At 39.2% G+C, this 111,716-nt stretch overlaps 4 protein-coding genes across 5 annotated transcripts; 3 read left to right on the top strand and 1 right to left on the bottom strand.

The window, feature by feature from the left end:
* The first annotated feature begins 3,280 nt into the window (after positions 1-3,280).
* Positions 3,281-42,146, top strand: st18 (ST18 C2H2C-type zinc finger transcription factor). Its single transcript, XM_070845351.1, has 23 exons — positions 3,281-3,334; positions 4,338-4,512; positions 22,381-22,496; positions 25,190-25,241; positions 26,062-26,092; positions 26,284-26,471; positions 30,120-30,833; positions 31,555-31,689; positions 32,595-32,685; positions 32,780-32,872; positions 33,427-33,635; positions 33,943-34,142; positions 36,101-36,349; positions 37,588-37,697; positions 38,296-38,358; positions 38,671-38,739; positions 38,953-39,087; positions 39,525-39,605; positions 40,927-41,148; positions 41,316-41,401; positions 41,522-41,625; positions 41,725-41,871; positions 42,006-42,146. Exons 1-23 carry the CDS (start codon positions 3,281-3,283, stop codon positions 42,144-42,146), a joined length of 3,465 nt encoding a protein of 1,154 aa, XP_070701452.1.
* A 5,629-nt stretch (positions 42,147-47,775) lies between these two features.
* On the top strand, positions 47,776-62,364 carry pcmtd1 (protein-L-isoaspartate (D-aspartate) O-methyltransferase domain containing 1). Of its 2 annotated transcripts, XM_070844401.1 has the most exons (7): positions 47,776-47,989; positions 50,073-50,131; positions 54,962-55,424; positions 55,881-55,983; positions 56,247-56,418; positions 59,095-59,218; positions 59,568-62,364. In XM_070844401.1, exons 3-7 carry the CDS (start codon positions 55,118-55,120, stop codon positions 59,939-59,941), a joined length of 1,080 nt encoding a protein of 359 aa, XP_070700502.1. In that variant the 5' UTR covers positions 47,776-47,989; positions 50,073-50,131; positions 54,962-55,117; the 3' UTR covers positions 59,942-62,364. The 2 variants fall into 2 exon arrangements, with proteins under 2 accessions (XP_070700502.1, XP_070700503.1); XM_070844402.1 differs by lacking the exons at positions 47,776-47,989; positions 50,073-50,131 and having other exon boundaries at positions 54,473-55,424.
* A 3,191-nt stretch (positions 62,365-65,555) lies between these two features.
* On the bottom strand, positions 65,556-84,628 carry sntg1 (syntrophin, gamma 1). Its single transcript, XM_070845504.1, has 17 exons — positions 84,602-84,628; positions 82,567-82,701; positions 80,578-80,634; positions 80,312-80,369; positions 80,177-80,220; positions 79,715-79,756; positions 79,300-79,402; positions 78,591-78,673; positions 78,140-78,270; positions 77,036-77,165; positions 72,735-72,773; positions 70,986-71,102; positions 69,329-69,400; positions 68,630-68,782; positions 68,352-68,444; positions 65,864-65,974; positions 65,556-65,738 (listed from the first exon to the last, which is right to left on the bottom strand). The coding sequence occupies exons 1-17, from the start codon at positions 84,626-84,628 to the stop codon at positions 65,556-65,558; spliced, it is 1,578 nt and encodes a 525-aa protein (XP_070701605.1).
* Positions 84,629-98,950: 14,322 nt separating this feature from the next.
* On the top strand, positions 98,951-100,582 carry snai2 (snail family zinc finger 2). The gene is made up of 3 exons (XM_070845266.1): positions 98,951-99,178; positions 99,384-99,905; positions 100,358-100,582. The coding sequence occupies exons 1-3, from the start codon at positions 99,100-99,102 to the stop codon at positions 100,537-100,539; spliced, it is 783 nt and encodes a 260-aa protein (XP_070701367.1). The 5' UTR covers positions 98,951-99,099; the 3' UTR covers positions 100,540-100,582.
* The last annotated feature ends 11,134 nt before the right edge of the window (positions 100,583-111,716 follow it).

Genomic DNA, 111,716 nt, shown 5'->3' with positions numbered 1-111,716 from the left:
AGTTGCAATGCTAGCTTTGTGGAACACTCTTCAGTTTAGCCTCTGTGCATCTGTGTGCTTAGGTTTTACTCAGTGGAGAAATGGTGCTCCCATTTTCCAAAAATGTTAAAACTGTACATTATCAGTTTTCCAAATACATTGAGGAGAGCATAATCTGATTCAATCACGCTGCTCGTTTCTTTAATTACACTAAAATAACCTACCTTGTCGAAGAAAAACCTGAATATGGTGCTGTCTGTCTCTGATAATATTCAGTATCAAATAGCCAGCAGATCAAAAACTGCTCATCAAATCTCATCGTTGTACATCACTTGAATATTTTTGGATTTCACTGTTAGAAAAGCTATGGTCTCAGGTCAAAGGAATAGCCCCTTGGTTTGCATATTAAAGAGGATTTGCTAGACCTCTGTTAGCCATGCATCCCCATGCAGGCAGGTCTCCAGGGGGCCAGCAGGGCCCCACAGACGGGCAACTAGGGGGCCAGGTGACCCTGTCTCTGAGGTTAGCAGGAAACACTAAAGAGGGATGGGCAGGGAGCTGAGGAGCCACTGAGTGCGAGTGTGCAAGGCTGGTGATGGCAGCTGTCAATGGTTTGGAAGGAGAAGCAGACAGATTGTGCGTTCTGTTGGTGCAGCCAGTTCGCCACCTGGCAGGCTTTTCCTTGTTAGAACTTCTTGCTGTTTCTGTTCTCATCAGAGAAATGTTTTTCCTCTTATCCTCTGTGTTCAGGGGAAGTTAAATTTGTCAAAATGTTTAAAGATGTTTTGTGAAATGCAATTGTTTAAAGTGTGCTCTGTGCATTCTACAGAATTGCTGCTGCTCTTGTTTGTGATCACAGTAAGAAAAAAAAAAAAGAAGAAGCTATATTCATGAATCTGAACCTTGCTTTGTGTGATGAAATACGCTATTAAAATCAGAGAATGCCTTGTGAGTGTTGACCCTGTGCTACATTATTTAACTGTGTTTCTGAGGAGTATGTTTTAAGGGGTAGGATTTACTTATAAAAAATAATCTGTAACTTTAAAATCCCATCATAGCCGTAAAAACTGCTCCGTGTTGTTCAGTTGTTAAGAAAAAATGCAAACGTAAACCATGAACGGCTTAAAAGTACATTTAAAAATCAAATTTGGCAGTCAGTCCTTGTTCCAACAGGATTAAAAAAAAGTCTTTCATTTGATATAAATATATGCAAAGAGAGTGGTGTGGTGATCTGGGTGCCAGAGGTGGCGCTTTACTCTGGATATTCTGGCTTGGGCCTGTAAGGGACATAAATTAACATGAATTAACACATGCATGCAATAAGAAAATAATTAATTCAAGTTATCAGTCACCTCTTCCATTCCAGGAATCTGATTGACAAGATAAAGTAATGTGCAAACTGCTTTTCAAAGCTAACAGCCTGGAGCACCCCTCCTATTAGTTAGTCATTCCCTCAGTATCACACCCGGAATCTGTCATTTCACAATTTTCTCCTATAATGCATATGTGCCGCTCTCACCACTCCACTACAGCAACTGCCATCTAACAAGTTGACACAGAGAATGATACAATTCACGTCCAGTATTCAGTTCCATATACAGCAAGCATCTGAGGCAGACGGGTCAAGAATATGGTACATTCTGTTCTCTCTCAAAATTGCTTTTCCAGGACTCTAGAGAAGCTAGATAAAGCTCCCATGATATCCTTCAAACACCTAAGATGGTTTTTTAGGATTTAAAGCACTCAGCAGGTGTAAAAATAGTTTGGATTAATGAAATTATGCAATATCTCCTTTCTGAAGATTGACACCTGTCTGCTGTTCATAAATCTTACTGTGGTGTTTTCATTTCACCCTCATTAAAGCGGCAAGCCTCAAAAATGGTCACGAAACACACTCTCACAATAAATGTACATTCACCTAAAGCATATACGTAGCATTTTACAGTAAGACGGGACATCAGAGGCATGAACGAGAGAGCTTGACTGTTGAAATCGACAAAACATTCTTAATGAAGCATGTTTTGAATGTGGCGTTTATAGTGATTCCAAATAAAATTCATCTTGTACATTACTACAAAAGCAGGATGCATTGTATGACAGGATTTGCAGTGATTCATCAAATAGGTAGGCTTCATTGTGTTTTTTCAATAAACACAAATGCCATTTAAAAAGATTTTGTCATTGGAACAGCCGCTACGGACCACACTAAGTTCACTTTGTTCTTGATAAATAGGTCAATAAATCATTTTCTTCTCCTAGCATGACGTCTGTTATGTTAGCTGGAATGGCCTGTTCATATGGCATACAAAGCAAACAAAGGAGGACCCCCGGACATGTGTATTTTTTATGAACACAATATAATGTTCATGGAAAATATTTAAAGTGAAAAGCCATGCTGTACTTCAAAAAAACTTCAATGAAAATTTCAATATTTTGCTAACTAAGTTAGCTAGTTTAGCTTGGTGCCACAGCGAATCATATCTGGGTGTTTTATCCATGATACCTGCATTTTTATTTTTATTTTTTAAGTTGGTTCTTGTTCAAGTGGCCTTTTTCTGGTCTGTTATACTTTATTTAGCCACTTTGGTATAGAGGTTTAGTTACGGTAATTCAAGCAAGTTAAATTAAGCTAGTTAGCAATGTTAAGCTAGCTAGAAAATAAAGCTAGCTAGTTAGCATCCACATTTCTGTTAGTGAGTACAGTATGAAATTCAAATAAGCTAATCTGGCATGAGATTTTTGCCATTTGCCAAATGTGTGCTTAATTTGTAGTATCTGTTTGTTTTTTTCCCTGCAATAACAAGTTGAACGTGTCAATACGAGTGACTAATTTGAATTGCTTTGTTTGCTAATTGCTGTGTTTCACTATTATGATCACAATATACTACTGTTTAGGGTATTATTGTGTTGTAGTTTGCAGAAAGTATTAGTTTTGTTAAGTATGACCACAGGTGCTTGAGGAAAAGCAAGCTGCAAACCAAAAAGCACACTTGTCCAATTTGGGAGGAGAAAAAAAAAAAAAGAGGATGGTGTGCACAAAAGTTGTTCTGTTGCCCGTGAGTGTGGTGTCAGCCGGTCCCAGTCCCTGCGGCCCTCACCGTGCACTGTGCAGGCCTGACGGGAAACTGACTGCAGCTCAGGACATGGCCTCGTTTGTTCACGGTCCCCCCTCTCTGAAAAGAGTTATGCTGTCTGTTTTGAATGGACAGCGTTTTTCTTTGTGTGCTCGATCAAAACAGAGGGCAAAGTTAGTCAGCAAGTTGCATAGCTTCTGCATTCTGATTCTTCAAGCCTCTTTTGTATGAAGTTTAGCACAATGTTTTACACTGTGTTTGACCTGAATGGCATGCTGGAGGTAGGAACATTTTTCCCAACTACAAAATAGAAAGGGGTAGAATGTGATTTTGCTATCAAATATTACTCATTCATGTTTCTATTGTAGAACTAAACAAGTAAAATGATTATATGGGGTTAAAAACTCAGCTGTAATACAAATGACAGAGTGCAGTGTTGCTGAAATATTTATATGCTTTTATCTGATCTATTTCCTAACCACAAGGTATTTGCCTGCGAATCCCTGGCACTTTTGATATTACCTGAAGGCAAATGGTATATAGATTTATACAAGTTATTTACAACAACAGCCAAGCCATTCCTCTGGAAACTAGGCTGCAGATCAAAGGATTGTTTTGATCTCTACTTAGCATATTTGTTTAACCTAGCCAGTGATTCTGAAAAGTGCACAAGCTTTTCGGTGATATGCAGAGCACCCTTTATCCGTCTTTTTCTTCTGTTAGCTCTGGATTTAAGTACTTTCTGTATTTAGGAGACAACTGGATTTGCCAGCTTTTGAAATTTAGTTGCCCACTGCTAGCAGTCTTGGCACTCAGAAATAGATAACTAGGTATGTTCCACTGCTAATCCTGATCGGCCTTGTAATAGTATTTGCGGACTGTACAGCACTCAATTAGGGCATAATGTGCTATTTTTATTTCCTTTAAGTTGGATTAAATGTGAAAACATGTTTGTTTTTTTTTTCAGTTTCCATCTACTGTTTACTGTGTGGGTACTTTGCAAAGTATTGTTTTATACTGTTTCAATCAGTACCACTCTCTCCACACAGGATTGCAAAATGTCAGGAGAAAAACAATGTCCAAACGCTCTCTAAAAAAAGATGCCAGGGCAATCAGGAAATTTTCTGGAATGCTTAAGAGAATGCATATGCACACAATGCCCTAATTCTCCCTTACTTTGGGTCTGGGAAAGATGAGCCCAGGTTTATTGAGAGCCAAAAAAGGGGGCAGATGGCTCACAAGAGGGATAAACCTGGGAAGTCATGCTGTAAATGTGTTTTACAGAAAACAATGAAAGGAGCGGACAAAGCGATTGTGGCAAAGTCCTTTGGAAAATGGAAAAGCAGCTCTCTAAGGTCCAGGACCATGGAGAAGCCGGATGAGCCGTCCGAGGAGAGTAAGGAGGAGAACCTTTCCAACTGCACCTGTGAAGCCCCCCAACTCGGCAAGAAACCAGTTGGTAAAAGTACCTTATTTTCTTATTTCAAGTCCATTCATATACTGCTGTGTCTCTCAGCTTATTTTTCTTGTGGCAATGTTAATTATTACTGTGGTGACTTGTTTTTTTTTCCATTTGACTCTCTGGCCTGCCATATCCGGTGAACAAACAAACCACATTGTTGGGCAGGAGAATTCCTTTTGAGGGAAAGTGTGTCTCCGATGATACAGTGTTGCCAGAAAAAGACAAAGCAAAAAATAGCAAACACAAAAACAGTCACAGGTGCATGGGAAAAAGAGAGAACCGAGTGAATGGTCACTGCGGTCCCCAGGAGGTCTTTCAGTGTTAGCCAGTGCGGTGGGTGGACTTCTGACAAGGACGTTGGTTAGCAGCCAGGTGGAGTGTAACTGAGAATGCCTCTGTTTATTCTTTTCACATGCTAATGTGGCTCCTATGTGACTTTAATGCGGCAAAACTTTTTCTTGGAGTTAACATTTTTGTTGTTTCAATACCTGCTCTTGTATCACAGTAGTGGGCTGATTCAAATGCTCCACACTCTTTTAAATGGGGTTGGGACTGTGCCAAAAATAGAGATATAGTAACTATGCTGTATGCAAAGAAAGATTTTTTACACTGGTGGAATATTTTTAGTGCAAACAAGATTCAAATTTGCCTTTTAAAATTATAAATGAGACATTATCATTACCTATATGTGTTGAAATGATAATCATCAAGCATGATGTTTATATGTAAAGCGGATACATTGACCCCCTAGAGGAGGCAGTTCTGGTGGTTTAGTGTTTGTCTGGAGATGTAACAGAGCAAAAAGGGACGTATCGCTTTCAGTCTACTCTTTATCATGATTTGATTTAATGTAGAATTTGGCTCCTATTGTGTTCCATGTTGCGTAAAACATTGACTACAATAATCTTATAGGTTTTTATCCTTCTGAAAAACTGAAATTAGGCTTCTGACACTCTGTAATGAAACACTACACGAGGGCCCAAGTCCTGAGCAAATGCACCCCTTTGTGGACAAAGTAAGAACAGTGGGGCATTTAGATGAAACAAACATGCCATGCAGTCCTTGTCGGGCCCTCGTCTCTATCTCCTATTCTGTCTGACTTATCGGTACTGGGTTGTCAATATTGCAGTAAACATGATCAAAAATATATCCTAAGCTTTCATTAGCGGTTCATGAGCCAACTTAATGTGTAATCCAGAAGCACAGAGGAGCAATATGGCCTCACACTATGGGTCTTTCCATACCTTGTAGTGTACAGACATTAAATAGCTTAAAAGGCATTGCATCTGCCATCTGCACTTCTAGGAACTCTTCTGCATACCCATTAAAACAAGCTGTCTCAGAGGACATCATTCGTATTTCAGCCTCAACCCTGAATTACAGTGTGTTCATTATAATTATAAGGGAGGAGTGTTGCCAGGCTAGCCTGCAGAATGCCAGGTGCACACTTCCATAATCTACCATTTTAAACAACTCAGAGCATTAACAACAGTATCTACATGCTATTCAGCCATTAGTTCACTTTGGCTTTCATGCTAAAACTCCCATCAGTCATCCGAGCATTTTGTGTGCCGCAACAGACATACAGGAAGAAAGTGCAATACTTTGTAGTGTTCCATTTTCCTAAGCCTGCTTAGGTTATATGACTGAGCCATGCCGCTGTGTGAAATTTTATCCCGATACTGGCACTGTATCCTTGTGAGGGAGTCTTGTAAAATAGGTTTACTTAGCGCCTTTGCTGGCATTTTCCGAAGATAGCAAATGCACAAACACTGTCCATGATCGGATTAACTGTTCAACAAAATGATGTAACTCTTTGTCTTTCTTGTGTGGCATAGGTTCCTCTGCTTAAGTTTAGTGGTCACCCAGAGGAGAATAGAAGCATTTGAAATCCAGTCGCATCATTATAATCCATATATTATGAAGGTAATAGCTGACAGCCTTGGTTAGTTATCCTGTGTCACATAAATGTGACATGTGACTGCCCAGAGTGAATCACTCATCCAAAAAAAAACAAAAAAAAAAACCCACTAGATTTTCCTGATACTCTCTCAAACTGCACAACAAAAATCTTTAATTAACACAAGTCCTAATTTGTAAGGCATTTAATTTTGAACTTAGCCTGATGTTCCTCTCTAGTGTTGAGGCACAGGATTTAAATTGCATGTGATAACTGTGAAAGATTTTTTTAAGCATCCACATACAGTATAAAGTACGCTATGCCAAGTACACTGAGAACATGAATTTGTACCTGAGGACATATAGCTATACATCCAGAGTCACAAGGTGTGTCAAGACAAAATGTTAATTACACAATTTATGACAGAAATCAGTTGAAATATCTCCATGGATCTCGCTTATTTACATTTTAATTACTACTATTACTTATTCTTATTTTTTGGATGTGACCATAGCAAGCCCAATTCCTCCCCTACACTAGAAAGAAGCAAAATGACTGTTTTCCACTGGAGGTTTAGATGCTTGTTTATCACTTTTAAATACCATCATCTTTGCTGAAATCCCCTCTCAAAAGAACCTTTCACTTGCTGGAATAAATTCAAATTAAAATTTAAATCCCTCTTTGCATTTCTTCAGCCTTTTTTAAAATAGCTGCCTCCTTTTAGAAAGCTGTTTATGTAGTGATCTGTTCATAATCCAGTTTGTTTCTCAACAGCGAAAAACACAGAAATCGTATTATCACTATCTTGGAGAGATGATGCGAGAAATCAGGAAGTATAAATGTCTGGATCAGTGGAAGTTTTCAAAGTTGTAAAGCTGAAGAATGTGGCAAAAGCCTTTCAATAAAGTAGCCTGTAACACTGCAATTTGACTTGCAAATATACAGAAATATAAAGTACATTGTGCCATGATAACTCAAAAACATTTCAACAACCTTTAGCAAAGCTAATGTAAAGATAGACAATATGTGCTCATTCAACAAACACAATATTTTGGCGTGTTTCAGAAAATATGCATACAGTATTTTTGTATACTGTAGATAGATGGCTCATCAGAAATGACAGTGTGTGTGTGACATACAGCTATTGAAGTGAAAATTTTAAGATTAACCCTTGGCACCGTGGCTGACAAGTCAAGCAGATCTCTGTAAACAGCTCTGTCTAATGTTAGGAGGCGCTCACCTTCCTGTATACTAAGAAAAACAATATCTAATCAGAAATATAACAAATAAACAGAAAAAGCAGGCATTTACATGCAATGCCTTTTGATAACAATCCATTGCAGATGTAAAGTGACGCAGAAGAGACCATAGGGAAATTTAATTTGCTCAAGCTAGATTGGATTTATTGTTTGGAAACAAATTATAATTGTGTCTCCAGAAAGTTAACCAAGATCTAAACAAAAGGAAATCAATGACCCACCCCCATTAATCACTCAAAGCCAGCTACTTGTGCTGAAGAAACTTACTTCATAATCAATTTCTTTGTTTTGCTCAAAGGCCATTTGCATTTTAGTTCATGTCAGCAAGCTTCCTGTATCTGGTGCAATCAAAAATTGCAAGCCATCCACATTAATGGAGTTTTTTCTATTTATTCAAGTGCATATCTCTGAATACTCAAGATGATTTTAGCTTATTATGCAAACTACCCTGCAAATATTTTAAAGATAGGAAAAAAATCTTGTTGAGTGGCAGACTTTTCTTAAGCGTCTCATTCTTCCAGTGTCACAGTAAAACATTTTTCTTTCTGTATGCTCTCATCTAACACTTTTTTTTCTCTTTTGGTTTTAATGACTAATAACCAACCAATATGTGCTCTTTAGGATCTTGCAATTGAGCACCTCCAGGACTTCTGAGACCAGACAGAAATGCCTCCTGTCAGTTGTGTCTAGACATACTATTATGACCACCAAGGTCATTATCAAAGCACGCATTATACACACCTGTTACCATTGTTTAGATGCTCGTTTTTGGCTGAGCATCCAAGCTCCTATCTGGCCATTTATAGGCGTGTCTGCTTCATTGTCTTCCTGCCTGAGTAGAAAAGATGGGCAGGGACCCCCAGAGACATCCAGATCTGGACCTAACCTCTCAATGACACACCACAATGAGTCCACGGCCCACGAGCTACAAAAGCCAGACATCGACTGACCAGTCATGCATTGATTTCTTAGATGTAAGTAATCAGATGCTCTCATTTGAAGGCAGTAAATGTAAGGAACCAGTGGTGACCACTAGAGTCTGACGCTTTTAGCTGTTACAGATAAGGTGGATAATTTAAACATGCGGCTATACAGATAATTACAAAAGACAGCTATTCTAATCAACATTTTGTGTGGATTCAGGAATTGGAAGCAGACGTTCATGTCCCTGCACAAAACATGCAGCCTTAATTGTGATTTTTTTTGCACCACAAAAGTCCATGTTTGGCTGCCTGTCACATTTAATAAAGCTGTGTCTTTAGCCACTTAGTCATTTTTTTTGTTTTGGAGGACTACCACTAGTAGTACCTCTACTGGCCCATGAGAGAAAGATGTAATGAGTTTGGAGAACTCAAATATAACAGAGCCTTAGTTCCAAAGGCATCAGTTCAAGGCGGAAATCGAAAACATCCTATATTTGTCCATAAAACATTTGAAATGTTATTGAAGTGTCTTCAAAGGACACTGAATAAACATATTGTAAGGTTGCCCATGGTCACACGCAAATCACCCCAGAGGGGATTGCTGGGAAGTAATCTAATCATTTCTTTTAACTGAGACACAGTGACATGCAGTGTAGATAATGATCCCCATGAAAAATGTACTGTATTTTCAAAAGAATATTCCCTGTCTGCTGACATTAACATAAAGATAGTTCTACATCCTGGAGCCATATCAACAACATGTACTTATGTTTGGTTCCTTGTATTTGCATATGCAAATACATTTTTTAAAATTTAATTCATTCCTTTTATGTGACTTTCTGTGATGAACAAGCGGCATCAAGTGGTTGCACAATGAGGGTTCAGTACCACCAAGAAGAAGCATTTGTGTCATTTTAGACCAAGCTTAAAGCATTATAGCTGAAATTAACCACAGTTTAATATAGATTTTTACACGTCTATCATATTCAATGGCACAGTGTGAATATGCATTGTTGTTTGGGTGTACGGGCTGCCATGCGAAATTAGTCGCTTTGCTTTGTCGAAATTACGGGGTGGGGTGTCGAGTGAGGGGGTTTGTTGAAGTTATACTGCTGACATTTTGATCCTGCAGTGCATTAGAAGAATTCAGTTAAACATATTTGTGTAGGTTTCACAGGAGGAAGGTATAGTGCTCAAAACAACAGGGTGCTGTGACCCTTCACTTTGCTTACATAATTTGCAGCAGAATGCAAAAAGCTTTTAGACACAGATGTGACCCATTGTAATACCCTTCTAAATGCAATCAAACACTTTCTACAAATATGAGCAGGACTTTTTAAATGTGAACCCTTGTTTGACATGTAATTTTGTCCAACCCACTCCTCTTTCATTTCTCCATCAGCTCTCTCCAGTTATGCCCACATTTCCAGTTGATGAAATAGCTTGACAAAACACTAGTTTATGTTCCATGCCTGCTCTGAATGATGTCTCTGTGTTTTTTTTTTTTTCACAGATTTGAACAGATGTTAGGGCCAAAAGAAAATGTTACATTTTGTAATGGCGGTGGTGTCTAGTCCTCAATATTTTGCTCTTTCACAATTTGTCAAAATTGCTTTACATGAGTTGATTCTTTTTGTGTTTTCTTCGAGCAATACTGATGTCTAGCTCAGGACATGAAATAATCATCCCTGGAACAAGCTTGTTGTGTCCTCGCAGTGATGTTGTCTGCATCAGCAAACAAAGGACATGTTATTTGATAAGATGCTTAGATAGATGGTTCTTTACTTTCATATGTTTGTATGATTATCAGGCACAAATGGGGAAAAGAGGGACAAAACAGTGCAGGTCTACTCTCTTTGTATGTCTCTTTCACAGTGTACCATGAATTGGCTCTTGAAGTCAGTTAGAAATTAGACTTTCAAATGAGGCATTAAACAAGGTGATGATCAACTGCCAAACCTTAAGTAATGATATTCTCCATCCTCAAGTCCCCAGCCTTGCATAACCAAATGCACAAATCACAGAAAAAAGAACTGAAAATACATTATTATTACATATTGTGTTCACACGTCAGTCCCCGGGGACCGGGGGGGGGACATCACCAACAGATAAGCATGTTTGGGTGGCCCCTACCATCAGCTGGGGAAGGGCTACGCTTGGATCTTAAGGGGGGGCCCCCTCATGGGTATCACTTATTTTAAATCCTGAGCCACACCATCCCACCCCCCTCTTTTGCCCCCCTCGCCCCAGGCTCCACCCAGAAGTGTGGTTGCCTTTGTCATTGTAATCTGGCCCTGTTTGCTAAACGCTTCCACTGTTTACTCTCTGCAATGGGGGCTTGTATGAACAGGAGTCAGCAGGACGCAGGGTGACATCACTTTGGCTTGAGGGGGGGGGGGGTGTTTGAAAAGCTGCATTTGTGATTTCTTGGGGCCCCTTTCTTCTATTATTCTTCCCTGTCTCTATCCAGGCCTGTCGAACGCATGAGCTAACTCAGGAGGCTAACATGGCCTACAGGGAGGAATTACACCTAATTACTTGAATAACTGCTAGGCAGCAGCCTTCCGTCGTCACCAAAAATCATTTCCAGGTCTCTGCCTTTTACTGATAGCCAGACTTCTCGTGACAGAAAACCTTGGACAAAGCTTTTACATTCAAATGGTCCAGGAGAAATGAAACAGACTGACAGGTACAAACATTAAAAAGGGGGGAAATCAAATTAACAGACAAGGATTTCATATCATCTATTTTTGTTGTTGCCGTAGCGATAAAGTCGCAGACATTGAAACTGGTCTGTTGAGCCATTGTTATCATCCCTGGCCATCTGCTGCTGAGGAGTGACATTCCCTCTCATTTGCATGATGAGTGATGTATGAGGAGCTTGGGAGGGCATATGCCCCGGTCTTATGACAAAGCAAGTGAAAGTTTTTTTTTTTTGAAACACATAGAATAAGGATCGAATAAGGCTGGATGAAAGAGTAAAAAAAAAAAAAAAAAAAAGGAATAAATCACCTGTGAGTGTGTATTTAAGTACACGTGTGTGTTTGCCTGCATGTATGTTGCATCTTCACTAAAGCGCACACAAATCTGTGGCGCCCGTGCATGTGTCTGTGCGAGTGTACGCGCGCATGAGTAGAGGCTAGTGCGCGCATCTGCCTTCTTGTGTGCCTGTTTGTGTGTTTTGCGGATGTGGGAGTAGAGCGAGGAGGGGGGTTGGTGGCTGTTGATGTGCAAATGTGCATCATGTTGAAGGGCTGTGAATGGGGAGGTGTGACGTAAAAAGGGACCCGAACGCAGGTGCTTATCTCGAGGCTGTCAAAGGCACAGTATGTCATATTCCTGGGGACTACCTTTCAAAGCCACAGCACCAGCTCAGCTATCAAGAGACTGGGAGAAAATCAAACTTTTTGGATCACAGCACTAGGTTGGTGTCAAAGTTCTTTTTATTTAATATACTGTCAGTTTGGTCAGCATTTATCATCACTGATACTCTGTATCGCATTTGTGAACGACAAGCCGTTTAGCTCATGCTGTTAGATGCTGTCATATGAAATCTAAAACAGGAGCTGAAATGTACAAGTGTTAGAAACTTACTTAGATTTACACTGAGATTCACTCAGCAGCTAAACTTGGGTTCTGTGGATTTTGCGAGATTTTGTGAAGTAGAATAATGCTGGTAGTTGTTTTGAACTGTGCCAGGGAGTATTTAGAAAATATTGCGTTGGTGATGAACATTGTTTGCTTGATACAAATCAGTGTTAAAATCTTTGCTGGAAAGCGAGTGCAGGTTTCAGACAGTTTGAGAGGAGATTAAATGGCTCAAACTGTTTTTTGAGAGGCATGACCTATTTTTGATCATCCAGATAGCATGAGATACTGTCTATCTAGATTAAATTCACAGCATTTGTGTGGAGTATAAGCTTGTCTAAGAAGAGCACATGTTCGTATTGTGTGCAGAGACAAAGCATTGTCAGGTTGCCTGTGGCTTTGACAGTGACAGCTGTACATACAAGACCACTGAGCCTAATGCACTTAAACATTGACTCTGTGTTCCAATAACATATTTGAACAGTCGGTGAAGTATTTTATTGCATCCTGTTCTAGCTTTCTGTAATTTGCATTGTAAGTCTGGCAAAGTTTGAAAACTATATGCTAATGTTGAACGTAGTGTGGCAGTAAAATTATCTACAAATCAGCTTTTGTGTTATGTTTTGTGAGCAAGTTTTAGATTTGTACAAATTCAGCAGGGCCAAAGAATTACACACTGTTCTGAATTTTTGTAATTATTTGCATTGTAACCGTGGCAAAGTTTGACAACTATATGCTAATGCTGAATGTAGTGTGATAGTAACACAGTCTACAAGTGAACTTTTGTGTTATACGTGGGCAAGTCTTAGCTTTCAACAAATTCAGAGGGGCCAAAGCACTCAGCAGTCTCCAGAGCAACTATTGATTTAGGAAGACGGATGCTGGTTAGGAAAGTTCATCATTTACTAGTAACTTGCGGCACACCAATGGCTCAAAATCAGCTTGATGACCCAACTTAAGTTAATCACTGTTAAACAAAAGTGGTATTTTTTAAGCTTATGTTAGTGGATGAACTTACAGTCCTCCTGATATCGTCATAACTTCAATGTTTTCTTAGTTATTGTTCTTTATTCTTTTTAACAACAGTCAAAAATATTTACGTACACTTCTGCAAGTACTGCAATGTCTTTTAGATACATTATACTTGTCACTAATGCTTGTCTATACTTGTAGTGTTTAATCAATTTTAGGTTTGAGAAATTTCAGTGGAAAATTTCAGTAGTGAAATTAATTGAAATGCCGGTTGTCATTCTGCCTGTTAGCCTCCATTTAATCATAACTCCATCAGCTTATTTCAGTCAGCTCGCATCTCTCAACAGACAAGAAAAGAGCAACAAAAGACATTAGGTAACAGCATTGTGTAACAGTGTCACATCTTGATAATCCTTTGAAAAGTTTGGCAAGTTATTTAGAGGTGATAATGTATGAAGACAGGACCTGTGAGCGAGGTTATAAAGTTGCCCCTCTACTCTTTGTTTTAATTACAAAAGCAGCACAGGCTGTAGCAGGGACGTGTGGCAAAGCAGTGATAAGTAAGAGCCATTATTCCTCTCTGCTCCCCACCCTCTGCTTCAAAGCAGGATGTTAGTTGCTACACGACACATAAATGTAACCTCTGTTCGCCTCCTGGAACTGTCCATGGTACCTGCTGCCCAACAAAACTGGATTCACAAACTTATTCCCATAGTTGCAATCCACACCAAACTTCTGCGGTGAAAAAAAAATGTTTTCATCTATTTCCATCAGTCAGGTGAGGGAATAAAAATATAAAGTTCTTCAGGCTTTGGGATGTTTTAATTCTTGTTAGCTTGTTTTTATTATAAGTCACTGCCGTCGGGTGCACACAGTGTAAACGACAAAATCGCACGAAAAAGCTGAGCGTACACATCAATCTGATACATATTGCGTTACCTGTTTTTTACCCTACTCAAACTTCAGTTAGTTAATCCAGAAAATGAATTATGTGGATTTAATTCAACAAGGTCTCAGAAATGATCCATCTGCTGTTGAGCAGCTGGTGAAAGGATAAATGTAATTAATTACTTAACTTTTGAACAGTATTCCAGAAAGACTGTGCTGTTTGTGTGTCCAACTGGAAAAAAATGTACAGCAACAGTCTGACATATACCTTTGAAATATTTTTTTTTCTCTTTAGCTCTCAGTAACATGTTATATTTTAAATTGCCTTTGTATCTAGCCTCTAATAGTGTTTAAAATTCGCCTTTTCTAAATGTATAATCCATATGTTTTGAGAAATTTGACATAAAGGCAGTATATCACTTTAAAATATTATTAGTGATATTGCATAAATTAGAGTTCAGCCTATAGTAAATTAAATATTATAATATGTAATTAATTGTGTAGAATTCTAGCTAACAGTAATCCTCATTATATAATATTGATATAGGCCTACACTGTATTTTTAATTATATTCAGTTTCTTTTTTCAGAAATGGCCTGATCATAACCAGAGTCTAAAACGAGACATTTAATGTTCATTCTTACATTTTGGACGTCTTGATAAAATGTATATATGGATAGATGTGTATAATGGCAGTCATATTTTCTAGCTTGGCTCTACTTTACGCCAAAATGATCTAAAAATGTTAAGGTTGAATCAGGTGGGATTTTTTCTAAAAAGATCATAAAACACAACATAAAAACCCTTTTAGTGAATAGTTACATTTGCTTGACAGGGCAAGACTATGAAATGTTCCTAATTAATATTACATGGATTTTTTTTCCGCCTTTCTGTTTTTAAAAATATATTTCAGAATTTACCTTGATTGTAATGTACCTCATTGGCTGTGGTTTTGTTTGTTGGCCTAACTATAAAGGATCTGCTTATACCCTTGTGGGTTGGGAAGAATTAGGATTTATGAATTTATTTCCTCTGTTGTATTGTTTAAACAGCTTTGGTTTAGTTTTGATCCCTTCCTCTTGCCTTTGAGGCTGTTCCACGGTGTCAGCTGTTGACTGATAGTAAGAGAACTGCCTCACAGTGTGAATGAAAGAAAACTAGCGGTTGGTAAACACTGATAAGGGATAAATAGAAAGCGGTCAGGCAGAGATAGTTCTGTGGGAGCCCAGATTGTGTGCGGTCTGTTAAAATGAGATTCTGAGCCTGTCCTTTTTATTCTTCCTCCCCTCCCCTCCCCTGTGCGGCGTTTGTCTGGAAAATCTCCAGTGACCCGGCTCGGCAGTCCCAGGCTGCAGTATTCTCTTTTTGTATTTGTTTTGTTTTCTAACAAGGGTCAAGTTGGCCAATAGACATGTCCCTGATGCTTATAGACAGCTGTCATGACTTCAAGTACTTACAATAGTTACATTTTACATGGATTCATGGTTCTGCACCGACAAACACTGCAGCAAGAGATCTGCTAAAAAACTAAACATGTAGGCGATCCTCAAACAGCCAGTTTTTTATGCATGTTTATTACCTATCATCATGTCATTTACCAGATACAAGATTTTTTTTTAAGCTGAGTAGGAGCACTTCTGAACATCCATCCATCCTTTCCAATTGCATGTATGCTCAAGTCAAGGCTACGTGTATAAATCACCGTTATATTATTATTGCAGTCACATAATTATACATTTACACTCTATTCATTATAGACCCAGAGGAATATAAACTGAAATCACTCCAAATGACTGTCTTATTCAGTTTGTTTCAGTAGCAGCCTGTTCTGTCCAATAGTCATTGATTTTTTTCTGGGGTGAATCTATCTTTTATGTGATTAAAAAGACCTTCAGAGGTCTTACCTTGAGGATCACCATGTGGTGTATTTACACAGAAAATAATTCAGCCCATTGTACCCCAGCAGCTAATGAGATTGGTTGTTAAGTGAATGACACAAAGGCTAAAAAAAAAAAAAAAGCTTAGCGTTTCGGGTGAATATCACAGTGTCCCTGCACACACACACACACACACACACACACACACACACACACACACACATCAACCAAACACACTCTCTCAGCAGCGAGACTCTGGACTACCCTGTACCCCACCTCGATATCCTTCTGCTCCGTCTCCTCCCCGACGTCACTATGAGATGCAAAACAAAGGCTAAAAGGGGCATGGTAAGTCGAGCTGGCGATTCTGCCCTGTCGGACATGTTAACATGAGTGCATTTAGATGTGGGAGACAAGTGATTCTGTTCGTCTGTGTGAGGATGTGCTGTGCTGTGTAAGACTCAGGCTCAGATAAGTAGCTTCATGGAGGGTCAATAACAGTGTTGCTGTTTCATGTGTCTCAGAATAAGATCATCACATTTTACTTGACTATTCTTGAGTTCTGAATTGCTGCTAAAACTTTTCTCTCCATTTTTTTTTTTCTGTAAGCCACTCTCTTGCCTTGCACTTTGCATTAGTTTGTATCAGAGCTACCATTTATACAAAAGTATAAAGGTTTATTTTTTGTTTCTGTGCTTGTATTTGTTAATGTTGCGGGTTACTCAGAGGTAGTTTCTAGTTGTTGATCCCTGTGTAAAGCTTGACTCAGTGTTGTTTAAGGATTTAGCTAAAAATCACTCCAATGTATAACAGGGGAAAGCATGACAGCACAAGAGAGGGTCTTGTTAAGCACCCTGACTCAGTTTGTTTCGATTGCTGAACTGCTAAAATACTCACTCAAAAGTGAATAGATGTTTCGACACATGCGCATTTTGAGCACTGTGCAGATAGCTTGTACCTTCCCTCGGACTCCTCTTTTTTGATCTCTGAATAGTAGCACTGGAGCATCATTAGTGATTGCTGTAATACAAAAATTAAAGTGCATTAGCTTATCATGTTCCACTGTCAGGCAGGAAAGTGGGTTAAAGTCCATCGCGTATATTAAACCCTGGGCTTAAGTCAAATTTACATTTTGTTAAAGATTACTCCTTTTATTGATGCATATAATCATATTCATGGACCATCTGCTGATTTGGCAAGCATGGATCAAACTCACAAAACAGCCCTGCTAACCTTTTAAGTACAAAATAGTCTGGCTTAACTCTGCTAGCCCAGAAGTGTGTGTGTGTGTGTATGTATGTGTGAGTGTGAGAGATTGTATGGATATTGGATAATACTTAATTTAGATCCTCCAGGCTGCTCATGCCATATTTTATTTTATCATGATCGCTTTGGTAGCAGACCAGGGCTTGTGTTTGAACAACTGAGCAAATAATGTTCGTCTGACAAAAAGCAAAGCAGAATCTTGGTATAAGGAATCTGATTAAACTCTTGACCACAGCGTACAGCTCTGAGTTTATATTCGTCACTATGGTTACGTGGATTTCACAGTGCAGCATTGCACACTTCCACCTGGTTGTGAACGGTTATACGGGCCTCACCTCTTGAGTGCAATAAAACATTGCTTAAGGTTTTTCTAGTTATTCTGATAACTGATTTAGTCCTGAACTATCTCCCAGTGTGTGTTTCACGGAAATAGGAATTCACCATTGGGCATCCTAACTGCATGAAATACTTATGTTCGACTCATTCCAAACAAAGCTTACGCAGATTGAGAATTCATATGCCAGAGGTAAATCCGAGTTAACACGGATTTATACTGGCATGAGTTAAAGGACTAGAGTTTGTAATCCAGGTGGCCAAGGGATTTTACCATACAGTGGCAAAAATCACTTAAAACTCCCCCAACATCCTAAGCCACTGAGCTCAGTAAGCAGACAGATTGTTCAGAATTGATGACAGCACAACTATATCAGAGCTGGACTCTGTGTTTGTGTGTGTGTGCATGAATGTGTATCTGCCTGTTTTGTGCGTATGCCTGTTTGTGTGTGTGTGTGTGTGTGTGTGTGTGTGTGTGTGTGTGCATATGTGAACATGTTTGCTTCCTATATATACTCAATTAGTACTAAAGGGGCTGTTTAGAATAAGACCCTGACAGATTGGCATTATTTTGCTTCAACAGGGTAGGGGAGGTGTATGGGGAATGCTGCCTTCTATCTGCATAGACATCAGTAGCATGAATAAAAAGACAGCAACCTCCATTTCAGTGGCCTCTGACTGATTGGTTAAGTGATCAAAGTCGCTATGATATTCAAATAATTAATGTTTTCATAATCTTTTGCTTGATCGCCATGCCCAATACATTAAAAATACTGGAAGATAAACAAAGGTGCGTCTAAGTGTATGGGTTAGTGCATGCGTGCGCACGCGTGTGTGTGTGTGTGTGTGTGGCGCGTGTGAATGCATGCACTCGTGTGCACATGTGCACATGTGTGTGGAGGACAGAGGAGCAGAGATAGAGTGGAGTTGTTTAATGACAGGAACAGCTGACTCATTTAGAGAGAGCAGTGAAAGGTAATTAACCCTGGGAAAACTACAGCTGCCATGCGAGCTGTTCACTTCAGCGCAATCTGATTAGGAATCACTGCTCGAGTCCCTGACTCCTTTCAGACACTGTGTGTTCGAGGTAAACTTTTCCCTTTGCCCTGGAGCACTGGAGACCTGCCTTTTGTGACAGGGGATTAGCTGGAACGGTTACTACGTTTCTCCAAATTGCAGACCACCTGGTAGCATTCATGCAACCTCCTCCATGAAAGGGCCTCCTTGGGCAGGAACAATGAGCAGGATTACTCTGCTCATTGTTACACCAGGGCTGGAACTTCTTTTTCCCCAAACACCTGTCCCCAAATTAGACAGGTTTGAAAAACCATGTTCATGACAGAATTCAAAGATTCAAACTAACATGAGAGTGGTTTGGCAGACTGGAGACTTGCCAGTGGATGAATTGTCTGCCACTCCATTTATTATGCTATTGATTCATAGTGTAGCGCAAGAAGATACTAATTTTATTTGTCTCAATATTTTGGTGTTCTTAATTGGATTGAAATTCACAAATAAAATAGCATATCATCTAGGCCCCTTTCATACGATAAGGGACCTGAAAGCACCAGAAATTTGGTCAAAAACAGAAATTGGCTCTTTGATGTCAGAAGAAACAATCTGGACTTGGTGCCTCTGTGTGGTCCGGCTCCAGATGAACTCAATTTAGAGGGAAGGCTTTGGGGTGACTTTGGAAAGCGATTACAAGATTCATAAATCACCTCGGCAAAGGTGTCACCATCTGACTCTTTTATGGGACTCTTGCTAACTACGTCCAATAACAAGTTTCCCCTGTAGTTATGCCATCATAACAAATCATTGAAGCGATAGTGGCTAGCCAGGCTCCTAATTGTCTGTTAAGAATTCTGTGAGCTGTGTTCTTTTATTGAAGCATCTCTGTCTTGGAGAAGTGATAAGATGCCAATACGCTCCTCTATAAAAGTACTCTTTGGCAAAAGGCACAAACACTTTGCTTGGCCGTCAGGGTAGCTGTGAGGCTGTTATATCTGAAATCGCAGTTGACTTCAAGATTTTTTACTGTGTCTGCATGAATCCAGAAATCTCTATCAGGCGGAGGAATGCTCATAAATTGCCGGCAGAAAAATCTTCTTTTAGATACAGTATATTTTTTTCTTTTATTTGAAAGGGCGTATACATACACGGCACATATAAGTGCTCTGATATATTTATTTCGTTGAAATGAAATTTTACTTAATAAGCTCGTCTTGATATTCAAAGAAGTCAAGGAAGTGCATTTATAAAAGACTGTTTATTTACAGTATCCCTCTATGTCCCTTGATTCATCTGGAAAAAAAAATAATGTTCTTATAAACACAGCCAAATATGTCAGGGTCTGGGTTCCCGTTTTATAATGTAGATAACCACTAATTAAACATTGTGAAATTTAAAAAGAAAAAAAAGGGTTTTAGGCCACGTTTAAGGCATAAATTAGAGATCCTAAACCTCCTTTGTCCCCTGTCCCCTCCTAAAACATATCTCAGCTATTACTCTGGTGTCCAGCTGGTATTTAGGCACAGGGCGTCTGATGGCTCCCTGGCCACCTCACAAAAAAGACAAAAAAAGAAAAGTTGTTTATCTAAATACTCTCTGAACAGAAGTTGATTTTAATCTCTGAGCAGAGCTTAATTTACTCACCACGACCCTATTTGCATCTCAATGAAAAATGGCGAAGGCAATCGCCTGCTCTCTGTGTACAATTTCACCTGCTTTCCACAGAATAGGTGTGAGCACTTTCCAACCAGGTATATTCCTGCCAGCTCACCTTTCACTTCAGCTCGACTGGCTTTCTGTTGGTTCTCTGCACGCATCAAATCCTCCTATAGGGTAAACATAAATTGTGATCAGCTCGCTATATCCTCAAACGTTCATTACAAGGAAATATGAAAGTAAAAGGTGCTATCTCTTGCTGTTTGCTCTTTATTATACATAAACAGAAAACACTTAGCATGTAAAATTAATGTGAAAATTATTCCCGGGGTAAACTATAAACACAGAAGTTACCCCGCACATTTACCCTTTTTTTCTCCTTCCCCTAGATCAGAGTGTAATTGCCAGTAATCAGGTCTGTTTGCTGCTGATAAAACCACTCTGAATGCGAGGAACCCTCTTTGTGTGATGACTCAATTATGCCAGAAGTGGCTCATCAAACCTGGCCCATCAGCTGCTTTAATAAATAAGGAGGAAAACTTGCTGCAGGCGCATTATAATTCCATTCATTCCATAATTAAATCCATTCCAGTTTTAACCCTTCACTCAGTGTGCTTCTGGAAGAGGAAACAAAAACAAGGAGCGAGGGGGGGGGAGGGGGGGGTGAGTACACACCAGACAGTGACCTTGCACAGAGCACCCATCCGTTCCCTATAATTCAAAATGATACTGTTGAAGAAAGGTTAAGAGAAAAAGGCTTGTGAGGAGAAGAATGGGAATCAGTTAAGACACAGCCTTTTTTTTTTAATGTATGCATTGTTTCCATACACAGCCTTACACAGTAATTATATTAAAAGAGTAATCTAATCATAACAGTTGGTTGGTTGAGTGTGCAGCACTGACATTTTGAAATCTTATTTTGTGTAATCTCATTTGCCTCTATCATCTCGCCTGTACCCACTATCTAAAGGAAATGTAAATAATGTAATTAATTTTATGGTTTCCAGAATCTTACTTTGCTACCCTGGCCTGCTTTATTGGTTTCAAGATGAGGTATCAGCACAGTACCACAGAGTTTTTTACTCCATCACAATAATGTCTGTGTTAATTACATGAGAGCGTCCCAAGTGCACGGATAAGCTGGGAACAAGGGGACACAAAGACTCAAGGTCAGTGATGAATATCCACAGCAGCTGCATGGTATTAATAAGGCATTATATGAAAATAATCATAATAGCATCACTTACAACAAAATGCGGGAGTGTGGTTAGAGTAATGTCAGGAGCGTCAGGGTGTTTTATAGATATTTCCTCTCCACCATCTCAGCTTGGATCCAGCCTCTCTGATAATGGTGCGAGGCAATGGTTATTCATGATTGCTGGACTGGGAAGGTCTCTCTCTTTTTCTACCCCCAGTTGCAGCCCATTCTCTCCTCTGTGGTGGGAATGCTAGCAGATGGGGTTAGGGGGAATGGGCTGGGCTCAAGGACAGCTAGCAGCCAGATTAACACATAGAAAATCTCATAGACCCTAAGCATCAGGCTGCCTCCTTTCCCCCTGAGAAATCTGCCCTAGACGCAGGGAAACAGTCCTCTGAGAAGCATTATTTGTGTTGGACTTGGGGTGTGTGTATGAGGAGGGGGGCTGCATAAATATGATTCAGCAGATGACGAACCAGCTCAAATAGTAGTGAGTCTTTTTTCATATGCTAATGAAACCGAGTGAATACCCCCCTCCCTACACTCATCCCCTCCCCACACACCCCACACCCCTCTTTTTTCCCCCCAGTTTTGTTTTTCTGGGGAAGCGCTCTGTGAGCTATAATTAAGAAGATGTGTTTTTTTTTCCCAAAGCTAACAGAAATAAATAATTCCATAATAAGATCTGTGAAGTGAAGAGGCTTAATGTACTCATTGTGTTCGTCCTTGTTTTCCCTCTTGGATGTTTTGTATTAATTAGAAGCAAGCAATTTGATCTCTGTCAAGCAATCAATTTGCACCGTGTTCCTTATTCCATGTGAGGTATTAATGTGCTCTTTCCACCTTTTTCTGGCTGCATGTTCACATCCATGTCACTTGATTATGAAAATGAAATTATAGAAACCTTCAGAAAGATGGTTTAGAGACATTTAATTGATGTCAGAAAAAGTCACCGATTTTTATTTGTGTGTGTCTGGTGTTTTTTCTGTTATAGATAATGAATTACAAGATCACCTCCTGAGAGACAACAAGTGTGAAAGCATCAACCAGGGTGGACAGTGTGAATCTGGCATCTTATCCTACAGAGCGCTCGGAAAACTAGAATCAAAGGTAAACAATCGGACACAGTCAGTTCTATATACCAAGTGGAAATAAACTTTTGTGAGGGACAAAAAGTCTCTTGGGATAAATGATTGTGTAACAGTGTTTTGGATAAGTAGCACACTAAATGGAGGAGCGTCACTGCTCCTTTGACCACGGTGATCACAAACTGAGACTGGTTTTTACTTATGCAGAGCTGTGGGTGGCTGGCAGAAAATATACTCTTTAAAAGGTATCGCTGAGTCAGCTTTTTCTCAAGTGATAGTTGCCTTTAGTTGTTAGGTTGTCTCAGCTGGATCTGTGCCTGATAAAACTTCCTTTGAAACCATTACAGGAAATTTAAACACACCTGTTACAAGGCCTTCAGCTTTTAAGGACCATAACATTTATTTTGAACTATGATTAACACTAAAGCAGACGCAATGTTCGCTTTGATCAGTTCCTCTTCTCAACTAAGTTTCAAAGGCATGTGAGTGTGAGATTTAAACTATGAGGAAATAGATCAGCTTCGTGGGCTGGAAAATACATTGAATGAATGATATAAAATCCAGTGTGTTGGGAAAAGTGAAAATGTGAAGTGTAATAAAACTACTGATATCATTCTTTAACAGTGTACTTGCTGGCCTTATAGTACTGTAATAATGTCTGGAAATGTGACCCTTCGACTATCCCAGTTGTAATGCCAGAGAACAGGCCAAGGAAACACTCATTGTTTTATCACTCTAAGACGCACAGCATGACGTTAGTTTTAGGTAAGAATGACTGAAAAACTGAACAAAATCACTGAAAACACTCAAAGGACATTACAGTAATAGTGTTCTCTATTTACACTGTTACAGCAGGTTATTATATATGGGTTATTATGCTCCAATACAACTTTTTTACATTTCTTTAATTCCACTGGCAAGTCCCCGTAATTAGCATTTCTAAGCAGTATATAAATATTTAGTACATGATTTATAACACGTTATAATGTAGCTATATGCACGTATAAGGTCATTTTAAGTGTTTTATCTCCAATAAAGACATGTTTTATAGTAAGTGAGTAAGGTATAAAGTCACTTTTGCACTTTCATATATCTGAGACCAAATTATTTCATTTATCTACAATATAAAGCACCTGGTATAAAGAAACAAATTATACGTTTAGCAAAGTAACTGTAGTGAATGTTAAATAAAAAGTCCCAATTGACCCTGAATGTATCTATTTATTCTGCTTTTGCAAACACTCAGTGTCTCATGTTTGTCCGTGTTGTTGCCATGCCAGGACTACCTGTTCGTACACCAGAGCATCTACGGAGGCCTTCCTCATTGTCTTGTTACTTGCCACTTCTTGTTATGTGAATTTGATATACAATAGCCTGCTTTGTCAAAATCACTTTGGTCATAATTATGTGAGAAATACACATGTGACGCACTTCAAAAGCAGTGCTAACAAAACGAAGGTCTCAGTTTGCTTGGCAGGCTCAAACTTATATAACGTGTGAAACAGGACACGGTAGCTCACGGTAAAAAAATATATATATTGAGCTTAAGTCAGACATACAGACAGCCTAATTGTGTTTCGCTTGTTGGACAGGCACAGGACTGACTATAAATTGAGGTTTCACACATTATTAGATGATGCCTGTAGCATTAAGGTTTCTTTTTTAAAATGAAATTATCGCATGCTGCTATCATAACAAACATATTATCCTCACTTCATCCAGAGAAATAAAAAAATACAAAAAAGCAGAACAAGTTTAATGATTAAATACTGTCTTTACATTTACATGAGAAGGGCACTTCTGAAAAAAAAAAAACACACCCTTGGTAATAAATGTGTGCGACTCACTGGTGATATTTTGGTACACTGATACAATCTCAGGTTGCAGGATGTAAGAGCAACATTTTGCCTTCAGAACAACAAATTTATACAAAATGTTGAAGCATGCCTGTGTGGAAAAGTGTTACAAACTAATGAGGTACATTCATTTTTACAGAATGTAATCTATAGTGTTTGGGAGTTGTTTGTCTCAATAGGCTGTAGTAATCAAAAGTAATGAACCTATTATGAGCAGGACCTCTGAGGGCCCGGCGTGGCATTAAGAGTGTGGCACATAAAAGGTTTATTAAAGGAAATTAAGGTCCATCACTGCCACACCTGCTCCCCTATTATAAATGTATGACAGGTCAGTGCCTTCAATCACAACAGCAAACGAGAGAGAGGAGTCATGTTTCCCATTACCAGGGAAAAGTAACAGCATATCCTATGACTCACAGATTTCACTGGCCTGTGACCACTATACGCCACCATCAGCCTGGAATAATTATGTTTAATAGGTTTTATTTGGGACCCACAAGCAACAGCCAGAGAGAGTGGATGGATTTTAGCAACTATTTTTGTCTAAACACACACAGTGAGGTGCTGTCTGTACTTTAATGTCATTATTTAGTGTCATTACATTTTTACTCACCTTTGAAAGTTTTTTTTCCAAGCATTATACTGTATGTGTTTGCATATTACTGATGTTTTAGGAGCTCTTTGTGTTGCTGTTGTGCACGCGAATTACGATATTAAGGCTCACTAGCTCCTGGTGACTGAAATCAGTAAAAATCCATACACCGTTCAAGCCTTTTTACATTTCAAATAACAGAAATTAATAAAAATGAGCATTTATATGCATTAACATCTTTCTGTACACTGTATGTTTCATTTACAGATGGATTCTGAGGGTGAGGAGCAGACCCTGAAAACATGCAACAGTAGCACAGGTGAGTACAGTTTTCAGTTTTTGCTTTTAACCAAACGCTCATGCACGCACACACATATTCCACTTACCACCATGGGTTAGGGGTATCAGTTCAACAATCCAACTTTATAACTGTCAATTTTATGTATTATCTTACCGGTCTGAAGAGCGCTGTACTGCCATTTCATTATTCAGAGGGGAATTACTTCATTAAATTGGAACACTGGCTCAAATTAGTTAAGGAGTGTGTATATATTGTGTGATTGAAAACCTCTAGACTGGATATGTCATTATGCAAGTGTTCAGGGCCTCTGAGGCCTGCCTGCTCACGCTGGAGCTATTACTACATCTGGGGAAATTCATGAAAAGTGTTGTTATTGGTTGTGCTTCATGGGAGTAGGGCTAGAACTTGTGAATGAGATTCAGGCAGGCCTCTGGGAAAATTGATTTACCCTTTTAGATCATGTTGTCAATGTGTCAAAGGATGAGCTACTGTTGTTCTCCCAGAGAATGAGCAGACTGAATGAAAAGCTTTTCAGATCAATGAAGAGACCACTTCTCCATCCTTATTCTGATTATACCCGGTGGTATTGTAAAAGAGAATAAAATCTATGGTAAAAGGCAGCACACAGCAGCATTAGCCCAGGTGGTGTCATCCCTAAAACATTATCTACAAAACAAATATTTACAGAACATTGTAAAAAATTTCATTAGCAATAGCTTAAAAGTAGTGAGTTGCTTTGAGCCTTTGATGAAGAATATGTCGACAGATGCTGTGCTGGAAATGTAAACACGACTTTTTATCTCTTTCTGTTCTCTTTTTTTTGGCCTTTATCTCACAGGGCTGGGTGACTGCGTCACTGAGACTCACAGGTAAAGATTTATGACATGAACACTTTTCTCATCTTTTTCATCTTTATGTCAAAAATGACATTTTCGGCCTAGATCATAGATGTGATTCATTACGAGGGTTTTAACAGTTTAATAGTTGAATCTTTAAAATGAGCCAACGGAGGCCTTTGTTGACCCTGCTGTGCTTTTTGTCCGTTCCCCTTTCCCTCCAGTCCATATGGGTCCATGGCGAGGAAGAGGAGTGCACAGGAAGGGGTGCAGGGCGCCCCCGTCAACAAGAGAAAGTCCCTGCTGATGAAGCCCCGCCACTACAGCCCCAGCGAGGCATGTGAAGAGGAGAGTGAGGACCTGGCACCGCCACAGGACAAAGAAGAGCTGAGGAACATTGACACTCCAGCAGGTAAACAGATGTCCTGTTGTTTTGTCTGTTTTGATGAACAATTGACGCTGAATTTTAAAATCCCATCTGTTGCATTCATATTTCCCTCCCTCTGCCATCAGCCAGCAGCCGCAGTCATTGTGCAGTGGAAGTGAAAGACTACACTGCTGGGTCCACATTAGTTGTGTCTCACGTCCACAAATTGAAGTTTTGACAGCTGATCTGCCATGATATTTCTGGCGTGGCTCAAGCCTCTTTTGATGAGGCCAGATTTCAGACCCCTCATCTGTCCTCTTTCAATAGCCAGTCCAAACCCATTGAATCCATAGAATGAAAAACCGAGTGGGGGAGTGCACCAATGCACTTGATTTAAATTAAACTTCTTCCACGCTTTTAAGCTGAATTTTTATTGAAGCTGCCCATTATGAGAAACGAATGAGGCATCAGCATTTCTTGGCTGATGTTCTAAAGTTCTTCTTGTTTATTTTTAAAAAGACTTCACTAAAACACAGGAACATTTCATCAACATCAGTTAAAAATTGCCTATTCTCACTTATGCCACTGTCCTTCTCAGGAGCGAAAATGTTTTCTTTTTTCCTAATGAATTGAATTTTGTGCATTTTGGCAACAATGCCCGTGGTTTACATGTGCATTCTCGCCCACTATAATCTGCACTGATTTGGTATATTTTTAACGATGTAACTAAGCAACAAACGTAATTGTCCCTTTCAAAAGCTTTTGTTAGGCCCTCTAACACAGTCTAATACATAATTAGGCATAATGTCTACAGCTCATTATAGTACACATGTGTGTAGTTAAATGGACCAGGAGAGTAGCTCACTGAATTGTGTGGATTCATTGGAAATGGAATTTATTTGTTTCCTGGGCTCATATTACATTACAATTATCTAAGTAATTCACTGTGCATCATCAGTTTTTGCTTTTGTTGGTGTGTATTCTAGATACCTTTTATTTTTTATCATCCAACATTGATTGATTGCTGTATATTTTCCTTATTTGAACCTGATATCCAGTGGACTAGCTTTAAAACAAAACAAAATCCTGCCAGAACAAAAAATGCCTGAAGAGTGTCAAATGAACGCGGATATTGATAAACAATTTCCTAACATATTTTGCTGTTATTGTCAGATTTGGGGGCTATTTTCTGTAGAAAAACAAAAATTGGAAAAGTGGACTGGAGGCATTAAGAATTTTTGCAGTGGGAAGCTGGTCATATCTGCATTTTAACAAAAAGGGAGAAAAATAAGCCTCTCGTTTGGTCGAGCCACACTGCGTTCAACTCCAGCCAACTACAGCCCTGCTGCAGAGTGCTGGTAATGGCTATTCTGGAGTACAAACTGTTCACCTGTTCCAACACACAAACCACCGGAGGGATCCAAGTTTTTTTCCTCCATCTCTTTCCTTTTTTCACTGCACTTCTGTGTCTCTGTGCTTCTATGTGTGTGTGTGTGTGTGTACGTCTGTGTGCTTGTCTGAGTGTATGCGGCTGTGTCAGGCCGGGGAGTCCATCTGGATGAAAAACAAAACCCTTGTTGCTTGCCTTATAAATGTAAATACAAAAAATGTTACATACGTGGCTTTAATTTGTCTTTAGACACCTCTTGTGAAATATTTTTGACAGCAGGAACTGATAGTAACACATTGTGATGCTGCCTGATAGGAAAATGCACATGAAACCAAACATGTCAAATGCCACTCTGTTTTAATAATGTACAAAATCATATATTTACAAAAACAGTTTGTCTTTCTATTAATGCCACATAATTTATGTTAAAGCTCTTTTAGTGAGGATTTAGTTTTTGTGCTGCTCCCATTGATAAGTAGTAGTTGTTTGATAATGCCTGTATCATCCTCAACAGAGAGTGATCTGATTCTCACAATCCATCTCTATATATCTTCTCAACCTATTGAATCCTACTTTCGGTTTGGTCTCTGATGTCTAGCCACTTAAGAGGATATAGGCCCACAGTCCATCCTACTGAAAGTAAGCACCCTCCCAGTCCAAAGAGCCTTAATCGAGCATAAGTTTGAATGGTTTTGGAGGATAAAGAGAGATTTTGTTGAATCAATCCAGATGATAGCTTTCCATTGTTAATCACTGACCATGACTTAATATAATCAGTGGTGTTAATAAAGTGTTGTTTCACATGCATTTTGAGGGATAACCCTAACCCTCTTTGTCTGTTCCTGATCAGACTTTCAGTGTGTAACGCTTCCCACAATCTTGTGGCTTTCTGTACATGTGACCGGGATTTCTGGATTTATGCTAAAAGATAGATGGCATGGGGTCAATGCAAATTAAATCATAGAGAGCATTCAGCCAAATAAGCTGGAGAAAAGAGATTATATGAAATTAGTGCAAAATCTAAGAAGACATGCATATATATTTTATTAATCTGCAGTAATGGTGCTACATTTGTCATGTTTGGTATCTTATCACACCCTCAAAGATTTTAAAAACTCAAAGCCATGAAATTATTGAGTCATCTTCAAAAATAAATACATTATAAGAGGAGCTCTCCATCCTCTCTAACTTTATAAAGCATTAAATTAAATCTAGATCTACCAATATTTTCCTGTTGCGCCTAGTATGAGGTGTTTATATTTTTACACTAAAATAATAGGCTATGTGGTTATTGAGGATATGTCAAAAGGAGAAGGACAAAAAATGTCAAACTCATTTTCTTCTTTTAAACATTAAAATACATCCTGTTTTATGCACACGGATAGACAAGTTACTTTTAAAATCATAGTTACTGTTAATACCTTGGCATCTCTGGTTTTTATTTCATATTTGAGTTTGTTTTTCTTAAGAAACTGAAGGCGAATAACTAATGAAAATTCAATCAAAATGTATCTTTTTTTTTAACTATTTTGGGTCATGTTCACTAAACTTGCCACTTATTTCTGTGGGCACTGTTAGCTGTTTTTTTTTTGTAACAAAAATTATTGTCCGTTTTTTGACTTAGGTGTATGGTTGGCTTCTCCTAAACCACGTTCTGCCACACAGACAGCGGCAGTTCACAGAGATTTCTCTCTTTTATCTTCATGTTTGTGGTTTCCTCCATCTGTCTTTTCAGGAATCCTTTTCACTTTCCTTGTTCCCATCGCTAGAAAACAACAGTTTTGTATTTTTAAATCGACATGTTGCTGCTTAGCTTGCACTTAAAAATACACATAACTAATTAAAAACTGATGTTCACTGTCCTCCACATGGTAAATCCCTACATAATCTTGTCCCAAATCTACATTGGGTTGTTGCTCCAATTGCTTCAAACAGAGGAAGAAGAAAACAATTGTGTTTCTCATCTCTAGGTTCCATGTACAACTAGCCGAAAGAAGCATCATGTATGTTATCTAAAATATACTTGAATTGCTTAGAAATCTTGCAACATTGTGATTTTCATTTCTATTGCAACATGTGTTCTTATTAATCCTCCAGAAGGTTATAAAAAAAACATGTTTTTCTCAAGATATTATTTATTGAAAAGTAACACAAAATCTAAAACCTTTAAAGGATTTATTGAGATTATGGAGGACATACAATTCTTATCCTGTATGTGACTGAGGGGTCACAAACCAACATGTTTGGTCTGTCAAGTCTTGAAAACACATAAAATTGTACTGAGTGTTTTCTTGTTTTTTTAGATGGACACGTAGGAGCAATCAATGGAATTGCCAATAAAAATAGTTGCCGTGACGCGGCGGCAAAGTCCATTGATGGTCTCGGATGGTCGGAAGGTGCATCTGATGGCTCTCCGCAGCGCGAGCCGGACACATCTGAACGCCAGGTGGATGAGGAAGATGAGGAGCCCCGTACTAATGAAGAAGAAGACCAAAGTCAAGACAGGATGAGCGGTACATCATCACCACAGAGTCCATACGAAGACATGAGGGAGGATGAGTGGGAGCCTCTGTCTCTGTCCGCCAAGGTGAACGGCTCAGGCTGCAGTCCCTCCAGAGCCTCTGGAGACCTTTCAGGCAGGAACGGCCACATGAAAGAAGAGCCTCATCATGAATTAGCTGGTCTGATGGGCAGAGCGAGTATTTTGCAGGCTGAGGCTCTAAGATACAGGCCGCTCCCCACAGATGAGGACAGTGAGGGGGAGGCGGAGGCAGAGAGGCCACCTCGACTGGACGGCTGGGCTCTGGGCCTCCATGAGGCAGGCCTGGAGATGAACAGAGGGAGGGTGAACCTCAGCCTGTTGGAGCAGGCCATAGCTCTGCAGACAGAGCAAAGACAGGTCCTACACCATGCCTACAGGGAGATGGACCGGTTCCTCATGGAGCAGATGACCAATGAGAGGCGGCACCACAGGATGATGGACATGGAGAGCAGACTCAGCTATCACGGAGGAAAAGGTAACTACAGATGTAAATTAATCTGATCTGAAGATAAACACTGTCTTAAGAAAAGTCAACCTTATGGGAACAACCTTCATCCTGAGTAAATCAGATAGACCACTTGTGATTTGGATGATTGGGCGCTTAAAAAAACATTAAAAGGAATAAAAGAAGCATGCACAGGGGGGGGAAATCAGAGGGTGGAAATCCTCTTAAGTACTAAAAACATTTTGGCAACAAGTGAAGTAATAAATAAACAGACTAAAATAAAGAAGAACAAAATTTTCTGATGGAATTGCTACTACTCAGAATATTGGATTTTGATAGGAATCAACTGGATATTTAACCATGACCATAAGTCTTAAATCCTCCTAAAGTACCTCTCATGTTTCCCTCTGATTCTTCAAATGACTGCAGCTAAATGTATAATCCTAGATGTAATCTTTCGATGGATGGGCATTAAGAAGTGAATGCTCTGTGTTGAACTGCAGCCTTAACTAAAATGACAGATTAATAGATGCATTTTGTAAAAAAAAAAGTGTCTAGCTTTGCGTGATATTTCAATCTGTTGACTTATGTACGATACGTATACAGGAAAGTGCAAGTGCATTGTAAGTATGTTTCACTTATTTCTACATTTCTTCCTAGAAGACTGAGGGGCTTTGGTGGGTTTATGCAGCAGCACAGTGATTTGTGTAATATTTATGTATTGTGAAATCTTGTTTGATCATGTCCACAGATTCTCCACGTACAGATAAAAAGGATGTCAAGTGTCCAACTCCTGGCTGTGATGGCACTGGTCATGTGACCGGCCTGTACCCACATCACAGGAGTTTGTCTGGGTGTCCTCACAAAGTCCGAGTTCCTCCAGAGAGTAAGTCGCACAAGCAGTTCTGTGTATACATGATTTATACTAAAAAAAATGTCGGTTTTGGGATTTACAATCAGTCACAGTAATTGAAATCCTCTTAGCACGGACCCAAAGACAAGAAAGACCCGCTTATACGTTTAGTTCAATTCAAAGATGTCCACAAAACTTTTCAAATAAATTTAAAGGATTTCTTCTCTCTCTCTCTCTCTCTCTCTCTCTCTCTCTCTCTCGTAATGTGTTGTAATGTGTGAATTCTTTTTTTCTTCCTCACATTGGCGATTGTTAAGTCATTTCAATATAACTCAACAAACATTCAACATTAAACAGTAATGTTACAAAAGGAACAGAAAAAGTAATTAACTTTTTCAAAAAAGCGCATGCTCTTAGACTGGAGGCAGTATTTGCAAATCAAAGGGCTAGCTAACGCAGCATTCAAAAATAAATAGACAACTCCAACAAACTAATTGGAGAATATGTGCAAAGAAGAAGTTTCTAAGGATACAGAGCAGACCTTTAACGACGCGTTTGTTTTGAAGAATATAATCAGCTGTCTTGTTACGCTCCTTTTTGCACTAAGCTATTTACATTTTAGCCACATTACAGCATTCCTCACAATGAGAAAGCCTTTTGCTTTTTTTTTCTCTCTTGTTTCTGTCTCTGTAGGATCTTTGCTCTATAGGCGCTAATGCACCAACCAGTCACATAAATCACCATTTAATGTATTAAGATGTTTAAGATGTATTTGTTTTATTTACAAAATGCTCTGTACATATGTTTGTTTACCATCTTATAATCTTTCAGCTTGATTATGTCTTACATGTCGAATTATGTATTTTCTTTGTTGGTTTTGTTTTTTTTAATTTTTTTTTATCTGAGCTTATCTCCTTTCTTTGTGCTTGTCCCTTCAGTCCTGGCAATGCATGAGAACGTCCTCAAGTGCCCTACACCTGGGTGCACAGGAAGAGGCCATGTCAACAGCAACCGTAGCACCCACCGGAGGTTCGTCCACAAGAGAAAGCCATTAGAAATCTGTACCCTGTTCATAGATGAGTTACAGTATTAGGCTAATGTGTTTGATTTCCTCCCCAACCAGTCTCTCAGGCTGCCCCATTGCTGCTGCAGTGAAAGTCTCCAAACCTCAGGACGAGAGCCTGAAATGCAGACAAACACCTGACCGCTCACCGAGGTATTACTGCCAGATAACATTGAGTTCTTTCACCGCTCTCAGCATGGTCACATGTGCAGGAAAATAATTACAACAAGCATCCAGAAATCACATTCAGCTCTGTAGTGGACTGAAGTTGTAAAAGCATAACTGAGGTTATGCAAAAAAGTGATAAACACTATTATTGTTGAGTAGAGTGTGGGATATTTTTATTCACTGATCCCAGCAGAACGCACAGTCTATTTCGAGCTTTCCAAGCAGACATAAGCAATGGTTGCTGGTCCTGTGAGTTCCTCTCTATTAGAGATGATAAAAGAGCAGAACTCTTTGTTCCCTGTGGATATATCATGGGCAGCATGCCCACTCCTACTATATTAATTAGTCTGGCAACCTGGCTGTGGATCTACAACACACATCAGATCCCAGACTCTATGTGTACAAAAGCACTGGCATCCCCAAATGGTTTAAAACAATGTCTATACTTGACTGCTTAATATGAGCTTATTGGGCACTTGTTATTTCACAAGTTTTGCACAATAAAATTGTCCTTGTTTTTTCACTTTGCGTCCTTGTAGAGCCATCGGTTTGATAAAGAAGTTTGAGATGAACCAGTTGAACTACAGGCTCTCTCATCCAGTAGCAGCCTTGCAAACGAGCCTCACAAAAGACATGGACAAGTACAGCAGAATCCACTTTGATTACGCCAGCTTTGATGCACAGGTCTTCGGCAAACAGCCTCTGATGGGGTCCAACCAGGACCAGGAAATGTCACAGTTCCCTGATTGTAAGTTCTTATTTGACGCAAATAAGTAATTTGTAAGCTCCCATTGTGTTGAAGGTGAATTAATTATTTTGTCACATGGAGCCTTTGTCTCAGTCACAGAATGAATAGTAGTCCGCAACAATCAGAGATCTACGCGTAAATGTCCTTTTCATGACATTTTAAGGAATGCACTTATCTTTTTATATCAGTAGTTGTAGCCAAAACCAACAAATTTCAACTTCCCACTTGTTTTCTATGTGCTGTTAAGTTTGGGAAGAGCACCTGGTGTCTCAGTAACTAAATTATTCGCTAATTATTTGTCTTTTAGCACCTCAGCAGTATCCTGGCTTCCTTGGTGTTCCAGGTGGCCGCTTGCCCACCTCTGGTCAGCACAGCCCGCCGAGTCAATTCAAAAAAGAAGATGGTCTCCAAGCCGCAGCAGCGACCGCCGCCATCCTTAACCTCTCCACTCGCTACCGGAAGAACATGGAGGCTGTCGCCGGCCGGCCCTTGGCAACCTCCACAAAGGTAATCAAATTAGACCACTTGGAAAGGTATTTAATGTGGTCATTTTAAAGGAACTCTGATTTGTGTATAAAAAGGGAAAGACATCAAAAGCCAGAATTTGGCAAAGGGAGCTTGGCGCGCTGGTGGCAGAAAAACAAGGAGGTTTCCACTCCATAAAGCTTTAATGTACACAATTGAAAATTTGTGTAATCACATCAAAAGAAGAAATACAATCAGCCGTCTTTCCCAATTATAACTACTCACATATTTTTTCTATAAAACATGTGGTAGTGTATTTTGTTCGACATCAGCTGGCATGTAAAAACCCTGAACTGGTTGTCTGAAACTGCATCTTGCCCGCTGCAGATGGCAGAGGATATTTTGCTTAGTTATATGATCCAGCATAGGCTGTGTGTCTACATCAGATAGTCTTTAAAAGCATTTTAACGGATTAAGCCAATCAGCTAAAGGAGTTAACATCTGAAAAGTTTAATTCGCACAAAATCCAAACTCCTCTTGGAAATGTGTGCAGATTCAAAATCTCCACTGCTGTCATTATCTCCAACGCGGCATTGTGTTCGGCTTTTTCCAAACTCACTTCATGATTAATATTGATCACATTCTGTGGGTTACATACGTGCACACTGTACTGTAGATGATTCAAGGTTTCCACACCTACACAGCACAGATCCTTGTCTCCCAGCTTGTTGAGCTGAGAATGTGGCCTTGTACCAGGTACCAGCCCACTGAATGAATAAAACAGTGTTAGCAAGTTAATCATCTGTTCTCATTTACAGCCTAGTTGTCTTGGAGAGACGTACAAAATAAAGAACAGCTTTCAGGTCTGAAAAAAAGGGGCCATATTTAGAGTGTTATATGTCGTCGGATGCTTTAACTTATCTGCATATGTATATAACACGTTGGAATATCACACACGCCAAATAGTTGGCCTTTAAAGCGTGAATACAAGCTGATTTTACTTATTTAACAAAGTGACACACTTAAATGGCATAATTAATCAATAATAGCAAAAAAAGAATGAAATCCAGAGTTTTAGCTTTTAGTTTCTGCAAAAAAAAAATAAAAAAAATATATGAAATATAAATAAATCACAAAACGTCTTGCACATCCTTTAGTTTTCCACTGGTGTTATTTTGATTAGGTACACACATCATGAAATGGCTGGATAATTAAAGTGGACAACCACATCCAATGTTCGTGTAAATTATCCCCTTTAATTAATTTGAAAAGCTCCCCTTTGTTGCAAAAAATAATGATGTATAGGATTTAATGAAACATATGCGTTGAATAATTGGTTTCATTTATGGAAAAGGATTTCAGCATTTAATGAGGTAAAACTTTTAATACCATAAAACAGCCATAAGTCATCATGCTATAGCGTTTCAGCACAGCAACGACAAACACATCTGTCAGCGGGGAAACTTATGCCACATTAAGCTTTTTAATTTTTGCTATAATAATGATGACCTAAAACCAGCAACCCCCTCACCCCCCCCAGCTGCCATCTTGGTTGTGTGTCCTAGAAAACAGATGACACAGCTGTCACTGAAAAACTACACACCACTGATTATTTTTTTTTTGTGTTCAGCAGAATTAACGCTGGCTTAGTTTGGTACTTTGTCTGGTGTGAGATAACCACTGTATGTATTATTTAAATAACATTGTTTGTTTGCTCTGCGTTTCAAGTCATTTCTCATATTTACAGAGAAATGTTGTTGGCTTCAAGTTTACCATATCGCTGCTGTCATATTAATGAGACATAGTACTGTTTTATTTACATTCCTTCTAGTGTAATTAGAAAATAGGTGCCTATTTTTATCCCCTGATTCATTTGAGTTCATGTTAGCACGCAATGCAATGATATGTGATCAGAATTTATTTATTGTCACCTACTTCAACATGCTATACAACATGTATTAATTGATTAAATGTTGGGGATTAAACTCCTTCGCCTTTAGGACATGCTCATAGAGGTGGATGAAAATGGCACCCTGGACCTGAGTATGAAGAAGTGCAAGGAAAATGTGAAAGCCCAGACAAAAGCACCTTTAGACGACCCGCTGTCCCCCTGTGAGTCCAACAACATGGCCAAAGGCGGGAGCGTGCTCATCAGCCCCACCTTCTACCAACCGCTGTGTGACAGAGACAGCTGGGAGAACCCCATCCCTGTCAACTTCAGCAAAGCACACGTTTTACAGGACACAGAGGTAAAAATAATAATAATAATAATAATGTAATAATGTAAAAAAACATACACACACACACACACAGAGTGACTGAGACTTTGAACTTAAGCTAAAAATGAAAAGATGCATGAAGTGCATGGGAAATGTGGATGGTGTAGATTTGTACAGCATCTGGTGTGTTATCTGGCCATCAAACAGTTATACAAATAAAACGATGAGATTGAGCAGCACAGTGACAGACTAAAAGTAAAAGAGACATGATGGAAAATAAGGGGATCATGAGGGCAAAGGCTCATATTGTATTTATTCAATTTAGATGTGCAAATTTATTTGCTGCAAGTTTCCTCCGAAACAAACACAACAATCTCAGAACACTTTCTGCTATAATACCTTTGATTGTTACCAGATTACATATTAAAGAAAGTTTGTATGGAATTTTTAGAAATTTATTGACCTTAAATTAAGTGTCACCATTTCATTTCCCAACATGATGGTGTGAATGCTGTCAAAAATAAAGAAATACTGAGTTTACTTTTTATTCATTTACTATGCTGGCCTGAAATGTGTCATAAAATAGTCAAATTTATTCTGTAAATGTGTAGTCAAAGTTATCAAATTGAGTCTAAAATTGCTATGATTCCCAAATGTCCAGAACAAAATACAGCCACCCTCGATGTCGGCTATGGCCTCGCTAGTGACATACTTGTTACGTACTTGTTAAAGACATTTTTGGTGACATTTTCAAAGAAAAAGCTGCAGCTTTTCCAGTCATATCTTTAAAAACTATAAAATATATTCAATATTTTTACACTGCAGACTGGAGCTAATCTGGTCTCCACACTTCATTCTTGCCCAGGGGCCTGAATGAATCTTAATCTGGGCTTTAAAGGTTTCCTTTTCTTTATTTCACAGGTGGTATTCATTTGTAGTTGATATCAGGGGTTATCACATTTGACCTGCTTTTAGATCATACACAACATCTGGTGACTGCAAATTCTTGAAAAAAATGAAAAGGAAATCCATACGTCATAAATACTATGTGGATTAAGTGTGACTTTAAATGGATGTATGGTTTACTACAGTATAAGTATCCTTAAGCATAATCTCTTTGCTTTGCATTCTAGCCCTCAGGGCTTGTGTTTTAAGAGTATTATACAGGGATTTTCATTAATTATTCACTTTTAGGTCATTGCAGATTGTGGTCAGGTTTGATATTTTGGACAGATCAGGTCACGTTTTCACTTTTTCTTTCTCCACAGGAGGATTATGATCATGTCTCCTTAGAGGATCAACACTATCAAGGAGACGGCAGCATGATGAGTTCCAAAGCCAAACTGCTATTACGAGACACAAAGAAAGAGCTTTTGAGGTATGTTGCATGAAAGAATGAAACATCTCAAGGCATCTCAAGTCCATTATGTATAACGTGAGCTTCCCTTTTAGGGTTGGCAGATGGTCAGTATCAACAGTAAAAAGTGTAACGCCAAACTGTGGCTTTGTTTAAAAAGGACAGTTTGATATAAGTGAGTCCAAACACACTGAAACTCACCGTGTTGCCTATCATTGTAACCGGTATGTCTGCAGGTTCATGCGGAGCAGAAATATATCTATTTGAAAGTGAGTTTTCTCCCTGTATGTCCTGTACAAGCTTACAACTCTTGACTCTTGTAGTTAGAGTGCATGCTCTGCTGGGTCTCCTCTTGAGAATCTCACCACGAGAAAAGTAGGATCCTATAGTTTCCGCAGCACAGCATCCCCTCAGTGACATTCAGAGACATTCTGAAACTGAATTTTAAGCAAAAAAATAATAATTTCTTTACTAAACTTCCCGCTGTACTAACTCTTTTTTTTTCTCGTTAACGTCCATGAAAAGGTTGTCAGTGTAAAAGAAAGACTCAGTTCAAGCTTGGCACAGTCTGTGGGAAGTGGAGTAATCTGTGCATTAAATGCTTTGTGTTCTCCTGCAGCTGTCCGACCCCAGGCTGTGACGGCAGCGGCCACGTGACGGGGAATTATGCATCACATCGGAGGTACTGTAATTAATTACACTCTCATTAGCACCAGCTAGCAGATACATAGACACGGGAAACAGTCCTTATTCTTTAATTATGCTGATTATTACAGTTGACAACTTGTCAAGTAGCTTGTAGATTTTTATATCATTTTATGTCATTTTTAAGAAAACACGTTGACATGTAAAAGCTTTCTGATGAAGAGGAAGCGGAATTGTGTTTTCAAATACATTTGTATAAATATGCATTAAAACATTGTATTAAGATTATTCAATTCAGCTGTGATCAAAGAGTGCATTAAAATGACTGTTAGCTCTTTATCCTCTCCAGTGTGTCTGGATGTCCCCTGGCTGACAAAACACTCAAATCACTGATGGCAGCCAACTCTCAGGAACTAAAGTATGTGTTTTGAAAACTGTTATTGTTGCTAAAGGATTTTTCACATTGAACTAGGCAGCTTGTTTTTGCCTCAGCCTGGGTCAATGATTTCCTTTTCCTTTCATTTCCTTTATTTCCCTTTCCATTCCTTTCCTTTCTACTACACATTATGCATGATTTCTGTGTACTCCACGTGAAGTTGTTTGGTATTTGTACTACATTTCTGCATATTAGCATGAATCCACTGCTCCGCTCGCAGTCTTTTGCTGTAAAAAGCACCTGGTCTCTGTGTCTCTCAACCTGCAGGTGCCCAACACCTGGTTGTGATGGATCTGGACATGTGACTGGGAACTATGCTTCGCACAGAAGGTAGCAGAGAAAAATCATCGCAACTGAGCTTGAAATACATTTGTCAGATGCATGACATTCAAACAGATGGTGAAAGTCTCACTTTATGCTGCAAACATGCTGCACTTTTTGAATTCTTGTGTTTATTGATATATTTGGCTGCCTTTTTATCTGTCTTATCCATCTATCTAAGCATTCGTTTATCATTTAAAACCCAAATTGAATCCCATTTTAGCTTAGCAACAAAAGAAGAGGTTGCTACTGTGTGTGCTAATGCAGAGTACAACTTCTTCAATGATTAAACATTCATGTATTTAGATTTATAGATTTAGATTTGCTCAGCCGTGTGCAGTTGAATCTCCATAAACCTCAGAGCAGCCTGTTACGACTTAGCTTTTATTTTCACTCTTACATATATTTCCTTCATGTTAACCCATACTGTCCCCAATCATTTGTAGCTTGTCAGGGTGTCCACGTGCCAGAAAGGGAGGTTTGAAACTCACACCAAACAAGGATGACAAAGATGAGCAAGAGCTTAAGTAAGAGGTTTTTTTTTTCCTCAACCCATGCTGTCATGTTTTTTTGTTTCAAAAATAAAACAAGAAAACATTGTGAAAATGCGTCATGCTTTGTGCCCGGGGCATTATACCTGGAGGCCATTAAGTTAAACAAAGAAAATAATACTTCTCTTGCCGTAACATTAGTGAATTATTTTCTAAGGATTAGCAGCGTGTTTTTGTGGGATTTTTTCAGGGTTATGTATTTTTCCTATTTTCTGAATGGAATATCTGGCTTATTACTCCTCACTGAGTGCTTTCTTTGTAATTATAGTATATTAAGAAAATGTTGAATTGCCCGCTCCGATGGCATTGCACTCATTTGCAGCTTAATCATTCTGTCTGTGAAAGTGTTATTGGAAAAAAAATAATGTAATTGATTTGCAGTTTAAATCCAAAGTCAGATATATGAGCCTTTGTTTACTTATACATCTGGACATAGATTTTTTTTTCCTTTTTAATTACTAATGCAAGGGCACAAGCTTAGGAATTAGACTGGAATAGATCTCATACACATTAAGAGAGAAAGGGAGAGAAAGGGGGAGGGTAGCAAATGTCCCTAGATTATTGTAAATAGTGGGCCATATGGCATGCCTCCATTGTCCTGGTGCCTTGCATCAAGCTACCTACCTGTGGTAGTTGTAAGTAATGGGACTGGTGTTGTTTTGTCCTCTAAGTGCTGCTGTGCTGTGGAGTAACAAAATGCTGAAACAGGCTTTTTGCAGCAGCACTCTGCAGCATGTGTGCCATTTGTATCATCTCAGGTGACCTTTCACCTTTATCAATAAAGGAAAGGGTTGGCCACCTCCAAATTACATTCTTTCGCATGAGGGGGATACATGACAATTATCCGTAATTCATGTCACTCCATTACTGACCTGCAGAAAACAGGCGTGAATTCCAGCTGACAAACTCTTAATGACATTCGGTGCGAGTTGTGCATTTGTTTTCAAGCACAAATATCAGCAACCTCAAAATGTATGCAATGAACACAGGGTTCGCTCGTTTAAACTCAAGTTTTAGTGGATTAGTAACTTATAGTTAATGCGATTATTTCTAGTTTTGGCGACTTTATTTTTAATCAGCATTTGGCTGGATTAATCAACTTAATGGTTAACAAATCTTCCGGTCCAGTTATTGAAAGATAAGTTTTTTAATAATGCGGCTGTTATTTTTCGAGCAGTTAAATATCTCTGTTTTATATAAATGTTATTAAATGGAAGTTACGCACATTTTCCGTGTGTGACTCAGCACTGTTTGCAGGTTTACAACATGCACTTGTCTTTGTTTGTTTCTCTGGTAGGTGTCCAGTAATCGGGTGTGACGGACAGGGCCATATATCGGGAAAATACACATCCCATCGCAGTGCAGGCAGTTGTCCACTTGCTGCCAAAAGACAGAAGGAGTCGTCCATCAATGGGCTGCCCTTTGCCTGGAAGGCCAATAAACAGGAACTGCCCCATTGTCCTTTGCCTGGCTGCAACGGCCTTGGACATGCCAATAATGTGTTTGCCACTCACAGAAGGTGAGGTCGCCTGTCCTCCATTTTATCTCTAAACAATACTGCTGGTCGACATGTTGCATTCTTACAATGGCCCGTTTACTCCCATTCAGTCTCTATTACTGTTAAAGTTTGTCAGTTCTGTGATATTCTCTCATTTTGAAATTGTCACCTCTGACCTGCTGAACCAGCTTGTCAGGTTGCCCGCTGAACGCACAGAGTATCAAGAAAAAGCACTCAGAAGAAGAGATGACTATCAAACTAAAAGCCAGCAGTGGTAAGCTACTCTGACATGCTGTGTGGTATGGAAATACTCATGCACTTTGCAGTTACATGTACCTTGGCATCAATATTTTCAGTTTGAACATGATAAATTTGATGATATGCTTCCACTCAGGTGTTGAAAATAAAGAAGATATTCAACATTTGGATCATGAAATTAATGAACTGAACGAATCGAACATGAAAATAGAAGCAGATATGATGCAACTTCAAACCCAGGTATATATCCACTCCGACAAGTTCATTGTACAGATAAACATTTCAGATCTTTGCTCACTAAATTTGATAAGTTTCTTTTTCTGTTTTTGTACCCGAAAGCAGATATCGTCTATGGAATGTAACCTGAAGACAATTGAAGAGGAGAACAAGATGATCGAACAGCACAACGACAGCCTTCTGAAGGAGCTCGCTCGCCTTAGCCAAGCTCTCATTAACAGTCTAACAGACATTCAGCTGCCTCAAATGGTACAGTAAGCCTTGACCACAGACTCCACCACAACTCATTATATCTAACCTGTCCTGGAACAAATCTCATTTTCTATAAATTGTCATTTCTGCTGTGCTGTTTTCACTAATAGTCAAACATGTTTTTGTTGCAGGGACCCATCAGTGAGCATAATTTTGAAGCCTATGTGAACACATTAACTGATATGTACAACAACTCGGAGCATGAATACTCCCCAGAGTGCAAGGCCCTCTTGGATAATATCAAACAGGCTATTAAGGGCATCCATGTTTAAGCTGTAGAGCTACCAAGAGGTTTCTTTGACTTAGGATAATGGCACTAGATAGCTCTATTTTACTGAAGATTGCTGGCTTGGCTGCATGTATAAGACAAGGCTTTTGGAAATGTGCTTGGCATTTCCCGGTAAACACACTGCACTGAGAAAATTACCAGCCAGATTTGTAATGCTTTTACTGTTTCTGCATTCACTTGATATGTTTATCCTGGTGAGATTTCTACCCCTCTTGCACTTAATTATTTTGTATGGTTTGCTTGATTTTAATCTGTATGTGTTCATGTCATTCTTATATTATCGCTATTTATTATTATATTTGTTCATCAGTGTATTTATTTCCTCGATTTTTATTTATTTCTAGAATTGTAAATGCTTAATATTGGAGAAATCTGTTTCTGTTTCTGCACATTGTAAATTACATGGAAGCACATTCCAATTTCATGGCCTACTTTCGCCATCTAGTGTTGAAAAACGTATATTATTATTATTAAACTATAAAGTTGGATCTCCCTTCAAAGTCAAAACCTACCAAAACTAATAAGCATCAATATTTTGAAGCATTGCTTTTGCTTTGTTTATTGGAAACTGAATGTATGGTAAGACAAAGTGAACACTGAGATAAAAAATAATAATAATAATAATAATAATAATAAATGCAATGCCACTGTACTGTACCTTTTTAACCAATAGCAGCTGAATGCAACCAGGAGGTGACAATGAGCAAAAATGCAACATCATTCGGTGAACTGAATGTCAGATTGCGCTTTGCATAGCGTGCCGCAAGAAGAGTGCGACAAAAATCAAAAATCCACTTTGTCAAGATGTCTTTTTTTTAAAATATAGATATTAAACTGCCTTTTGTGCACACACGTTGGAGTGTGCATATAGTATGTGCCTAAATGTATATGAATCCATAAAAATATACGAGTACTATGTTTTGTGGTAGGACAGTATTATGTGGATGGTGTCTAATTTATTATACAGTACAATTATTTTCATAGGCGGAAACGTTCCTGATGACTGTTTAAATACCGTTGTCTCAGTAGCTGTAATCTCAGAGTCAGGTTTTGAAATATCACGGCTGAGATTTAAAAGTCTGGTGTTAATTTTAACTTTTGCTAGCATGGAGAGAGGAGGAAAAAAAAGGAGGGAGTGAATTTAAAAAAAACAAACATCTACTCCTGTTTTCTTTTAAAGTGCTTACAAGCCTTAACATTTCAACCAGTCTTACAGTTTGAATATTCTTGTAACGCTTGGGGCAGATTTGAATAGTAGCTATTTCAGAACCGAGCTGACTACCACTACAACTCGCATTTCAGTTTCAATCATGAAATGCAAAAAAAAAAAAAATTCAAAAAAGAAATGAAAACATAGACAAATGATAGTTGTTGGCTAATCAGTTGTTTGTTTGCATCAATTGCACTTTTGTATTTTCAGTTATTTTGTATTTTTAGTTCACCACACTGCCCTTGACTTCAAATAAAAGAGGGAAATGGGACACTGTAGTTGCATTAGTGTAATATACACGTCTCAATTTTTATGTGGAGCTACTCCCAAAAACCCCCCAAATGACACACTAATTCATTTGAGCAATATAGATTCTGCAAAAAGACGTCACACACATGTAGCTTAGGACATTTTGAGTAAAAAAAAAAAAAGTAACAGCAAAAGAGCCAAATTTACAGAAAAATAGGACCCTACTTTATCCAAATACTCAAGATGTTTGAAAGAATTTTAACCTTTTAAAAAATTTGAATCACATTCTTTAAACCTAACAATCCTTTATTTATAATTTCATATATTTAATTCCTATACCACACATTGTTTGCTCAGGAAGTTTTGTGAATAATATTTATTTTTTCCCTGTTAGTATTTGATGTTTTGTAATGTGAAATGCTTTTTTGTGGAACGATATTAGTATGATATGAAATTGTATTGTATTTTCTTTTCTTTTACATTAAAATGTAATGCTTTTTTCAGTTGAAGTAGTTTGTAAATTGAAACTTCCTATTACTTTTACTATTTCATAATAAACAGATATGCGCTGTGTTGTACAGTTTGTGTATGGTAGAAATAAACTTTTCAAATGGTTGTGTGGTGTCTCAGTCAAACGTAAAACCAGCACAAGGATCACGTAAGGGATCAGGTTTCCTTGGTCGTTAGCCTCATCCTGTGGTAAATTTGAGGTATTACATCTACAGTGACAGGGAGTGGTCGCTGGAGTCCACATATTAAGAGCTGCTGGGATTAGACATGAAAATGAAGGGGTGTGTATAGGTGGACATGGAGGTTTAAGATGCTGACCATGTAGTCACAACGTCCCGGGTTTGAGTCCAGCTGGAGACCTCGGCCACATGTCATCTCTCTCTTTCATTTTACCTCTGTTCAATCACAACAGCAAGAAATTACTAAAAAATAATTGAGATAAATCAAAATGTAGTTCACATCTTCAATGTACTCTGTTTAAGGCTAAGCATTGTGTTCATTATCAATTACTTTGGCAACTATTTTCTCGATCAATTGTTTAGATATTTGCATTTATATACAGTTATTTAGTTTTCTATCACATCAGACAATGAAAAGCAGCAAATCCTCACAACACAGAACTAATAAGTGGTCAGTTTAGTAGGAAAAATAACAAATGTTCAATCAGTTATCATGTTATATTTGCTGATTGACTTTCTGTCAATCAACTAGTCAATTAATTGATTAATCATTCCATTTTCAATATTATTTTTCTCCAGAGGGGAAACTAGTTTGGCTGCCAATGAATAGTGACAAGTAACAAAAGAGACACAAGTCAGATTGGTCACAACAGACAACATAATATTCAAATAGGATATTAGTATCCTTCAGTATTTATCTCAATAAGTCAATTAATAAAATAAAGTGATGACCAACTTTGTTACACCCAAAAACAGGACCAGTAAAAGTGGCAATAAACATAAAAGTGAACCTCGTTAAACATTATAACAGCATACAATATCCATATGTAATGTCAAAAACTCATCCCATGTCTCAGGACACAAGTGAGTATTACACGTCATTACATTCATCGTCAAAACTCCACTTGTCACTTAAGGTGACAGGTCTTTTTTTTGTATGTTTTATAGCCTTTTTTTAACTGTTGTCATTTGGTGTGCTTTTTATATTTTTTTAATCTTACTTTTATTAATATATGCTGTTTGTTTTTTTATTGTAAAGGGGGTGACCTCTGAACTAAAATATGGCTGGAACCCTCATCCTGTGCCTTTTTTTCTTCCTCCAAAACTTTTTTCTCTAATTAAGATAACATTTTTCATCCTGATTCTATCATCATCGTCATTGTAATGGTCAAAATTACTCAAAAAATGTCTTCCAATACATATTTAAAGCTCTGTATCTTTGACATCTTCATCTGAGTGAGATATAAAAATGATCATTCACAAGTTGCCACTCAAACACAGGCTGTGTAATTATCAAGATGACAAACCAAAGTTTCATTTGCTCTGTAGGAACAACACAGCACTGACAATATGAGGATGTTGCCTCAGCGCTACCACAAACACAATTTCCATCATGCCTCATGGGGCCCTGACTTCCTGTAATGTACATGCTGTGGTGTAGGGGTGCAGACAGCTAAACATGCTGTAGTACACTATGTCTGTTGATATTAACCTAATAAAACAGGTGGCAACAAAATGTTTGGCTCCATAAAAGAAGCAAGTGCGGCCAAATCCAGGATCCGGCTTTTGTGTGATTCATTAGAGTAATTTCTAAAAGGTTTCATGAAGATTTTAGCTGTAGTGAGGCCACTGAGGTTGTGTTCTCAGTCAGTACTTTGGTATACTGATCTGAGGAGGAGTGTTTAATTATTCAAGTTACACACAATGTGTTTTTAAGCTGACTGTGATATTATAGTCACTATCTTTATGTTTGTACTGTTTTCAGACAGACTAAATGACATTACATTTAATAAAAATAAAAGAGATTAGTATTTTTCACTGGCAATGAGGGATGCATGAGTAAAATATGAAAATAAATTAAAATCAAAAATGTGATGGTGTTTTTTTGTAGGTTTCATGTATGACACACTAATTATGAAGCCTAAAACAGGCCACACTTGGAGTGGAGATGCTGAGATGCTGCTTGATTCATTAGTCAGGCCTGTTACGGCCGTGAGTGACATAGCTAACGATGCTGGGTGAGTAGGTGCAGTATTTTATTACTAAAAACTGGACTGAACCAACATTAAACAGTCTGCAACCTCCTGTATTGGCCATGCAAGTAAGGAGCAATACAGGATCTCACTGTTACGCAATGAAACAACCCACTGAGGAAGTAAACAAACTCGTCATCTTAGATGACAACCTGCAGGAGAGCAACAGCTCACACTGCAAACAGCAACCACAAATTTTGCAACAAATACATTTACGACAAACAAAAATGAAATCAAAACTTTTTACTATGAATTCTGATCGATTCTTTGAGCTCTCACAGCCACATTGGCAACAAATAATCCAGGATGCTTTGTGCTTTGTGGAGAAACCAGATTAATGAATCCTCTCTATAAAAAATGTGTTTACTATCCTCACTATGAGTGTAGAGGTAACTACAGGTACATATTCAGTCTCCAGCAGCTTTGACCGCATCTATGAAACACCTCCACGGCCTGAGCAAAGACACTAAAAACAGGATAAACGCAGCTTCCTTTGAAAGTTTTTTTGAAATAGCTGCACATCTTGGACACGAGACTTTATGTAAACAAAATCTTCTCCCTAAAAATAAGTCATCTATAGCATTTTCCAAAGGTCAGGTCCAGGTCAGACCACTGAAAGTTTGACCTATAAGTGGAGTATAATTGGATTGGCCTCTTGTTTGTATCGTTTCTTAGTTGTTGACAATATTTTGTGTTAATTACCTGAATCTGAACAGTTACTAGTGACTAGTTTTCTCTGAAATGTAATGGAGTACAAGTACAAAGTAGTAGAGAGTACATCAAAATTGTTCTTAAGTACAATACTTGATTAAATGTAGTTACTAACTTTACACCACTGCAGACTGATCCATTGATAGATTGAAACAAGTTAAAGTAATGACTCTAAAACATGCTCCAAAGCTAGATAGATAGCTAGATAGATAGATAGATAGATAGATAGATAGATAGTGTATTTAATGCAACTTTAACTTTATTCTACACTTTATTGACACTTTTAGTGACCTTTCTCATTTAAAAAACAAACAAAAAAAAAAATGTGCTTACCACTGTGCAACTACCGTCCTCAGTAGTACAAAAAGTGTCTAAAACTGGCTCCAAATGGCTGAACTACAACATTTAAATATCCTCACACATATTTGCTGTATGCTATAATAACACAGCACTTTTACAAGTGCCATTTTGCATACTTTAATTTGAATACTTTAAGTACATTCTCTTTAACTTTGACTCAAGCAGAGTTCAGGACTTGTACTAGTTATGGACTATTTTTAGACAACTGTATTCCTAGATAGACAGACGGATAGATAGATAGATAGATAGATAGATAGATAGATAGATAGATAGATAGATAGATAGATAGATGTGGGCCACTCTGCTTCCCTCTATCGACAGCGCTGTTTAAACCACGTGACGTGTGTTTACATCCTCTCCTCAGCTGTTTCTTTCTTCTTCCACTTCGACACCACGACTCGTCGTCACTACTTTACCTTTTTCTCACCCACGCAACCAGCTAGTTAGTCGGCCAGCTCGACCAGTTAACTAGCAGCTGGCCTCTGGAGGAGGCTGCCAGCGCGTTAAAGTGGCTGTCACTGACCGTCGCAGTGCACATCCAGTGACGAGGAGTGAGTTAATGCGACACGGCATTGTGAGTATTTCTACATTTCTTTAAAGCTAGCAGCCGTTTGTGTGTGAGTTAGCTTGTTTGCATCGTCGGCAGTCTGCTTGGTGATGATTTTACAGGCTTTGTTAGGGGTGACACGCTATGCTAGCTAGCTGTGAAGTGTGTTTGCTGTGTGTGTGCGTGCGTGTGTGTGTGTGTGTATGTGTGTGTGAGGGGAAGGATAAAGAGACGAGCTTACCTAACCTGCTTTGTCTCTGTTTTGACGATGGCGCACTCAGGCCCGCTGAAGCTAACGTTAGCCTGGTCCACTAACGCAGATGGCGACCACCTACATGCTAACTTTACTAACACATATTAGCTGTGGATGTTAAAACCCGCGATTTTAACCGTCTGCGTGAGCGACATTTGTACAATTCAACACGTCTTTTATGTCCTTGTACACGATGTGTGGACTTTTCTGTCGCAAATGTTTTGTTCGTTAGGCCGAAGAAATCCGTGTTTAGTTGTTGTTGTTGTTGTTTTTAACGTTTGCCTGCAGCAGTAACACTCAACCCCGCAGGGCTGATATTTCAGCGGCTTTCTTAACAAACCGGTTTAGCAAGTCGCTGCTAAAGATTGAGGTTAATCGCACTGCAGAGAGCTGGCCAGCAACTGCGTTTTTGGTCGACAAGTGGGAACAAAAGCTGGATGAACTCACACTCGCTCCCAGAGTTAGTATGTGTCAGACTTTTGTGTCATGGGTGCTTGGCTCCACTATGTATTTCTGACAGATGTAGACGGGCAGGATTAAGAGCCAGGCGTGATTAATAACGCTTGACAACATTTCGTGAAAACGCTGTTGTTGTTTTGCTCCGTCGTCACACGCAGTGCGAAGAAAGTGTCCCTGCAGCTGATTGGCTGACGGGCTGCCGTCTGTGTGGCAACTGCAGCACGTGACCAGGTAGAGGGCCCATTGGCTTCATCAGGTGTCAATTGATGGAATTTGGGAACATATGTGAGCACCGCTGCATGTGCACGGAGTGACCAGATAAAATAGAAACACCTGTGTGATGTGAAGCAACAGTACAACCGTAGTTTAGTTTCCGCGGTGGAAGAAGTGCGCAGATATTTAGTGCTGGAAAACTACCAATATAAGTAAAGTAAAAGTACTCGTTATGCAGAATGGTCAGTTTCAGTCATGCATATTATGTCATTAGATTATCAATTATTGATGCATCCATGTGCAAATAACTTTTCAATGCTGCAGCTGGTAAAGGCTGGGCCTATTTGAATTTCTTAATACTGCTGGCTAGGATTTCCCTGTGATCAATGAAATCCAGCTAATTTATAGTACTACATCATTTATTTGTTGATTATGTTTTGCGTTATTAATCTTAATCTTAAAAGCAACTCCATGTATTAATGCAGCAGAGGAACAAGTACAGTATTTCTCTGAAATGTAGTGAAGTTGAAGTAAAGCAAAAAAGTAGCAGAAAATGGAAATACTCAAGTAAAATAGCAGTACCTAACTACAATGTTTGAGTAAATGTGCTAGTATTCTCTGAAGGAAACACCTTAGAGAGTAATGCACAAACTGCTATAGAGTTAAAAAGCAATTTCCTACATCTTAAGGACTGTCAGCAGTCCAAAACCTAAAGATATGCAGTTAAATGTCGCATAAGACAAAGAAAAGCGGCACAGCTGAGAAGCTAAAACCACTATTTCTGAACCATCTACATGATGGCAAATCCTAATGACAAGGGTTGCAACTAACAATTGTCACATAAGCCAGTGTTCATTTTGTAGAGTATTTTTGCTAAAATATACTTAATTGTTGCCTGTTGTTTCTGTGGATCTACTAATGGATTATTTCACTGTGAGCGTCAGGTCTAACAACCCTTAAAGTTTATCACCTTGCTGGCAGCAGTGAGAAAAAAATAAAAGATGGATCAAATGTTTGTAAAGTAAAGTGAACTTTGGAGCCAATAGCAAGATGCAAACAGCTGCAGGTTCATTGGGTGCCAAACGGTGAAGGAAAACCATGTTTGTTTAATTTGGAAATGCTTTAATTTGAGTCAGAAACTCACACTTATCCCAAAATTGTATGTCCTCTTTTTTTGATTTACAGAGACAACAGGAGCAACAGTGAGAAGATCCGGTGGACAATAAGAAACAACTGAATCTCTGGTAAATTTGCAAAAAAATCTGACTTATTTCACACAAACACTCCCACCTGTTGCTAGCCAGTGCCTCTGCTGTCACATCCCTCGGCTGTTTTGTGGCTCATTATCACAGAGTCCAGTGTTCAAACCTGCATTAATAAAAAGAAATGTAAATACACTTTTCACTCAGGCTGAATGCACCATAAGATCTCTGCCACTAGCCGGGGGATGGAGTCAGAGGAAAAGCAATGTTGTTGTGTAAATCAAAAGACTGAGGATGGTGCTAAACGATGGGTCATTAGACTGAAATGAAATAATTAGTCTTGTTATGATCCAACCACTAACATTTCCCAAGACCGTTTTACTGGGGAGGATGATGTACCACTGTATTGGAAAAATATTTTGTCGTAGAAATTGATATTATATAGTGTAAAAAAAATAATTCCTCTCTCACAGGGGAGGATAGACATTTTAATTATACATGTGTATTAGAAAGTACATTAATTTGGCCTTTTCAACACATAGCAACATGCAGACTTGATCATATAAACCATAAACTCCCCTAAACTCTTTCAGTAGAAGTGGAAAAATGTCTGAAGGTCACAGGGCGCCAGAACAAATGAAATGGCTTCTTCTTGTTGGGGCATCAGTGTCTGTCTGCCCTTTTAGAGTATGTAATGAGAGATGATGTGTAAATGTTTGCCCCAGGGGTCGACAGTTAGACCATCTGTGTGGGTCATCAGCACGTGTCCTGCACAGACCATAAGGTTATTCAGCAAATATCATCGTTTTCCACTTTTTTGAGGTGTATTATGTAAAATGAGACGTTTCAGTGTGACAGTGGTGTGAGGGGAAAAAATGTGATTTGATGACCAAAATTATTGTGATTTATCTCCAGCATGCCGAGGATATCCACAGTAGATTTAATGGGAATTGGGTCATTTGTTTTTGAGGTATCTTGTTGTGACATAAAGTGTTGGACAAGTGGAAAATTTGTCCTGCTGGTGGCACTAGATTCATTCATGCAATCATAAAATTCATTAGGACCGACCACACTGTCTGACCAACCAACATCCCTAGAGCTATGCCACTGGCACAGCTACAAATTAGTGCAAGTTTCACAAAGATAATATTTGTTACAGGAATGTTGTATTGAATTTCAATAAATTGTGCAGGTGTTTTCTATTTTTCAGCTCAGTCAGCATGGAGAGAAGCACAGCACAGTTCCTTTCAGCTGCTTTTTTGCACAGACACTCTGCAGTATGTGACTGCAGTAACATATTAATCAGTTGACTTTGTAGGAAAACACATGAGCACTGTTATTAAATTACCATTTGTAGAGCATATAAACAAGTATTGATAATACATTTTGTATAACAGACAAAATGCCGCTGAATTTATCACCCTTACAGCCAGATCGAATTAATTACACCTTCTCAAGTAATTTACCTCTTATCTTATCCTTCAAAGAGGGACAAGATAACAAAAGTCAATTCACAGGCAGAATATATGTTTGCAAGTGTTTTTGAAAAAATATGGTATAAGTTATTAATCAGAGATGTATTTTTCCTGGCTACTGTAGCTTGACATTGTCATCACAACATCATAAATTAATTCTGTTAACGTGAGACTTGTGACTGTTGATTTATCATAAGATTTATTGATGCACACGTAATTATTCTCTACTACAAATTATTGTATCGCTCTGGTATTTAGCCACAGAGGTATGGACATATTTTTCTTTGCTGACGGAGCCGCAAACTGGCTGATAAAATGTCTGAATTTGCACTTTAAATGCTGGTAACCATGATGATTATCAGTTTGCTTCACACTGTCAGTGTGCTGCCTAGACAGGCCTCTGGTATTAAGTTACAGCCAGAGGATCTGTTGCAGGTTTCACCATCCTGCGTAGTCGGGTGAGTTGTTCCTAACCAGGTCACAGCAGCCAGTTTTGACCTGAGCTGGTGTTGATGCACTTTCCACAAACATCAGGGGTCAACCCAGGACACCCTGTGTGTGTGCAGCAGTGCATTCCTGTTTACAAAGAAGCTATTTTTTCTGTATACCATGGCAACAAATGCTATTACCCAGCTGGTCCTTTTTGATTTGTCTTAAAGTGAGTGGTCGACTAATGACCCCTGTTTTCAAGGCTTGTCATCGGTATGATTGTACAGCAGGACCCAAAAGCAATTTGCTTGTAGAAAACTTGCCTGACCCATTTCCTGGATTTTCTTTCAACTGCAGGCGACTCAAAGGACTATGCATTACAGAGAGGGTAGAGGGGAAAAATAGGATGAATTATACACTGCTGCGCAATCTGTGATGGTGAGTGAATCAATGATTCCTTTTGCCTGCGAGAAAGAGCCAATGGGAAATTACCATACCAGGCCTCCCACTACAAAGTCACCTCTGAATTTAATCTTTATTAGCTGAGTCAGATGTGGAGATGCTGAGGAGGCAGGGAGGGAATTCAAGATTTGTCTCCCTCGGCTGCATCTCCACCTGTACCCATTCACTCTGTGCCAGTGTGGGGTGTTTTAGTTATCAAAGCACCTATAAAGTGTTTAAAGACCAAAGGCCTCTTTATTGCTACAATGTGGTATTTAGTGATAAAGTATTGTGTAGTAAAACCAGTAGCTCAGTACTTGAAATATAAATAACTTTCAGATCACCAGAGATCAACACATTTTTATTGACCTTCCACAAACACGGCCTTATAGTAGTGGTTCCCATCCTTTTTTAGCTTGTGTGAACTCAAAATAAAGAGAAACGTCAGCTTGTGACCCCACATCACAGGTTAGGGCCTTGGGGGGGACATTATGTGTGATTTTAACAATTAATTATCAATCATTTCAATCTTTTTTTTTTTTTTTAAACAAAGTAACCTTTGCTGCTTCCAGGTTTTCAAATGTAAAAATCTTGTAGTGACTGTTGGGCAAAAAAAAGACATATGATGGTATCACCTTGTGCTCCGAGATACTGTGATGTACATAATTATTTTCACTATTTCACTACTATGGCCCTTTTACTGACTTAATTAAGATAATAATTTGCAGATTTTTAGAGGCCTAAAGCGCATGTGTTAAGAAACCAGTAGAAATATAAGAACAAAAGCAAAAAAGTAAAGAAAAGTCCGAAAGAGATGAATAATGTTATGTAATTTCTTTTCTTTCAGAGCCCTCTCAGATAGTCTTGGGACCACTGCCCTTAGGGTTTCTCTAGATTATAAGATATCTGAGGTCAACTTTGTGTCACCTCCAACTCTCTGTGTAAAAACATTCTTGTCCTTCTTCTTTATGCAACAACAGTTTCTCTGTAGATTTTCCAAAAACTTAGTCATATGACCGTAAATGGGCTATTGATATTGTAGTGTAAAATGACGCGCCACTCTTAATGTCAGCTGTCTGTGACATAACCCGGCACCTGCCCTCTGGACACAGCGAGCCACACAGACTAAGTGCTACGACACTTGGGCTCATAGTGTCAGCCTTATCTACCTCACACCCCGCAAGAAATAATAGATAACACTCACATAATGTTGCTATTTTTTGTTTAATTATTCTTTCTTTATTTATTTATGATTACCTTATTCAAAAAAAAAATTGTTCAGTAAAAAGGTTAAATAAAAGTAGAAGTTAGATGGAGTGATTGCAGTATGTTTTAGTGCCATTGTAGGAGGCACATTTCGGCTGTCGGGATAATATCGTGAATTACAATTATTTTGGCCAAGATGATCGTGACATTAAATTTTCATATCATTCCATGTGTAATTGCAACTAATGATTATCATTATTGATTTATCTGCCAGTTCTTTTCTCAATTAATTGTTTGTCTTTAAAATGACTCTCTGGATCTCCAGATTGCTTGTTTTGTCAGACCAATTTAATTTCACACAAGTCAAAAAAAAAAAACAGATGTTTTTCGGGGATTCTTGGCATTTTACTGTAAGTTGCAGAATGATTTTCTCTCTGTTTATTCAATTAATCGCTTCAGGTCTAAAAAAAGCATTACATTTACAGCACAATAGACTGTACATGGAGGACATTTATGTTATGATATATTGTATATATTAAATGTATTGTTACACATTCTGAAAATGGTTCATACTTCATACCTGTTAAACATGACCAATAGAGCTTTTTCTCAACAGGCATGTTTTCATGCAGAGAGCAGGTCTTTTTTAATGCAGGGAAAACCCAGGTGTGACAAAGTACATCAGTGATGGCTCTGCTACGTTAAGCTTCAGAGGAAGCCATGTTCGTGAGCCAGCATGTATTATAACAGGGCCTCAATTGAACTTCAATTAAACTGAGCCGTCATTCAGGTTATTAAGTACACCCGTGCTCTTCCTGCTCTGAGGTGTCCTATGTACATTGAATAAATGTTAAAAACTGCTGTTTGGGGAAAGGTGTGTTTGAGGGTTCATAATCTCTGCACAGTGGAGGTAATGTTACATGCAGAAATGTGGCCACAAACTATCAAATTAAAATACCTCAATGTTGTGTTATTGGATGGTTTTCAGACATGACGTTTTCGGGGTATATATTGTTTGCATCAAATCTTAAAATAAATACTTCTACAGTATTTCGTTGAGTCTGAATTTTGAGTTAAAACAAAGTTTTCATCCTGAAGGGAATTATTGTAGAAAAACTCTGCTTTAGCACAATACTGTCTTTCATTCTTCAGTCTGTTTCTCTCACAGTTGGAGATTTTTCATCACAAAGGAATCCCAGTTGTGGGAGAAGATTGATAAATCGTAACTTTCACCAGTGTCTTTGATCTGCACTGTACTTGTAGGTTTAACCTGATGCCGTTTTCCCCAGCAGGCACATAATTTGTTTCATATAATTCTCAGGTCACTTGCTGTCTCGACATGACCGTTGTCTGAACTGACGTTTGAGGAGTCAGAGCGGCAGCATCCTTCAGCCAGCCGTCCATCTCCATGCCACTCTGAGGAGGAATCACTCACCCTGAGTACGAGTTTGGCCTTTGTTTCTCTTCTCTTTTCGCCATGGGGGGAGCCGTGAGCGCTGGGGAGGACAATGACGACCTCATTGATAATCTGAAGGAGGCTCAGTATATTCGCACGGAGAAAGTCGAACAGGCTTTTCGGGCCATAGACCGCGGGGACTACTATCTGGACGGCTACCGGGACAGTGCCTACAAAGACTTGGCCTGGAAGCATGGCAACATACACCTGTCTGCTCCGTGTATATACTCGGAGGTGATGGAGGCCCTCAAACTGCAGCCAGGACTTTCTTTCCTCAATCTGGGCAGCGGAACCGGCTACCTGAGCACAATGGTTGGTCTTATCATAGGTAAGCACACTGTGTCCCTTTTCAACAGATTTGTTTTTTTCCTCTCATGTGTGGGAAGAGATGTTCTGTAAAATCTAGGTTAACAAATTCATGATGAAAGTACAGCAGGTGCATACAAGTCACTCAGCAAGGATAATAGAACCACAGTGATTATTTTCATTTTCAATTAGTATGCTGATTGTTTATCTAAGTATTTGGTCTATAAAACTTCAAAAACTGCGAGAGATGCCCATCACAATTTCCTAAAGCCCAAGGGACCATCTACAATTTGCTTCTTTTTATTTAGGTCAACAGCCCAAACCCAAAAATATTCAGTTTACAATCCCATAAAACAAAGAAAAGAAGCACATTTGGCATTTTTGCTATAAAAATTAATATTCGACTGTCAAAATTATCCATCAATAAACTGTGTAGGTATCGCTATGAAAATATTGTTCATGTTGTGTTTCTTCCAAGGGCCATTTGGTGTGAACCATGGAGTTGAGCTCCATAAGGACGTGGTTGAATATGCCAGAGAGAAACTGGATGATTTCATAAAGAATAGTGACAGCTTTGATAAGTAAGTACATGCTTTAAAGAAATATTTCATTTCAGCAAATGCACTAATTCCCTGTCTGGCTGAGACTCGGATGAGAAAATCAATACCGGCCTTATATTTAACAGACAGATATGAAAGTGATAAAGTGTATATCGAAAACTTTCACACTATCCCTTTAAGGGTCAGTCACAGCTTGCAGGTGTGATAATGAGCCGACAGGAGAGAAAAAATTTTCCATTGTCGTTTTAATGTATTTTGTCCACTTTATGATGTTTTTTTCACAGGTTTGAGTTCTGTGAACCCGTCTTTGTGGTGGGGAATTGCCTAGAAATCTCAACAGACAGTCACCAGTACGATCGCATTTATTGCGGCGCGGGAGTGCAGAAAGACCATGAAAATTACATGAAAGTACTGCTCAAAATTGGAGGCATTCTGGTGATGCCTATAGAAGATCAGGTGAGTGCTACACGCCATCAGGACGACACAGAATCAACACAGCACGGTCGCTATTCAGAATGCTAACACATGAGGGAAAACAAGGTGAAATAGCCTTGACCTACAAGAGTGGTTGTGCAACTTTCACATGCATTATTGAGCCACAACTGCCCCTGAATTTTGAGCAGCAGGGTAAGAAGCACACAAGGGGCTGTATAAATAAATGTTTTATTTAAAATGGTGGATGTGTGAGTGTGGACATACTGTGGGGCATGTAAGAGGGCATTTAGATTATTTTGGGAAGTCGCTGGAGAAAATGGTTGGCGGGAACTTTTTCCAGTAGGGAAGGTCAAGATCTTGACAGATTCACAAAACTAGGATTTTAGGCAATTTTTGGCATTTGAAGTGGAGATCAGACATGTATGGATGTTTTATGTAATTCGTTATTAAACCCAAGGCCTGACCGTATTCTCAAGTGAGCACAGAGAGTACAATACACTTAAAAGGAGTCAGTCAGGTGTTATGTTGTGTTCTTAAAGAAGGTAGAAGGCATTCGTAAGAATGAAAACAGCCTACACACATATGAATGGTAGAGAAAATAATTCAACATCATTTTCGTCATAGATTTAAGCAGAATGAAAGTGACAAAACTTGACCATTTCCACACAGATACACTGATACTTATCTTAACTTTTTTTCTCTCTATCTGTATTATCTGTATCTCCATCTATTTTCACTCATTTTGCATGTTATACGAATGTCACTGTGAACACACTCTAAAGCCTTTATGCCAGTAGACGCCTTCAGAAACACGTGCGTGTAGCATTTATCACCTGAAAATCGTGTTTTAAACATGAAAATGATTGTAAATGTGAACACCTATATTGCGGCTATTTTGAAAGGAAAAATATGTAATGTCACATGCAAATTGCACAATGACAGAGACCGTTATTGTGGTGAAAGAAGTACATTTAAGATGGCCATGAATGTACATTGAAATGTATGAGCCTACATCTGGATTCAGAGCTCCAATCCATTAGCGCGCACACACACGCGCACACACACACTAAGATATGCACTCACTGTATTACCACGCACAATGAGTCCACAGCCTCATGTGGTTTAATTGTGTTTTGATAAGTGTCATACTGTTGGCTGGTAATTACTTGTTTATGGTCGGAGCCACCAGATACCTGACATGTGCTGAGGGCCACGTCTGACACGTGTAACTTTTAAAACGCAGACGTCTTGATGATATGTCTGGTAGGGGGTGGGAGCGATGTGACGCTGTGTTGCACAGTATAACGGCCAAGACTTGCCAAATAATAGATTCGTCAATCAACAAAATTAATTGGCTCCTCTTTTGATAACTGAATAACTGTTGAAGTCATTTTCCAAGCAAAAAGGAGAAACATTTGATGCTTCCAGCCGCTCAAATGTCAGAATCTTCTTGTCCTACATTGTGGTCTGATAAAACAAGACATTCGAAAGACATCACCTTGGGCTTTAGGAAGATGTGAAGGGCATTTCACCTGTGTTTTTTTTTTTTTTAGGTTTTATGAACCAAACAATTAATTGTGAGAATAACTGTCAGGGTAATTGATTATGAAAAGGTTTGTTCATTGCAGCAGTTTACACCATGATAGTCATTCCTTTATTATATACGGTGGTGCCAACAGAACAGAACTGATTGATGTAATAAGGACATTAAAACCAGAAAGTCTAAATTTAAACTTTTGATTAGATTTTTTGAGATGTCTGAATGTTGCTGGTGTATGTGCTTGTGTGGCTTTTGTGGTTTGTCTCAACATCAGTTCCTCTTATTTCTTCTGCTGAACTCTTTGATCTCAACAAGACAAACTGATCAAATAAATAAATAATTTGTATATTATACATAATATTTTGCTTCACTGTGATAAAGTACATTGATTTCTCAGGTATGTAAATTTGCTGGATAAGTCAAAAGCAAACATTTCTGTTTTAACCAACAATAAGTCCTCACAGATATTCAGAAGAAACTAAATTCCTCTGCACCGTGGTATAAATTTACACGTCCACAGAGAAAGTTTTGTAACCATATCTCCCACTTCTAGTGTCTGGTCCGCTCATTTTTACACCCTTGAGATTGCTGCCTTTGAAAAGCCCAGAAACTTCACTGTCTCGTTGATGCACAGATGCTCAAAGTCTGTTAGATCATTCTTTTAGACTATTAGCAGTAATTTTCACATACAAACCAAGTGTGGAAATGGAGTTAATGTCTCAGGCATCTGTTTGAAACAACAGCATAAGGGGGTGTGTGGTGGGGGGGGACATTTCTTCTCCGGGGGCATGGTTCATTTTTCAGTTTATGTACATCTGCCAACCATGATGAACACTTGGAATTTGAAGTAAGATCATTAGATGTGTGAATTTTATTTAATAAATTAGCTAATGCGCTATTTATACAGAGATAATTGCAAGTGGGTATTGCAGAGAATCAAACAGAGACGCATCCCCATAAGAATCGTCTCTATTCAGGTGGCAAAAATACACAATGAACAATGAGGGGGGAACACAGACCTGATAACAAAAATGAATGTATTTTGAACAAACTGCGCTGGCTGAGGCAGTTAGCCTTAGCTCCTTAATGTAACCGAGTGTTACATATTTTATATCACTGGTCAGTGTTGAGTTCAGGTTTTTTGTCTCTGTGTACAGTTGACCCAGATAACCAGGACTGGCCAGTGCTCATGGGAGAGCAAAAACATCTTGGCGGTGTCCTTTGCCCCCTTGATCCAGCAGAGCAGAGCTGATGGAGAGAAGCCTGACACTGTCCAGCTGCGTAAGTTCTCCAGCCTCTGTGCTCAGCAAAACAAAAAACAAAAGCTCAGAGTCTTTTTGTTTTATTATGCCTAACTTGTCTTGAAGTGTAAAGCAGGCAATATTTTTAAGTCAGACATTGAAAGTGATGTGACGGGACGTTTCCTACAGCAGTATTTCCTCTGACATATGAAGCTTGCCTTGCAGCTGCTCCATAGAGCCGCTTATTTTCTTTCCTTGAGATACTGAGACGCAGTTTTCTCTCACTTGTTTATGCTGACCTACTTGAGGGACTGGTGCAATTGTATGGATTATCGTTACTTTAGTGGTGCATTGCCCTTAAGTACTGTGTCGTCTCCCTTTGTCCTCAGCCCCGGTGACTGTCCGCAGCCTGCAGGATCTGTCTCGGATCTACATACGCCGCACTCTCAGAACCCTGGCCAACGAGGACAGTCAGGGCAAGGGCATGGTGCAAAGAGTTCCCCAGAAGCGCAAACGCAGGCGCTGCCGGCGGCGACGCATCAACACCTATGTTTTTGTAGGAAACCAGCTGATCCCCCAAATGGTGGAGAGTGAGGAGGAAGAGCACGCTGAGGAAGAACACAAGGAAGTGGAGGAGGAGGAGGAAAGAGACATTGGCGACATTGAAATCCTCAAGCAAGTGAATGTGTTGAGAGACCAAATAATGGCTTTACCGCTGCCTGAGTCACTGAAGGCATATTTGCTGTATTACAGAGAGAAATGACTGATTCACTCGATGTCCACTCTTAATGGGTGCAGCGCCTGCTGAAATGCTTTTCTTCGCCCTTTTTCAGTACAAATGTAGCATTATTTCCATTAAATCTTGATGGCAAAACTGTAACAGAACGAGACGTCACAGATAATATTGGATAATAATGTTATGATTGTCATGAGTTTTGTTGATATTTTTCTTTTGATTTGTATATCAAAAAAAAAAAAAGACGATGTAAAAAGTATACTAAATGGACATAGTTTGAAAAAACCCATTTTGAGATTCAGATTTTATCACAATGTCAGGACTTCTGCAGAAGCTTGCAGATTAAAAATTGTATAAAAAAGAAAAATAAAGTTCTTACTATATTTCTTAAAATACGATCATGCTAAGATGAAGACTTTTATTGCAGCTTTTTTAGAAGCTTTAACTTACTATCAGTGTCGGTGGTTTAAATGATGCTGGAAGGAGCAAAAGACACTGAAAGGCAAATACGGCCACATCCTCCCGTTATGAGTTCAAGAAGACGACATTCTTGTATAATCATGAATGGGACACTAATGTCATAACTCTTCTTGATATTTTGTTCTCGGTCAACAAGTTTTGTACCTTCCTGTTACAAGAGATCATCGAGAGACTAGATTGGCTCATTATTTTTTCTACAGGGCACCGTTTCATGTAACTTTTTCTACAGGGTGGTTACGTACTTGCGTTTTCTCACTTTGCATATGAGTAGCTGACATCTGACTTAGTATGATATGGTGTTACAGGCCCTCTCCTCTCCATAGTTTTCTTTCCACTGTTGATGCAAGTATTCTGTTAGTTTAATTAATCATATCAGAGGTTTAAAAATGCTAATAAAGCTGATGACGGGTGCTCAGTGGTGGTTCACATTTTCAGCTCTTGTAGAGGGAACTGGTTAAAGGAGAGATGCTAGTCAATAATGAGTACATGCATGAATATACTGTAAACTGTGTGTTGGGTGTTCCTGACTTTGCTTCACATCTTATGATTGGTCACTGGAGGTGATGTCCCAGGTGATCATGTCCGCAAATGTTTTGACAAAAGAGGAAAAAAAAAGGATTTAAAGAATATTAATCAATTAGATGGCCTTGAGACAAATCTCAAATTCTGTATAGTATTGCGTTTTTTTTTTTTATCGATGACAATGCAAATCAGAATCGCTGAGGATTTTGAAGCCTTTTGTATCCTGGACAGTAGAAGTGTCCAACAAAGCACCTTATTCTGCTGGCTGCAATTGAGAAAAAAAAAAAAAGAAGAAAAAAAAAAAAGGTGCCATTTTTTTGGCTGAATTTGTATTGTGGACTGGACTCCTTGTAATGTAAATCCTGTTTAATCAAAGTACAGTTTGCTTGCAGAACTTCCCTGATAGTGATGGCTTTTAAGTGCCAACATACCCCATCATATTAGGACTTCTGTGAGTTTTCTGGCACAGAAAATTTACCCAAACAATGGTTTATTTCTACAAAAACATTCCACAGCGAAAAAAGAAAACGGCACATCACTGAGAGATGTCACGCTTTTTTCTTCATGCTTTACGGTCACAGACTTGGAAATTTCCTTCATCTTACTTTGAATGCATACTTTAGTATTCCAAAAGCTGAGTTGAATGTTGTTAATATTAATTCTATTCAATATAAAGGTGATATATATGTATTGTTATCATACGATTCTGCATACAGTTTAATTTGCATTTGGTTTGTTGTAGCGCCCTCTTGCTGTACTGTATCTTGACACTGGGAACTCTGTAGATCAAAACTCCACTGCTGTCTGTTAAATAGATAAGATATATTAGTGCTATAGGTCTTCATTTTGTTCTGGTGTAATGAAAAATATTTTGTTTGAAAATGGGGGTGATTATTCTATTAGTAGTATTGTGTGTGAAGAGGTAATGTTTATTTTCTGTATGACCTTCTTTTTTTTTTATTATTATTATTTTTACATTCATAGGAAAGTTTTGCAAGTAAGCAATAATGGAATAACTTCTCATCTTATAATCACCAATAAAGACATAGTCCCATTTGATTTGCGTAGTATCCATTGAAATCCACATGACCAATTGCAGGCGTGCAACAGTTTATATACCATTATCTAAAAAGCAATTGCTAATTAGAGAGAGCACATTAAGTATTAAAAGCAGGGGACCTACAGCCTCGACTCTCAGGTCACGCCTTGCACCAAAGTTAATGGGACTCCTGTGATTACATTTAATGTGGATGAGAGTCAACTACAAAAATGGCACCCGGTAAAGACCAAGTCATAACCAGTTCTGTGCTTTTATATTAAGTTAATTTGTCAACAGCCAAGACTGTTTTATCAGGCCTAAGTTGATTTCTCATAGTGTGTGCAGTTCATTTTGAAGATGTGTTGTTTCTCCGTAAATGTTTGGCACAAAAATAAAGGTCACAATCACATCACGTCTCTTCTAATCATTGCAACTGCTCGTTTTTGGATCTCTTATTGTTGTCCTCTTCCCCGACTACGTCCGACATGGCGCTGGAGTCAAATGAGGTGTTGGTGCAGGCGGATATGTAATGTCATAGTAAAAGCTCCACTCTAGCGTCCTTGGCAGGCTTTTGATTATCTTTTTTTTTTTGTTTTTGTAACTGCTGCTTTGAATTGATATCACAGACAGAGAGTTTCCTTCTACCGACACATCCTTGGCTTTTCTGACATTTTTATGGATGATGCATTTGCTTTTGCTGATCAATGCAAATATTTAATGGCAGGTTGTGTGAGTGTAATGAACAAATAAACTTTGGTTATTTTGCTTGTAGTTACTTGGTACAGTGTTAAAACCAGAGACAAGTAAACAGGCCCTCACCTGCACAAAAAAGTGTGTATGCATTACAGATGTATAGTGTAATATACTTGGTATCTGACAGAACACTTCTGCTGTTCACTGCAGAGAGGCAGCATGGGTGCAACAATTACTGATAAAATATGAAATCGTAAAGCTGCAGTTTTAGATTAGGAAGTCATTGAACTTAAAGCTTGTGTTGTTTCATTAATTTCATTCATTAATGAGATTTAATGAACAATTTAACTATAATTACACGTCTTGTTGCTCGCGTAAGACAACCAGACACGAGTAAACAGGCTCTTATCTCAAAATAAAACCCGACAGTATGTGTGCTGCAAATATAGTAATATCCCTTTAACATTCAGTTATAATATAGTTTTCACCTCCATTCACTGAAGTGGCTTCAAGGTCACTCTAATCATCTGTTGTGAAAATCTTTCATCTTTATAAACTCAGCACTCTGTGTTCATTATGGCTGCGCCATTCAAACAAATGGAAATATTCATCATCTCTTGAGAGTAATTTTATACAAACATTCTCGAAAAATTCATCCTGGCATCTTTAGGAGAATTTAAAATAAAGATTTTGTGGGTTCAATGTCAATAAAATATTGTATTTTCTGAAAAATGAGACCGTAAAGCTTTCAGACTCAAAATTCACAAATTTTCAAAGAATCAAAATGGAAACAGCAGAGGCAGAGACGTCCTCTAGCATGGGTCAAACTCCAGAAAGTCTGGATCGTATTATTCTTACAGTCTTCAAGGTGATTTTTTAAACTTTTTGGTGTAAGTCATACTTTACTTTTTTGTAATGAGTGGCCTCAATCTTCCCATCTGACTCTGTGTAAGAAAGCAAATAAGTGCTTCTCAAGATGAACTATTCCTTTACACGTAGCCAAGCACATTATAAGCTGTACCACTTACGCATCATTAGTACGCTGCAGAGTGCAAAACTTCTATTATAAAAAGCACCATTTAAGTCATGGCACACTACAGTCAAAATAAATCTTCGTATACTTGATAAAATCTGAAAATTTGATTCAAATAAACGTGATCTTCATGTGTAAAATTAGAAAATAACCACAGATGAAAAATAAAACCGACCACCCACTGAGCCGTGTTATAAAAGGTCTTATTTATTAATTTATTACACAGCATATTTGTTAATAAAACATCTGCAAAAAAATAAAATAAACCTCACTCTCTAGGTCCTGTTCTATAAGGGTATGCAACCGAGATAATTCTAAAGCACAAAAGCATCACTCAGGCTTTCTTTGCATAGACTGCACCACCATTAGTCTCCCTCAGACGCTCATGTCAGCTTAAGAAGCCCTGCACAGCACCAAGCACTTTACTGACCCCATTTAATTTACTATCCTCTAGAGTTCACTTACCCACGGGCCTCCTTTATTTGGACTCCACTTTGTAAATGGAAGGTAGGAGCATGACTAATTGCGCTAATTGACCTGAACTCTTTTTGTGTATGATAGTTTAGTTGTCACTCTGCTGCATTTATAAACAGCTAAACACGGAGTGGAGATTAAAGGGGCGTCTCAGAGGCCACGGCGCTGCATGTTTCTATCATCCTCGCTGCCTTTCTTTCACGTTGTCAATGAAAAGTTGTTGTCATATTTACAAGCGGAATTTCAAAAAAGATAAAATATTCCAAAAATACACCATAGCTGATTTTATTCTTCTAAATTGGTCCATAGAGTAAGTGATGAGGAGAGCACCAGGTTATGAGCTATCTACCTAGTCGTCTCTGGTGCACATCAAATTAACAAAATGCCATAATCCCTACAAGTAATCCCTCAAGTAATCGCCATAATTCATAATTCTCTGAGTTCATTTGAATGTCAGTGTTTATTTACATAATCGAGTTCTAGAAAAAAAAACGCTATAAACATTATCGAAGGTGTTTCTAATCATGTTTGAAGTGGTATTTTCAGATTATGCTCGTGTGGATGGTGAACCTGATTATCAAAGTGTCGCTCTTCATCCACACATTGAAAACTACAATTTCATCCACACTCTGACCTCAACCTGTGGGTACACATGATACACAGAGAAAACGAAATGAGGTTACTCAGTATATTCGTACACAAACCGACCTAAAGTATCATTATCATCCACGAATGCTTCCAGCAAATGTCTGGGTAACTACATTTATTCCGAAATTCAGATTCAGAATCAGATTGATGTTGTCATTTAGCTTTTAGTTGGACTCTAATTACACTCCAGTGGAAAATAAATGTGACTACTAACTGAAGTATAGATGTAGGTAAAAGTTTCCACCTAAAGAACACACAAACAATGGAAATGTAGAAAGCATCATCATATCCAGAAGTTTTAATGTCTGATGTGGAACAAAAAAGGGATAAAATCTGTTTTAACTATCCAAATCTTAAATAGAAAAGCAGACCACCTTGAGAAAAGAACGGCATTGTTCTGTGTGATGTGTTGACTATAAGGATGTCTGAGGATCAAGAGAAGGACGAATCCATTTAAAAACGCTTTTAAATCGCACATTTTACGTCCAATAAGTCTACCGGGGAAGTTTCTCAAAGCAGAAGTTCGTGTTTAGGTCCAGAATAAGTCCAGAAAATCCCATAAATCTTAAACGTCTTCCAAAGTATCAAGAGTATCCCTCCCAGAGAGGTCCTTAAATCCACCGCCGTATACAGCGATCCTCCAATAAGGTCACAATTTGAACATTTTCCAGTTCTCCTGTTCTCCATTTTAGGCCACGGTCACGACTGAGTGCAGCGTCCTGTTAGAGGGGGTCTGGGGAGAGCAGCGCCTGTCAAGTGGCGTATTTGAGTTTAGGTGTCTGTGAATTACAAGAGATACTGGAAAGAGAAGGAAACCCGGTGGTAGTCGCGGTGCCTTGGCTCTCCACAAACATCGGGTCCAGGCAAGCAACTTTGGCAGCGAAGAAAGCGTGAATACAATGAAGCACGGCGAAGAGGTTTGAGAACTCCAGCTCCTGAAAGAGAAACGGGGTCGATACACAAGTCATACATAAGTAACTCACTTTCTATAACTTTGAAATTCTTGTTGAATAACTTTTTCGTTGAGCTTCAGCACTAAATGTCTCTCAAAGTCAATTACCTTTGCTTCAATAGATTTGGAGTCTTGATTTTGGAACAAGAACTTGATCTTGCTTTTTCCATCATCAGATGATCCTTTTAGTTGGGAGAACTTGTATCTCCACAGTACTGCCTGAAAAGTACAAATAAACACAGAAACAAAAACTATAAGAGTCTAACTTTAAAGTTTAAACAACTAAAACACAACTATAATAACTTTGTTTGCAGCAATCTAATGTGTGAATTCCTTCTTGTGTCACTATTTCATGAATAATTCATGTTAAAATCCACATGGATCCAGTGAGAAATGGGGCACGTCAGCAGATCAACCAGATATCAGTCGTTGTGAGATATAAACTTGTTATTTTTGCTACTGGGAAATTTAACAAGCCACAGCAATTTCACCTGAAATAACAGAGCTTCCTTCAGTGATTCAATTAGTGTTGAAGTGAATAAACAAAAGCCGCGCAGAGAGCCAGACGACAGTCAGTTTCCAGACGGACTTGTCAGGTAGACAGCTGGCCACGCTTTCACATGAATATGTATCTGTGCGGTGCACACAAAATACTGTGCTAACTGTTCCTGCCACTGTAATAATTACCTTAACACCAGCCTCATTAATTATGGCATAAGAAATAATGTTTAACGTGCCGTATACGAGAAATCACACCGTGGTATTTTCTGAACGTGGTGAAAAAATCTGATATTCATGAGTGTAACAAGAAGAGTGTCACCTCTCCACCTTTCCTTCTGACTCCACTCAGCGTGACTGAGGTGATGATATCTCCGTCTCCCTCACGTCAATCACAAGCACCTCATTTTATATCCGAACTCTGACCTACATGAAAAAATTCCCCGTTCGGTTTCCCCCGTGGTGCCGCATTCTCATGAGACTCAGCGCTGCCACGGCTCAGCTTTTACTTTATGTTCTTATAGTTTACTTTTATTTTTGCTTTGTTGTTTTGTTTCATTTTATTCTTGTTAAAGTTATGTTATGAATGCGCGATAATGCACAGTGATAAATGCAGTGCAACAAAATGCAATGCTCTCTTATGTTTCTGCTTATACTCGATATTTTACTCCACTACATTTCTGTGACAGCTGCAGATACTGGTTACTTCACAGATCAGGATTTCACATAAAAAATACTGACTTTACATAACATATTTATACATTGCCATAGATTACTTTACCCTGTAAAAAAACTGTTAAATTTGGTCCACTTTGACCAGCTACAACATTAAACTAAGACTTAAACAGTAATGCATCAGTAAAAAACCACTAATAACAATAACACTAGGAGCAGCCATTTTCCTGCATAATAGGAACTTTTACTTTTGATAAATATTTGATTTGTTCTACATATTCGCTTTATTTATATGAGGCACATGAGGACCTGTGTTTCTTTTCTTTTCTTACCAAAGCAAGAGATTTCAAATTTTATTCAAGTTCGATTTTGATTAAAGATAAACAGCCATCAAGCAAAAAATGTCAATGCTGGTCTTTTACTTGATGTCTGTGGAGCACATTTCAGTGGGATATGGCTACTTTTACTTGTCTGAATACTTCTTCCATCATAGGCGTAACATGGTCCAATTTCAACCAATCATTCATGTGCTTTTAGGTTATTTTTTTTTTTTGGCCTTTCAAAAGTAGTTGTCAAACTTACATGAACTTTGTCGTGTTTGCTTGCTTTTATCTCCTTGATTTGTGCATCTGACAATTTAGCCCGTAAATTCAACAGCTCGCTTTTAAGTCTCAGGTGTCAGAGCAGCTGCTTTGGTACCGTCATCCTTGTTCTGTATGTTCCCACTGAGATTTGATGTTAAATGTTGTGCTTTAAACGGGAAAGTTACTACTTTTGATAAAAGCTAGAGCTTTGCTGGAACGTCTCACTGGGTCCTGAGCCAGCACATTACAGCTCAACTTGTCAAACAGAGTTATATTTGTGTTGCCTCTGATTGAAACTAATTCTAACATGGTTTTTGAAATGTGCCAATAGCAGCTTTTAATTACAAAGTAATCCCACCCAGCGTATTGTCTGCAGTTGCGGTGAACATATGGATTGTGTTTTGTGCATTTCCCTTAGTAAACAATATGCTGGCAACATTTCTATGGTCCTTGGGGGACATTGTTGCTTCACACTGCAGGAATTAGGGCCAAAATCTTTGAGAACAATATGGTAGTGCTTGTGTCCTGCTCATCCACATAATGTGCACCAGTGGAGTAGTCGGCATGGCTCTCAGACTTGGGAAAAGGCCAAAATGAGCTGCAGACAGGAGTGAGAGGTTTGAGCTGGGGGGGGGACCAGCCGTCAAAACAAATGTGCTCATACTTCTAAAATGCATACACTGCAGAATAAGTTAGTATCACCAAAAAAAGAAAAAGGGAGGCTGAGGCTTCGTGATTAGTTCCATCACACTATGTACAACAGAGCTGTGTGAATTCTCCCTCTGAAAGGATCTTTTCTCCATATTTCTATTGATGATAAAGGACTGTCACACACTCACCTTTGAAGCTGCATCAAAGCACACAAAGCCCATGCTGAAGTCAACCGTAAGACCCATGAGGTGGCTCTCCATGATGCAGGCATACGTTTTACACTGCAGAATAGGAGAACAAGACGTTACCTGCAAGAGCTGCACAAGGACAAAAAAGCTGCTCTTGCTCTGCTGAAAATGCCATATGAGCATTATCAATCTTTGTACTAAAACAACTGAGCTGGAACTGTGGGTTTGATTAAAATGATCACAATTCCCTGCACGTTGCCTACAGTTCAGGTGCGGACCTGTATCCTCTCCACCTCCAGGAAAGTAGCCATCTGAAAAGCCTTTTCCCAGATCAGCAGCTCGCACTCCAGTTCCACGCTGAAGAACATGTCCTCCCCGGTCTCCGTCTGGACGCTGAAGCAGTGCTTCCTCTTGTCCAGAAGGTCATTATCCTAAGATAAGACAGAGCGGCTGCCATGCTGATCAGGTACAGATGGGCAGAGCGACGTGGAGATAAGACAAAGCAACAGCAATGCAGTTTCCTGAAGCTAAAGGGAGGGACTTCACACTGCAGCTTTAAGTGTCTATAGCCTCAACACTTACGTGAAGGTGGCGCATATATATGCAAGCTGAGGCGCACAGCACTTTACCTTAATGCATCTTTTTTTATAGCTTTATGTAACCCACATGGCTGTCTATGGCAGTGTAGATCAACTTATATCCGATTCAATATGTGTATCTATATGAATTAAATTATCCATAACAAGTTTCAAGATCAGGAATTGCAGATAAATTCTCACAATTAAATTCAAAGTGACCTCGAGCCTGCAGAGAATGAACAATACGATCTGAACCTTGACGGTCTCTGCGGGATTGAAGTAGAACACATGCAAATAAATCAGTGAGTTATATTGTTGGGCACATTCCTCAGTTTTCTACTTTATATTCTGTCAATGTATCTGCTGCCTCTCTACACGAAACAGAAAAGGCTGCCTTACCTTTAAAATCTTGCACATTATCTCATACACAGTAAAGCTTTTCTCTGCTCTGGTCCAGTCCCATGTTGTCACCTGAAAAATGTTACAGAAATGTTATTTTTGATTTGAAGAATGGCCGAAAGAAAGCAGAAGAGCTGTCCCTTAAAGTAAAAGTGATGCATGTTTTTGTGCAGATCACTCATTAGGAAATACTTGCATACTTAAATCCCACTCTCCCTTAGTTACTGTTGCTACGCCTGCTATGCTCTCCATTGTACAATAATACAATAACGTTGGCAGATTTACCACTTGAAATATGCTGTCATATTTGCAGCTGTGGTTCTTTGATTTCACACAGAGGTAAACAAAACCAGGCTTCTCATTTCGAGCCGACGACCATCGGCTAAAATGACTACTTGGTAACTTTTACCAGCTGCAGCTGAGATAACTCTGTAAGCAGGTTAATGATCCAACTAACAGACGTTCACACATTTAAATTAAGTAATAGCATCGTTTGTGCTTTGCTGAGTAGCTCTACAGTCCTCGAATTATAATGATACACTATTCTAAAAAAAAAAAAAAAGTAATTGAAGTGTTGTTCGTTCTAACATAACCTTGGCATGCTTGTGGTGCTCCCTACAGAAAAACAACTTGGATGAGGAGCATGCTGGTTAGATTTCTGCTTTAATGTTTGTGCTATCAAACATTATTATTTACCTCTACAAGAGAAAAGAATTTGAGGATCAGGACAAAGCACCAAGCTTTACAACGCACGTCTGGCTGGAGCTGCTGGAATGTAAAACTTCCCCAAACCAAATAAAGAGCAGGACAAAGCCACATTCAATCACTCTAAACTATGATATCAGTATTAGCACCTTGGCTCCCACACAGTAAAGTATTTTTCAGCTAACCTATAACACTACATTACCACTTAGGCGGGGAGCTTATAGCTCATATGGCTCAGCTTATATTAGAGCAGACAAACACACTGTTTAATGTATTCCTTACAATTTGGCTCTTGTGCTTTGGAAATTTGATAATAATTTCTATGACCAGCACTCTTAATACTGTCCCATTCACACATTCTTCATGTAGAAAAACCCAGAGCTTGACAGGCCTGCCTTTTCTGATTACGGATGCTAAGGTTGATTGGACAGTTACTGTTCAGGGTTTAGAGAACGGTCAATTATTGATGAATGGTGGGTGAATTTAAAACTGTCATCTTGCAACTTGAGGGGCAATATTCCTCCCAGGTAGCAAGTCTTCAGCAATACAGAAGCTTGTCACATAGACAGGCTCCTATTCCTCCACCCACTCACATTAGCATATTCCATTAATATCAGAATATTCAAGTTGAGCAGGCAATTTCAGTTATCTATCAATCTTTTCCCATCTCCAGTAGCATCGACAGCTTATCTCTCTTGTCATAATCACTTAAGTGGCTGGCAGAATGTAAACAGATTTAATGATCATCATCAATCAAGAGGAAGATCGATGCAGCACAAATGATAATGAGTGAGCTGCTTCCTTCTTTTCTAGCAGGAAAGCATTTTCTCCCTCCGCAATGCATTAACATCAAATGAAAAATCTCCCCTGGAGTTGAACGACATAAGTTCTTGCTTGATGCTTGATGGTTTAGAGAAGTTTTAAAGAGAGTAAGGACCAAATGAAAACTTACAGGAGGTGCTGAGAACTTGAAGAGTGAGGAACCCCTCAAAGCGAGGAACTTTGGTGAATACATTCGGTCCTGAACGGAGTCCTGCTCCTTCTCGTCAATCCAGCCCATGTAGATAATCTATCGGTGAAAAAGAGAGATATGGACATGATGGATGTGTGTAATAAAAGAGCACAGGCAAAAGTTGGGGAGGATGATATGAGAAGAAATGTAGGTTTATATTACAATGTAGTAATATTTCTCTTAAATCAACTGAGAAATTGTTTCCAGAAATCCTGTTTTCTCAGTTTCTTACTATCAGCAACAGGGTCCTAAATAAACACAACATTTTCTGCCAAACTTACACCGGCTTTGGTACGGGGGGGACTGGATTTATACCAAGTATCTACTGACACAAAATCTTATTTTGAGTATTAATACTAACATCAGTATTAAAGATATGCAAGTTTTGGACTCCTTAGAGAACACCAAACAGTCTGTGCTGCAGTTTTTTGGACGCATTACTCACCTCATTAGTTCAGAAGATTCACACAATAAAACGCTTGTTAGTTACCACTAAAAACTATATTTGGTTTTAGCATTTTAAGTAATTAAATGCAATTAGTATTATAAATAATAAGGTATATTGGTATCTGTATTGACATCTGGAACCAGATTTTGTGGTATAACTAAAATGAGATTTCTGTACTTTTGTGTGACTGGGCTGTGCTCTGTGGGAAAAAAGGTGACACTGTCAATCACCTTTGAGTTTTGGAGTATTAAATATCTTAATAAATGATATCTATGGATATTTTCCCCAGTTTTAACTTGAACTGTTGTTGTGTTGTTGTCATTTAGCCACGAACATTTGCTATAATTGAGATTTGAAACCAAATTCTTCTTCTTCTTTCAGGATCGACTATGACTGATCGACAAATCAAGGTGCTTCATCACACTGATGCAAAAATCGAATAAAAATCCAATATCATATTTCAGCTTTCTTGCTCGTTGATTTGTAAAATTGCCCACAATGGTCTGATACACTCAGTATAAACGGTATGGAAAAGTCTTACTGTGTCACTTATGTATCATCATATTGCCCATCCCTACATGAAGGCAAAAGGTGTAAAATTGTAAAGTAAAAAGTATCCAACGGGGGAAAAAAAAGGTTATACCAACAGGGAGATGAGGAGAAAGAAAGCAAAACATTGACTGCAAATGTTCTGAGACACAACTTTAGACATCAAGGATAGCTCACCAGCAGTACTCATTAAAGTCAGGCCGATTGCAACCAAAGTAAAATGTTCTCTTGGTTTTTCCGTTTGGTGCTTTTTGATGGATGAGGAAACAAGCCAGAGAAAGATTCAGGACAAGCAGTCACGTCTCATGCCATTTTATTTTTTAAAGGAATTGTCAAGTGAATTCACACATTTTTTTGTGCGCCAGGAACCAGAATGAATAAGTAATAAACACAGGAACCCCACCGTCTCGTTCCCTCCCCATGTTTGGACTGAAAGATGACACTGTGAGTTAACTGACTGAGGGCACTAAAGTTGTTTTCTGATCAGTGTCTCAGTGGATGAACTTCAAACACTCTCCTCGTGTTGCAATAGCAGGCAAGACGGGGCTGCGTCCTTTCTCTGACTGACTGACCTGGTTAGATGCACTTCTGATTTCTAACGTGAAACACACAAATTAAAGTCAGTCAAAGCAAAAAAAAGAAAATCTGAACAGGCAGCCAGAGCTCAGCTGCTGCCTGTAGAAACATCTTACCTGCTGGTTGACTGGAAAATTTCGATTAATCTTCTTCACCTGTTAAATTTAACAAACACATTGATAGCTCATTAAAATATCGCCCACTAACAAAGACACACCAATTAACTGGTGGCACTCAAAATAGCTGTGAGACCCCGTAGGGACTTACAATCAGTGACGATCCATCTAAGAACAAATACTATGAATCACAGTATAAGAGCTAACATGTTAACCACAGTACTGAAGGAATATTGTTAGAGCTACTTCATTTATTCAATGCATGCAAATTACAAAATGAGATAGATAGAGTCATTTCCACAAGGACCCGAGGCTCTTCCTAAAAAAAATCCATTTAAAAAAATCCATTCTCTCTGTGATAATAAAAGCGGGGGAAACTACTGTGAGAGCAGTCAGGCTTTAAATTAAAACATTCTGCTCACATCACAGGTATCACTCGCTCCTAATCCACACTATACTATCAATATAACTCTTTCTTAGGAGCACAACACCAAATTAAGCCATGCAGGCCCGAGTCCGTCCCCCTATGGAGCCGATAACAAGTCACAGCTGCTTGCATTGAAATGCTACTGAAGTTTGGGCCGAGAGAGGAAACAAGATGTGTTTTTCCAGTGGAGCGACTGAAAGGAAACAGCCAGATAACTGTCAAGATGTGAGCAGGGATTGGATATATGGGAGTGGTGACAGCGCTGTGTGTTCAGATTCAGCCGTGGGTTGTCGTGACCAGTCATAGTGACTGAAGGTCGAACCCACCTCTGATACAAATCAGGAAAGGCTGCGGGGTCCAAAACAAGTCTTACATCTCTTGTTCTCTCCAAATATTCATACAGGAGTACTAGTTTACGGGTGCCCCCTGAGAAAAATACTTAGGAACGCTTACTCCACAATAAACTCTACAAGTGCTGCACTTAAGGAGAATTTTAGGTGCTTGTACTTGACAAGGTGAGGGACTTTTTATTTCTAATCCACAGCATTTCAGAGAAATATCATGTTTTACTCCGCTGCTGTGTCAATGTGTTAATGTGACAGCTGCAGTTACTACACCCTTTTCACTGCCTTTTTCACAGCCTTTTTCACTGCGTATACAATGAAATATAACATCATACTCCATCCACTGTGGTTAACTCCTGTACTGTTTTATTATATCTGCTACTCGCACTGTGTTGCACCCGTTTAATCCCAGTGAGACTGAAATCTAATATTGCATTTACAAGGAAACCTGAGAACAGCAATATATGGACCAGGGTTTCAAAGACGAAGCAAAACAGTAAATGAATTAAGTAATAAACAAAATAAGGATAAAAGTAAAGGAATATAGACATCACTCAGTAACATATAAAAGCTCTGAGCTTTAAAAGCAGATTCCTGAAAAACCCCAAAGGTATCATACTGTGGTTTGTAAAGTGCATTGTAAATTTAATACAACTTATCCCACATATATGCCATATTTTTATGCTTGTAATTTACAACATCCTAACACTGATGTACCTTTCTGTACAGTTTACACATGTTTATGTTACTATGTATAGTTTATCTTATGGAACACTGAGTATCTTGAGCACAATCTTATTTCTTATATTATCCATCCTTGTCTTATCTGAGTTGCTGGTTAAGTTGCAGATTATCATTTTATGGAGCTCAGAGAGCACGGTGGAGTTCCTCCTCCATCACCGCTCAGAGGACTGGAGGCGCTTTTTCATGACAAATGGTGCAATATTTGACTACAAACAGCTCAGCTCAATTGTATGACAGCTATTCAAGGACTGAAGCAGCTCTTCAGGCCCACAATGACCCTACTCTTTATTAAGTCCTTGATATTCATATATTTTATTTTGGGTGTTTGTGTCATTTTTGTCCACTCATACGTCTCATTTGCAAGGTTTCCTGTTTAATAAGTAGGGCCCATTAAATTTTCAAAAGGTTCATCCATGAATATTTATTTTGACTTTTTTAAAAATGTCTGAAAATTTGAGAGCAAACGCCTCTCAGATACACTTTCTAGACATTTTTTTAAGTCACACTGAGACTGATCCTCTGAATGATCAATAAATCACTTTATTTGCCCCTGAAGGGCAATCTGTTGTGCAGCAGTGATATAAAAACACAAATCTTACATGTAAGAGTCAAATACTATAAAGACAAGTTAAATTCCTTACTATAATAAGTATTCTGTTAGACTGTGTGGCTGGTGTATCTGCCCCATGTGGCCAGCCGTGGCATTAAATGTTTGATGAATCGCTTGACGTTGAAGACATTTTCAGCTGTGCAGAGTGCAAGACACTGACAGCCAAAGTATATCTACACAGGTTTTTAGTTACTAGTTCATTTGATAAAGAGAGAGTTTCACATTTATTTTCTTTCTTTACTTTGAGTATGCTATATCTGTTTTGGTTGTTTTATAGCGTAGTTCAACACACAGACACACACATTCTGCTTTTCAATTCTTTCATCAAATGGACGACCGCTGGACAGCACACTGTGAGTAACCTGCTGAATGAACCAAAAGTTGTTGTGTTTGTTTCTTGGCAATAGAATTAAGGCTTAACAACACAAACAGAAGTATACAAAAGTATTACAAATAGTTGTGTAAGTTAAAAAGGCACTTTGAGTGGTGGCACTGTCCATTTAAAACACTGAAAATAAGTTAGTAGTATGAGTAGAAAATGTGAAATCATAAAATATGTTATAATCTAGACCTGATTGGGGAACTTTAGAATAGTGAATAAATAAGTTCTTGTATCTGTTAAACTTTCTTCTTAATGACCCTATTACCATGTGACTTTATACAGATATTCATGGTCACCAGAGGATGAATCCTAGTGGCTCCAAACGTCCTCTGATGTGCCTTATTTCTAATAGCACCACCATCAGGTCAAAATCTCAGTTTGTTCTGTGCGGTACTTCGGTTTATGGCTAAATGCCTGAAAAAACGAATGACATTTCCGCCTCTGCTGTACTTTGTGTAGCTAATGTAAGCATGCTAACACACTAACATGGTGACCGTGATAAACATTATACCTGCTTAACATTAGCATGTTAGTGCTGTCATTGTCAGCGTGTTAGCATGTTGACTTTACCGTTTGGCTCAAAGCAAGTCTGTGCCAAAGTACACCCTCACAGAGCTGCTGCGTGGCTTGAATTTGAATTTTCTTTTTATGTTTCAATTCACTTTCTATCACTGGAGGCATATTCTTAAATATCACAAGAAGATGCTGTTTTTTTATAAACTGAGATGAACAGTGCAGAAGCAACTGTGACAACATAAAACTTGAGTGACAATAAGCGACCTACTTCTTTAAAAACAGTCCAGATAATTGTCTGAAAAATATCACTGATGTTTCAGCCATATCAAAATGACAGTGTTTACAATTACACGTCTATTCATTTCGCAGATATCTGTATATGTAAGGTCCAGCTCACTCACACACCTCAGTAAATGCCAGGGCCAGAGCGAGAAATACACTCCAGTTGTTGAGGCCATTCTGGCAGTGAGTGATCAGTGTCTCTCACTCTCATCCACTCCAATTAACCAGGGCTTCATTATTCCCTCGAGAGTCTTACACACACACACACACACACACACATATACACACACACACACCGCCACGTTAATGGACACATGATAATTCCAAATCCCTGTTTTTCATTGCAGCTAGCTCCATGTCCTATTCATATCAGGAGGGGAGCCAGCACTGCTGTCTGGTTACATCCTCCTCGTAGGCTCTCTAGAAACCTAACTCGTAGTTTACTGCATGGAAATACACCTAAACATACTGATAAATGTGTCAAAATGAGACACCTTTTGTTAAGTTTTGTATGAGCTGCTCCACACAATGGAGCTTGTTAGTAGTATTTGTATCTGACCCCCCTGCTGAGCGTCATCACTCACGTGGAAACAAAGAAACACACTTGATAGTTTGGAGCTGGAAAAATGTGCTCACAATAAGAGAAAGAGTACAGCAGCACTGCTTTGCTTCATCTCTTGCTGCCTCTTGCTATCATTATTGTAGAATGTATTATGGTGAATAATAGATAACACGTGCAAGGGTTTAGCTGGGGGGAGCAAGTGTAGTTTAGTGCTGTTGTTATGACCTCGGGCTCTTAGAAATAACTGTGTGCTATACTCATAGAGTCAAAAGACATTAATATGTGTCTACTCAATGCTGTGACATTTGCAAAAGGACAGTTAGACAATCCACAAATTGAAAGTCCGTTGCGTTAACACTCAGCCCAAAACCTTACTGGCTTACATGAGGGACTGCACAGAGCAGCAGAGCTAAGTGTCACTGTTTCATACTTACATTGTGCTTGGTGAGATTTGAGATGTTGCTCGCTATTCCCTGAAGCCAGTCCAAGCAGTCTTCAGCTGTGGGAAACTGTATAACTCCACTGCAAACTCCATCCACAGCTATGACCTGGAAAGCATTTTTCCTGTAAGAATTAAGAGAAAGACAAAAGATGATGACTACAAATTACATTAAGACCATAACTCTTTTGACTGATTTACAACGCTCATGGAAGCCATTAGTTTTCATTTAGCTCAGTAGGTGGTGAGAAGCTAATTGCAAAGGCTGGAAACTGGCTTGCAATACATGTAATTTCTTTGACTCTACTGTGTTTTTCTGGTGGTCAAAGTTCCATTTAATTTTATTCCAGCATAAAAGTCTGGGCAGACTCTTTGAAAAGTCTTCTTTTCCTCTGGGAAAATTCACACTCACACTTATACACACTCATATAACACTTCTCTTCAAACTCTGTCTCAGTAAAAATGCAGTATTTCTTTAAAGTACTCCTTTAAACCTGCAATAACTGATTTTTTTTTGACCACTAGTGAGCAGTAGAGCAAGTTGTGAGCACAACATTGATATATCATCTGCTACATGCTGCACTATTTTGACCAGGTTGTCGCTCAATGCATTTGTCTGCTGTTTGGTGCAGATGAGTGTCACATTGTTTTCACATTGTCATTTGATCCATTGTTATCATAAATATCTCGACAGATTTTCATTCTGTCTTGAAATTAACTGAACCCATTTCCCACTGCATGGTTAATTAATCTAAAAACATATGCCGTCCTTATGTAATTTTCAATTAATGACCTAAAACATGCCAAATGACAAGTGCGGTCCATTAGGAATCAACCCATATGAATACTGTTTCTACCATTCACAGTGTATGAAAATGACAGCTGAATGGTTTATTATGTTAAGCATTCACTACTCTGTTAATCTGTTTTAAAACAGATGGGCAGAACTGGTTTGCTTTTTTTCATGGATATATTTGAGTGGCTGTCTGCTCCATTTTAATACCCAAAAGCATTCAAGAAGTAAGACATCTTTGCACTCTTAGCTCTGCGAGTGAGGGCAGAAACCACTGACACTTCAAAAAGAGGTCCTGCAGCTCACCTGCAGGCATCAGAGCCCGGGATGTACTGCGACAGGCGGGAGTGGAGCAGTGGAATAAGGCGCAGGTCCACCCATCTCTTCTCCCAACGAAGCCCCGGGGACGTAGGCCAGGACGAGCAGGACAGAGTGTCCTGCAGAAGTGTGAAACGCAATTTAGAAGAGCTTGTCCTTTCCCACCTTGCACATTTCAAAACAGTTGACATGTCAAGAACTCGAGTCTTGCTGCTGCTGGTGTTGCTGCAGTTGCACAGGCAGGCCAAGCAAGCGAGCGCGAGCTGCAGAGGAAAGCTGATTCACCCTCCTCAAAAGATAAAGATAGAGCATCCCAGTTATCAGCGAGCAGTGACAGTTGCATGGAAACAACTTTCTGGCACCGGGAACGCTGCTGCATGGTTACCGAGGGACGGTTATAGAATCAGTCAGTCAAAGAAGAAGCTAATGAAAAAAGTACCGTGTTGTTAGGATGGTAGTTCAAGTGCAGGCCGCTATCACACAGAGGAGAGGAGGTCCCACTACTCTGGTCACTGGGGATACCTGAAGGTTTAGCACACACATACACACACACACACACACACACACACACACACACACACACACAAAAAGAAAACAATAGACCCTCCAAGTCAGAGCAACACCTCCATCTAATTCCAGGTTTCCAACTGAACTGAATCACTGCTATCAGCAGAAGTGTGTTACTTCGTTCTCCTCCACTGAAGGCTCCTGCTCTGTGCCAATTTGTATTCAGTTGACAGGCTGGCCAGTCAAAATGGCCTACATCCACGTATGAAAGGATTTGATAAAAGCTTTCATGTCTGATGACGGGCTGAAGCATGCAAGAGCAATCAACTGCGATACAATGAGCCATGTCAATTCTTTCTGTTTTGTGTTTAGCATCTTTTGTGAAGCTTGAGATGTGTCCCATGTTCTCTTTTTTACCTCTTTCTAGCAAAGAGGCATCTTCATTTAGTGTTTGTAGAGAGTCCGAAAACTGAACTGAATTTATACTTCTTTCTTTCTCTCAAAGTGCTCTTCAGTCTTCAGTTTATTGTCACCAGGACAACCGATCGTTGGCAGAAAGTAATGCCAGCTATAAATACCTTTGCACTGCGGAAAAGGTGATTATATGCTTTAATGCAAGAGCGTGTGTACAGGTTTCTTACATGTGCAGTCCTCACACAGAGGCAATTTCAGAAAGGCTGGAGTCTTCTTTAGGAAAGAGACAGTAAGAGTCACTTCTTCACCAGCATTTCTCAAAACCTGGACCTGGAAGAGAAAAATGTAAAAATATTTTCACTGCCGGAGCTGTAAACTGTTTTTTCACTGATTGCTTGCTGTGATGAAACATGCGTGCTAATGTCTAAATAAGACTGGAAAGCCGAGATAAGAGATTTATACAGACACAGAACTATGCTCCTTACACACATATTTCTTGCAGTTGCATTTAGAAAAGGATGAAACAGACAAAAAAATAGCTTTACATGTCAAAAAGATACAAAAGATAAATTGAGACTAGATAAGCTGTTTGAAAGTGCTGTTGCAATGTAAGAAAATATGAGATATGAGCTGACAGCTTACCACTTCCTCGTGGCGATAACTTCGAACGTTTATTCCATTTATCTAGAAACAACAGTAACAGGGTTACCCTAAATAATACTGCTGGCATCATATCACTGTAGCTCCGTCTTCAGAATGATTAATGAGGCAAGCACAATAACTGTTACGGCATCTGCGCTGAAACTGTAAACAAGAGAGTCACATCCACAGTTACCATGAATACAGAGCGCCTTTGGCTGGATTGTAAATGTTTCCTCTGCATCTCATGAGCTGAGAGACATGAGATGTGGGAGATATTTTTTTTGCTGAAATACATGTAACAAATGAAGATTTGGGATGTGACATTTACCTATAGGGCTGCATAATCATTCAACACAGTTTGTGGACATGTGGCACAGGAATTATTAGATATACACTAGGTGTTACTTTTCAGAGTAAGATGAGATGCGCAAACAAACATTAATGCAAGTTTTGGCATTTTACCTGGAGGATGCCGTCTCCGATGAAAAGCAGCCCAGAGAGTTCAGCTGGAAACAAAAAAAAATCACTTCAGTAAAAACACACTACAGCAGCGCAATGGAAGGAGTTGTACAACCTTTCCAAAAGCCACAAAAATACCTTTTTGTTCTTTTGATATTTTTGATATCACAACAGGGATCTTGTGCTCAGCTCCACCCTAAGGAGACAAATTCAATTAAATTGAATTACAAAGCTATCACAAAACACAGAATGACACAAAGACACTTGAAAGCGACTCCATTTTCTGTGAGTCCCTCGGCTAACGTTGTTATTGCAGTTTGACAAGAAAATGATCAATAACACTTGTTCAGACTTAATTTAAAGACGTTGGGAGGACCAGCCTAATCAGCTGGGATCTAAATTACCTTGATGCTCAGGCCAAACCCTCCAATTGTCTGCCTCCTGATCGTTACAGTCCTCTCCTGGAAGAGATTCAGTCAGAACCAAGAAATGAGTTCAGACTGAGGCTGAACCTTTGGGAGCTCTCACAACAGAACAAGAGGGAAGGGTCGCTTTTGTCAGAGCAAAAATTCAATCATAATAACATAATAATGTTGACAAAACGGTGCACGATAAGACCTGAAAAATTGAGTTATGCACCTTATTGGTTTCTGTGAGGTACATTTAAAAGTATCAATGTAACGAATAATAGTTATACGTTGGAGGCAGTAATAATTCAATATTATTCAATATATATATTATTCAATGTTATAGTTTTTAGACAGTGGAATTATTTTGTGACGATATGATCTTAACATGCTCTCTTTTTACGCATGTTGGTTTGTACAAATGAATGATTAAGAGCAACATTAATGTAGATTAATTATAGAAGGGACAGACATCTGGGGAAGTTTATTTATTCACTGTCTTGGCGAGAGTTACATAAGAAGATACTAGATGTCACGTCTAAGCATTGAGCCAGGAGGCTGTTGGCTTTGCTTAAAATAAAGACTGGAAACAGGGGGAAACAGCTAGCCTGGGTCTGTTAGCAATAAAAAAAAAAAAAACAATTTGTGTGTCTGTTTTTTTACATCTCTGCTTGCGTACTGATAAAATTAGATGTAACATGTTAATGGGTGAACTTTAGAGGTGATGGTAGGTGGATTTTTTTAACTTTGGAAACTGCTAAGCTAGCTGTTTCCCCTAATTCCAGTCTTTACCCTTTCCAAAGTTTTTGTTTCAAACATCAGTTTTGATTGCAATCATTTTATTATAGTATTTAAAGTAATTATAGATTACATTTACAGATAATAATTTCAGCCGTGCTACCCAACCAGTGCTATACAACACTTTTGCATAACGTCACTTAGCTGACGAAAAATAACAATTACCACTAACATTACCTATATCCATCCAAAACTATGTGAGTTGTCCACTGTGGTGGGCAAATGTAAAATGAGACATTAATGTTGTTTTCTGCACAACTGGTAGATAGAAATTAAAATCACATGTTTCAGCACTACTTTTATTGAAAATGTAATGTTTCATTCCACTGTTGACTGTTGCCAGGTAGTGAATTTATATATAAAGACTATTTCAAGTCTGGGTGTGAAGTTTGGACTGCTTGTTGTCCAACCCTCCTCTTCTTTTACTCATAAAAATCACTTTTGTTTACATTGCCCATGTTGGGTTCATTTCTACGAATGGAATGTTCTTTTTAAGTTGTTTGTGGTTTGGCTTCTTTTTCTACGGGTTGTTGCAGCCCGAGGCTCTCGTATAAAGATGTTGTTCCGTATTGGGGATTTGATGCTTTACTCTGCATCCTGAATACATTTGGTGCTGACATTGTGCAGGAGTTCAACACAGTTTTTTAAATGTAAAAGTTGGTTGGTCACTGAGGCTAAAAAGTCTGCTCTTCCTGAGACTTCCTGAGATACTAAGGTTGTATTAGCATACCCCTGTCTTCACCTTTTCCATTAATAAGTAATAGTGTTTCAGAAGACACAACCGCTTCCTCCATTTGTCTTTGACAGCAAAATGTTTTTGAATGAATAATTCCTCTTTGAGAGAGGTCATGGACTTCAGCCTCAGGTTTTCTGGGGTTTTTTTCTAATGGAAAAACAGTGAATTTATGAATGTCAAGAAAAAGTTGTCAGATGTGAAGACAAGTGTGGTCTAATTATTACACTCAATACATGATCCAGAAGGTGAATTGCTATTTAAGAGCTGCATTTGATTTATGAGGAATTGATTAACTGGTGTAGATTTGTCATTAACGCAGACTGAGTGTTCTCAGTATCTTTGTACTGTAACCTTCATTTATCGTGCAGCATATGTTACTGATTTAAGTTGATGAGCATATGAAGCGTACCATGTCAGCTATCAGTGATTGTGAGACGGACTGGGTTACTTACACTTGAATAAAAAGGCTCTCCTGACACACAGATGACATCTTGTTCTTGAATGGTCAGAATATCTTTGGCCAAGTGTAGTCGAATATTAAACGGCTCCTCATTACCTTCTTGCATCAAATAAATCCCAGTCTTTGTCTGCGAACAGTCAGAAAGATAAAATCATTCATCATCCCTCCGTGACTAAATTAACTGGCCATGAAATGAAATGTCATTGAGAATACTCGTTGCAGGATGAAAATGGAAATTAGGGTACAGACTTTTGGCAATGTCTTATACTTTCAGTTTTACTACTTTCCTTGTTAATGCTAATGTTGGACAAAAAAGCATATTCAGCTTGCTGAGTAATAAAGAAAATGTAGCCACAAAACAAAAAATAAAACATAAGACGCCTGTTGATTTATGGCTTCAAATAATGAGCAGACTCTCTAAGAAGCAGCCTTTTATCTGTTGTGATAATATTTAGTTCTCTCTGTGTGCTTTGTATACTGTACATCCGCTGAGAGAAAAAAAAAACCTCATATTATATCATCTTATTCACTCTGAGTGTAAGGATGGTGATGATGACAAATTAAGAACCTGTGAAATTAAGTGGCTGGAACCAAGCTCGCCCTCTACATTTGAATTTCCCTGTGAGGACTGTGTCTGTTTCCAATGATCCATTCAAAAACGTGCTAATCCGCATAAATTTGCATTTTGCATATTCCTCCTCCCTGGCTAATTGCAATGCCTGTCCTGCCCTTGACTTAAAAAGGTCTAAATAAAAGAAGCACCCTCACCTGACAAGACTGCTAATAGAAAAAAAGCCACCAGTGTCAGCATCCTTGTCACCCAGGATACGTCGCTCATCACTTAACAAGACAGTTGGCTGTATGGTTGCTATTCTTAGACAGAGTATCTCAACTGCAGGTCAAACTTGAACCAAAGTCAGTTTATGGAGCGTATTATCTTTCACCCGTAATGAGGAATGTGAATAAATGAGCCTCCGCCTGCAGCTGCAGCATGAGAAATGAATTGAGGGACACATTAATTCACATTATTTGAAGCAACGTGTGTGCGAGAGTCATTAGCCAAGCAAAATGAGGGCAGTAGTGCCATAGCTGTACATAGCTGGGTCAGACAGCGTTTCACATGGTTGAGCGCTGACCTGCTGTAGTGGTTAAATTAAACCATTATGATGTAATTAGCCTTAACTCTGATCCTGTTTTATGTTTCTCTATTACTCTCCACTTCCAACACATCTACATCACGATCCGACCACATACCCAACAAGGACACTCTTTCTAACCCCGGGGTGTAGAAGTGTGAGAACCAAAGTCTCAGACATGAGACAAGAGGACCCTCAGAAAGACTGATATTTAACATTTGTTTTAGCTGCAATTTTACATTATAAGTAAACTGTTACTGCTGGCTGAGAATAAAGTTTGACAGATTCTTTCTTTTAACTAAAATAATATTTGGCCTCTCCTTAGTGTGCTGATACTGAACATTAGCATCAGCTTCTTTCAAGCAGTCATGTCATTTTGCACAATTACACTAAAATCAGGTCACCAACAGAAAAAGAAAGGGGTGAGAATAAAAGCAGCTTGATAGCAGTGTTTCAGAAAGCCGCTAGTGAATATCATAACAGGCAGTCTGTTGATAAATGAAGCAGCGCTGGCCTCAGTTTGACAAACAGCCACAGAGAGTGGATCAACTGCAGGTCCATCATCACCATCTGCTCATGTGACTGAGGATGTGAGACAAGGTGAGCTCATGAAGTCACTAGTACTGAAAGTCATTTACTGCAGTCTGCACTGAAAGGAGCAACACTAGCATCAAGAAGTCTGTTCTTATGTTTACTTGTTGATTAGTTATTTGTGTGCGTGTTAACAATGGATGTATTAAAGGGGGAGGCTACACATTTACAGGGGCCCAGATTTATGTGCTATGCAGCAGCTAAAGCCAAATGCTTTCAGGCACTTGAAAATGCCGAGGCAGTCTCTATAATCATAGCCAGTTCACTGTCAAAATGTTACATCGATTGAATCCCACCAACCTCTTCATTTGAAGTCTTGAAATCCATGTGCTACTATGCAGTGAGGGATACTGCAAATGGAGAAAAGCAAGATTGAGTTAGACTGTGGAGGCAAATGCTTAATGACGTGACCGACTTGCTGCAGCAAAACCGTACAGCCGATTTAAACTAACATTGTTAGCAGGATGTCTATTTTCATTGTGCTTCTACCTTTCTCATACAGAACTCAGACAATAGAGAGAAATAGATTTTTTTATTGAATAAACTCTTTTAAACTCAAAAAAATACCACTGAGCAGTCACTGGAGAAAACCAGATACTATTTAAGTGGTAATGAATGAATAATTTATTTGCAAAGGTGAGCACCCAGGTATCCTGATAAATGTTTCAATATCGAAGTGCTCCCAGAAATGAACTGTGCTACCATTTCTGATGCCTGGTCAGACAGAGCATAGGATTGAGCCACAGAGGAAGACAATAAAAGTACCACAACCTGAGCGGTATTGTGACACTACCAACAACAACTAAATACTTTTTAAATATAGGCAGATACACAATTATTCTTGAGGAAGGTTATGACTCATTCACATAAACCAGTTTCACTCAGTTTTAATCAGGCACAACTGCCACTTGACTCTGCAAAACAGGTACAGAACAAAAATGGCTCCTATTTGAATTATAGGACGTGTGCTGCAGAGGGAGTCAGCAGACTTACCTCAGTAGAAAGGCCCCCAGCTCTTTGTACGGTGAGATCTAGCCATCGAGCAGTGAGTTGATCCCTGATCTGAGCCGTAGCAGAGGGCCTTCCTGAAGCATGGCTGTCAGACTTGGGTGGTGGGAGAGCAGTGCTGTCACCTCTCCTCACTGGCTGTGGGTGTTGCAGGATTATTCCCAGTGGAGCTGGTGCTGAGGAGCAGAATGAGGCTATCGTGTAGTGAGGTTTCACTCCCGGCGATCGACTGAACGGTGGCCGTTCTGCAGTAACAAAGAGAGGACGTGGTTACAAGTATCGTTCTAACATAAACCCACTGAGGCAGTTGAAACTAACAAAACAACTGAATTTAAGTCCTCAAAATCAAAAACAGAGTTGAATATTGTTGATTAAATGCTTCTGACTACGGCTGAAAAGATGCAATCTACAATTGGCAGCGACACAGATAAGTGCGATTTCAATATAACTACTGCACGTATGTGGGATGTTGAATCAGAAGCAATTCACAGCTCTATTTCCCAAACAAGCACCTGGTACAAAAAAAGGAAATTCAAAAGCAAACTCAGAACTGCGAACCCCATTCCTCGGCCTATGATGAAGGATCCTCTCAAATATCATAAAAACCTGTGGATTATGTTTACAAAAGCCAAAATGCAATTAGCTGACATTCTTCCATTTTCTTGGATCTTTGTATACCGAGCACAAATGACTCCTTCAAAGTGTTTATTATGTTCCAATAGCACACTCTTGAAAAATCCTCCTCGTTAGCATGCATTGTTGGCTTGATGCCACCTATAGAGCTGCAGTGTTGCAACTATGATAATGTTCTAAGGTATTAAAAAAACTTACAGTATATGTATTTCAAACTGCATTTCATGCATAAATCATTAACTGCTGGTTATACAGTAAGAGATACTAATGAAACTTGCAAATGTGTTTGCTAAAGCACCGAGAGGGAAGAAAGAGATTCATTCATATTATATTACCGTCAATGCAAAAACCCAAGAAATGATAGGAATAATAGATAGACGATGTGAAATTCTTACCTAACTTCATCATTTTTAACTAACTTTACTGTATGTGGAAGGAATAATATGCATTTTACAAAAAGACATTTCCTGAGGTAATTCAACACATAAAACTTTTTACTTTCATTATAGTTTCTAGCTTGGTTTTCTCTCTATTCTGTTTAACTTAATACATTTAGTTTGCGCAACACTTGTAAATTGGATCATTTAGCAGTTTAAGCAATATTACAGGTTTCAAATTAAATCAAGTGACATTTTATGGCCACGTACAGTGGGGCAAAAAAGTATTTAGTCAGCCACCAATTGTGCAAGTTCTCCCACTTAAAAAGATGAGAGAGGCCTGTAATTTTCATCATAGGTATACCTCAACAATGAGAGACAAAATGAGAAAAAAAAATCCAGAAAATCACATTGTCTGATTTTTAAAGAATTTATTTGCAAATTATGGTGGAAAATAAGTATTTGGTCAATAACAAAAGTTCATCTCAATACTTTGTTATATACTCTTTGTTGGCAATGACAGAGGTCAAACGTTTTCTGTAAGTCTTCACAAGGTTTTCACACACTGTTGCTGGTATTTTGGCCCATTCCTCCATGCAGATCTCCTCTAGAGTAGTGATGTTTTGGGGCTGTCGCTGGGCAACACGGACTTTCAACTCCCTCCAAAGATTTTCTATGGGGTTGAGATCTGGAGACTGGCTAGGCCACTCCAGGACCTTGAAATGCTTCTTACGAAGCCACTCCTTCATTGTCATGCTGAAAGACCCAGCCACGTTTCATCTTCAATGCCCTTGCTGATGGAAGGAGGTTTTCACTCAAAATCTCACGATACATGGCCCCATTCATTCTTTCCTTTACACGGATCAGTTGTCCTGGTCCCTTTGCAGAAAAACAGCCCCAAAGCATGATGTTTCCACCCCCATGCTTCACAGTAGGTATGGCGTTCTTTGGATGCAACTCAGCATTCTTTCTCCTCCAAACACGACAAGTTGAGTTTTTACCAAAAAGTTCTATTTTGGTTTCATCTGACCATATGACATTCTCCCAATCCTTTTCTGGATCATCCAAATGCTCTCTAGCAAACTTCAGACGGGCCTGGACATGTACTGGCTTAAGCAGGGGGACACGTCTGGCACTGCAGGATTTAAGTCCCTGGCGGCGTAGTGTGTTACTGACGGTAGCCTTTGTTACTTTGGTCCCAGCTCTCTGCAGGTCATTCACTAGGTCCCCCCGTGTGGTTCTGGGATTTTTGCTGAGATCTTGCGTGGAGCCCCAGATTGAGGGAGATTATCAGTGGTCTTGTATGTCTTCCATTTTCTAATAATTGCTCCCACAGTTGATTTCTTCACACCAAGCTGCTTACCTATTGCAGATTCAGTCTTCCCAGCCTGGTGCAGGTCTACAATTTTGTTTCTGGTGTCCTTTGACAGCTCTTTGGTCTTGGCCATAGTGGAGTTTGGAGTGTGACTGTTTGAGGTTGTGGACAGGTGTCTTTTATACTGATAACCAGTTCAAACAGGTGCCATTAATACAGGTAACGAGTGGAGGACAGAGGAGCCTCTTAAAGAAGAAGTTACAGGTCTGTGAGAGCCAGAAATCTTGCTTGTTTGTAGGTGACCAAATACTTATTTTACCGAGGAATTTACCAATTAATTCATTAAAAATCCTACAATGTGATTTCCTGGATTCTTTCCCCCCATTCTGTCTCTCATAGTTGAAGTATACCTATGATGAAAATTACAGGCCTCTCTCATCTTTTTAAGTGGGAGAACTTGTACAATTGGTGGCTGACTAAATACTTTTTTGCCCCACTGTACATAATCATACACAGTATAAGGTCTGGTGAAATTCTTGAAGAATTCTTCTTCTTCTAGAAGATGCCTACAGATGCCTAGACGATAAAACATTATAGTTGAATCAAACAATTGGTTTCATTTATTTAATGGTTTTACTGAATGTTGTCATGTCTGCCATGAACTACAAGGTCTTAACTATACTCCTCCTGTCTGCTGTGACATTGTAAATGTCGTGGGACTAATAAAGGATTATCTTATCTTCTCTTAGACAAAACTTAATGTGTTGACATACTGGTGTTAGTTAGAAGTGATGCAGTCTGATTCGGAGGCTCTGTAGTAAACCCCACCTTCATAAAGGTTCAGTTTGTGCTTTAGATATCAACTTTATGGTCATTTTGGAATCTGTAGTTTATGGTGCAGCTGAACTGTGTTGTGCTTTACTGAGAGATATTTCTAACATTATGTCCAGGCCGTTTACATGAGTAAAATTAGATTCATTCATTTTAGCGAGTGTGTAAAATGTAAACTAGCAACTGAGTGCATCTGCAGTGTTGTGAGCAATAATTCACATTACAGTACACAGAGGATGTAGTACAGTATACTAATGTGACACAGAGTGTAACTATTAGATGATTAATCGATTCGTGGATAGATAGAAAGTTAATCTGCAACAATTCTGATAATAAATTTATTGTTTAAGTTGTTAAATAAAATCTGTCAGTTTCAGCTTGGTTTCTTCATATTATGTGATAGTAAACTGAATACCACTGGGTTCAGAGCTGCAAACAGAACAGAAGGATAAATGTGATTTTTTCACAATTATCAGATTTTTTTATAGATCAAACAATGAATGAGTCAGTTGAATAATCATGAATCAATTCTGCATTTAAGTAATCCATGATGAAAATAATCATTAGTAGTAATAATGAGTTTAATATATTGTAAAATAAGAGATTTGTTTTATTGACTTATGAAGTTCAGTTTGACATAAACTATTTCAGTTTTTATCTCGAGCCTTCCTCCACCTGCCTCTGCCCTCCAACACATCCAGCTGTCTGCATCAGAGATGAGCCAGCTCCGTAATGGATGCAGAGAAATCCTGACATCATTTGTGGGTCTGCTTTAAAAATGAATGTCTTCACGTGGTCAGCTGAAAAATGTGTCTGCGGCTCTCAGACGAACACTTTGTCTTAGCAGGTGCCCTCCTGTACAACCCGAGAGACGCCAGCACTTCCCTGTGTTTTTTTTATTATTTTTTTTCAGAGGGATTAAATGGGCCGAACCTTTTGTCCCTTAAAAGTCGAGTCAGCATAACTCCTTTTACAACCACGCCATCAGATATTTTCAGTCCTACCAATTTGCCCAGCAATGTTTTTCAAATAACGCTCTTGTCTGTGACACAGTCTGAGGAAACAGAGAGCGAGGAGCAGGGTTAGATTGCCTGGATGACGTGGAGATGGTAACATGACATCTCCATCTCTTAGACCTGAGGACAGCTGTGGCCCATGCGGCATGATGAATGGCTGTTTGTGCGCGCAGGAGGAGCAGCTGTCCGCGGAGTGCTCCAGCAAATGTAGTTTTATTACTCGAGATAGGTTTCACTTACTGTATGTTCGCTTGTTCTGCGACCTGAAACATATGGTGCCTGTGAGTGCAGCTTTTTAATTTGCTGAGTGATGATAGCAGATATTATGTTTCTCAATTATTATGGCATCCCAAAAGAGTCCTGCTCAAAATCAACAGCATTATACTGACAGAATTTCACAGCATCTGCCCAGTTCATGTGTTGGAAAACATAATGAGGTTTCTATTGCGAGCTGCCAGCCTCCTCTCTTCTTAAAAATGTACACTTCTCCATATCTAGTCTCTATATTTATACACAGTCTTCAAACTTTCTGTAGAAACCAGAACATGAAGAGTACTTTTCATGTACTTGTGTTATCTTGACAGGAAAACACTCCTCCAACTTTACAACAGCACAAGTTATTTCAGTTATCACAGTTTTGACCTTTAACATTTTTGTTTTTTCAGTAATAAGGACAAGTAGATGTCTCTGGATCTGGATGTGAATAGATTTTGTTCTCAGATACGGGATCTGGTTGGTTTGTATTCTTCATGTTACGACTTGTTATAATTATTTCTCCAGGTTTGGGCTTGTTTAATGTTTGATTTGCTTGAATGTTTAGGGAGTCTGTAGAAAGATGAGATGTACGCAGGCCTCCTTGTGCATCACACTTGAGAGTATTTTTTTGTTTGTTTGTTTTAGGTTTATAATTGGTATGGACTGAAATGGAAATTTTAATTGAAGTGCGGATGCAGTGATCTGTTTAGATTTTGCCAAAGAAAAATGAAATGTATGTTTTAACGGTTCCTCACGTGGTTTTAGGGCTGCAGTTAACGATTACTGTGATTATTGATTCATCTGACAATGATTTTCTCTATTAATCAGTTAAGGGTTTGGTCTATGTTTGGTTACTGTCCATCAATAGTCCATGATAGCATCTTCAGCCTGGGCTTGTGCTCTTGGTTTGTCCGACCAACAGTCCAAAACCCAAAAATATTCAATTCGGAGTGATATAAAACAGAGAAAAAGCAGCAAATCTTCACATCTGAGTGGCCGGAGTCAGAGAATATTTTTGTTTGAAATAGAGATTTATTTTCTGTTGTCTAATCGTTTCTGCTCGACAATCTAAAAAACACTGTTTAAACTTGTGTGGCACGCAGGTTCCTCTTCAGGTGACAATCTCTGACACATTAATAAACTCAACCCTCAGTCAGTGAGCAGGTTCATGTCAGGAGGCAGCTGCTGTTTGAGCGGTTTTGTATTTACAGAGCAAATCTTGTATTCAACAGGGCCTGTTTGCTGGTTTTGTGTGACGCTGGCTAGAGGTACCACTTCTCCTATTCTTTCATACTATATCTAAGATCATTCATACAAGATAGAGAGAGTATCTCATCATGTTTTCTCTTGGAGCATTTGTCAAAAAATAAGTCTTTCATTACCTTGTGAGTCAATACCTGAGACCCAGTAACAGCCAGCGGCGCTCTCCATGCCAGATGCTCATGAATGATAGGCAGAGGAGTAAATTAGTGATGGACACATTTATAGACTGGGCTCTTGACCTTCCTGACTATGATGTATGTTTTTTGGCAGCAGAAAGCCACCAGATATCAGGTGGGTGCCAACTTAAATCAGCGAGAATCATTTCACAAACTGGTTCCCCGTTGTATCACTGGATATCAGAGAGCAGAAATAGACAAACGCAGGATAATAAATGTAAGCTAGCAGAAACTGATCCTGCAGAATGATACTGACAGGTTCCTTAATGGGACTGTAATCTTTTTTCCTTCTTAAACATTTGATATTATGGTGCCATGTCTGTGGATAAATGGATTGGGCAAGTCAAGCATGCTATCACTTGAGGCTCTTAATTAGCCTCAACAGATGAACACAGAGTCTTTATAACACAATGAATAACGTCATTCACTTTCCTAATTATAATACATATGTATAAATATAGTATATGAATATTTTTTTGTATTTCAACCAATGAGGCCCTAACAGCCTTGTAGGGGGAAGACTTGGGGGCCTGGAAATGGCACCATGCTGTGTGTAAAGTACATGAAAGGATTAAAAAGCTCAGCATATTGCTGAAGGATAGGCTACATTGAAATGAAGCTGCACAGTCGAGGGACACATCTGCTCCCTTACTAAATATAAAGTAGGGAAATATAGAACTCTGCTTGGCCAAATTATTTATGAATTCAAACTGCACGACATGAAACAAATTACTATCTTAGGGATATAAATGAAGCTGTGTAGATCATCATATGTTTGTTTTATTTCCTGGAAGATTTGCATGATTGCCTTGAGGTTGTTTCCAGGAGCAACATTTGACTTATTCACCTGAAAACTGCGTATAAAATATGACTATATAGTCATTAATGATTATTCTGTTGATTACTTTTTTGATTAACAGTTAATTAGTAAATAAAATACAACAAAATAGTGAGACAGAGCCCAAAGTGACATCTTCAAAATGCATTTTTTGTTGGAACAAAGGTCGAAAAGCTTGAACTGAATGCTTGACTTTTTAAATTAAACAATTTAAACGATTAATCAATTGTCAAAATAGTCAGCAATTAGGTTTCTGTCGATTAACTAATTGTTTCAGCCCTACATAAACGCTTAGCAAAAGCTTGTGCTGTGGACAATTTCACAACTGTTAAAGTAAACAGTAATTAGGAAGGCTGTACAGTCTGTTTTGCCATCTTAAGCAAAAATTGTTAAGTTGCATTAATTGCTTCTCGAGGCTATTTTACTATTCACAGGTTGAATGGATAGCAAATGTTCCAAGTAAACACAATAATGCAATTTACAATGTACAAGACTGTCTTCCATCAAGGTTGAGCTGCTCCTGTAGCGTGCTGACAATGCAGCAGAGCTTAACGAACAAGCAGACTCTCCACATTAATCAAATGTGACCTAAAATTGTCCAGCCTGGGTTACTTACACGTTGTAAAACATGAAAGAAATGCTGCTTTGCCCTCAACAGAGATCCACTGTTGCAGGTATAGATGTGAGTGTTTTGTCACTTGTATGTTAAGCAGTGCGCTAGTATCGTAAATCATTATGTACAATCTAACCTCTTATTGCTTTTCTTAGGGCAGTCATCATCTACGTGTAGCTTTCAGTGCGTTGGTCTGTGTTGCTGTCCTGAACCTCTAAATCAGATGGGCTGCTATATGAGGCGCATATAAATGAGAGTTGTGTCTTCTGTCTTCCCCGCCACGAGAGTTTGGTGTGCATTCGCTTCATTAGCCATCAGTCTCTGCTAAGCCAGACTAATGGTTTTCTTGTTGCATGACAGTGACATCGTGGCACAGACCAGTTATATTTTTTTCTGCACTCTGAGGGAGATCTCTAGAGTTTCTTTTATTTGTGCGGCTCATACATCTCACCACAATAAAAGCATATGGCCACTGTGAAGGCTGTGAATGCAACATCTGGAGCAGTGTGCATGGATAGTCGACCAAAACAGTTGCTATAAAAGCCCCACAGAAACATCAGCCATGATATATTCTTCTCTGTGCTGCAGGGCTCTGGGGCGAGGTTGTAATGAAGATGTCCAGCTTTACAGTGACACACTGTAGGCTCTTCAAGCTGCTCTTCAAATAGAACAATTACTGCAGGAGAGCGTTAAAGGGTTGCACTGTTTAGAGGTACCAAACAGTTTTATTGAAATGCACAAAAATCTGCAAAATATCCTTCTGTTTTCATCTTTTATTTCCTCCTAAAATCATTGCTGCTTGTCTGTTTTCTCTGGGAGCATGTTGAGTTCTTTGTGCATCATTTTCTGCACAGCAACCTTTTGAATGGCCAAAATAGGTCAGTGAATAAAGGCACATGGCATTAATGAACTTATGCTTCACTCCCACTACTGAAAGTGTAACCTTTGAATATTCAGAACAGACGTAATTGATGTCAGCGTGTGGCTACATTCAGTGCTCCTAGTGATGCCTTAGGACAAACAACTACCCCGCTTGGATATTTCAAGAAGCTTAATTAGATCTCTGAATGACCCAATGGGTTCCAGTTGCAGGAGAAACAGCAAATTATTGATCACTTAAGTTGGGAAGATAAAGTGTGGAGGAATGCTTTGATGTGCAGTGGAGACATTGTTTCCAGATCGTGATCATGCCAGTCTGCCTCAGACCATCACTTTGTTGGGTGAAACAATTAGCACCACGACACAGTATGGAGGATTCAAACAAGTTGTCACTGGCACTCTCTCTCACTCTCTCTCTCTCTCTCCCTGCTTGACATATTGACCGTACACGACTGATATCATTTCACTCAGGCCTGATTTTCTGCCAGTGTACCTCTGTCACTTGGCCAAACTGCTCTTTGATTTAGGACATAGGCAGAAATAGGGGGAGGGGACATGTGAGCTGTGGCATAAAATTGTCAATGACATGTCAACGTCTTTCCCTCTGTAGGAAGTGAGACCTCCAGTACATCAAACAGATTGCTCCTGACCTATGACCAGCGAATGGACCAGCTCAGCTCAATATGCTTGTATGAGCTTGGCAGTGCTTTCTATGCTGACAGAAACCAGAAATCACTGATGTGAAGTCTGATTTCTACATCTCAGCAGGCTGCTTAGATAAAAACCACACTGATTGTCTGTCACCTTGCAGCCCACAATGTGAAAAAACAAGCTGCGCCAGTTTACAGTTAAAGAAGCAACATAAATTTTGTGAATCGCTGGAGGATTCAGGAGCTTTCTGCCAGGCTAATAAAACACACTGGACCAGCAGCAGCGGTAGCAGCAGCAGCAGCAGCAGGCTGTGCTGAAATACTCCTCAGGTTCATCACAGATGGACGTTGCTTTGATGCTTTTTCCAAGAGGAAGCTGTGGATGAGCGATTTGTGAACAGTTCAGTGGCGTCTGACACATTAAATGGCCTTTTAATCTAAAAGAAAGTGTGTATGCTGTCGATTACTGGCATCCAGTGCAGGGAGAGTACTTTAACGCTGCTGAATAGCAGCACTATATGGATGAAAAGAGGTCTGCTGCCACTGCACTGGCTGGAGGAACTGCGGGTGCTGCTTGTGTACCTGCACTGAAGCAATGTAGAGGTTTCTGCAAACACACATAATCCCCGCAAATCATACAATAAGGAAATGGTGTTTAATCATGAGGCCCATCATGAGTAAAGGTGTTCAGCTCAGCGCATCGCACAAACGTGACTATTAGAGGCTGTGGAGCTTTATTATCCATCGGATCATATAGGTGATTGGCACATAAATCTTGGTGCGCAGCATTAAGGGACATTACATCTCAAAAAAGTACATTGTAAACGGATTAGTGTTTCGTTTCATGGATGTTTGGCATAATAATTAACTACCTGCGTTCGTCATGCTCTGTATTATGAGGCACAGTGAATGTGAAAGCGAAAAAGGGGTCTGTGAGGCTTACCTGATTTTCTAGTAACAGGTGGTGATGTCTTATTAGATCCCTTTGGACTCCGACCGGTTTGCTTATTCTAATTTATGCATCGGCTGCTAAATCACAATGTATCCCTTGTGGCAGCATCGCCCACGCGGCATCCTGGTCCACTACTCTGTAGCGATGTGCAAAAACCGACGGAAAAACAGCCCGCACTCGCACACAAAACAAGATTTGTCCATATTTCCTGGGCAGTGGCGGTTTCAGGGATTCCTCTCCGTCGACATCTCTGGCAGAGGGTCCAGTTTCACAGCTCCGTGTGCTGCTCCATCGCGCTGCCAAGATGACTGAGGCTGGAAATCACATGCGGCTGATTTAACGCGCGCGTCAATCGACTTCGTTTACCCAAGACACCCGCACAACTCTGGATCCATAAATATTACATGATTCTACTTTTTTTATATTGTTTCTAGGGACGTCTGCGGCTTTCCCCACACATCACACCGCTGTTAGAGACGCACAAAACATCTCACAAAGCGTTTTTTTCTTCTTCTGCCAATTACATTTGCGTGCACTGCGGTGCTCTCTCTCTCTCTCTCTCTCTCTCTCTGCGTGTGTGTGTGTGTGAAACCACTCTAAGGTTTGCAGATGAGATCCGCAGCTAAAGAAGAAGAAGAAGCCCATTCTTGAAAGTTATCTTTACATCTTTACATTAAAGGCCAGTGTGTGTCTTCGTGTGGCTAAACCCACAACTTTGCTGAGCTACATGGCATTTAAACAGGGAAGAAGGCACGGGCGGATTGTCTTGCACAGTCAGACTCTGGTGACTCACTTTATGTTGTCAATGAACACACTTACACACAAACACACACACGCACGCACGCACACTGTACATATGTGATCAGTCACTCGGTACTATTTGGACTCTTTCCCCCTGAGCAGCTGCGCAGACTGACCAGGTGCTCCTCATTTTCCATGCTGTCATCACGCCAGCTGAAGACTCCCGCTGCTTCCTCACATGATGCAAGTTGACTCTTTTGACTGTACATGCTGCCCACCAGCCTGGGCGGCTCTTATTCATAAAATGTGTCTTGTTCTTAAAATGGTTTTGTTGGTTAAAGCTCAGGATCTGCAGCGCAGGACAGGTAAGCAGAGTCCTCTTGGTCCTGCAGCTGTTTTCCTGCAGGTGTGTCTGAGCTCAGTGGCTTCACACTCCACTGTACAACAGCAGACTGTGTCCTTTGTGAGGCTCTCCATCCCTGTCCTTTCTACCGGTTTAACTGCCATCCATTAGCAAATAATACTAATTCGTACCCAGATTGTGGCTCTTGCGCAGCCTTCAGGTCCCAGTGCTACATTTTGACCCTATTGTATCTCCAACCAGCCTGACCTCCCTGCACCTGTCTCAGGATGTGTTCTGGTTGTTTCACGCTGGATATTTCTGTATTTGTGTCACTGGTTTAAAGTTGGGGAAAAGGTGATGTCATGCGTTTCCAAAGCACAAATCTGATCAAACCAAGTCCACTCAGGCTAGGCAACGAAGGTTAGCTGAGTTTTTAAATATTACCCAAGGAGATTTACAATGATTGCTGCTTCATTAGTCATGAATATTCAGTGTTATTGATAAAAGTGCCAACTCTGAATGTACTTCCTGTACATTACTGTACACTTTGATATGCTGTTTATATGTTTTCACATTAAATACAGCTATTATGCCTACATATTCATGCACATTTATTCTCATACTGTAAATGTGATTTATAACAGAAGCCTGTGCAGGAAAGGTTGGAAGCTAAAAGCTTATATACAAAAGCTGCTCCTGAAAAACTGAAGGCATGATAAGCAAGATTACAGTAAATAAAAATAATGCAGGATGGAAAGGCATTTGCCAAAGAAAGAAAATATTCTCATTCTAGTTTATCAGTCAACACTGTAATTGGAAGATTGACAATGTTTATCTACAATGCTTTTTTATAGGAAGAAGATGAAACATGATTCAGCAGAACAACGTCTAGATGAAAATGTGCTGCTGTTGCATTAAAGAAGACGACGCTGTAGACTCACTAGACAACACCTGGATGTTGTGTTGAGCAGCTGCTGATGCCTCTGAAAAATAAATCCTTTTACTTGAGCTTGACCAGAAATCTAAAGCTTGTTCATGTTTAAATGGGACACAATTTTGCAGGTGTTACACTGCCATGACACTATACAGGGCCAAGGAAACACAGCCATCTCTCTGCTAATTAATTTCGAGCTCATAAACTCTGCTTTTCAGAATTAGTGATACGATTTGAGTCGGCACACCATGCTTTCACTCCCCCTTCTTTGCTGTCATTGGAACAGCATCCACATGCTGCTAAATGCGGAGAACAGTACTGAAGCATGAAAACTGCAAGAAGGCAATTTATACCCAACCATACATGGTCTACTTCTCTTGGATATGGTTTGGCTGGTAGGTAATATTGATTTGAAAGCATTATCTTTCACAGCGCACAATGTTTTCTGCTGGATCACCACCAACCACCACCACTCCTCACCCATCCTGCTTGCTGTACAGAGTGCTGAATGTGTGACAGTAGCCGGGAGTTATTATGCACAGATAACCTTCCCTTCCCTTTATAATCCAAGCAGGCACAAAGGGAAACTATTCATGATCTGCAATTATGTTTTCTAGATAAGATAAGCAGTTCACAATTAACTTAAGGCTTGCCCCAGACATAAGGAGCTTTTCATATCTGCTGACCTAGCCAATCAAACTGCTCCAGGAGCTGCTTTTCAATATCACCATGGCTAAGCCTTTGCCTTTGTGTGTGTCTGCCTTGTTACCTTTAGATGTTCAACTCACGCCTCTCTCAGAAGAGCTGAGTTGAACACAAGGGGGCGTAGACTGCTAAGTTTGCCTCTCCCTGTCCAGTTCAGCAGCAGCAGCAGCAGGCAGGAATAAATTTGATTATGGTATCACGTCCGACCTTGAGAGGAAACTACACTTAAATTTACATTTCAAGGAGGAATGCCTTATTGCATTATTGGCAAGGAAATGTGTGGCTTTCTCCACACACAACTGCATTAAGGAGGGCCATCCTCTGGCAAAGCCACAGCATGAAGATGTGGACGGCAGCAGGCAGGTTGGTCCAGTTGTCGGTCTGAATGAGTGAATCATGAAGTCACAGATTTGGCTGCACAATAGATGTAGATATAAGGAACATGCAAATGGATATAGATCATAAACCTTCAGCTGAGTCATTACCATCATCATTAGGAGTGCTGGTGTTGGAGGGAGTATTCTCCAATTCAAATATGCCACCCGTACAGGATAATCAAGTCCCCAGAGGTTTGTAACACAACAATAATCAGTGGCTCCAGGCACACTCCTTGCAGTGATTGCATTAGCAATGGCATTTTAAATAATCCTGTTTATCTCACCCTGTTGCTCTTATTCTTTTCCTTTTCCTTGCTCTTCACTCTTTCATGATCTCAATGTAGTTGGAGGTATACTTTTATTTTAAAAACTGCACTTTTTGGTTGCTTTTGATTATTTACTCTGCTGGTGCTGCTGCTCTTATCGCCACCCTGGGTAAAAACCAATGACAACTTGTACAGTGTGATGCCATGTACATTTGCCTCTTTGAAATACACGCACACACACTCACACTCACACTCACACAAGTCTTCCACAAAGCACCTGTCTGACTGGAGTACATGGCACTAACCCAGCCCCTCGGGGGGTTGTGCGCTCCTATAGGCTACAAGCACATTTTTGAAGCTCCGTGGTAAAAGCGAGACGTAATTGGTTTGAGCTCCCAGTATATGTAGATGGAGTGGATGGCTCCGCCCATGCACCTGATAGGGAGTATTTACAGCTTTTTACAGCTACCCACTGCACTGTTTCCAAGAGCGCAGCGCCGCACCATGACACTCTACTGGACTTAAGCAATAAGGATTTCCGTCTTCACACAGTAAACTGACGCGCACCGTTATATCTTCCTAGAAAAAAAAAAAGTTTGCCAAAAGTTCTCGACTTGTTTTCCAAGATGCCACGCTCTTTTCTGGTCAAGAAACACATAAACTCCGCAAAGAAGCCAAATTATAGTGAGCTGGAGAGCCCAACAGGTAAAGTTGTCAAAGTAAAAGACTTTACAAGTTTTGTTTCTGAGATGCAGTCGCGTTTTTAACTTTGCAGTTTTTGGTTGTTTTTTTTTTTAAGTTAAAAGTTAATGTTAAAGTTATGGGCCTGCTTTAAAAATCTGCGCTCCTCACTCGAGCCATGACAGGCAGCATGTGATCATTCATTTCATGTTTCTGTCTTTGTTTTCAGTGTTCATCACGCCGCACATCTACAGGGGCCTCCCTCTCCCTGTCATCCCCCAGCCGGAGATCCTGAGCCCGGCAGCCTACAGCCCCATCACAGTGTGGACTACCAGCAACTTGCCGCTGTCTCCGCTCCCCAGTGACCTCTCCCCCATCTCTGGATACCCTTCATCGCTCTCCGACACCTCCTCTAAAGACCACAGCGGCTCTGAAAGCCCGAGGAGTGATGAAGACGAGCAGATGCTGCCCAAGCTCACAGACCCACACGGGGTGGAGGCAGAGAAATTCCAATGTAGTTTGTGCAGCAAGTCCTACTCCACGTACTCTGGACTGCTCAAGCATAAACAGCTGCACTGCGACGCCCAAACGAGGAAATCCTTCAGTTGTAAATACTGCGAGAAGGAGTATGTGAGCCTGGGAGCTCTCAAAATGCACATCAGGACTCACACTTTGCCTTGTGTTTGTAAAATATGCGGGAAAGCTTTCTCCAGACCGTGGCTGCTCCAAGGACACATCAGGACGCACACCGGTGAGTGAATGGGAAATAACAGAGGGGCCTCCTGTGTGAAGAGTCTGAAAAGCTGTTGTGGACTTTTGTAGGCACATTCTAATTGTGTACAGTCTAGCTATTTAATGGCTTTACAGCTGCAATAGGCCCTGCAACACAGCTCACAACAGGTACATGCCATTACAGGTTGATATGTTGTGGAAAATATGATGTTCAACTCTCAGGGTGTTATTACTTCCTGTAGCTTTACTTTTGAAGGTGTGTTGAAAAGAAAAATGTAGCTTTTTTAAAGAAATGTCATGTTACAATCATCAACAGAATATACCCAACAGAGTGCTTTTCCTTTTTAAAAAAAAACTGTGTGCAACCTGCCAAAAATAACAGACCAAGATGACTCCACAATACAATTTTTATTCAAATATGTCTGTGTACTATCCCTGACAATGTCTTCTTTCTCAATTCTCCCCTGACAGGAGAGAAGCCGTTCTCCTGCCCTCACTGCAACAGGGCTTTTGCGGACAGGTCCAATCTCAGGGCTCACCTACAGACCCATTCGGATGTGAAAAAATACCAATGCAAGAACTGCTCCAAAACCTTCTCCAGGATGTCTCTTCTGCACAAGCATGAGGAATCTGGTTGTTGTGTAGCACACTGAACTGGGATACTTTTCCACCACCGGCCAAAAAAAAAAAAAGAAACCCTCTGTTGCTCCTCTATTTTTCCAAGTCCAGGAGAACTGTCAGGGAATCACATCGAGGGGGTTCGTTCCCAAGACTTTCTTTTTTTTTTTTCCTGCGAGCGGTCGATTTCATTTCAGAGTGAGAAATAGCTCTGTGCTCACGTGCTTCTCGTTTCAAGCAGTGTTTCTGTGATTGCAATCAGTGTCGAGCTTTGTCATACCATGTACTCGCCTACCTGTGCTATTCATGCACTTTTCTGCATGTCTAGAATGTTTTATATGCCTCCACAATGTTATCTTCAGTGTTTGTACCCATTTCTCTCGATGGCTGTCATGCAGTCCCCCCTTTTTCTATACGAACCACACAAACGATACCAAAAGGCGCATTGTAATATGACAGTATAAATATAAAGAGGAATACTAAAGCCATTGTTACTTAGGGAGCAAGTGCAAACTTATTTTGTAGGGTGAAATTATTCTAACTTTTGCACAGTCACAGTAGAAACAGTTTGCCAGCACTCAAATAGCAAAACAAACTTTCTCAAGTGCCTCAGTTTTATTTGGCAATAATGTGTTTTTTTCAGCAACAGTTTCCTTTTATATTTTTATATATTGAATGTAAGCGTGACTGAGATGATTGTATATCAACAGTGAAAACTGTGATGCTGAATGATTTTGATATTTTCATGACACTTTTGAAAATAAAGTTTCATGACGTTTTGTATAATTTTTTGTGGCATCTTCCAAGTTACTTTTCATCTGCGAACCCTTCTTTTGGTTTTGGTGTTTGAGCAGCTCCTTCAGCAGGACTCAGCAAGATTCACTGATTGTCACACGCCTCAAACAGAATAGCTCGCACAAAAGTAAAAGATATTTAATCCGGCTTGCACCATCTCATGTTATGGAGATGTAAAAATGAGGAGAGAGGTGACTCAGCTCTGAATCAGGCCTGAACCTGTTCCCTGTGAACCTGTCCAGACATCAAACAATCTTGAAATTTAACACATACTAGCTATATTGATCTGCACTCACTTGTTAAACCCTTTGAGAGCCCACGACTCCCTTTTTACCCAAGTGTGTGCAAAGTTTAAATGCAAGGGCGTTGTTCTTTTCAGAAAGTAATCCTGATTTTCAAACTCGTGCCATCAAACTAGATGTTTTTCATATGTATGGAGTGTGTTTTTCTAAATCTTGATGCTCAATCATAACAATCACTGCAGGGGCACGGGGTACTCAGATATCCCGATTCTAATGTTTTCACAAAAAGCTCAAATTTGCATTTGCTTTGACAGCCTCCTTGAATTTCTGGGATGCATGCCATCAAGTATTAAATAGGCTTCCTCGGGCTACATTTCATTGTCTTTCACCATATGCCTTGTACATGCAGCAGATAGAGATTAGAGCATAAAAAGTGCAATGCCTTAAAGGATACAGTCCAAGTTGAACTCTCTCTAACAAAGCCCAAAGTGTGTTCCCGTTTGCCCTAATGCCCCAAAGCTGCTGACCTGAAAGATGTGATCTGACAAACAGACACTTGTTTTTCTTGCTGCGAGGGGCTGAACTCCCCTGTAGGTAGATCCTCCTCGCTGTGATTCATCATCAAGCTATTCCAGGTGCTTGCCGCCGCACTTTGGATTGGGCCAGGTGGCTGCGGGGCTCCTCAGCAACCTCGCCGAAAAGCAGGTGCAGCGAGGAGGATACCAAGCATGGCCACAGGTCCACTGACACTGTAGAAACCTCAGTCATGACCTAATGTGGAAACATTGCAAGCAGCAGGTCCTATTATTCAGATCATTTGCCTCATAAAAGGAAAGTGGCACCGAGGGGACACTCTAACACCACTGAGATTGTAAAGCTGTTTGTCCTCACTGATCTTCAGAGAGTCTTTGCGTCCATAGGCAACACTTCATCATACTGTTGACAGTGAGGGAAAACAACCATGAATGCATAATGCCAATTAGCTACATAATCTTGCATGATTTCCCTTTTTACAACAACAATTAACCGCATGACTGATTTCTCAGATAACAACAATGTGTTAAATGCTTTCCCCTCTAACATGAATATTTGATTTAGCCGTTGAGATGATAGTGGGAGGAGAAGGAGCAGGAACTCAATTGTTTTAAAGCATATGGCTATTAGAGGATGTGTTGAAGAATGTGAGACCAAATATTTGTTAGGTGTGGAGACTGTTAATAGTCACACTGCTAGAAATCCTATAGGCACCAAACGCAGGTAGACACCCTGTGGGTGGTTTTGCAATAAGATTAAAAAAAAGAAGAATCTCTCATCATATTGTGAAGATAAGATTCAATTTGATTCCTTAATTCCAAGGAGTCAACAAGAATGAACTTGTCTCAGGCCTTAATTAAGCCGTTTATAATTTTCAGTATACTTAAAACACATTTTTACCACAGAATACTTAATAATAATACTAAAGCAGTCAAATATAAGTTAACAAGTTTAAGAAGATAAGGTTAAATTTGATTGGTTCTTTCTCAAAAGTCAATTAAAATGAACATATGTGAGGCCTCAATTAAGTCATTTATCATATATAGTGTAAATTATGGCAACTCCCAATTTCATTTCCTTTCAGTTCATTTCATTATTGTTTAATCTGCTGAATATTTCATTTATGAACTGATTATTTTTTTTCTATAAAATGTTAGAAAATAACATAATAATTTCCCACAGCCCGAAGGTGATTGTCGACCATCAGTACATTCAGTTTATTGTCACATATGACAAAGAAAAGCATCAAATCCTCACATTTGAAAACCTTAAATTGTTAGACCTTTTTGCTTGAAAAATGATTAAAATGATGAAACGATTTTAAAAACAGCTGCCAATTAATCGTCTGTCATTCAACTATTTGATTAATTGGCCACTTGTTGCATATTTAGTGCAAATTAAAGATGATAGTGCCGCCATCTCCTTCATTTTAGCTGACTAAATATTTCATTTGGCAGCCCATACTTCTGATTTTCTGCTATCACTACAGCCTGAAATCATAACACTCTTTATTTCATCACGTACATTATGTCACATGTAAAATAAATATCATCACTCTGCACATATAAGTGCTCTGGGTGACATAAAAATCCAGAGCAGCCTCAGAGAGCACTGTGTTAGACGTACAGCAGGGCACAGCTCTGAGAAACCTGCTGACTTTATGGAGAATCTGGGAGTATGATTCCTTTATGACCATCAAGTGGAACAAATAAAGTTAAGGGTGTCCTCTGAGGACTGATTGTCCTAGCCGGGAAGTGATCTTCAGCCCTACTCTCTCACCCCTCCACATCAGAAAGGAGATGATTGTGGATTCCCCTTTACCCCAACCGCCCGGAGGAATGTTTGCCTGTTTATTGAGCTCCCGCATCTTGTTAAAAACTATTCTCTTTCATTTCTGTTGTCTCCTCAAGTGACTGGGTAGCTACTTAGAATGGCGCTGCTTTTCAGCTGGAGGTGCATATTCTCCAGATAATGCTGTTTGTCTCTAATTGTGTAGCGTCCTTTGCATCGGCGCTCTATTTGTTGATAAATTGGATTCATGCAGATGCAGCGAGCATAATTTAATCACCAGGGAAGATGAATTCTTTTGAAGTTTTGCTGTGTCTTATGTTCTTATGCATTTATCTCATTAAAGTAAAAGGGTTAATGTAAAGGAGCAAAACGGGTCTCTGAAAAAAAATGTGAATTTTAATTGGAAGAAGTAAGGAGCTGACCGCCTGTTTGATGATTTGCAGGCTGCAGTCCTGAGGGATGGTGGCTGACCCTCTATTTAGGTCAGAAATGATTTTTGTTTAGTGTGTCATTGTGAGTGCTGAAGTGAAGAGTCCAGCAGGGACAGAGGAGGCTGTGTTGTCTTGATCAATAGCCCTGTGGTCTCTTTTTGTTGCCTTCTCGTCGAGCAGAGGTCAGCTGTCAAAAGATCCTGTGATCATATTTGCTTGATTGTATTTTCTCCTTAATGTTCAACCCACTAAACCCCATGACCACAGCTGTAAAAGATCGTCTCCGTAAACAACAGATGTCCTTTGTGGATACAAATGATTTGACGGATTGAAAGTTGCCCTTTTTATAAAAGGTTTTCACTCTCCAACAGTTATCGCAGCTCAAATAATAAACTGTCACACTTTATTTTGAGCACCATATTTATAAGCAGGAAATAAGCAATGAATAAATGGTTTATAGCACACAAAAACACAGTATTATAGCTGTAAGTAGAGATAAAAACATTTCCAAGTGCTCATGAATGTATTAAACTGCACTACAAGAGAGAATTAACTCCAGTGAGGTTCACAGGGATTAAAAGTATTTTTGTTTTTCTAGCAGGTGTCTGTTTCCTATTAATATGAACAACTATAATATATTTGTATTTACTATAACACAAATAACATATAATATAGAAATCAAAATAATAAATTAATATAACACATTTGAATAAGTGATTTAAATGTAGCATAAACTCCACCAGTCAAAAGCTGAGATGGCACTTACTGCTATCCCGCTAAGCTAGTTAGCTTTAGCATGAGTTTAGATGTATTCTTTTTCATCATGTTTGGACATGTTTGGGCTAGCTTCGACCTCATTTAGTTAAGTTGAAAAAGAAACTGGATTACCAAGATCATCACAAATTGATATTTTTGGATAACAGCTAGGCCAAAACCAGTGAGTACATTTGCTTTAGCTCAGGTTAGCTGAAGCTCTCTTGAGCCCTGTAGGTTCACAGAGAAATTTTCATTAAATGTTCTGATCTAATCAGTTTTTTTATGGTAAAACAGATTTCAGAGAGTCGACCTCCAATATCAACTACATTTACATACTACAACACTGAATGCTGAATGTATTAATCAGTATTTCTTTAGGTATAAATGCATCTTCACATTCATGATAATGAATGATAGCTGCCAATGAAGGCCATGAGATGTGGCTGAAAGCCCAGATAAAAGACTGGTAAGTGGAGTTTTGAATTTGCCACTATTTCTAAAGAACAAATCTTGAACTCTGACATGTTTTCATGAAACACAGTTTTACACCAACTTGCGAACGATCACTAGCCTACATGTTCAATAACATTTACACACTGCAGAGATATATTCACATGTATTACGCTTTACGAGTCTAATAATTCATTAACTGTTCATGCTCCAGTTACAGATAGGAGTTAAAGTTGTACACTAAATAAACAATTGAAATCTTTTGATCTACTTATAACAACATTACAGTGTGTTATAAATGACTTGGCTGTATATTTGAAATAGTAAGTGTCAAGTGATAAACCTATGTAGACAGATTTTGAGTTTCATGTCAATCATGGTTCACAATGGTGTGAAATTGTGGTAAGTTATACTCATTCATAGTTTGACTCTTACTATTCAGTCATGTCTTTCCAATTTGAATTCAACATAACCCCGTGACCTATGAGAGATTTTTTTCATAATTAAATATTCAGTACTCTCTCAAAATATGCAAGATGAGCTGTGTTATGCATGTATGGAGATTTTAAAAAGGTGATAAAAAAACCACATTATGGCAATTCATTTGGACTTTATCTCTTTCAGCATGCAGTTCTCCCGAGTCAAGTCTCAAGTCCCTTTCCTCCATAGGAATAGAGCTATCCAGGTGAATAATGTGTCCTCTCCACTGCATTTTTAGGACAAGGTGATGCTGGACAGACATCAGAGTTATCAAATAATATTCTGCCAGGGACCTCTGAATGGTTGTCAGTTCCAACAAGTGTGCAGGAGACTCATAGTTTGATGCGAAGTTGCTGTCATACTAAGTGGGGAGAACTTGCTTTTAATTTGAAAGATGATGATGTCATGCTTTGAAAAGCAGATGCAGCAAATTGCTCATTTTTAATCCTTTTAGACCTCAGAGCTGCCTTTGACACCGTTGATCATCCAATTTAAATTTGAACGCCGTAAGCACTGGGTGGTATTACCTGCCCCGCGCTTGACTGATTCATCTTCTTCTACTCAAACTGAAACTTTTATTTCACTGGTGGAAAACTCATCCTTCTCTTGACTGAACATTATATTTGGAGATCCTCAGGGATCAATTTTTGGGCCAAACTTTTTTTTCATACATGCCCTCCTTTGGGAAAATATACCATATAATTTGTGAACACAATGTTCAATTTTGATGCTATGGCTATGATATGTAGTCACACTTCCTGGTAAATCCTAATGATCCAAACTGGAGAGTGGAATGTCTTTCATTGGATGACAATGTCGGTCAGTTAGTCAGTCCACCACTTTTGTCCAGACTGAAATATCTATACAACTATTGAATGGACATTCATGCTCCCCACATGATGAATCCTAATGACTTTGTTGATTATTTGAGTTTATCTCTAAAGACACCAGCAGGTAAAAGTTTTCACACAAGTCCTACTTGATGGATTGGTATGCCTTAAACACGAACAAATACCTGCAAAAGTGCCATTCCCATCAGCCTCAGATCTACTTGGTGTTAATTAACAAATGTTAGCATGCTAACACACTAGCCAAAGAGAGTTAACAGTGCTAAGCATTGCTCAGCATGTTAGCATTCTAATGTTAGCACGTATTGCAACAATGTAACTACGTGCAGCTTCATAAAGCCACTAAAATGGCAGAAAACTCTTCATTCTGTAGCAGATTCAGAGAGAAGTTCATTCTTTGTCTCTGAAACAGCAGTTATCAAAACAATCTAACCACAGTAGCCATTTAATAGCAGTTCTGGAGCTTTTAACTCCATCGTATAGATGTCATGGTAGATGTTGAAATTCTTTTCTTTCTGCGCACATCAAGGGCTTTTTCTCATTGTAGAGAGTGAAAGTTCATTATTGAGCTTGGAAAAAGAAGGTAGATTAGTACGTCTGCAGAGGCCAAATTCAGAATAAACCAAGGTCATATCCACACTCAAACAAATAAAAAGACTTTAATGTCGGTATTTACAACCACAGACACTTCTTTTCAAAAAGCTCCAAAGTTGATAAACTTGAAAAAGACTTACTACTACTGTAATGTCAACGGGGAAAAGTCAGCTTTTCAAAACCTAAGAAGTTTTCTTTGCATGTTATCTGGTGTTTGAAAAAACTCTAAGAAAGAGAAATATTCAAGGTTAACTCTTTTGGTTAAACAAACTCGAATAAGACATTTTATCTCATTACATCACCATATTAGCAACTGTCCTATTCTATCTCTATAAATTGATAATTTCGATTTATTTCATTTTAATTTTGTATTCACAAGAAGGATGTTTTGATCGTTATTTACAGCAGTCTTTTTTCAGCAGTCAAAACCATTAAATATTGATATTTTCCTCATTTAGTGAGACACCTCAAAACTTGGTACGCCTCTTTCAGAGGATGTTTTGACAGCTATCAGAAGCTACAAGAAAATTTATCTCACTGAAGCTCCACATATACTGTCTGTGTTTAAATGGGATGGTAGCTTGTCAGTAATTGGTTAATGTAATGAATTTCATGCCATGGTGGCTAGTTCCTTTCCTCTCACCAAATTAGAGAAGAGGCTCACTGTATCAGTTAATGACAGAGATATAAGAGGGTAGAAGAGAAGAAAAATGGGAAGTTTTAATGACATAACCAGCTTCAGAGCATGTTTATAGCAAATGTGGTTGCTTGTCCTCCTGTATCTTTAAGGTAACTCCATCCAGCTTGTGTATGCTACAGACTGGGCACTTTCAGAGGTGATTATTCTATTTCACAATCAGTTTTGCTCTGAGCAACAAATTAACAGTGGGCTAGGTCTATGCCACTTGCATATTTACCAGCTGTTTGGGTCCAATCGCAACTGTGGCTGTGCTCATTCAAACCCAGATAAGGAGGAGAAATTACAAAACAGGACACACCAGACTTTAATGGACAAATAATCATCACGGAAATGGGATTTACTTTCTGACTGTACAGCTACGTCCCAAGTCATTTACTCAAATTAATATCCTGACTGTGTTTACCTGTTGTGGGAAGCACTGTGCATCATCTGTGCTTCCAAAAAATCCATTACATACTCTGAATAGAGGAATGTTACTGGACACTTTTAATGACGTCCACTGATGAGATGACGCAAGCTAAAAGCTATTATCCTTAATTGATTTCACTTTCTGAATCTATAGCAATCTCACAGGAGGAGACAGATAACGAGCAGCTGATGAGTTTTAGAAGGATTCACAAAGCAATAAACAGGCGCGGAGGAAAATTGCAGGTAAATACGAGGAAGATTACTGCACGTTCACGGTATTTTATTTTGATCACTGATTATCTCTGAGCAGCATTGGCTGTGCACAGTGGTGTATGTGAGAGTGTGAGATGATCCCTGAGAGGCCAGCAGACCGAGCCGGTGACCTAATTATGATGAATCAAGGCTGGGAAAAACTGTCTGGCCACCAGCCTTTTCTAAGTGGTTTTACACTCCACAGCAACGGCAAGAACTGCCTCAACAAAGAGGCAAAACACAACAGAGAAGCTGTGAGCTCCACAGACACAGTGGGTGCGGTCTGTTGCTTAATAATGTTGTTGTATGAGCTGACTATGGAGGTCGGGGGGCTATTGAATGTTTCAAATGCAATGAATGAAACAGAATTGAATCATTTCGTGGCTTTTCTAAAGGACTACTTTGGCATTTAGGGACCTATTTGCTTTCTTGCCTTGAGTTACATGACTCTCATGACTGCACAGTGAATACAGGCTACAGCCAGCAGCCGGTTAGCTTAGCTTAGCATAAAGACTGGAAACAGGTAAACAGCTAGTCTGGATTTGTCCCAAGTTAGCAGATTTCTGAAATCTTAGCGACCAGCTCACCTAAAGCTCAATAAATACATTATATCTTTGAGGCTATGTCTGGGACTAGTGACTTCCTGTATTCTCTGCTAGTTGCTTAGCAATCTCATGGTGGCGGTGTAAGCATCGCTCTCAGATAAGAAACACACCTAGACATAACTCCCAGTAAAACCACATCCTGTTGCTTTTGTGCAGTTATACTGTACAACGACTAAAAAGAAGCAAGATGTAACATAGTTATTCATGAGCTTTAAAGGTGCCGGTGAGCTAGTTTTTTAAACTGAGCCGTGCTATTAGTTTGCCCCTGGTCGTTTCCAGTCTTTATGCTAAGCTAAAGCAACCGACTGTCTTATATTTAGCACACAGACATGAGAATGGAATCAATCGTACCATCTAATGTAACATCTAATGTCAAACTATCCCATTAAGGCAAAAAATTAACTGCATCTAAATTGTGTGAGCTTGTCGTAGAAATATGTGTATCCCTGTTGAGTCCCAGGTACTTACATCAAAGAGCAGCTGTTCGGGGACACACACATTACCGCATGACCTCTCTTAACTTGTGGGTAAATAGTGAAACTGAATACTCTGGGGGCTTGAGAAAGGCTCGCCCTGTAGTTTGCCATGACATTGGGCCTCCGAGTGGTATTAGGCGCCATCCACAATACATTTAAGACTTCAATATGTTGCTTTGAGGAATTCCTTTTGGATTTCTTAGATGGATGCTTTAGCCTCAAACCATGATGCAGTATGAAATTAGTCTACAATGTCCATTGAGACACATTCTGCAAAGAGCCGCTAGGGCAGCGAGGACATCTCCAGAGACATTTTGATTTTTTTCACCCTCTGTCTTGCTGTTATCTGATCATCAGTCAAGGGAAAAGGTGAGTATGGAGCACAAACAAAAGGTGCTTGAATAAACTAGCTCCCGGCCACATTATTCAGACTCTGGGTATTGTACTCTGCTGACATGCCTCAACAGGATGCGAACCACCAGAGAAGCTCCTCTGGGGATGGGTAGGACTCCTTTGCTCAACAAGGATCTCAGCGGATTACAAAAAAGGTATATGATAATCTGTTTCTTTACTGCTGCATGACGCATATTCAAGTAACAAATCACAACTGTTGCACTACATTAAATGTCATAACTGTAAAAATAGAAACACCTGTAAGATATTATGTAATGCAGTGGTGCAGCCTTGCAGGAAATGCCGGTTATTTTTCAAACTACATTAGTTGTGTCTGTGTTAACTTAGGTCTGCAGTACATCTTATATCAGACAACCCGGCAACTCATTAGACTCAGAAGCAGCTCGGTGGAGAGGGCGGATTCAAAAGTCTGTACCCGGGCAAACATTTAGAGGCTGTACTTTATGTTGTTTTGGATTGCATTACATTTAAAGGTAGTCCCAATATTTTAGCCACTTCATTACAGGAGCAAAAACTTTAGAAACACCTTACAACAATCAATACAGTACAAACTATAACTGAGTATTCACCGATTGAGTCAATTCAGCAGCAATTAAAAATTCATTAGAGATTCACAAAAGCAGTAATCAATATGGGACTTTTGTATTTTTCCCGTCACTCATTGTATTTTGAATTCTCTGAGGTCATAATTTTACTTTTTGAAGTATGTTATGATTATTCTAATTGTGTTAAAAGGGAACTTCTGTGGAGTGTTGAAATGGTTTATTACGAAATCTGGTCAACAGGGTTTGACCAGTTCAACCTAAATATGAGTCCTCCCTCCATATACGACCCCGAAGAGGTGAAAGCATCCAGTAATTCACAAGTAAGAATAATTTTTGACCCCCAAGTTAGGAACCACTGCTTTAAATAACATACTACTAATTCAATTTCTAACAGGCTGAAATTAGAAAAGAAAAATGGTTAATTCAGACTTTTGCCCTGTAATATTGGAGTTAGTGGTTGGTTGAACAGTCGGTTGTTCACCTCACACTTTTGGTCCAGAGGAAAATGTCATCACAGCGATGGGCCATGAAATGTGATTATGCATATTCAGGATTTCAAAAGAATGAATTCATCAAAGCCATTAGGTCAAAATTGATTTCGATCAACCGTTTGCTCCATGACTAGGTACTACAGAACCTAAAGGCCACATTTACATGAAATTATCAGTGGATATTTATCTTCCCCAGGCAGGGAATCATAGAGAAATCAGTGTTTTTTTGTTTCCATGAACACTTCAATCAGGCCAAAACATCAGCTAGTACACCAAAAATATGAAAATTTGATGGGTAGATAGAGCATACTCTTGCTTTCCAAAGGATCCATTTTGGACCCTGTGTGTGAGAACTTCTGGCTAAAATGTGAACTTTGTACATGAGATATCTGATAACTGG

This window comes from Pempheris klunzingeri, chromosome 15 (genome assembly GCF_042242105.1).
Source record: "Pempheris klunzingeri isolate RE-2024b chromosome 15, fPemKlu1.hap1, whole genome shotgun sequence".
Taxonomy (NCBI): Eukaryota; Metazoa; Chordata; class Actinopteri; order Acropomatiformes; family Pempheridae; genus Pempheris; species Pempheris klunzingeri.
This window is presented reverse-complemented; position numbering and strand designations above follow the sequence as displayed.

Coding starts and splice junctions, on each gene's coding strand:
- pcmtd1 (XM_070844401.1), top strand. CDS start 55,118: ATGGGGGGAGCCGTGAGCGCTGGGGAGGACAATGACGACCTCATTGAT. Junction 55,984..56,246: donor AATAGTGACAGCTTTGATAA/GTAAGTACATGC, acceptor TTTTTTTCACAG/GTTTGAGTTCTGTGAACCCG. Junction 59,219..59,567: donor GCCTGACACTGTCCAGCTGC/GTAAGTTCTCCA, acceptor CTTTGTCCTCAG/CCCCGGTGACTGTCCGCAGC.
- snai2 (XM_070845266.1), top strand. CDS start 99,100: ATGCCACGCTCTTTTCTGGTCAAGAAACACATAAACTCCGCAAAGAAG. Junction 99,179..99,383: donor TGAGCTGGAGAGCCCAACAG/GTAAAGTTGTCA, acceptor CTTTGTTTTCAG/TGTTCATCACGCCGCACATC. Junction 99,906..100,357: donor ACACATCAGGACGCACACCG/GTGAGTGAATGG, acceptor CTCCCCTGACAG/GAGAGAAGCCGTTCTCCTGC.
- sntg1 (XM_070845504.1), bottom strand. CDS start 84,628: ATGGATTTCAAGACTTCAAATGAAGAG. Junction 78,674..79,299: donor TCTGTGTGAGGACTGCACAT/GTAAGAAACCTG, acceptor CTAAACCTTCAG/GTATCCCCAGTGACCAGAGT. Junction 65,975..68,351: donor GCTTTGATGCAGCTTCAAAG/GTGAGTGTGTGA, acceptor TGTACTTTTCAG/GCAGTACTGTGGAGATACAA.
- st18 (XM_070845351.1), top strand. CDS start 3,281: ATGAAGTTTAGCACAATGTTTTACACTGTGTTTGACCTGAATGGCATG. Junction 22,497..25,189: donor TCGGAAAACTAGAATCAAAG/GTAAACAATCGG, acceptor TTTCATTTACAG/ATGGATTCTGAGGGTGAGGA. Junction 38,359..38,670: donor AATTATGCATCACATCGGAG/GTACTGTAATTA, acceptor TATCCTCTCCAG/TGTGTCTGGATGTCCCCTGG.